Here is a 117,352-nt window from a genome sequence, read left to right as displayed (position 1 = left end):
TTAGAAAAAAATTAAGTGTAGTTAAAATTAATTTAGTACAATGTTGGTTAAAGACAATTTACTTGAGAACAACAGCATCACAGGTCACATTTTATTTAAAACAGCAACATTTAATTTAAAACAGTCAAACATACTGTAGGGATGTTTGATGATTAAATTATATTAATGCCTTAAGACATTATTGCAATAATGTCAGAAAAATCAGTGATGCAAATAGAAAGATTAGGATGAATTTACTCACCTGTAGGATTTTAAATTCATATGTGCATACCTCAGATGAGATATGGCCATCTATGTGCCAGTTCTAAAAGACTATCACAGATAACAAAGTTAGGAATCTAAAGCAAAGAGTGGTTGAAAGGATCTTGTCCTTATTTAAAAGTCTTCTGTGCTAGTATGTTACCAGACTAAAAGAGTCGGTTTGCCAGTGAGTGCCAAAAGCCCTATAAGACACTAACAGGAGCTTGCAGCAAAGAAATAAGGGTTTATTTTTAGGTAGGGGCCCACTCCCTGAGACAGGTGAGCTCCCCAGTGGCTTCCAGGGGCTAAGTTACATAGGGGAACCATGATTAATCGTGGTGACTAAGGGGGTTAGGATTGCAGTCTTTAGGGTAGGGGGTTGTTGATCATTGCATCTGGTCCTCATGTCAGCCATGGCATGGCTACATTTGTTTTTGCTGCTTTTCTGGGCCTGGAGCTGAAACACAACTGAGGCCTAGATGTTATCTCTATAGTTTGACTGAAACTCTGTCTCTGAGGTCAGAAGTCCCCAGGCTTTGTTCCTCAGAGTATTTGATGCTGAGTTCTGAGGGCTCAGTGATTAAGGGAGTTGACATGCAAGGAAGAAGGAGGCTGGTGAGTCAGGGGGCCTGATGGAGCCAGTTTAAATCAAAAGGAAAGAAAGGAGAAAATTTCCTGTTGAAGTTTCTGCGTGGTTATGTAGAGAAATTGACTGTCCAGGCCAAGATGAACATGTCAAGGGCTGGGGAATGCTGCAGAGCTCTTTTATATGGTGGTGCATGTGCTTCAACTACAAATAATCTGAAAAAAGAAAGAAAAAAACCTCATAAAAGGTAATGCATTCTGTCAACATGATTTACTACTGGGAGAAGGGACAGATTTGCTACCCAGTCAACAACGGGAAGAACCTAATCTATATATATCATACCTGCTCATTTCACTAAAAGCAGGCATTCCTATGCATGCCCATGCACTCAGGCCCGAACACAAGCATAAAGCAAAAGCTAGGAATGTGGAATCTTTTGGTTAGATTTCCATAATTTGTTATTTAATTTCCTGATTCCAGGAGTGATTAACCTCAAGCCTATTAATACCAAGACTGAGTGCATGCAAGGCAGGTAAAATGCCTTTCATTTGACTAATTTAGAGCCAGATGGAGGTCTTCCTGACAGCGATGCTGTTTGCAACCATGACTTCATTTTAAACAGGCAAATAGATGAGAGTTGGGAAGAGCTCAGATTTGAAATGAATGATAATGGGAACATTAATGTCTCACTATATTGGAGAAGGATGGCTTCATTTTGGTGCATCTGGCACTTTTAAAAATTAAGGCTAAATCTAATTAATTCAAAGTTGGCACATGTCCAGTCAATTACTCTCTTTGATACCTGCTTTAATTTTCATGGTTTTCTTTTTAAGTCAAAGTCTTTCAGTATATCTCCGATTCTAATTTTATGGCTCTGAAGATGTGATAATAACCTCTGGCCTTGGCATTTACTTCTTCCCCCAAGAGATATTAGATGCATCAGTTCTAACACTGACTCAGATCCAAATGCATAAACTGTAGCACATGATCATGTTCAAGAGGTGCAATGACTGAACTTGTCACTAACCCATTGCTTTAATAAATTCCCTGAATAACACCGAAACTACTTAGTATGATATTCAGGCTTGTTTTTCCTTCACAGGCTCATTTTTCACTCCATGTCCTCAGACATCTTTTTATTTAATTTATTTTCCAATTAGAGGTTGACATGCAATATTATATTAGTATCAGGTGTACAACACCGTGATTAGACATTTATATTAACTTATGAAATGATCACCCAATAAATCCAGTACCCATCTGGCAGCGTTCATGATTATTACAGTGTTACTGACAATATTCCTTATGCCGTATTCTACAACCCCGTGACTATTTTTGTAACTACCAATTTGTACTTGTTGATCCCTTCACCTTTTTCACCCAGTTACCCCTCAGCCCCCTCTCGTCTGACAACCATCAATTTGTTCTGTGTTATCTATTTGTCTTTCTCTGACTTATTTCACTGAGCATAATACCCTCTAGGTCCATCCATGTTGTGGCAAAAGGCAAGATTTCTTTCTTTTTATGCTAAGTAATATCCCATTGTAAATATGCAGCACCCCTTCTTAATCCATTTGTCTGTAGATGGAGACTTAGGTTGCTTCCATAAATTTGCTGCTGTAAATAATGCTGCAATGAACATAGGGGTGCATATGTCTTTTTGAATTGCTATTTTGGGTTTCTTTGGATAAATTCCCAGAATTGGAATTGCTGGGTAATATGGAAGTTCTACTTTAAAGTTTTTGAGGCACCTCCATACTGTCTTCTATAGTGGCTGCACCCATGCACAATCCCACTAGAAGTGCACACGGACTCCCTTTCTCACACCCTCACCAGCACTGTTGTGTGTTGATTTATTGATGATGGCCATTCTGACAGGTGTGAGGTGATAGCTCATTGTTGTTTTAATTTGCATTTCTCTGCCGATTAGTGACACTGAACATCTTTTCATATGTCTATTGGCCACTGTATGCCATCTTTGGAGGAATATTTTTTTGGGTCCTCTGCCCATTTTTTAAACTGGATTTGGGGGAGGAGGTGCTAATTCCTAAATATATCCTACACTTCCTTCGCTGGCTGAAATTTGCTGACATATTCCTGAGTACCTGGACTCCTTTATTACTCATCCATTTTATGTACACATCCTCAAGCTTCCGACAAAATGCTACCAGCTCTTTTTAGTCTTCTAGATTTCTCTCTCTCTCTCTCTTCCATTCATTACAGTTATGTGTTTGTGTGTCCGCCTTCACTATTAAATTTTAAATACTTTGAAAGAAATTATTGTCATACTCACTTTTGTCCCTATTTGTAAGTATCAGAGTGATCTGAAGAAACAAATAAATAAAAACATAGTTGATTTTTGCATAAATAATAACTAAAATTTCTGATAATCTAAAGGCAAAATAGGATGATGTTCTTAAATTTTCTATCTAGTTTTAAAGCTAAATGAGTAGAAAGAATAATTGCAACTCTTTAAGTGCCTATTTTTTCTTGAAACTAAAAATTCAAGAATAAACAATATCATTGAAACTTGATCCTAAAAGTTTATCATACTACAGTGTTTGAAAGCCTTCTGTCATTTAATATACTTTGATGCTCTCCCATTATTTATTTAATAGTTATTTAGATTAGCTTTTTCAAATATGTTTTAAAAAATTATATCAGTATGAAAAATGGCAATCAGTATCACTTGATGAACAAAGAATATACAAATGTGAAGAAATATAGTATAATTACAAGTTAAATATTAAAGAAAATGTGAAAATAAGATATAAAATATACCGATAATAAATCTAATAAATTATATGATGACATGATAAAGTTAAATATGAACCAATAATTAAGACATTTAAAAACTACAGCTCATGGTTCCTTAATTTTAAAAAAATGTTTTAAATATAAATAAGTGTTCAGGTTTTTTTAAATTTTGATATTAAACAGCACACGGAACTCTAATTCTAGTGGGGTTTGCCTTTTTAAAATAGGCAACATAATTCAGATGTTTTGTGTAATAAGTTTGAGTACTGCTGATAAGTTTGGGTACTGATGATTCATTTCTAAACAAAATGCTATGTAAGACTTATGTTCCACAAACTTGTCTCAGGAAATCTGATGCAATCTCTTGAATTTTTTTCTGTCATATTTTAGTTGATGTTAGCAAAATGTTGAAAAATAAGTTCCTTATCTATGATCATTTCCATTTTGGTAAAAAGCTTACAAAGACCTTTTATTAAATCTTTTATCTGTCTCTTCTTAATAATCAACATATTTTACTAAGTTTTTCTCATGAGTGTATAACCAAATTAATTGTTCAAATAAAAACACATTTTCATTATTGATTGTATTCAACAGATAATGAAGTTAGACTATTTGTTTCTGGATCCTGTAGTATACAAAGTAGTAATATATAGCAAGTTATTATTGTCTTTTATAGTACAATTATCCCATGCCAGATCTTATATCTCACAACAGTCCCTCACAATTATAATTTTTTGTATTTTTTCACTTTTTACAGCAAAGAAAGAAATTGGTGAAGCCAAAAGTGAATCCTAAATATACCCAACTACACAGAGCCACACTTTTAACCCAAGTTGTCTTTGCTCGCAATTGAGGAAAGGCAGAGAATGAAAATATTGACTCAGTAACAGATAGCCCAATTTTAAAGAAAATTTACAATAAACATTTTAGCTTTGCATATTAAAGAGCAATCCTTTTGGATTACTTAGTCTGTATTTCAATTTTAGAATGTAAATATTTCAATTTTGTCCATGAAGACGATATCAAGTTACATTACAATTTAAAGATTCACTTACATCTTAACTATCTCTCATAATGATTGGCAAGGAAAGCACAGATACCAGGGTCCATATACATTGAGTTCATGGTGACTCAAGTACATTTGAGTAATTACTTCCCGGATCTATTACACATTTGGGCTGTTTTATTCCAGTAAGTAAAAAAATTGAGCAATTGTATTTTCACCTCTCTCTGACCCTGTTAGTTCTCAGTAGAATTCCTAACACATAGTTAAATGAATGTATGAAAGTAGCAGGCAGAAGGAAGAAGCCAAAAGTAGAGGCTCTGGCATTCTGACAAGCCAGTAAAAGAATTTTATTTTTCCTTTAAAAAAATTTTGAATTATCTTTATTTGTCAAAATAAAGTGGAAATGTTTATTTAAATATCTTGACATTTTTAATAAACAGGGTATTTGTCTTTTTATTGTTGTTAGGATTCTTTATATTCTGAATACTACTAGTTCTTTATCAAATATATAATTTGCAAACATACATTCACATTCTCTGGATTGTATTTCATTTTTTTGAAGCACAGAAGTTTTTTTGTTTGGATAAAGTACAATTTATCTAGTTTTTCTTTTGTTTTATGTGTTTTTAGTATCATATCTAAGAAACCATTGCCTAATCCAAAATCACAAATATTTATGCCTTTTTTTTTTTTTTAGAGTCTTATAGTTTTAGCTCTAAAATGTAGGCCTTTGATCCATTTTGCATTAAGTTTTGTATGTGGTGTAAGGTGGTTGTCCAACTTTATTCTTTCACATGGAGATATTTAGTGTCCCAGCACCATTTGTTGAAAAGACCGTTCTCTCCCCCTTTGAGTGGTCTCAGCATCTTGTACAACTCAATTAATATGGTTTTACTTCTGGACTCTCAATTCTATTATATTGCTCAATCTGTCTATCTTCCTGCTTGCACCACACTCTAGATTAATGTAACTTTATAGTAAGATTTGAAATTGGCAAGTATGAGACTTTCAACTCTGCCTTTTTTCAATATTGTTTTGGGTTTTTGGATCTATTGCATTTTCATATAAATTTTCGGATCAGCTTGCTAATTTCTGTTAAAAGGGATTTTGATAGGAATTACATTCAATTTGCAGATGGGTTTTGGAAATACTGCCATATTAATATTAAGTCTTCCTATTCATGAACAAAAGATGTCTTCCTAATTAATTTATTTCAAAGCTGTTTTGTAGTGTTTGGTGAACAAGTGTTACCTTAATTTTGTTCATTTTACTCCTAAACATTTTACCTTTTTATGCTATAATAAATGAAGTTGTTTTCTTAATTTATTTTGCATTGTTTGTTCCTAAGATATGAAAATACATTTTTTTTATATATTGATCTTATATCTTGTAACCTCACTGAATTCATTTATTAACTCCCACAAGTTTTTGTTTGTTTGTTCATATGCAGATTTCTTAAGATTTTCTATATGGAAGATCATGTCATCTATAAATATAGTTTTACTTTTTCCTTTCCAATCTGGGTACTTTTTCTAACCGAATTTTTCTGTCTATAACCTCCAGTACAATGACAAAGAGAAACGGTGAGAACAGAGCTATTTGTCTTATTCCTGATCTTAAGAAAGAAAGTTTTCAGCCTTTCACCTTCTGCTGTGATATTAGTTCTGGATTTTTTGTAGATGCCCTTTACCAAGTTTAGGAAATTCCCTTCAATTCCTACTTTGTTGAGTGTTTTTGTTATAAAAGAGTGTTAGATTTTGTCAAATGCTTTTCCTCGTCTATTGAGATGATAATGTCTTGATTTTTATTCTGTTAATAGGATGTATTACATTGATTGATTTTTGAATGTTAAACAAACCTTGTATTTCTGGGATACATTTGGTCATGGTATATGATCCTTTGTATAAGTTACTAAATTCAATTTGCTAATATTTTATTGAGGATTTTTGCATCTAAATGTATAAGGGATATTGTTGATAGTTCTGTTATGTCATTTTCCAGTTTTGGTGTCAAGCTAATACTGGCCTCATACAATGAGGTGAAAAGCATTGTCTCCTCTTTTATTTTTTGAAGAGTTTCTCAAGAATTGATGTTTATTTTTTCCCCAAAGATTTGGTAAAAGTCAATAGTGATGTCATCTGGTCCTGGACTTTTCTTTGTGAGGAAATTTTTTGAAATACAAATTCAATCTTCTTATTTCTTATAGGTTTATTCCACTTTTTAATTTGGTTTTGGTAGTTTGTGTCTTTCTAGGAATTTGTCCATTTCATCTAGGTTATCTAATTGTTGGCATACAGTTGTTCAAAGTATTCTTTTATAAGCCTTTTTACTTCTGTGAGGTTAGCAGTAATGTCCCCACCCATGGAATTTTATTATATATTTTTAAAATCTAGAAATAAGAAAGTGAGATATTTTATCATATCTTTATTATGAAAAGCCATGAGACAGAGAGATTTCTGTGGCAGAATTTAGGGTAAAGTAATAGTAGTAATAACGTATACACCAAATATTGAATACCAACAAGAATTAACATCTAGAAGGAGCTTTACTCCAGTGGATGGGCATGACAGCAAGTATTTCCATGAACAAACACACCATAATGTGGGAGTATGTTTTCAAGTATTTTTGGTAATGGTTGAGAGCATGGAGGGTGCCTGAGTATAAGTGAGTAGGGGCTTTAATTCTGGTCTAGATGGGGATCTTCAACGATCACATATATGGTTCTTCACTTATAGCACATGATACAAAACAAAACACCCTTCAGAATCATAACTAAGGTTAAATTATTGAACAAGAAATAATCTGAAATATAGTTTATGGGAGCAGGAAGAGAGAAAGAACTGGATATGAAATCCAGTTCTATTAGAGAGGATGCAAAATTAATTAAATTAGCAATGTCTGTGTAAAAATAATAATAATAGCAATAATGATTATAATAATAAAAGATTCTCAAAGCCTAAAGATGTTGTAAGCAGCAGGAAACCAGACTCTTAGAAATGAGACCAGAGAAAGAAACTGTAAAGAGAAACTTGGGGCCTCAGTTTAAAGGGCAGCATCCTTGGCCAACAGGGGCTCTCAGTTATGATAAATGTCTCTAAACTCACCTTCTAACTTGAGATACCACGTTGCTGGGAGCTGTAAAGATGATATATTGCTCTATCAAGGACCAGGGCCTCCATATGCCACTATCATTTAAACAACATTTTTCTCTCCCATCTTAAAACAAACAACAAATAAATTTTATTAGACTACCCATAAAGTCTTCCCCTTATTGTCCCCAGTTTCTCCCTCTCATCAAGGCCAAATTTATTGAAATAATTTCCTGCTTCCAGTTCTTTCCCACATATTTACTTCTACCCGTTTTAATCTTGCTTTTGTCTTCCTCTTTCCCGCTCCACTAAAACAGTCCTTTTCAATAATCTCATTGCCACAAAATCCAATAAACACTCTTCAGCCCTCATTTTCCTGGATATCTTTGCAGAATCACTTGGTTGACCATGCTCTTCTCATTGAAAAACTCCCCAATTTTCTCCTAATTTGTTAGTCATTCTTTTTTCATTTCTTTTATAATTTCCTCCTCTTCTGACCTTTAAAAGATGAACTTTCTCAGGGCTTGGTTCTAGTTTCTCATTTCATATCATGTTTCAATCTTTTCTAGGAAACACATGGCTTGAATCACTGTCTACGGGCCAGTGACTCCTAAGTGATTCCCTATGTCCTCACCCTCTTCTGAGTATATAGCCGTATTTCTTACAAGCTTCCCAACCATGTCCGAAATGGAATCCCTCATTTTCACTCTAATGTTTCACTTGACTTACTACCTGAGTAAGTAACATGACCATTTACCCAGTTATTCATTCAAGAAACCCCTTTTCTCCCTTACTCCCCATTGTTTCCAACCAATTGCAAAGTTCTTTCAATTATCCTCAAATATTTTTCAAATCTTTTCATTTCTATTTTTCTTGACACCTCTCTAGACTAAAAAGCTATTACCTGTACAACTGAAATGCACATACCAGTCTGTAATGCTCCTACATAAAACCCTTCAACTCTTTTCTGTTACACTTGGGATACAGATTGAAAGCCATGCCATGGTCTATAAGGTCCTGTATTATCTGCCTGTAGCTACATCTTCAATTTTGTCCAGATTCATTTTTGTCCAGATTCATTTTTCCACAGTTTAGCCACATTGACCTTCTTTCAGTTCTTCAAAAATGTCGTTACTTTCTACCACAAGGACTTTGCACCTGCAGGGAGGCACACTCCCCTACACACACACACACACACACACACACACACTCCATCTTAAGCCTCGTTTAAAATAGTCACTTCCTCAGCAAAATCTCTTCTGATTTTTCCAAACTAGGTGGATCTGCCTGTCATAACCTCTCATTGTCCTGTCCATTTCCTGAACAGCTCATGTCCTAAATCTAAAGTTAATTGCTTATGTATGTTTTTATGCATTGTCCATCTCCATTGCACTATTAAATTCAATATGCAATGGTTTATGGTTGCCTTGTTCATAACTGTATCCCCAGCAACCAGAAGAGATCCTGGACGATAACAACTCTTGCAAAATATCTAATGGTTAAAGAAATGAAAAAATAAGTAGGGTAGAATTGTAGTTCTGTTTGTTCTTAAACATTCTTTGGCCACCTACTTTAGAAAAAAAAAAAAAAAAATGAACCCGTTCTGCCTCTTCCATATAACATTTGGATTTCCAAGCACTGAGTTTCAGTCTCTTGGGTTCCTCCTGTTATTGTCACCAATTCAAAATCCCCCTACTAGAGAAAAGAAGGTTCCTGACTATTCTAGATTCAGAAAGGGGCTTCTCAAGAAAAGTGGAAGGGCAAGTGTCTCTGAAACTAGGCATGGCTGAGATTTCTAATTCAAAGTCTTGGTGCCCAGAGGGGAAAAAAAGACAATAAAAAGCAAGGTTGGCTTTTTCCCCCCTCCTAAGTGGAGAAATCACCTGGCATTGAGCAAGTGAGGTGAAGAGGAAACCAAACATGACTTTGATTTAATAGGGAAATTAACTAATAATATGTGAACACACATTAATGTGTGTATAAGCCAGGCAATAAACTGTAGTGGTGCTTGCTGTGCTTGGGAAAGGATGTCCCTATCTGTGAGGAAGAACAGTGTTGAAGCCAAGAGATTCAGAAAAGGAAACTGGCAGGCGTCCTGCTGATTCCCTTGGGGTCTGAATCCAGGCTCCTTCCAGAGGAGCTCAGGGGCCAAAAGCATTTTTTTATGATAATCCCTATAACTTCTGTCCCTTTTCTTCTTGTGTGTGCCTTTGGATTTAGACTGCAGATTAATCTGAAAGTTTCCTCCCTTGCAAGTGTCTGACTAACAGTGTAATACATCTATGTTTGGTCATTTCCCTGACTTTTTCTTTTTAGGAACTAGTCTCTGGAGTCCTTCTGCTCTTCTCTGACCCCGGGTTCAGCTCTTCCCTTTCTCTTATCCTGACAGCTGGGTTAGACTGCACCTCACTTGGGCAGTGAAGAGAGGAGACTCCTTTCAAGAGACTATTTCTTTGTTCACACAGTTCCCCTTGACTAATTCTTCATTTAGTCTACCTGGAAACTCATTTTAAAAAATCAGAAGTCCAAGATTATATCTTCAAATGAGAATTCCTTTATCTTCTCCTTAAGGCAGAATTAATTGCTTCATCTTCCATATATTTATAGCATAATATAACTTGTGTTATTTCACTTGTTACATTATATTTGCTACTAATTAAGTCAGTCTCTGGGTCTCCCACTAAATTTGAGTTCCTGAGGACAAGAATAGTAATTTCTCATTTTTCATTGTAATATATACTTTCTAGACTGTGGTAAGAATTAATAAGAAAGTAGATGTAAAAAGTTTAGCTTAGCATAGCATCTGACATATAGTCTGTGCTTATAAATGTTGGATAAAGTGAATAATTTCCCCACCATCGATTATCCTCATTTAAATAATTTCTATTTATATAAAACTTAATTTAAAAACATTATGAATCATAATAATGCACTTAAAGAAATATTTACATTGTTTTTCAACCAAGTTAAATGTTCTTTGGCCACCTACTTTAGAAAAAAAAAAGAACATGTTCTGCTCTTCCATATAACATTTGGATTTCCAAGCCCTGAGTTTCAGTCTCTAATGTGTAAGATGTTGAGGTTTATTATATCTGAGATTCTTTTCCCTTGAATATTCTCCTGAATGCTTTCTTATAACCTACTGCCCTCTCATTGTAGCATTATACTTATTTTTAAAAAGACAATTCAAGATTCTTGTCATACATTTTTACACCCAACATAGTATCTAGCACAATAACAGATCCGCAGTAGCCTCACAAAAAATTAATTGATTTGAATTATAAAAAGGTCACTGCTTTGTTTAAATTGAAATGGTTACCCTTTTTCCTCGGTAAACTTTGTTTTTTGTTTGCTTGTCTGTTGTTTCTTTTCTTTCACTTAGAAGGGTGACTTGCTGCTTCCCCACAATATGTCATCTTTGTCTCCTTGACTGAGGTGTCTCCTCTTCTTTAGGTGGGTTCCAGCAAGTCTTGTTTTGGGTCGCCAAACATATTTAAGAATCTACATAAGCCTAAGTCAAACCAACAGGAGAATTTGTATCATTCTATCTGATGACCTGAAGACTAAAAGGAAAACAGTAAAGTTGTTCAAACATTCTTGGCTTCACATAATGCATTTTGCTTAGTTCTAGTTGAGTCACAATGCTCCCTGGCCTTCTACAAATTTTTGTTCATTCTTCACCATAATATTTTTCAAGATTTCACTGTGAGAAATCTATGTTATGAATACATTAAGTAATGGATGAAGTTAGGTATTGAAAAATTTAGGTTTATTAACTAAATTCTTGGTGATGATAATACATCTTTAGACCCTCAGGTCAAAGAGCGGTGCTTTAGGGAGAAGATGCCATTATCATAATGAGATATTTCCCCCCCTGTGACAGAAACCATTAGGCAGAATCAATATTTACGAAGCTTTTATCCTGACTTGTGTAATTTGTAACTCCTGCCCGGGTATGAATTTTTACCTCAGTTTTTCATAAGTCCATTAACTTTACAACAGGATGGACTCTGATTTTTAGTACCATTGGGAGCTTTGCTAACAGGTGTGGGGTGAGAGGAAAAGAGCCCCTGGAAGGTGGGAGATGTAAGAATAATCCATTTTGTTGGCAGCGAGGAATCATTCAACTCCAAGCATAGCTTTGGTGTGAGCCGTCTCACCAAGCACCCCTCACATCCCTTAACAGATATTCCCTCTGGGAAGGGAGAATTTAAGATGAGAATTTGTACAGTAGTACCTAGAAACGCATTCCCATTTCCTTTAAAAAAAAAAAACCTCACAGTTAATTCACAAGTACCTATTTATCCCCAAAGACATGACCATCAATGAGCTAAGTGATATAAGGGATAAAATCATTCCAGAAGCTGTGTTCCATTACGAAAAGAGCCCATTAGTAGGATTTATAATGCCCAAATTCAATCTGTGATGCACTGCTCATGAATGTCATGATGATTGGTGAGTCTTGATTTCATTGCCGCCTCCTCAAGCCAGTGCTCTTCCTGGTATTCAGGCTAATGGCATGACAAGCAGTTGCCCATGGAGTAATTACATACGTGATCTTGACCCACACCCAAGTCATTTAGGGTTACTGTTTTCTGCATAGCCAGACATAGAATTGAGTGGGGCATACTTGCTTTGGGTCCAACTTGGTAGCAGATCCTTTACTGGGGCAGAATGTATTGTAGAAGACAAACTGGGATGATAGGTTTAAAAGGAAATCTAGTAGAGTTCCCTAAAACATCTCTCATGCAATGGAAGACAGGGATTTGAAAACTAAATATGCTGACTTCTTTGACCTTCATTGGGACAACTCTGAAGTGTGTTCTTCATTGTCACTCCAAGTTCCCCAGGAGATTATGCTCCAGTTGCCCACAGTGGTAACTTGCTTAATGACAAACTCTATTGGCTAGCTTCCTTTCCCTGGCTCACTTCTACCCTCCCCATCAATCTCTTCTGGTATTTCCTCCCAAATAAGCTACTTGCACTTGAATCCTTCTCTGAAGGTGTGTGTGCTTCTGCAGAAAGCAAATTCAGACACCTTTAATACAATGAAAATATAATTCTCACAACTTGTTTATAGCCTCAAAACTCCATTGTATAGAAACTCACCAAACATAGGTATGTTTATATCACTTATACTTTCCCTTGGTTGCCCTATAAAATAAAGAAAGACTACATTGATTTAAAAACTAAAAAGCACAAGTTCAGTGATATATATTGAGCTTGCTCCCTGATTCCATCTATAAATTAGACATAATGATGATTGAACCATTTTACAATTTGTAAATAATCTATTTAGCTCAGCTTCTCTTAAGTCCATTCATGAATCATGCATATTATTAGTTGATATCTGTTCTTGTTTTACTGGCCAAAAAATTAAGTTAGAAACAAACAATAGCAACAAGATTCCATGTTAGTTTCATAAATTGCCTAAAGCACTATAGAGATATTGCTAATAGTACAGAAGACCTGTTTGAGGGTTCTTAAGCTGCTTCAGCACTAACCAGACTCCTCCGCTAAGGAGGGAACATTTTCATGCTTGAATTTGCTGTAGATTTCTCACTAATGGATTCCCTGAAAAAACTTCGGTTCACCTCTGGCAGACCTTTCTTCCCTAGTGCATGAAAGATGGGCAACTGACAGGAACGAGAGTACAACTCGCCTAATTAAATGAAAGAGGTTCACAGAAATTATGTGAAGAGAGAAATTCAAAATTCTTCGCTCCCCAGTTTAATTAGCTAATGAATGCCTGGACAGGTAGAGTCACTTTACTGATGCAGGATCTGTTCCTACCACACTATGTGAATACAGAAGCACAGACCCTGGAACCTAAGCTCACACTGAATCCTTAGCTTGACACCGAAGCCTGTCCATGATCTAGCCTCAACCTATCTCTACAGTCTTCTTGCTGAACATGTTTTCATATGCCCTCCATATCTTATCTAGTGCACAAACCTGAAGCAAAATCACATGCCCATGCTTTATTGAAGAGTACTGAAGGGTGGCAGAAGATGCCACCTCAAAATATGCCACTTTGATGTAAGGATTGTTTTGAGCTAAAGACCCTGAAAAATAGCAGGTGCAATAAGGGCTCTCTGACCTCCCCTTTTTCTTCCTGAAAGCAGTAGATCAAATCCCCAAATGGAAGGTGTGTTCCCTATACCAGGAGGAAAAAAACATTCTCATCACTGAGAGAAATATATAAAAATAAACCTCGTTAAACTAACACTTATCTTTCTAGCCACTTCTCAATCCAATTAACTACCCTACCCTAAACCCCTCTGTCTTGTCATACTTTCATAATCTACTGCTCTTTGTCCAATTCAGCATATATATAGGCCTTTAAATCTAAATCCTTCTTTGGATCTTTATTTACTTATAAGGGTAATCTGTCATGTGAAACTTATATTAAATACATTTTTTATGCTTTTCTCCTGTTAATCTGTCTATGTCCATTAAATTCTCAGTCCCAGCCCAAAACCCTAAAAGGGTTAGAGGTATAATTTTGCCTGCCCTACAGTACAAAGAAGCACAAGACAAAAAAAGAAGGCATGAAAAGAGGGAAACTAAATACAGGGTGATGTGTTTCTGTGCTGGCTATAAACTCACATGAAAATAAATTCAACTGCTGAGTCCTGTAGGATAAACCTAAACTGACTTCAAGGAATTATTGCACCTCAAAACAGCCCCTAGTGGATTAGAAGGGCAAGGGGTTCTCTTTTGCCTCCATCTCATCTCCTTCATCTTACTGGTATACCCCATGGCATGCTAACTCTCCTACTTTCAGGCTATATTATTCATGCCCCACCTCTAAGGCATCCAGCAGGGAAGCTAGAACCCCCTCAACTTCATTCAACCAATAAGCTAGTGCAGTGGTCTCTCTTTGTCATTTGTTACTTTATGTAGGGGCTGTTTAATTTGTGTTGGTGGGACAAGCAAAAATATAGGGGTCTTTATCACTAAGGGAATGGCAAAAGCTGAAAGCCCTGTGGCTTAGAAGCAAGGAAAGTGCTGGGGCCAGGGATGAAGGCAGAGCTGAGCAACATGAATATGTGCCAAGTGCAGGGAAGCTTGCGCTGCAACACAGACCTACCATAGAACATTCTCTTGTATAGGATCACGTTCGAAATGTGCAACCTCTAAGTCATTCAATTAAACTTGCAGGTTGGGGGACCTTTAATCTGCCAAGGGCCATTTGGATATTTATAATATCATTCCTGGGCCATACAAAATTATCAGCTTAAAAATTAGCCTGCTATATTTAGTCAAACATTTCATTAACTCACCCCTAAAGGGATGGTTGGAACTGCTTCTCTTTGGTGAGGCCTTGGCTGGGCCAGGCTAAATGATTTTGTGGGTGGTATGCAGCCCCCAGGCTGGATGTTCCCCACCCCTGGATTACCAGTTCCTGTAAATGTTGCCTCCAAAATTCAAAGGGGCTCACGAGCACTGTATCTCTTTTTGTCATGTAGGAGTTGCAAGAAGCAACATCATATTTATTACTTTAAAACAATCTTGGTCTTGGCATTCTTGAGATTTGGGATTGGATAATCCTTTGTTGTGAGGGGGTTTCCCCGTGAATTACAGGATGTTTAATTGCTTCCCTGGCCTCTGCTTTTCACCTATTGCCCACTTGATGCCACCCTCTTTCCCCAAGGTTTGAAAACCAGAAATGTCTCCAGACATTAGCAAATGAATCTTCCAACTGGCACCTCTTGTTGGTTCCTATTTCAAAGGACAAAAGTATCCCTGGTTGCTAACCATTGCTTTAGAGGGAATGATTCCATATGCCCCAGATTACCAGACCTTGAAAACTTTATCCCAAATCTTTGTGAAGTTTATCTCTACTTTTTGGCATATATGTGTCTTACTAGAGTATTGAGGATTCTTGTCACTTTTTGCTTACCGAACCAATCAGAATGATATCACCTATAGGGCAGACCACTGGGATATTCTGCAGAAAGTGAGAATGAGATCATCATAAGAATTACATTACAAAAGAGAGTAGAACAGTTAACACAGCCATTTAAAGGCAAACTGTATTGGATCCTCCATGCTAAAGGGATCACAGAATTGATAATAGCATATCAAATGTCAGAGGCTGGGTCCGAACGCTTCAATAAAAATAATACATCTGCTATTGGGAGTCAATTCTCAACGGGTACTCCACATTTCAGCATATCTTGTGAGTATGGGCACTGACTTCTTTTGTTCTAGACTATCTTTCAAAGGATGTTTATTTAGCAAACAGCCTTGGAAGACAGAGAAAGCATCTCCCTTCAGAGCAAATGGTGGTTTTGCTTATAGTACAGTGTAAGATAATATCTCCCATCCAGGCAAAGGACAAAATTAGGGATCCCTAAGCACCAGGTTCCTCTCCTATAACATACCTCACTGAGTATGAGAGAATCACCTGGCCCTGTGTGCATTAGCCTGTGCTGTTTGGGGCTTAGGGAACTGGTGCCAATGTTGATGCTCTGTCCACTGCTATTTCTGTGAGTAATAAACTACTTTAGTCTTTAACTCAGGAATCTTGTGTTTTCTGTCAGTGTCCATGAAACTGTGACAGGCTAACTTTTTATCTTGCAAGTGGAGTAAAATCTCAGACCCTTCACAGGTCTTGATATCTCGCAGGACATCAGTGATTGGAGTTGTAATCTTGTTAAGGTTACATTAGTCTCCCATGATCTACCAGGATCCAGCTGATTTTTACAGAGCTCAGACAGACGAACTGATTAGGAAAATGCTGGTGGTTAACTTTGCTATGTCTCCTAAACCTTTGAGGATGGCTCAAATCTCTTCCTTTCCTTTGCAGTGTGGTATTGTTTCTTATTTACCACTTTGGGGGTGGGGGAGTGCAGCTGCAGAATCTCCCAACTGGCACCTTTTGTTGGCTCCTATTTCAAAGGTCAGATAATATAAAGGTTCTGTTAATTGCTAAGTATAACCATCCTGGTTATACATTTGTTGACTATGGAAATAAACATAGTGTTAGTTTATAGTCACAGTGGGCCCACTGTGTGCAACCTCTAAGTTGCAGACTTCAATCAAAACTTCACTGACACCTGTCCTCTATAAGATCCCTCTCATCAGGGGTTTAAGGTGGCATTTCAGTTCTCCTGATAACAGTCACCGCAGATCTCATGTCTAACAGTCTTTTAAAAATCACCCAGGACAAATTATCTTGTCATATGGCTGCAAGTCCCTATGGTGAAGGTTGAAGGAAATTTATATACCTGCAGTGATCCAGGACCCCTTTCCATCAATAGCACGTAGCTCTGTGAATAGACTTAGATATGGAAACTGAAAAAGACTGTGACTTTCCATTGTGGCATCTGATGTCAGGTACACTCCTCTCTCTGCTTCCTCTCTTTCTCGTCTCTCTCTCCCTCTGCACATACATTACAACTGTCCATCTTTGTTATTCCTAGGAAAACCATGATCTATTAGCCATCACCATAGTGCTCTGATTGTTAGATCCCATGATTGTCCCGCCAGATGTTCTGCACATTAACTTTGCACTTTTCTTCATATACATTAGATAGCCTAGTTCCATAGCAGCATTCCCGCTGAGGAAGGCAGCTACTACTGAGCTTCTCAATTATGTCAATATCTTCCTCACTTGTGCATTCGTTATTGCCTTAATGAAGGTAGTATCCTTTGGATTTTAGGCTGATAGCTCTAAAGTGTTGCAAAATAAATTCATTCTCACATTTCCACTTCCCTGAACTTTCTGAAAAATTCTTCAGCAACGGAGATGTTCTGGCCTCTCCACTTCATTTACTGTAGGCCATCACCATGGCCAGCTTCAAGACACCAAATCAGCAAATTCATAAGCTTGTCCTCCCCAACTCAGATTGACTAAAACCTAATCTGGGTACAGCCCTGGAGGCAATGAGGAATGGTAGTCATGGATCCTGAGAACACCAAAGGTCATATTGCAAGTCATCAGTTTTGAGAAAGGTTATTACATGGTCTTTAGGTTAGGCTGCTGTCCTCTGGCAAGTGGAAAGAACTGGTTCTTTTGGTCATGAGATCAGGGAATTTAGGAGGTTTATACTCCCAAATATCCCCTTCCCAGGCCTCAGGGACACATTCCTTTCCTTTGTCTTAGGAGACCCATCATGTCAGCCCTTCTTTTTTGCAGCTTTTGCAAGTTTGTAATTACGAATGTTTCTATACTTGACCTCCCAATGCCCTTTCTCCCCTCTATGCTTCATTCCACTGAACCAAAGGTGAAAGAAAGCTTTGGTAATTGTGATTCCATTGCAGGCCAGACATTTTTGCCACTCCACTTAATAACAGCAGTGGGGTGAGTGGCTTTGGTTTCCAGAAAATGAGTGATCTGATACCAAACTCTTATCCTGAGGATTGGCTTTTGGGGACCAATCTTTGTATCAGTGATCTTTGCCTGGGGCTGTCAGAAAACATACTTGTGGCAAAGTTTACTGCCTGCTAACACTTTGTTGGGAGGTGTGAGAACAGGAGTAAAGAGGAAAGGAAAGTGAGGCAGAAAGAAAACAAATGCTAGGAGGTATTTTCTTGGCAGGCCACATTTTTACAGGAAGTGAAGGGTCATAGGATAAGTGTATATTTAACATTAATATTGTCAACCAGTCAAGCAATTTTCTAAAGACGGTTATAACATTTCACTCACAGTAGTAATGCATGAGTTCTAGTTTTCTTCAGTTGTTAAAAATACTTTTTTCCCCCATTGAATTACCTTGCATCTTTCAGTGCATATATTTAAGTTTCGATTAAATGTATATATGTAAGTTTTTTTTCAGGATTTTCTATTCTATTTCACTGAACTGTTTCCTTATACCAATAGTACATTATCTCGATTACTGTAATTTTATAATAAGTGTTAAAAACAGGTAGTGTAAGTCCACCAAATTAGTTCTTTTTCAAAATTGTTTCGACTGTTCTAATCATTTGCATTTCTATATTAGAATCTATTTCTGTTAAAAACCCTGTTGGAATTTTAGATGGAATTGCATTGCATCTATTGTTCAAAGTTGAGAGAACTGGCCTCTTAAACATATTAATTCTTCCAGTCCATGAATACAGAATAATTCTTCACATTAGATCATCTTCAGTTCCTACAAGCAACATTTTGCAGTGTTCAGACTAGAAGCCTTGCATATATTTGTTAAACTTATTGCTAAGAATTGTCTATATTTTGATGTTATAATAGATTTTAAAAAATTTTGTTCTCTAATTGTTATTAGTATATAGAAGTACAATTGATTTTTGAATATTAACCTTGTACTCTGTGCTTTAGCTAAATTTATTATTTCTAATAGTTGTCTTGCAGATTTCTTTGGGTTTTCTATTTAGACAATCATATCGTATATAAATAAAATTTACTTCTTTTTTAGTTAAAGTACATTTTACTTTCTTCCCTTCTTACTGCACTGTTGAACATTGCACAGTAAGATGCTGAATAAAATTTGGGAGAATTTCTATCCTTTACTGTTCCCAGACTTAGAGGAAACAGTGCAATATTTCACCAAGCTGTATATTTTTCATAGATAACTTTTATTAGATTGAGGAAGATTCCTTCTATTTCTGGTATGCTGAGAGTTTTGTTTTTTTAACTTATGAATTGGTGTTTCATTTTGTCAAAATTGTCTTTGATAATATCTGTTGAGAAGATCAACAGATATTTAATTGAATGTTTAATTGAATTACATTGACTGATTTTTTAATATTAAGCCAATTTTGCATTCCTAGGAGTAAACTGAATTAGTGTTTATATGCTATTCTATTTGTATATTTCTAGATTTGCTTTACTAATATAGTGTTGAGGACTTTTACATCTGTCTTCATAAGGGATATTGGTCTTATATGGCTCTATTCATATAATACCTCTGTCAGGTTTTGCTATGCTGGACACATAATATGAATTGGGTCACGTTCCCTCCTCCTAACTTAATCTAGTCTTTTATATTACCTTATAGAAATGTAATTTCACTTATCCACTCATTACTTTGTGCTTTTATTGTCATGAATTTTACTTCTACATACTTTAGAAACACTTCCTTTATATATATACATATATATATATATTTGAGCTAAACAAAAAATTGCCTTTTAGGGAAATAAAGAGAAAAGATAAAATAAGCCAGTTTTTGATAACTTCTTTTCACATTTAGATCTTTCTTTCCTTTAAATCCAAAATTCCATTTGTTATCTTTTCCGTCAGCCTTGAACCACCTTTTTTTTTTTTTTTTTTAATCTATTGTAGGTATGGTGGTTATAAATTTTATGAGATTTCATTTATCTAAAAATATATATACTTTTTTTTCCTTAAACATATCTTTATTGATTTCAGAGAAAGGAAGGGAGAGGGAGAGAGAGAAACATCAATGAGGAGAGAGTCATTGATCGGCTACCGCCTGCACGCCCCCGACTGGGGATCGGGCCGCAACCCAGGCACGTGCCCTGACCCGGAATGGAACCCCGATCGCCTGGATCCTAGGTCAATGCTCAACTGCCCAGCCACGCCTGGCTGGGCTGAAAATATATTTATTTTATTTTATTTTGAAGGACAATTTTGTTACATATTGAATACTGTTATAAAAGGTATTTTTTCTTGTTATTACTTTAAAGTTGTCATTTTATTATTTTCTGGCCTATGATCTGATTAGAAGTCAGTCATATGTTACTTTCTGCAATGGCCCCCAAGGTATGATTCCAAAATAATGTCTGTGTTTGCATGATTTTTTTTATGGACCATATAGTCAGAGCCCATAAAAGGATAAGGTATTGGGACTTTATCAAGTTTTCAGAGCAGGTTTTATGACTTTTTTGTACCTACTTGCTGATAAATGCATGTATATATATAAATTTGGTTTCAAACGTACTTTCTTTATAACCTGGTTGGGAATTTTTGGGTGGAGTTGCTAGCCTGTAAATATCTTCAGTAATTGGCAGATACCACTATCCAAAAAACTCCCCAAACTGAATTTTCATTGGCTTAGGTCACTTTTTGACAATGTGGCCAGTGGTATAGAATCATCTTGGGAGATAAATGAGATAAGCAGTAATACAAAAAAATAAAAAATATATATATTTCAAGGTCGGTAGGGTCATACCTATTACATGGTAACAATTAGCCAGTAAGAGGAGGGCTGAGAATTCACCTCTGAATTTGGCAACGTGGTCATTGTTAATGCCAATAAAAATAGCTTTTATGGACTAGGAGGGTGGGGGTGGGACAAAAAGTATGATTGGAATGGGTTTAAGGAAGGATAGGAGATAGACATGTAAATAGGTGAGTATGTCTTACGATTTTATGGAGATTATAAGAAATTAGGGGAATTTTTAAGGAAAACAAAGCAGTGACCCTTTGGCATATCTTGTGATATCAGGCAGAGTCTGAACAGAAAATAGAAACCACACTCAGTATGATTTAACTGAAAAGAATACAATGAAGGGACTATTTAGAGAGGTATGAGTACCATTAAGGGAACCAGGGAGACTGAGAAACCATTACCATTTTAGGCCCAAAAGGGCACCGGAAGGAATGGTATTAGACACCCATGAGAGCTGGAGCCACAGAAAAGAAGCCTCTAGACAAGCCTTGTAGTCAAAGAAACACTGTATGGCCAAATTGTTGGCCTAGCATCAGGGGGAGGGGAGTGTAATGCATATGTTGATATCTCTCCTCTCCCTTGTTTTGATCTGCCAGTGCTTTGCTTGGTGGAACTCAACAGGAAGCTACAAGGCAAGGAGGCCCTGGTCATGCTTTCATAAATATGAGCCTCCCAGGGCTGGGCACGACAGAAAGTGGAGACAATGGATTTGGGAAGGGAAACGAAAAATACAATATTCTCTATGACCACAAGAAGTTTAAAAAAATAGTCACTAGAAGGCAGGGAACTTAAAAATCCCCATAAAAATACTTTTGTAATATTACCTCTTTCCTATTTACACATTTTACTGGATGTTCTTTCTGCCTAGTGCAGGGGTTGTCAAACTTTTTCTGTAAAGGGTCCAATAACACATACTTTATACTTTGAGACCTAAGTGGCAAAATTGAAAATGTTTTATCTATACAACCACTTAAAAAGCGATCAGTTAAACACATAAAAAGCAGCCATTCAAATCCAGTGGGTGGGTTTGACCTGTGGGCCGTGGTTTACTACCCTCTGGCCTAGTAAGTCTTGTAAATTTTTGCTAGCCGAAGGTCTGCTTATCTTTTCAATGTCAGGTCCAAACAAAACCTCTTCCATGCGGCCTCTCATATGGACTCTGAGCAGAGTGACAGCAAATCCACGTTTACTCTCTTAAGATGGTAAAACTACTAGTTTAAATCGAGAGGGTGCGAGGGGCAGGTTCTAGAATCCAGGACGCGCAGGACGCGCAGGACCCGCAGCGGCTCCGGGACCGCCTGGCCTGCTGCGCGGCACCCTCGGGACAGGCCCTCTTCTCTCTCTTATCTTTGTCACGATCTTCAGTTTGGCGTCACTTTCTCCCGGCGAGGGCGAGCCCTCCGCACCGAAGGAGAAGGCCGGTGTGTTCCAGCTTATATCACAAACCCCGGAGGCCTTCCCCCTGACCCGGCCGCACGCGCGTCCCGGCGGGAAGCGTGGGTGGGGAGGCAGGAAGGGCGCTGCAGGCAGAGGTGCTGCGACACCGAGCTCGGGAGGAGCGGCTCCCAGGCGGGTCCCCCGCACGAGAGTCCTGTTGCCAGGAGGTGGCAGACAGAAGATGTTGCCAGTTCCGGGGAGACAGAAGTCACAGGGACAGTGCAATGTGTGACAGGCTACGAGAGGGAGACTTCTGACGCTCGGTTTTATCAGCCCCAGCACCGAACTTCACACTTGGTAGACATTCGGGTGTTTTTGATGAATGAATGACTCAGTTCACCCAGCTGGTGAGCATTGGCCCAGATTTTTATCAGCTGCTCCCTAGTTCCCTGCGTCGTAGTAGTTTTTTTTTTTTTTAAATGCCCATATATTCTCTTTCCTCTAATCCCGGGAGGCCAAGGTTGCACACACAGGAAGCATCTGGGGCAATCTCAGCCTCCCCCGCCAGAGCACAGAATGCCGACTACACGCTGACAGCGACGATTACAGTCTGGGTGACCCCTGGGGCCCCCTGTTGAGGCCTTTAGGACACGGCGCCCCCGTCCAAAGGCGCGACCCGGGGCTGGGAGAGGGGCAGGGCTCGGCGGGGGCGGGGGCGCAGCGGGGCCCAGCCTCGGGCGCGGCGCCCGGCACAAAGGAGCGCGCGGGGAGGAGGCCGCCGGAGCCCATCTCCGCTCGCCAGCCGCTCGCAACTGCGGTTTCAGACCTGCAGCTTCCCCCGCCCCCCGCCCCCCGCCCGCCGCCCCCCCGGGCCCGCCCGCCGCCTTTCTGTCTCCTCTCTCCCTCCGTACTGGACGGCGCGAGTCCATTTCCGGGCCCCGGGTGTTAGGTAGCGACCGGAGCCGGGGGCGCGGGAGCAGGTGGCTGCGGCGGGGCAGCTGGGCCGCCAGCCTGGGGCGCCGGGGCCGGTCCGCGGCCGCCTTCGTCGCCCGCCAGCGCTCGCCCGTCCCTCTCCCTCCTCCCGGGCCGCGCGCGCCGCCGGCCGGACTTTGCGCCGCGTCAGGCGCGGCTGCTCCGCGCGGGGTCGCGCTCGGCGCCGGCGGCCGCGGGGAAGCGGGGGGCCAGGGGCCGCCCGGACCCCGGCCCGACATGGCCGAAGTCAGCATCGACCAGTCCAAGCTGCCGGGAGTCAAGGAAGGTACGGGCCGGGGCAGGGAGCGCGCGCGGGGCCCCTCCCCGCTCACTCGGGGTTCCCTCCGGGCAGGGGCGTCGTCCTGGGGCCCCCGCGGCCCTCGCGCGGCGCCCGCCCGGTGCGGGCCTTGCGTGGCCGGGAAGGGAATTGGATTTAGGCTCTCCGGGGGGATCCGGGCAGATGCCTTAAAGCCTCAGTCTTTCCCTGCGTGAGGAGAGGGGGGAGACAGGAGCACCGCCCTCATCAAGTGGTTGTGCGGCGATTCTAGCGAGTGGCCAGGAGCTGGGGCAGTCGGACCCACTGGCGTCCTTAGAAATCGAGGCTCAGCCTCGCCGGCTTGAAGGCTGGGACGCGGGGAGGGGTTGACATTCGGCTCCTAGTGGAGCCTTTGTTTTGAAACTTGACTCTTTCCCTCCTTCTTTCTACTTTTCCTCGCCCAGCGTCTGGCTGGCTGGCTTTCCCACCTTCCCCAAGGTTTGAAAGTTTGGTCTTGGCACTGCCCAGCGCGGCGGGGCGTATGGGAAGCTGTTGTAAGCATTTTCTTACAAAAAGCACTGAGCTAGGGGAAACTGGGGACGGACTGGTGACCTTGATGTCTTAATGGCTCCCTATACTGATGTCCAGGAAAATAATGCTTGGTTAGTACTGGGCTGGCTTGGCTGTCAGCAGGTAGCCCTTTCCCTTCCCTTCCCTTGTTTTCATCAGCTGCCCCAAGAGCTAGCGTTTTTTATTGAGGTCTTGGATACTGGATCACCTTAACCTTTCGTTGCTTTTGGCTGTTCTTTGGCCCTAGGAAGCATAGACGCTCCAGAGTGCTGTCTGGGTTTGCAGAGATTGCCTTTGTTGTGGCAATCATTTATTTCAAGTGAGCATTGTGGCCTGAGGTGCCCTGGGAATGTGGAGTTGAAAAGAAGAATCTTTGCTTTCTTGAAACTGTGTTTCTTTGCCAACTTGACTTGACTCCAGTGGTCTTGTGGGTGCTCAAGTCGACTCTGAAATCCCAAGAAAACCTGACTTTTGTTTCCCAGAGATCCAAACACTAGGAGACAGTCACTGGTTTTACGTGGAATTTTTAATGAGGCTGGGCCTGAGCCTGTCTTCTTGTTCCTGAAGGATATTAGAGTTTAGGCCTGAAATCTCAACAGTAGTATTTTTCAACCTTTAGTTCCCTGCGTAGCTTTGGTGAACATTATGGCATTCACATGCAAATGTAGGTTTCACAGCATTGTCCAGACTAGGCCGTTCCACAGTTTGAAAGTCTTGGAGATTTTTTGCTGATCTTTATTTAGCCTTTTGGGTCTGAGTTGTGCGCATGTGTTTGCTGTAAGGAAACTGATCCTTGTGTAGTGTGCAGTGCTTCCTTGAGGGTGGGTGATGAGTAGAACGAGAATTGGGAGTGAGAATTGGGAGTCCCAACACAACCTTAACATGTGAAGTGTTAATTATATAGTGCCGTGATTTTGCCCAGCCCCCTCTTCATGTCAGTGACCTGGAAGAAACTTGAGACTCACTTTATGTATATGCATTTATATTGCTCTTAAGTCTCCTGGTTTCTGACCGAGACATGAATGATTTATTCTAGTATATTCATTCTCAAGAGGTTCAACAAAGACTTCCATCTAAAAATGCAAAAATTTTCTATTGTTAAGCTCTGGAATTTAACACATGTGAATTGGCTTTCAAGGCACATACTATGGTGTTTGGCAACCCAGTTTACATAATATGGTAAAGTGGTAAGGAAATTTAGTGTGGCTTTTTTATTAAGTTAAAATTAAATATTGGTTGATTTTGAAGGTGGTCAGAAATTGTTGAGAAGATCATTGTCGTTGTAAGTATCTCACTTTTCTGGTTCAAAGATCATCAAAGGAAATGATGTATTATATATTAGCAACGTCCTAATGGTGATGTAGTTTTTGATCTGGGAAGTATTCCTGTCTAATAAAGTGTATCTTTCTCTAATATAACTCTTAATTATGGCCCAATTACTCCCTAACAATATCTTTGGACCCTAATTAAAGAGAACAGAGCTTGTGCTTTATGATTGGGTAAAATATAGACAAACATTGAGACTGTTCTTAATGCTGAAACTTCAACTTAGTTTGAAAAGGAAGTTTAGTTTGCTTAATATTTTCTGGCACAGATTTTTAAACCCCATTTAAAAAAATCTGTTTCCTCCACTTTTCTTTTTTCCATCTAAACCTTTAGTAGGTTTATATACAGTTACAATTTGGGATTATGGAGTAGATTCAGTAGAGATTGAGAATAGTAATGCAGTGGGTGTCTGCCCTTTTCCCACTGCATTATTTTTTTAGGAGGGGGGAGGGGAGCCCTGTGATCTTTGTTATGAACAGCTCAACAGAGGTCATGGGTAGCAGCTGACATCAGGGAAAGGGAATATTTGAAAATTTTCTTTCCTAGGTTAAAGTCTAGAGCTTGTTTACTTGGTTTTAAGGCAAAGATATTCATCTTTTGGACAGACCTTTAAAAAAAAAACAAATTAGGGCAGTATTTTTATCTTGGGAAATCTCTCTTAAAATAGGAGACAAAGGGACACATTTGAGTTCATATGTAGGTGAAAAGAATTAAGTCTAACTCAGTGTCAACACACATCATTATTCCTGGTTTAAAAGCATATTTGGAAGATCTGCATACTTTCTGTTATAGAAATACTGTGGCCACTGCTTAGGAATCATGCTTTATTTCTTCTGAAGCATTTGAGGTTCTGTGCAGCAAGATTTGAAATAATTTCCAGCCATTTTTTTTTCATCAGTAGATATATAATTCAAATGAATCATGCAGTTTGTGAATGTTAGACAAAGGTATAGTCAGGTTCTGACAATATTCTGAAAGTTTCTTAGTTTAGATCAGAGCTGGGAACACATTTTTCTAAAAATAAGTACTTTTCATCAATTAACAAACAGGTTTTTGGTCAATTTTAGCTTCCTTGCCGAATTGTTTTTCTGAAACAATGATCTAGACACCCCACTTTCCTTTTTGCTCTCTCCAGTCCTATTTCCATATCACCACTTAATTTGAATTGCTTACTTATCATTGTAATCTTGCCTCCCCCCCATCTAATAATGGTTTCACATTATCTTAAACTTTTGGTTTAAGAGCATTAGCCTGTTCATCAAAGCCATTTCTAGACCCTTTTAAACTTTATTAACGCCTTTGGATTTTTTCCCTACTTTTAGCCATGTAGCACTTATGTTGTAACCCTCCCATCTTCTCCCAGTGCCAACCTTCATTTTTCTTTCCTTACAGCAGTAAGGAGTTTTATTATGTATTTTGCACTCTTACCATTCTTCAGATGGAAGATTTCACCATCTCCTGTTAACTGTGTGTGTGTGTGGGGGGGCAGACACGCATGCACGTGCGTGTGTACTCACACACTTAGCATCTGAAATTCCTGCACCTAGTAGTCACTTACTTCTTGAAGTAAAGGTAAACAGCTATTCTGAGAGCAAATCCTTTTTTCTTTAGTGAAAGACAAAGGTTAGTATCTTTTCAGAAATACACCTAGAAAGCACTGATTCATTTTAGGTCCAGGACACCCCAGTTGCATAATGGGGCAAATTGAATTAATGGCATAAATCCAGAACTTTAAGGGGAAAGATACAAAAATCATGTCTGGTGCAATAAGTGAGCTAAGTAGTCCCAGAGGATCTAAAGCATATCACATGCACACTAGGCATCTAATGTGATGGCAATCTGTGAGATGTACATTATCTGGCTCCAGGGCAAACTCTCTTTCTCTTTTCTTCAGAGTTTTGGTTGTTTTTTAATAAGACCATGGCTGGATCTCCTTGAATTGGAGGTTTGTGTCTTGGCTTTTTTATCCTCAATCTGGCTTCAGGTCTCTTATTTAGCCAGCAAATACTCATCAAATATTTGAATGTATGAATGAATGAATACATTAATAGATGCTCTCTTTTAGTTCAGGAATTTTTATCTTTGGCATAATTATTTCATATTCCCTCTCAGAGTATAAGCTCTTAAAGGGCAAAGATAATGCCTTTTAACCATGGTTATCATGTATCATAATGCCAGTATTAAATTTATAAAACCTTTTAATTTTTTAAATAATGTTTATTTTCTCATGCGTATGTATTATAAAAAGAATTCATCCAACATAGGTATAACAGAGAGTTAAAAAAAAGTAATTCCATACTCTTCCTTCTGGCCTTGAAAGTAATCATTATTAAGGATAAAATTTTAGTAAAAACATTTTTAAAATGCTATTTTGTGGTTTTGATTTTTATTTGAGTTATAGGTTTAATTTTTTCCTCTTAAGTGTAAAGCAGCATCACACAATTGGGCGGCTAGAAAGAATCTAAGGTACATATTTTAAAGTTTTTTGTGTTTTTTTTAAAATTTATCTTTATTGATTTCAGAGAGAGGAAGGAAGAGGGAGAGAGACAGATAGAAACATCAATGATGAGTCATTGATCGGCTGCCTCCTGCACGCCCCCTGCTGGAGATCGAGCCCTTAATCCGGGCATATGCCCTGACAGGGAATTGAACCCTGATCTCCTGGATCCTAGGCTGATGCTCAACTACTGAGCCATGCCCGGCCAGGCTAAGGTATGTATTTTAAAAAACAGCTTATGTGTCCTGTGCCATCCATTGAGGGAGGGTACTTTCACAATAAAAAATGCCCTGTAGTACATGGACATGATCTTCACTGTGGTGGAGAGGCAATCATATAGAGTTCAAGGAGATGTAAAGAACCCTCTAAATTATTACGTGGACCCAAAATGCCTCTCACATAAGGGAGAAAAAAACATTTCAGTTCATTGCTATATGCAGGTATGCATTACTTTATTAAATGAATCAGTGATTTTAAAAAAAATAGATATAGCTGTTCTTTGCAAAATAAAAATTCTTTAAATAAGCATTTCTGAAACCATTAAACATTTTGTTTGTTTGTTTTAACTAACAGGTACTTAAAGGACATCTTCTCCCTTGTGGGAAACTGTAAAGTTAATTGGTATTTTTAAAAAGGATCTCAGAGTAGAAAGCATTAAAACCAATGATCTAGGCCAACCTCCTCATTTTCCAAATGAAAATCTGAGGCCAGGTTGGAGAAGTGAGTTGTATAAAGCCACAGAGGCTAATGAGCTAGTAATTGGGACATTGGGGCCTAGACTTAGAAAAGCTTAAAACTGAATATTCATATAGTTCAGTGTACCCACCTCTTCCCTTTTCCACCTTTGTCCTTTCTCACCTTCTCCCTTCTTTATAACCTCCCTTTCTCTCTCCCTATCCACCGCTTCTTCACTTTTAAATTATTCTGTAGATGCGTAAGAGCCATTCCTGATGTGTTTCATATGTTTAAAACAATGGAATGAAAATAACGAGTGATAGCCCGGCTGGATGTGGCTCAGCGGTTGAGCATTGACCTAGGGTCCAGGAGATCGAGGTTCGATTCCCCATCAGGGCACATGCCCGGGTTGCAGGCTGGATCCCCAGAGGGGGCCATGCAGGAGGCAGCCGATCAATGACTCTCTCATCATTGATGTTCTGATCTCTTTCTGTCTCCCTCTCCCTTCCTCTCTCTGAAATCAATAGATATATTTAAAAACAAAAAAATGAATGACAAAACAATTTCAGATTTTCTCAAGTTATTTTAGGGATAATGTTGGATATGAAGGTTAATGAGTTAACATAGGTTTTGTGTTTATAATTAATTTTTTAGGTTTTAGTATTTTGATTCAGCAAATGAATTACTGTGGGAACTACAGGGGGTTACACTCCTTTCCCCGTGGTTTTTCTACCTGCAAAATGCATTTCTTCTCTGGTACACTCAGCTTGAAGGTGTGGACACTTTAAGATAAAATATATTAGGAAAATCAAGTCAAAGGGAGCCATAGGCCGTGGTTTTTCCTCAGTTCTAATCTCAGTAAAATCAGGAGTTTTTATTGAAATAAATGAATTTTGCCTCAGTAACAAAAAGCAATTATGATACTCTATTGCTCATGAAGAAAACAGGCCACAAAACTTAGGTAAACTCTGCTTGAAATTCTACTTGAGCACAGGAGCATATATTAAAATGGACTATCCTGCCCTATGGGGGAAAACAACCCTTACAACACATACATTGGCACCTTCAGAAGCAGCCAGTGGAAGGGCTTTGGAATTAATGTTTTTTTAACTGATAACCCATTTAAAGATGTCCTGTGCTTCAAACTGTAAAATTAGGATACCCTAGATCATGTATACGACCTACAAAGGATAATTGGTTTTATATTCAGAAAGACCTTGGGGATTATTTAGACCATTTATTCCCAGATGTTTGAATTGAGAAACTAGTGTAAAGGTTTCTAAATACTGCTTTTAAAAGGACATGACAAACACACACGAAAAAGAACTACTTATTATTGCCATCATTTTATTAAAAAAAAAATCACACACACATTAAGATTTGCAACAACATGGATGGACCTCGAGGGTATTATTCTAAGTGAAATAAGTCAGACAGAGAAAGACAAAGTATGATCTTTATTATATGTGAAATCTAATACACACATGTATATGTATACATACATATATACATTCATATATAACCAAGCTCATAGATAGAACAGATTGGTGATTGCCAGAGATGGAGGTAAGGGTTGGGGTAGGGGGTGTGAGAAATGGGGGAACTGTTTGTTTTTTAAGTGTGAATAAATTGGAAAAAATACAATATTTTTAAAAGAATTTATTTCTGTGATTACAAAAGAATACAGGTATATTATAGACAATTTAGAATAGTACAAGGAAGAAATTGAAAAAAATATATAATTCACTGTGGGGTGGAGCTGGTCTTCAAAGATGACCTCTGAATGAGCCATGCTTCCCAGTACTCACACCTTTGGTATCCCTTCTCCTTGAACTTGGGCTGGCTCCAAAACTTGTTTTTGACCAGTGGGATATAGTAGAAGTGATGCGGGATGACTTCTGAGGCTCAGTCACTAGGGACCTTGTGGTTTCAGTCTGGGTCTCCTGGAACACTTATTCTTGACCAGTGCCCTTGTGGAATCCAGCTGCCATGCTGGGCAAAGCCAAAACCCAGGGAGAGCCCACGTGAAAGTGCTCTGGCTGACAGCCCCCGTTGAGCTCTTTGCCGACAGCCAGTGCCACCTGCTAGCAATATATGTAGTATGGACATCCAGCCTGGCCGAGCCTTTAGGTGACTACAGCCTCAGCTGCTGTGTTCTGGTGACATGAGAGACCCATTGTGAGGACCACCCAGCTAAGACTTTTTGACCCACAGAACCATGAGGAATAATCTTAAACTATTTTAAGCTACTAATTTTTTGGGGTGGTGGTAGTGGTGTGGTACGCAGCAACAGATAACTGGCAAGGGTGTTGGGTAAAATTTCAAAGTAAACTTGTTTTAAGGGAGGGTGTTGAGGCAAGAGAGCTTGATGGGCATTACTGCTCGGTCACACACTCACTAGCTGTGGGCAAGTTATTAGCTAATGTAAACCCTAATTTTCTATATTTGTTAAATGGAAATTGGGAGATTTATAAGTATTCCAGTGTAGTAAAATGTCCACACTAAGTAAATGTTAGTTTCCATTAAAAAACACACACACATAATAGTATGTAGGTATGCACGTTACAGTTGGTAACTATACTCATAAAAACAGTGAAAACTTTCTAATAAAGTAGAACCAGTGTCTAACTAGTATTGTTTATAAATCAGTATTTTCTTTTTAGTCAAATTCATTGAGGTATAATTTACATATAGTAAAAATTTATCCTTCTTATATAGTATATAATTTTGGGTTTTGACAAATGTATAGTCCTCTAACCACCACAACAATCAAGATATAGAACAGTTACGTAATCCCTAAACGTTTATTCCCCACCACTGCCAGCTACTGATTTGTTTTCTGTCACTATAGTTTTGCCTGTGCAAAAATATAATATAAATGGAATCATACAAAAGTAGTTTTTTGACTTTGGCTTCTTTCCCGTAGCCCAAGCGGAGATATATCTGATACTATGTTGTATTAGTAACTTTGTTCCTTTTTATTGCTGAGTTCCAGTGTGTGGCTGCACCACAGTTTGCTAATATGCTTATCCGTTCAGTGGTGCTTTGCACCTTTTAGTGGTTATAAGGTTGCTGTAAATATTTGCATACAGTTGTGTGTGTGTGTGTGTGTGTGTGTGTACATAAGTTTTCATTTCTTGGGTAAGCACCTAGGGTTAGTGGGTATAGGGGTGAGTGTATATTTAGCTTTATAAGAATCTGCCAGACTGTTTTTCAAAGTGGCTGTACTATTTTGCATTCTCGCCAGTGATGTATGTGAGCTCCAGCTGTTCTGCATCCTTGGCTGCACTTTGTATTTGTCTAGGTCTTCTTTTTTTAAATTAAAATTTTAGCTATTTTAATAGATGTGTAATGTTATCTTACATGTCTTCAATTTTCATTTCTCTAATGACTTACGGTGTTGAACCTCTTGTCTTGTACTTATTTGCCATTATATCATTTGTTGAAGTGTGTTCTAAGCTTTTGCCTTTTTTTAAAGAGAATCAGACTTTTTTTATTTTTGAGTTTTGAGAGTTCTTTGGATATTCTGGATTTTAGTCTTTTATCAGATACACACACACATATATATTTAGCTTTATAAGAAACTGTCAGTGGTTTTTACACCTTGGTGCAACATGAAAATGATGTGGGGAGCTTTACTATAAACACATTTCCTGGCCCTACTTGATGTTAACTGAATCTCTTACAGATGGTACTGGGAATCTGTAGTTTTTATACCTAGATTATATACTACTTGGATTTACACAGTGCACATTTGGTTTATCCTGACAGAATACTGTAGCCACCCTAATGCAGGGATCCTACCCTACTCTCATTTCTTAACCTTTTACAGTGGCAGCTCATTTCTCTATCAGTGTTAAAGAATGAGTGGCATTTTTTCCCATCCAGTTATTGAAATTTGTTCCCCTAAAAGAGGGATCTGCAAAATATGGCCCTTGGGCCAATCTACTCACCTGCTGCTTGTTTTTATATAGTAGGAAGGTGGGCTGAGAATAGTCTTTACATTTTTTAATGATTGAAAAGAGAGGAAGAATGTTTGTGCCATGTGAAAATGATCTGAAGATTAGATGCTACAAATATTAGATAAGTAATTGTGGCGGAGACCCTATTACCAGCAAAGTTTAAAATTTTTACTATCTGGTACTTTATAGAAAAAAAAATCATTTTCAATGAAATTTTTAAAAACTTCCTTATTTAATTTACTTTAAAAAATTTTCTTTATTGATTTCATAGAGAGGAAAGGAGAGGGAGAGAGAGATAGAAACATCAGTGATGAGAGAGTCATTGATCGGCTGCCTCCTGCACGCCTCCGACTGGGGATCGAGCCTGTAACCCGGGCATGTGCCCTGACCAGGAATCAAACCCCGATCGCCTGGATCCTAGGTGGATGCTCAACCACTGAGCCATGCCCAGCCAGGGTAATTTTCTCTTTTGATATTTCAGTTATCACTGTGAGCATCAGTTATTACAACTTTTATTTAATGTAGTGGTGCTGGTGGGGACTGTTGTGGATAGAACTTTTATGACACCATGTTTTATTTTTTTAGTGACTTTTAAAAATATAGACTTTTTTAAGAAGAAAAAATTTATACTCCATATAAATTTCTAGGGGCTTCAGAATTGATGAACTCAGTAGGAAGCTTATGTAAAGTGAAAGTATGCCCTGCTGTGGAGTTTCATGAGTGAAGTGCATGAGTGAACATATTAAGTTGTTTAAAAAAGTTTGCTTATGATTTTTAGCTTGTTATTATCTGCTCTCTTCAAAACTGTGTTATTGACATTTGCAGGAATGAAGTGTTACTTCGTCTCTTGGAAACTTGTATCGGAAGTACTGGGCTTATTTACCACCAGACTGTGAAGGCTTAGTGTGCAATTGGCAGTTCCAGTCCTGATATAGCTCTTCAGTGACCAAATACCAGGGGAGTCTCCACTGGACTTTTTTGGCTTTTATTTTTCTAATGAGTCATAAAGCCTGAGTCACTTTCCATTAACTTTACTCCAGGACTTCTAACTGCATGTGGTAAAACCGTGAATGACTTATAAGGAGATCTTTCCCTCCTCACCGCCTCCTCATCCACAACAAAATTTGTTTTCTTCATTGACTGTATAGAGGAGTCTATGATTTTTAAGTATTCACTAATTTTTGAGTATCACCTTCTCACCAAATACCTGAAAATACTAGCTTTTTCTTCCTATTAAGAGCTTCTGTACAGTGTGGACTTAGGGTTGGCACATACTGTCAGAAAGTCATTGTCTACATGGGAAGCCTGAAGAGGAGAGAGGAAGAAGGAACTTGGGTAGTACCCTAACCCCCATCTGTCCGGTTTGAGTTTGGCCTGACATGGGGCAGCAGCCGGCTCGGAAAGGGCTGTTCACTCTGTCTGCAGTTACAGGTCACTCTCTGGCTTTGTCTACAAGCCGTTTCTTACGCCGTCAGTGATGGCTGGGTTCTAATGTGACATGTCTGCTTCTATTGTCTCCCCAGGTTTCCGTGGTCAGACCTCATTATTTCAAATTAGGCTTTAGGGTACCCATAAAGCATTTTTTCTTTTCTTTTTATGGTTACCCCATTAAAGCTCCACAAAGTTATCTTTGAAAGATAATTTGGGCTCTCTGTATGTTGGAGGAGACAGACGGGGTTTAGCAAGTGGTTAGGGAGCTATTGATAGACTCCACTTTACATTGCTTTTAACATCTCTGAATTCCAGGAACTTGCTTTCAAAGGCACTCAAGCTCCCAAACGTATAACTACTGAGGCTTAAAGTCAGGGTTATTAAATAATTTATGGGCCAAACTCGTACACTGTGTAAGAAGGATGTGATTCTAATAATTTCCCCAGAATAGGTGTATACTGATGACCATAGAACTGGAGGAGACATTGCTGAAACACTGCAGGCTGTTGGATATGATGATGGAGTGAGGTCTTTATTATGAAACCTTTTCTGGATACATAATGTAAAGTTTTCACTGGTACTTTGAATCCAAAGGACACCTGTCTCCCATAGACTGTTTTGAGGTTCTTAATCTGTTTTCTGTTTAATAATTGATTACTAAATAAAACATGATATCTTTTCTGCAGAATGTAGTGTCAGTCACTAGGGTTTTTATTTAGCTCTTCATATTTGGGTATCAAAATTCTATTTTTATTCAGCTTTCTTTTTGATACCTATTTATGGTTTCTCCCCACATAGTCTCCCCAAATGTGGGGAGCAGGTGTGGAAAGGATTTGTGCAATTGAAAGGAGGTAAGAAGTGCACACACTTCTGATTCCCACTTACTTGGAATGTATGAATTATAACTGTCATTTTCTTTGTCATTTTAAATAGAGCAAGAGGCTACCTTTTATTGTATACTTTTCTGCCACTCATCTTTTCTTTGTCTGCTATGCATCTTTTCAGTAATTGAGTTCCTTCTAGAGTTATTTTGCAGTATTTGCCCTAATTTACTGATACGTTAAAGAATATATCTAAGCTGAAATCCAGTTGTAGCTTAAAACTTAACTTCAGCAGACTAACCTCTTTACAAAGGGAAGTATCTTGAACTTAGGCTTGTGAAACCTGGTTTTACACATCTCGTTTTTACTTACTAGGTATAAAGACTCAGAGAAAACACTAAACATTTCTAAGCTTCAGTTTCTTTATCTATTTATTGGAGATAATATTTACTATGCCTAATATAGGAACTTGTAATGAAAGGTAATACAAGAAATGAATACCAAAACATTCTGTAGAACACTGTGGTATACATTCAGTCTCTTGATATTACTGTTCAAGTTGCCCTGTAATACTTCTACTTTTCCTTCTTCCAGACCACTGTTCCTGTGACCCCAAATCCTCTGCCCTGAACTTCCTTCTACAGTAGCCAAGTCCAGGCTATTTGTGCCCATCCCACCCTTCCCTGGGCTAGCTCAAGTGCTGATTCTCTGTTATGTCTACCCTGCTTCTTTCCTGTGTGTCTTCACCCCACTTTGAAGTACTTCCTTAAGCAACATGTCTTAGACTCTCTGTCTACTAGTTCTCTCTCAAGAGACTGTGAGCCAATTGATCTCAGTATTTCTCGGGGATCCTTACACATAGCAGATACTCCAGAAAACTTGTCAGACTATCTGACAGCTTGTGCTCAGTAGGCCAGCTGACCTGAGCTAACTGAACCTATGCCTCCAGAATAAGAGCTGTGTTCACTTGCATGAATTCACTAGGGTAGGAACAGGACTAGCCAGTCATTTACTTTTTCTTGTATGAGTTTTTCTCGTTTCTCAAATTCCTGTAAGAGATTTATTGGTGTTAAGCTTAATTCAGGACTTAAATTCATAGTAGTCTCCTTTGGAAACAATGATTTTACCTGGCTGTGAATCGGTTTTAATTATGTAAGACCCTGTTAATGTGTGCACATTTTTAAAGAATGTTGATATGGTGTCATTTTGTCACTGTTACTGGTGGAGGTGGTTATGTTCTTTGATGGTGTTGGAATCCATTCAAAATTTTTATCTTTGCTATTTTCTCACTTAGATTTATTTTTAGGTAAAGGGGGCAAAGTTCTTATAAAGTTTTAACTAAGTTGATAAAACATAATATGCATTTTTTTAAGTTCTTGATTATAAGGGGTGCTAATTGTGAAGAATCAGAAAGTTTTGGGTTGGAAACTAAAATGAAGAATGTTCAGATTGCAAACTTGGGGTGGTTTATGATCAAAAGAGGGTCAGAAAGTATAAGCTCAAGAGTTTTTGCTTTGGGGATGGATATATTTAATGTGTACTTATTTTAGAATAGTTTCCTAAATTAGGGCAAACTAGACTCTTTCAGCTTCATATATTATATTAGAAGTTAACACTACTTTAAAAACATACAGCACTACCAAAAAATTATACTTCTAGGTAGATATTATATCAGATTTTTTGAATTGTCAAAATAATTTTGACTCTTTTTTAAAAAAAGTGAGGCAAGTGAATCCTCTAGAGCAGAAAGGTATTTGGTCAGCTTGGCTTCCTGTTCACAAATGCGGGCTGCCCCTGATTTTCTTTCACTTCCTCTCCAGGGGAATCACATGGTAACCAAGTATACTGTAGGATGCACTGAAGCCAATTTCATTGGTAATACATAAAGAAATCCAAGGCCTTTAGAAAACATTCCAGTTAAACTGAAATAATTTGGTGATCTCCAAGAAACTTTCTGAATACAGAAGGTGTTCACCTTCCCAGCCTGACTCTGATCATCTGACCCCAGGTAAACCTTTTAGTAAATGGCACAGTTTACACTCGTATTCATTGGACAGTAAGTGACTGAGAACATGGTCTCATTTTACTCTGACACTGAAGGCTCTGTGAGAACTGCCAGTTAAAAACAGGAAAAGTCTACCACTTTATAAGACATCAGATTAAACAAAAAGTTATTTTAAGATTTATTGGTGGTTAAAGCTACTATACAGATGGATAAAAGCAGATGTTAACCATTTTGTATGTCAGAAATAGTAAAATCAACAGCAGCAATGAAGAAAGCAATATTTGACGCAGAAGGAAGTTAACACAACAGTCATCCTCTGTGGATAGTCTTTCATATTGGCCGCGACTATCACATTTTAGATGATGTGCTTGTATTGAAGAGATAAATGTATGTCACTTATTCTCAATCAACTACATGTCATACAACCTTATATCTGAATTGGATATGCTCTTAAAGAGAATTTGGACTATTTCTTTACAGGTCAGGGCATTGAGGTTTAGATTTGGAAAGGGACTTGTTAAAGGTCACTTGGTGAGCTGCTGACAGAACTAAACTTCTGACAGGTATCTGGAATTAAGAACAGGGTTCTTTGTACTTCCACTTGTTTATTCCTTCTATGCTACAATAAAGCTATTATATTTCTATAATATAGGTAAGAAATATTCACCTTTCTTACAGTAAAGTACCAGAATGTCATGTGGATTTGGCAGAAAGCTTTTACTAGAACAACAAGAATAGAAATTAGGAAATGTATTTAGTTTTAGGCATGCGAAATTTTAAATCTACATGTTAATATGTTGTCTAGATTTTGACCGGCTATACTTTGACTCAATAGTCTACCCTCCTATCTTTCTTGATAGTGATACTTTGGTGATTCTTCTATTTTAATAAACTATAATCACATGACTTTCACATAGAATTGTACTTGCTTTCTAACTGTAGACATTCAACTGAAAAAAAGTTCAGAGTGGTGGAGCTAATTTAACAGTCTAGACAGACTGATTTTCCTTTTACTCAGGCCCACAATGTGTATAAGAAGCTTGTTCACTCTCCATTGGACATAAGAAGTTCGAAAGAGTTATAGAAAAGTAGTGAACTGCTGATTATATTGTAGTTCCTTTCCAGGAAACATTTCCATACATTTATAAGAGGAAATAGTGATTGCATATCCCATTATAGATTTTATACTATAAAAGTGAGTGGATCTTTGATAATCAGTGACTTAGTGGGAAATGACTAGAAGCACTTGATAGAAAATAACTAATTATAAGAATTCATTAACTCTGACGATGACAATATAATAGGTTCCATTTATTGAACTTCCTTTTACTGAGTGACAGATGTTTTCTTCACTTATCTAACTTAGTCCTCACAGTATTTATCTTATTTTATAGATGAGGAACCTGAGGCTCAAAGATATTAAATAACTAGTCCAAGGTTTTTTAGCCTCTAAGTAAGCAATATTTCAGTCTTGATTTGTAAAGTTGTTTTTCTTCTGTGCACTACTCTATAAACACCAGGCAAAATCCACAACAACCAGGTTGCCACTTTATGCCTTCTGTTTACTTTTGAATTATTGAGGACATCTCAGTTTTCTTATCGGAGTTTACCATGAAGCTTCAGTTTTTGCTTCTCTCTTCCTAAAGTACTGGCTGAATTTCCAGTTTTCTTTGGGAATACAGAACCATCAAACAGTTCATGTTTCGCTTAAATACCAAGGTGAATACAGAATTCTTTCTAAAAGTAAAAAATAAAATATCCCTATTTGATGTACTACATAGAGAGCCACAGTGGTTGTTGACAGAATCAGTTCTAAAAATCTACACACAACTCCCTGTTGTGTGCATAGGAATTTTCTCGGTGTACTTTGAGACACAGGCACACTTCCTCCAATTTATTGTTGGGTTGTTTCCTTCTTCTGTATGGACTTTACTTACAGGAGAGGAAATCTGATTTTCATTTAACTCTACAGTACTTGCATTATAATTAGGAAGATAAGTCTCCTGATTTTCTGGGAGGCATTCCCCTAGATTAGTATAAACTTGAGTTGATTCTAGGAAAGTACCCATGATCTCAACATATCTTTTAGAAAAATATATTTCTAGTCACTAAATATCACCAATTATTGAGCATATGGGAATGGAATTCCAGAAATCTCGAGATTTACCCATTTGTTATCTGTCCATACTTTTAGATTTACATAAATCCAAGATTACTGGAAATGTGTGTAGAGTTCTTGACAAATGGTTACCAGAGTTGAAATGTGAGTGTTGCAGTTTGTTTGATTGGAGTGAGATTCTAAGAGAATATTTTTACCACTCCTACTTTTCCCATGACCACTATTTACAATAAAGTTTTCTGTGGGAATTTTGAGTATTACTCTCAATTTTTTTGAAATTGAAATTAATTTACTAATCCTAATAGGAAAGAAAGTGCTAGCTAAAGTATCTCCTTGCAGAAGAGAAGTTGAAAGTGGAAATATCTGACTCAAGGATAAATAGAACTTGCAGTAGTTAGTACGTAAGGAAACTCTGGTAATCTGAAGCCAATAAACCAAAATGGTTTTTCTTCCCTTGGTGTAAACTTGTACTTAAGTTGGGTTGAATGTGATCATTTGGGTTTTAATGGGCATGACTGGGTTTATCCTGCAGAGGTTTAAGGAGATGGGTGGCTTTTCTTTCTAGGTTAAGGCAAACAGAGAAACCAAACCATTTGAGGGCTGCCAAACCATTTGAGGGCTTGTTTAAGTGCCAGGAAAAGTGCCATTCAAATAGTGGAATAACAGAAGGTTGGAGTTTCTTTAGGGATAAATGGGATCAAAATAAAAGACAAATTCTTACTATCTGTATTTTCTTAGTGGAAAATTGGTTTTAAAAAAAATCCTGCCTGCTATTGCTTATCTAATTGTATTTACCCTTTTGAGGACCCCATGTGATTATCAGTGGCCTGTCGTTTTCTACATAGAATGTCTGTCTATCTGAATAATTTGTGAGTACTTTCAAAAAGTATGTACAATTTTTCTGCAGTGCACAAGTACTTAGAGTGGCTATTATTACTCTCATATTACAGGTGAGCAAAAATAAGTGATACTAATTTGTTGAAGATTATTCATCTAATGAGTGTTAGAGCTAGGATTGAACTCAAAGTAACAGTACTCTTGGTTACAGCATATTGCATCCCTGTGCAGTAAGTATTAACTGAATATCTCATGTTCCCAGTGCTCTGTGCAGTGTACTACAGGAAAAACTGTATGAGAGTTTCATCTTTTTCTAAGTATAATTCTGATAGTCATTTTTGGTGTTTAATTATGAAATTTTATAAAGCCATTAAAAAATAAACTGAACTGTTTTAAAACAAGAGTGCTTCCTTTTAATCACTTTTGTGATACTGAGATTAATTACTTATTTAGCTTCTGTGTAAATTCATATGTTCCTAAATTGTTCTGAAGTGGAGCATCCATGTAAATTGTAATTGTTCTTTAAAGAAGGCACCACAGGCAATAAATGTAGGAGACTGCTTCTCCAATTGCTACTGAGTGGTCCAGTTATCTAAGCTAGCACCGTTCGTTCTATCTGTCACACTCTGATTATTGTTCAGAGCAGTGCTGGTCAATAGAACTTATGTGATGGGTAAGAGGTTCTATATTCTATACTGTCCAAAATGGTAGGCACCAGCTCCATAGGGCTATTTAGCACTAGAAATGTGGCTAGAGAGACTAAGGAAATGAATTTTAAAAATTTAATTTTAGTTAATTTAAAAAAATAGCTACATGTGACTAGTGGCTACCATATCAGTGTGAAATGTTGTGTGTGTGTGACCTCGTTGGAATAATGATAGATCGATAGAACATACAGATTGGTTCAGTTTAAGGAAATCTTTTCTTTCTAACATCTATTCCATCCAACATTGGACCATGTGGATGCAGATCACCTGGTGTTTTGAAGGCAGCCTAGTGACCATTTGGTGGGAATGCAGATGAAGAACCCAAACATCCATTTATTGTGGAAACTCAGACTAAATGACCTGGAGATTATGAGATATTTCTTGAGAAGAAAGGAAGCTCGTTTTGAGTTGTGTTAATATCTGCATCTACATTTTCTAAGAATAAATAAGATCTGAGTTGTTACTTTTCTTGGGTGCTTTTTTGTTTTGTTAATGCCAGCACAGAAAAGTTGGGCTTCAAAAGCATCAGTTCATAAAGTTGATGCCTGCAAGACAGGAACCTTGTGAGGTTGTTTGTGTTTGTGGATTTTTTTTTATCATTTATGATAGCTTGAGTCAGATATTTCTTATGGAAAACCTAACCTCTATCCAATAGTTCTAAAAGCATGAGTAAAAATTGCTGTTTCTACCCTGCCACCTTCCCTCACCCCCCTTTTCACTGTTCCTCTCACTCCCAATCTTTTACCCTGGAAATTTCTGACTCAGCCATTTTCACTTTTCCAATAAGTTACCCAGTTACTCTGTGGTCTCTGATAATGATGTAGATGGTCTGTGATATTAAAGTAGTACTTCTGATTTGAAGACTTATATTATCTCAGCATTTTCAAAACCCACTTGCCTGTAACCTAGTGTGTCTGTGGTTAGCTATAATATATCTACTTGCCAAACAAGTGGTTTGGGTTGCTGGGATTTTCATTTAACTTTGAATTTGGGGAATTAGAAGAAAAAAAAAACCTCAGGAAAATATTTTGATAAATTGCATCAGAGTGAAATGGTGGGATTAAATCAGTTTTGTTTTTGAAAATAGGTCTGTTTACTGTGCTCAGTCTTGTGCTTTTGCTGAAGGGGTGTGTGTGTGTGTGTGTGTGTGTATGTATGTATGTATATAGGCACACATTTAAAACTGATGCTTGAACTACTGATGATGTCCATTATATAATTTAGTTATTTCTATTTAAATTCCAGCATGATAACTGAGTTTGCTTTTATGTTTGGTACTAGTAAAACACTTCTCTTCAGTGAAAAAATAGTGTTATTTCTCCTTTACGATAATGAGAATTGAGCAACTTTTCATATTTTCCTGATTGCTTTGTTTCTCAGGAAGATCAGATACAAATTTGGTCCTTATATAGACTTTGTTTTTGTTAGCATACTTTTTTCCATTAAAAAAAAAACACAGAACTTTTTCATTCTATAACCTTAAGGAAATGGTATAGTTAAATTGAATCAATAAAACAGAGCTACTACAACTCTTTTTTTGTTTTGTTTTGTTTAGTAAATACAGAGGTGGACAAAACATTTACAGTTGTGAGTACATGAAACAGAGTTAATACAGCTATTGTAATAACCATAACCTACAAGACTTTTTCTATATGAACAACCTACTTGGGGATTGTTCATATAGAGGGGATTGGGGGGTAGAGAGGGAGACAGAGAGACATCGTCGATTGCCTTCCATATGTGCCCCAACTGGGGATCAAACCCGCAACCCAGGAATGTGCCCTGACAGACATTTGAACCAGCAACTTTTCAGTGCACAGGACAGCACTCAACCAACTGAGCCACTCTGGCCCAGCTTAAAAAGGAAAATTAAGCTACATTGTAATCCTAGGATACATAATCAGTGTTAGGATTTTGACGTTTATCCATCCTTTCTAGTATTTTCTAAGTAAAATTTAAGTTGAAAGTCAGGTATTTCAACTGTAGTCAAAGTACACTATAGGCTTATAAGATCAGTCCTGGAAGAGGACCTTTAGGGCTTTACCTGTGCATGGCCCATGTGGTAAGCCACATGACTGGTCATCTTTGTGGTGGGTGGACAGCATCTACTTAAATCACCCATAGCTAGCAGTAAATGTAACATTGTAGTTGGGTTTAGCCTCTTCTTTGAACGTCACAAAGCTTTTGCTTATGATCCGTTATAATCTCATGGGACCTCTGTCATATATGCGGTCCATTGTTGAAATGTGTTTATGTGGCACAAGACTGTAAATTAATTGCTCAAACATTACTTAGATATTATTCTCATTGTTTTCAACATTCTATCTAAAAGAGAAATTTCAGTTGTTGAAGGGACCAGCTATGTTTGCTATTTTGGGGCTCCTAATTAGGGCAGGCGGTTAGGAGAGTGTCTGCAGTCCCTACCTGCTGCTCTTGCCACTGGTGGTGGTGGTGATAGGGCTGGAGGTTGGTTTTGGTGTTGGTATTAGCGGTAGTGATGTTGATGTCATCTAAGTCAGGTATACATAAACTGCTGGGGCTGAGAATATTGACGATTTGACATTAGGATGAGGTCTGTTCACAGTTTCCCTGCATCCCATTTCTTCTGTTCTACTGAGGCAATATTATTAGAGCTTTAGATAAAGAGAAGAAACTCTAATAAGTTAGGGAGACATTTCTTTTGTAGGACAGCACACAAAGGCATGGGGTTTATATATGTTATTTCTTATTTCAGATTGGCTTAACATCTCTTAGATACCTTCATGTAAAATTCATTACTGCTCTCTTTCCAAAGGGAGAAACTCATTGATGTTGGATGGAGGGAGTCGAGGGGTAGATCTCAAATGGAGATTTTCTTTGGAATTTCCCACTGCATTCACTTCCTAGGGTTTTTCTTGTAGGTCACCTATGAAACACTGCAAATAAAATGAACTTTTTATTGCCCTTGTTTTCAGAAGTAGAGACAGGCCAGCTGTGATTGCTAGAGGCTTATTCTTGGGAGGTAGTGAGACAAAGTAAACTGTGTCCCATTTTTATTGCTTTATTTGGGGATCTAGAAACCACCTTCTAAACACATGTACCACCCTTACCTAAATTTTATTTCATCCTCAGTTTCCAAGAATCTAATGCATATTTATTGTATTTTAGTTAGAATTTAATAATATCACTCTTTGCTGACATACTGAAACTTAGACCTGTGTGTTTTTTTTTTCCCCTAGGAGTTCTTTGAACAGAAATATTTGGGGTCAGAAGAGCTCAGTTTAGTTTCCTATTCATTTGTTCACTTATTGGGTTATGTTGGTCAAGCTGTTTTACTTCTCTGAGCCTTAGTTTCCTCATAAATAAAATGAGGATATTGATAAAACATTTACCTTCAGGTGGTTAGGAGGAATACATGTGACTGTGCATTGTAATCTGCAGAGTGCATTATCAATGTCAGTTGTGGCTGCCTGCCATTGCCAAACTTATAAAGACAAAATATGAGTCTGGAACATCTTTCTCATTCACAGAGAGTGTTTTTATGTATACAGAACAAAGAAAAGCAAGTATAATTCTTGCTCTCAAAACAATGAATATGTGTTCCATCTGCTAATAGCATTTATACAAAAACAGAATAATTCACAAAATTATACCAGAATATAAAAGGAATACAGACAGAGTTGAAAGAAATAGCTTCTAGTGATTATCTCCTTAATCCAGGCATTTTTATGTGGGTGGCAGCTTGTAAAGATTGAGTCATAGGAATTGTATTTTCAGAGAGTTTTGGGATGTGGGTAAAAGAATGACAGAAGGGGATTGACTTCACTCCTCTCTTAGCTTGTGTAGAATTAATTTGGCCCTCTGCCAAGAATGTTTACCACTTCTGCCCATAGGAATTAACCTTCCTTTGTGATTCATTTTGTATATTAACTCTTTAAGGTGCCCCTATATGTTCTCCCTAAGTCACATCTGAAAGGTTAAGGTCCGTGGTGTACAGGCAGGCTAAATAGCCATCTCGGTGAATTAAGAAAAATTGAATTTATTTAGGGAAAAGGGGATGGAGGATGGGGCTATCCAAAGGGAAAGGGTATTGGGTCCATGATGGTACAAAAATATACTTGTGAAACAAGGAAGAGTGTAGGAGAAGCAAAGGAGAACATAGGCTGGGCTGCTTTGGCTCACTGAGAAGTCAGAGAGAAAAGGGGGCCTTGGAGACAGGTTCCACTGATAAACCCAGGACGAGCTGCCACTGCCCATTGCTCCCCTGGTTGCAAGTCTAGTGGGTTCCCCTCAGAGGGAAGAAGGGGGATGGAGATAGTTGCCGCTGGCCTGCTCCCCTGGTGGGGAGTGTGCACTGGGTCCTTTGTCCTGAGAATATTTATCTTTTTCTTGGAGGTGGAAATCTTAGGGGAGGTCTCGGAAATATCTCAGTAGAATATTCATCAGCTTTCCAGGTGTGCTTTTTCAGGGTCCTAGTATCCACTGATTGGTCGGTGCCAGGGCAGGAGTCATTACTTAGTGTAGCTGATCCTGAGGCAACTATGGCACCACTTGTCTGGTTTCACTGCTTTTCTGGGCCTGGAGCTGAAATACAACTGAGGCCTAGATGATATCTTTAGGGAGGAAATGCTCAGGGGGTCTAAACTGCCCGACCAGACCAGTGATATGCTAGAGGAGGATAGGTTACCCTGGGGACAGGGTTCTTATTTTTTCATTTTTGCCCCTTGCTAGGCAGCTGGGGCTTCCTGCCCTGGTGAATTTCTGTATCACAGTTTTTATGCCTGGGTTTCTGTACGTTGTCCATCTAACAACACCCACTCCTTAACCTACCTCCAAATTATAATAAGCATAACTGCTCCATTGTTTATACCTTCAAAGAGTTTTCTATAGGTCTTTATAACATTTATCACATTATATTCTCATTTGCCATTTGTCATCTCCACCTCCTAATGTCTTGGAAGTGACTTATTCATCCAAAATAGTGCTCTGCAAATATTTGTTGAATCAATGTGTTTGCATACTTTGCCATTTATTTAGGGGGATCCACAGAGAATGATAATCATCTTTCTCTTCAAGGAAAATGGATGGAATATATATATGAGAGAGAGAGAGAGAAAGAGAAAGAGAAAGAGAAAGAGAAAGAGAAAGAGAAAGAGAATATATATATCTATCTATCTGTATATATAAAATCCCAGTTCTCATTTGTGAAACTTGCTTGGCTCAATGTAAACTAAATTACTGTTTATGTGTACCTATCTGGATTTAAAGAAAATCACTAAAGCTGTGGCTCAGTTGGTTGGGCTTGGTCCCATGCACTAGGGGTCACCAGTTCCAATTTGGATCAGGACACATGCCTGGGTTTCGAGCTGGATCCCTAGTAGGAGGCAGCCAATTGATGGTTCTCACATCAATGCTTCTCTCTCTCCTCCCTTTCTCTAAAAATTCAATAAAAACTTTTTATTTTAAAAAAGAGATTTCTACTTTTATTTAAATGATGTTTGAAAACTTTTGCTCAGCTCTGTGATGCCATCGTAAGGGCAGAACTTAATTCTGTTTATAACATTGTTTTCTTCCTTTGTTTAGGGAATTCTTCCTGTTCCTTGGCCATAACTACCAGTTTTTCTTCATTTTTTTCTGTTAATTTGCATCTCTGGAAGCGTTTCTGTATGCTCTATCCAGTGCTAATTATGTGGAAGGTACAGAGATGGGAGGCAGCTTTGTGCTTAGTTGAAGGATAAAGTGTGTTTCTTTCTGTTGATGATTTTCTAAGCAAGGAGGCAGAGTTACATGGCGATTAGAGTGCAGAATAGACTTAGTCACCATGCTCTGACTTCGGGGAGAATGTTTGTGTCCGAGGGAAGAGGCTATAGGACTACTGAAGTCTGGATGGGGGTGAACAGGAGTGATGTGGTTGGTTTAATGGCAAGAAGATAAGCCTGAGGTTGGGGTGAGTGAAGATGCACACTGGAGGGAACAAGCTTGAGAAGTGGGGGGATGAAAGCCCAGGTCCAGTGGTTTATCTCAAGTCCCCAGATAAACATTATCTTATGCTGGTATCCTCTGTACTGTTTATACTGTTTACTTCAAAAGAGTAGGTTAGAAAAGAAGCCAACATCCAGGCTCTGAATGTGGCCTGGCTGTGAAATGTTTTCAGTAATTCCAATCTGGTTACTGTTTTATAAAGCTGGCTGGATGTGTGACTGTTTTCCAGCTTGCATTAGAGGAGTGGGTGCAGAGAATACAGTGACATATCCTGAAAGAACTGGAGTGGAGGCAGAAGAAATCATTAATTGAGCAAATAATATGTCAGTATAAATGAGATTATATATTTGGAAGTGCTAAGGCCGTGTATTAACAATACAACTCTCTGTGTGTATGAGTGTGGATACTTCCATGTAGCTTTTGAAATTTTTTACACTGACTTGTAGCTCAGGGCGTACCCATATTTTGTGGGTACCAATTCAGCCACTGCTGTGAGAGGATTCAGGGTCAAATCACAGTAATTGAATATACTTTTTTTCAAATTTTTTTTATTGTTTTCAGAGAGAGGAAGGGAGTCAGAGAGAGAGAAATAGAAACATCAATGATGAGAGTCATTGATCAGCTGCCTCCTGCATGCCCCCTACCAGGGATCAAGCCTGAAACCCAGACTTGTGCCCTGACCAGGAATTGAACTGTCACCTCCTGGCTCATGAGTTGATGATGCTCAACCACTGAGCCAAGCTGGCGAGGCAATATACTTCAGTTTTGATGTTTAAATATTAAGAAATTAAGAATAGTCATTAAGATAATTAGTAATACATAAATTCCTTGCACCTATTATGATTAGTTAAATGTCTTAAATATATGCTGTTAATGGAATAAAATACGTGTATTTTTAAAAGTTTTATATTATAGAATTAGAAATATGATGTATATAAATATAAAAAATTACAGAAAAACACAGGAAATATAGAAACCCAGGAACCTACCACCTAAATTTAATAGATGTTAAAATTTAACTTATTCTACACTATTCTGCTCTCTTCATTTATAGAGCAATAGAATAGCATATATAACTAAGGCACTACTGGCCCTTTGCTTTTCTCTAGAGGTAATCACTAGTTTAAATTCAGTTTATGTCAGTGCCATATATTAAAAAATACATATTTTTACTTCAGGTGTATGTATTCATAATGTTTTAGTGTTGTGCTGATTAAATAAATATAAAATTATTCTAGTTCTTCACATGGCTATCCACATGGAAAACTGCAATAACATTAAAATTTTTAATTTTATTCAACACATTAAAAACATAAAATATATTTTTCTGGTGTAACTTTCTACCCTAATAATGTAAATTGAAGTGGCTTTTAAACGATTTGACCGTAATCTCCAGAGTGATGTATGTTTTATGTCATGGCAAAATACATATCATATAAACATGTGTATACAACTGAAAACATTTCTTCAAACCATAGTTTCCGGTAGATGTGTGACATCCTCTATTTTCTAGCTTATTCTTTTTTTTTTTTTTTAATATGTCTTTTATTGATTTCAGAGAGAGGGAGGGGGAGAGAGAGAGAGAGAAAGAAACATCAATGATGAGAGAGTCATTGATTGGCTGCCTCCTGCATGCCCACCACTGGGGACCAAGCCCAAAACCCGGGCATGTGCCCTGACAGGAATCGAACCAGGATCTCCTGGATCCTAGGTTGATGCTCAACCGCTGAGCCGCTCTGGCGGGGCCAGCCTATTCTTTTTCAAAGGCTTGCCCCAGACTTAGTAAAATGATTTTCTGACCTAATAATAGGTTGCTACCCATGATTTGAAAAACACTAAGGTTAATCTAAGAAATTAATCTCATTTTAGTTAATCTAAAATGAATACTGACTTTAGTATTCAAATGTAAGCCTTTGTTGTATAATAAAAGTCCTTCAAATAATAAGGGCACGTGTTAAAATAGCATTCTTCTGCACAAGATGCGATTATGTTCGTTTTGTTTTTTTATGAGCTAAATCCATACATATCTTAGCTATTTATTTAATTAATATTAATTAGCTAAGTGTTTTAGAGAATTCATGTTGGTTAGTGTAGAATAACTCCTTTCATTCTATTCTGACCTGGAGTCCTGGAGGGAAGGAAAGAACTCTAGTTGGCTTAGAAACTGACTCCCAATCCTATTACCACCAAATTATGTGTAGCCTTAATAAGTTATTTCTTCCTTCTGGCCCTCATCTTCCTCATCTACTAAATGGGAGGATTAACTAACTTATCTTGCATGCACTGTTATCCTGTGAAATACTGGGTAGCTCATATCTGGGCCTCAGGTTGTTAGAATTTGCTGAGCATGTATCTGAACAGGACTTTCTGTTGGGATTACTGGTTTTACAGTTGCATTTGAGCAAGGGGTAAGCTGAGATCATATTCAGTTTAGTATAGTTTTGGAGCAGAAATGATTCCTACATCATAAAACCATTTCAGACTAACCTTGACTTCTCCAAGCTCTGCCTACTCTTGTTGCAGTAAGGGACAGTGCTGTATGAATGTGTATATGAACATACATAGTGCTAAGAATGGCAATGGAGTGTTTCTTCATTCCATTTCAGTTAAATGTCCTTCCAGGCAAATCCAAAGCTGCAAAAAGAAATCTATAACCTCTGGGAAGCCTGGGGGACATTTTCAGAAGTCCTATACATTGCAGTAGTCTGAGGCTTTGGGGAATTTTCTTTTTTAATAGAGAAAGGACATCACCTAAGCTGCATGCCCCTAAAACAAACAAAACAGCACTTTTCATGCATCCTGCCTGTATGTTTGCTTTGAGAAGCAGGAGTTTAAATTGCAATTTGGGATAGAATGGACCTTCAAGACTATCTTTTCTCATTTACTTCTAAGAAAATAGTTCAGCGAATGTTCTTGCCTGGATTTCCAGGTAGAGGCAAAGTTAGGGGCAGATTCCTGGTGTATTCCAAGGTTCCTGTTTTCTGTTGGTTTGCAGATTCTTGTCAGGCAGCTCTACCTTTAGAGAGGCCTAGAGAACCAGTTCTAACTCATGTCTAAGGGTATGAACCTATTAAAGAATGTGATTATCCTTAAAGTAGAGATCTGCTTCTACCAGAGGGACTAATGAAAGTATGTTTTTCCTTAATGACACCAGGATAGACATAGTCTGTGGGAGAGGATCCTCTGAACCCAAGGTGCTGAAGCATTGGCTAGGTTTATTTAACTCCTCTGACTGAGTGGGAACTCAGTTTTCTCTCAGCTGCACCATGCAAAACATTCTTGTCTTCTTATCTCAGCAGTCCTGCCCTCCCTTTATAGAAGTGGATTGGAATTTCTTGACCTCTGTGTTTGCGTCTGTGGTTAATATCTTTAGGCTAGGGACCAGAGCTAACCATTGTTTTGTGATACCATGTGCTTTTCACTGAGCAGGTACTATGTGGGTTTTTTGGGGGGAATGAAGACTATGCTAACTAGTCACTATTTTGTTCAGTGCAAGTTATAAAGTTGATCATCTTAAGTATGAGAATTGACTGTTGAAGTCAAGAAAATGTTTTTCTTTTTATGTTGAAATACTACTAATGAGCCTTCCTGTCTGCTCTCTCCCCCTCATCCTCCGCAGTGTGTCGAGATTTCGCTGTCCTGGAGGACCACACCCTGGCCCACAACCTGCAGGAACAGGAGAGTGAGTAATAGCCCTCATTCTTGCTGTTTCACTTTTCTTTTTTGTAGTGATTGCTTGAGGCAGGTGTCAGGGTGAGGCAGGGAGAGAACACAGTCACCAGGCTGCGCCATCCATCCCCTTGAGCGATTTGTCTAGGCCCATGACACCTGGATGAAGAATGAAGTTCTGTCTATTTTGAAGTATGACAGCTGCCAGGTAGTAGAAGACTTCTGGGTACGTTGGAGGAAGAGAAGGCCTTGAAACCTTAGTGTTGTAGGAGGGAGACTTTGGTTATATTTGCGTTGACATAAGAAATGTCCAAACCTGTAGAGAGGTTTTATGAGTTTATTTGAGCCAAACTGACGACAACTGCCCGGAAGCAAAATCTCAGCAGACTGAGAAAATGTTCCAGAGAATGACAGTTTAGTAGTTTATTTTATACATTACAGTCAGAGGAGGAGGCATAGGGAGGGTTACATGAAATCCACTGGTGGTAGATTAGGGAGATGGGAGAAAGCAAATCAGGGAAATCTCTGAGATTGGATAAAGTAAAATGGAGAGACACATACTCCTTTTACATTAGTGGGCACAAGATAGTTAATAATTAACGTTTATAGCACATAGAGCTAGTGTGCAGGGGAATAAGATAATGAGGGCTTCTGTGGTCTCCTTCTCTGGTAAAGTGGGGATTACTCTGACATTTCAGATGCATGTTATCTCAGATGCAGAAAGACAGTAGGCAGGCTCAGTTAAGATTGACCTTTGTTAAGAAAGATACTGGCCTAGAAAGACTAGCTGCCGTGACTCACTTTTAGTTAAGAAAGTAAGTTCAGTTTCAGACCATCCTGTGGTTACTTCTGTGATGCAGCTCCCCTGAGCTTGTCAGGTTTAGTGTGTGGCCTCTTTTTTCTCCACACATATATTTGGGGCTGGCCTAGGGAGCTATTTCTTCCCCCCGGAATAGGGGCCTGAAGGTCTTTTTCCAGGCAATGAAGGTATTTAGACTGAATTTTTCTAAATATTTATGTATATAATCATGAAAAATAACTTTGTTATATGTGTTATACAAAAGTACATATTTAGGAATATGTAATTTGTGAGTCATTAATGTGTCAATGTCAAAAATAAGTATTGAAAAAATGCAGTCGATAGAGTGTCAGCTTGTGGAGCAGAAAGAACACTGGCCTGGTTTTAGAATATCTGTGTAGAAGTCCTGGCACTGCCACGGTTTTGCATGTGACCGAAGGGAAATGACTTAACCTTTCGGATCCTCTTTTTACTTAATGGAAAGATGGGGATAAGGATTCCTGTGCTGCCTCTTATACAGCGTTACTGAGAGCGTACAGTAAAGTGATGCGTATGAAGCTCTTTGAAAAGCTCTTAAGTTTATTATAAGGCTTATTATTAACAAGCCAAATAATTATAATCCCTCGCCTCAATCTTTCTGTCCAGTTGAACATCATTTGGCATCAAACATTCAGCGGAACCGTTTGGTCCAGCACGATCTCCGGGTGGCTAAGCAGCTCCAAGAGGAAGATCTGAAAGCTCAGGCTCAGCTGCAGAAGCGCTACAAAGACCTGTGAGGATCCTGGGGAGTGGGAGGGAGTCATGCCAGGACTGGCTTTCTCTGTGGAGCCAGCAACCAGGGCAGGGAAGGAGGAGACTCTCCTGTTCCTCTGATTCCTGTCACCGTTAGATTAAAAAATTTATGTGTGTGTGTATGTACCCACCCTTTTCTTTGATTTGCAACATTTTCTTTGTTTTGGGAACAATGACTTGGTTTTGGGATGTGTGGATTCTGCTGTGAACTTTCAGCATTTTAACTCTATGACTGAGACATTTGGACCACTTCTCTGCAATATGGGGAGATGGTCTCTATCCCCTCTGCCTCATAGGTTGGTTATCTGGGGGATCCAGTGGAATACTGTGTATGAAAGAACTTCATGAGTTGTGTTAGGTTCCTTTACTATTTCCTAGCAGTGTTTGCTGGTCTAACTTTGCTTAAATCCCTTGCTTTTCAGGCACAGGCAGAGAGTCTTGTGGAAGGCTCTGAAATGTATACTCAGTTCTCTTCATACCTTTAGTGCCTGACAAAAGTTCTTTCTCAGTCTCTTCATTTAATAGTTAGATAAAGGAAAGATCATATCTGAGTTTGCTTACAGCACAATTACCCTGAAAGTCACAGGGTACATTTCTTCTTTGAGAATAGCTCCTATACCTAAATCTCTAAGGGTGGAGTTAACCACTAGATACTGTTTTGAGGTGGAAGGGGTAAAGGAAGAATCGAAGGGACCTCTCAGTTTTTTTAGTTGTCATGTTCATATAAACAGGAGAGCCTATTGTTTTTGCTGCCTTTGAGGAATGATTTGTCTTTCTATTTTATTATTGGTAGAGAGGAATTAATTTTTTGTTTAGCTTCCTTATTTTGTAAATAAACATTCTATTGACTCTTGCTATCCCTGACACCATAAAAGGCTCTGGAGACCACAGATATGAGGAAACATAACCATTGCCTTTAATGGCCTAGGAACATATTCTGAACACTTTATATTTAGAGATACATGCACGAAGCACAAAGAATTGAATAGTAAATTTCATATTTACGAAGAGAGAAGAGACAGAAAACTGTCCCAACATAGGTGATGTATTTAATCTGAACTTCGATGGTTAATTAGGAACTTATAGTGATAATTGGGAAAACCATTCTAGCTAGAGGGAGAAGCATGCATAAAGGTAACAGGTAAAAGGACCTGGAATCACATGGTAGCTGCTAGATGTTCAGCATTGCTGGAGTGGGGAGTACAATTAGGTAGAAGATGAGGCTTCAGAGTACTCAAAGGCTGGACCAAAAGGTCACATGAGTTATGTAAAGGAATTTAGGCTTTATAGATTTTATATTATAAATAATAGAGAATGAACTATTGAAGGAGTTTTAGATTTTCATTTAGGGACTTACTCTGGGGGCTGGGTAGGTAAAGGATTAGAGGGGTCAGGATCGAAGGGAGCAATTCAGGAGTGGTCAGATTAAGAGATGACGAGGCTTGAATAAGGAGGACAATGGACAATACAGACACAGAGAGGAGTGACTTGATGAGGCCTGAATTGGTGGTAATGTTATTGGAGTTAGGAGAGACAGATTTGAGATGTTTGGAGGCTGGCTTGGTGTCATAAACTGAGTGAAGATGAGAACCAGAGGTAGAATATTCAAGAATTCTAGATTATCACCTTTTACATTGTTCACAATTCTCTGTTAGGAAAGCCAGTTCTGAGATCGATGCAGAAGTTTAAGATCCTGAATTAAGGTAATGATAGTGCACATAATGAGGTTATTGAGAGATTATTGAGACCAACTACTGTAAGATATAAATCAGATTTGGAGAGTGATGGGTTACAGGTCCTAAATTAGAGGAGAACCAAGTAGTATATTCCTGCCTGGGACTTCAGGGGTTTGGAGGTGCTCCTGGATGAAATAAGTAAGTTAGAAATGAAGTTTTTCAGTGTTCACATCTTGGTAGATTTGACTGCTGAACATCAAGGGGAGGATTCAGTGCTGTGGATTTGAAGGAACTGGAACCTTTCACTCATTCTGGATCCTGGGCTTCTGTCCAGAGTCAGCTTGTGAAGATTGTTTACTACTCTTTTCTCACTGGATTTTGCTTCCTCAGGAGTCTATATAATTGGCTAAGAGAACTAGAACTGGTCCTTCTTAGAAAATGCGGCCCTTCGTTTGGATCTGCATTCTTTACTGTGTTCTGCTTTCTTCTGTCTCTCATCACCTTGCATGTAGTTCATAGTTGCTTACTCCTAATCAGATTTTATGTTAATTTGGAAGATCCAGGCAGCAGAGTTTTTGAAAACTAACCCTGATTTTGTTTATGAGTCTTAATTATTAGGAGTGAGTGAATGAAAGGAGGACATATGTATAAGTAAAAAGTATTCTGAGTAGATTTTTTTAACTTTAGCTCTTTGGTTTCAAAGGCTAAGAATCCTAGAATATTAGACCTGAAATGTGAAATTATTAAGTCCAACGACTTCTATAGCTGAACAGATGACATGAGCAGGCATGGTTCATTCGCAGGACCGGAACTCAGTTCTGCAGACATTTTGTCCCGCGTTTTTCCCACTGATTCTAAAAGACTTGCATCTCTGACTTGTGCTCCCTGTCTTGTGTTCTTTACCTCCCTTTCACCTACATCTACCTCTTTCCAAACATGCTAAGAGTGACTGTTCCCTTGTACAAATGAGAATAATTTTAATTATTTCCTTTTATTCCTCAGTTTTGTATAAAAAAGTTAGGATATTGCCACTCTCCTCTTCCTCCCACAACACTTTTCATTTTCAAAAGACTGCCATGAAACAGATGATACTGTGAGGGGAGGAAGAAGAGGGTAAAGGAGGGATAAATGATGATGGAAGAAGACTTGACTTGGGTGCTGAACATACAATACAATATACAGATGATGTATTGCAGAATTGTACACCTGAAACCCATATAATTTTATTAACTATTGGCACCCCTATAAATTCAATAAAAAACACACACGCTATACAACCAACACTGAGATTCCTTGAGTAGTTTAAGTTCGCCTGGCTGGGGGAGAATAAGAAGATATATTTGTTTAGCAAACGAACTATTTATATAAATCACAATTGTAATTTTATTCCAGCATCTTTTTAGATAGTAAACTTTTGTCATGTTTATGTTCATCTTTCTGAGCTAACAGTTTTGTGTAAAGGTTGGTTCCCCAGAGCTATCATATTCTAGAGTGTTTTTTAAAAATACTTTATTGATTTTTAGAGAGAAAGTAAGGGAGAGGGAGAGAGAGAAACATCAATCCGTTGCCTCCTGCAAGCTCCTACTTGGGATCAAGCCTGCAACCTGGGCATGTGCCCTGACTGGGAATTGAACTGGTTACCTCTTGGTGCACAGGATGACGCCTAACCAACTGAGCCACACCTGCCACGGTGTATTCTAGATTTTTAAGCTGCCCACTGACTTTTCTTGAAACCTGAAGCCAAAAGACTTGTATCCATCTCTGAGAGATCCAAACTCCATTTTCTGTTGAAACTGCTGTTCTGTGGGTGATTATTTTAAAGGATCTGTCTCTTCCAACAAAGTACGTTGGGGGCTTCTGAGCACAGGAGCAAGATTTGTTCATTTTTTTATCTTCAGTGTTGAGCATAGTGCTTGCTCCACAGAAGATGGTATATTTAAATTTTTGTTGAATGCACAAATGCCAAAACAAACAAAACTATGGTAACAGCAGTTTTCTTAGTGGCCAGAGTATTAAGTACCAGCCAGAGAGGTTTCTACTGAATATGGAAGCTGGGGAATATACATATTTTCTCTTTTTAAAAGCATTATTGAAACTGAAAAAAATATATATTTAAAATTTTATAAAAATCATTTTAAAGCCATACCACCCCCACTAGGTGACCACAGTATTATTGACGTTTTAGTGATCTTACTCTCAGTGTGTTTCTGTGTACTTGTTACGTGTTTGGATATTTGTGGACATTAATCTCACGGTGTACATCTCATTTGCAGAAAACATGCCAGCCTCTGAACAGCAGGGCGAGGTGATCTGGTAGTGCAGAAAAAGCATGTAGCGTTCCATTGGAGTGTCTGGGGAGTAGATTCTGGTCTGCCACTTGTTTGTGTGACCTTGGGGTGGTGATTTCACTACTCTGGGCCTCAGGTTTTCCATCTGTGAATGGTGACAGTATCAACCTCTGCAACACTGTTGTGAGGATTGAGATGAGATAAAAATATGCACTGGCTCATAGCGAGTAGTCAGTAAATTGTTTCTTACTTTCTTTACTCATGTTGTTTTGACCTCTGTTTTTTAGTGAACAGCAAGACTGTGAAATTGCTCAGGAAATCCAGGAGAAGCTGGCTATTGAGGCGGAGAGACGACGCATCCAGGAGAAGAAGGATGAGGTACATGGCCGACGCGCCCCCGCCGGAGGAGGGCGGCTCAGCTCTGCAGCGCTTCCTTGCTGTATGCAGGAGCCCAGGGCAGGGTGGCTGGATGGGCGGCACAACTCGGCTCTTTGCCAGCCAGTCAGTGACGACTCTCTCATCATTGGTGTTTCAACTCTCTCTCCCTCTCCCTTCCCCTCTCTGAAATCGATAAAGATATATTAAAATAAAACAAAAAAAAACACCTTGCCTCTTTGGGTGCATGGTCCAGGCATTGCCCTCCATGGACCATTGTTTATTGCTCCTTGATCAGTTGCATATGGTGAAATCTTAAAAGATGATAATGGATAGTTTAATATGAAGTCTGAATTAGTTTCCTAGGGCTGCTCTAACATTACCACAGACTTGGCTCAAAACAAGAAATTTATTTTCTCACAGTTCCGGGGGCTAGAAATTGAAATCAAGGTGTTGGCAGGGCCATGCTACCTGTTGGGAAAGGTCCTTTTTTACCTCCAAGCTTCTGTTGGCTGCTGACAGTCTGGCATTCCTTGGCTCCTAGCTGCATCACTTCAGTCTCTATGTCCATTGTCGGGTGGCCTTCTTTCCTGTATCTTTGTGTCCTCTTGTTTTCTTATAAGGACATCAGTCATTAGATTGAGGACCTACCCCAATCAGATAAGACTTTTCTTAACTAATTACATCTGCAAAGACCCTGTTTACAAATAAGGTCACATTCTGAGGCTCTTGGTAGAAATGAATTTTTAGGGGCCACTATTCAACCCAATACAGGGTCTCTGTCTATAGGGTATTCCCACAACTTCAGTGATAGCAAAACTTAAATGTGTCCTGAACAGGGCTCAGGGAGTGGTCACTGAGAAGCCAGGAGCAGTCATTGCTCACTCTTTTTCCCTGTGATATTCTGACTCAAAGCACTGTTCTGTTTGATTCTGTATATATTTTAAATTGTATTGTTTTTAAAGCCGAAAATGACTAAAATTAGCAATAGTGTTTGGTTTGTAAGATTCGAATATGCAACTAACTATTGCTTTTGTGTTATGTTTTCGGCATTTCTTAGTTTCTTTTCACTTTGTATTGATTCTGTGTCTGACTTCTTTCACGCCTATTGTGCTATCTTGGCCACTGTCTTGATTTATGATAAGGGAGAAAATGATTTATCTTTTTTTTTTTTAAATCCTCACCCGAGGATATTTTTTTCATTGCTTTTCAGAGAGAATGAAAGGGAGAGAGAGAAAGAGACATCGATGTGAGAGAGACATCGATATGAGAGACACATCAATTGGTTGCCTCTTGCATGCACCCTTACAGGGGCCAGGGATTGAGCCTGCAACTGAGGTACGTGCCCTTGACTGGAATTGAACCCAGACCCTTCAGTCTGCGGGCTGACGCTCTAACCACTGAGAAAAACTGTCTAGGGCTGATTTATTATATTTAATAATACAATGATCGTATGATTTATTGTGTAATCAAATACTTTCTAGGGTTAAAGGGAGCACTATTAATAATTTACATAAACTGGGACTGTCCTCTGCTAACTGGCACATACGATCAGTCATCCTATTAAGTAGGTATGATCAGGGTCACCAGTATGCTAGTCTACATACACTGCTCCTCCCACTGAGCCATCCTTCTTCCTGTGGGACACCTGGCTCATCACTAGGTGAACCTGGTGTTAGTGTATTTAGCTGTGTTTAAGAAACAGACCATGACTCTGTGGGCAACAGAACTGCAAGTAAGAATTACGGATTACTTTTTATTCTCCTGTTCCCAGCACAGGAGCTCTTTCTTACTACAGAATGTGTTGCTTCTCTGTAGTCAGGACTTTGCTTTGGGGATGAAACTAGGAACTGAAAGAAGTGATTATATTTTGTAGACAGGAAAGCTTCTATTTAAAATTAACAGGAATGGTTGGTTTCTGATAAATGCTACTGGTGTCCTGCGATCTTCCTCCGCAACCCCCACCCCATTCAGGGAAAAATGGACACAAAGTGAAACCAAAACACTTCCCCTTCAGGCATGTAGAGTCTAAGTAGCAATCACAATAAGTAATCTCATGGTAATACCATATAAAGTGAGCAGTGTAGTGACTAACTCCATGTTTCAGATGAAGAAATGATGGCTTGAAGAAGTAAATGACTGGTCCCAAGCTATAATAAGGTGCCACAGAAGTGTCTGTGCAGTACAGGTTTGACGGACTGCTTCTGACTTACATACACTGTAACATGGCATAAAACATGTAGACTTTGAAGTTAGCTGCCCTGGGTTTGAATCTTCACTATTTAACTTTAAGCCTTGACTTTCAGTATCTCAGCTAATCATGTAGACACTCAGGTTCTAAATTAGAGAAGTCATGATAGCTGTGCATACTTTAAAGAGCTGTTATGAGGTTTAAATGAGATCATGTATAAAAGGCCTCCGATACGGATTAACTTAATAATTGCTCTTAACTTTTTGTTTTCTTGCAAGGTGTTTTTCTCACCATTCTGCTTTTTATAACAAACCAGATTTACTTACAGATATGTGATAAGTAAGAGATATGTGGTAAGTTAGCGGGACAGATATATAGGCTTACGTATGTTCCAGTATGGTGTGACTTGAGGGCTCTTCAGGGGTTTTCTTGCCCTTAAAGACCTCTCCCTATCTTGTCTTCCAGTAGCATTTCACCTACTGTAGTGTTTCCCCTGCCCTTGGACAGTGGAGAGATTAAGTGACAAACCCAGTTGTGGAGGTTTAGTGAGGCTAGCCTTTAAAAATTCCTTTCAGACTTTCTGAGTTTTTATCTGATGCCTTAGATTAGAAGGGGCCTACTGTGCCAAGATGTTCTTTTATGGTAGAAAATGTGACTCTCAGCTGACAGGTGTGATGTTAATAATAAATGAACAAAATTTGCATTAGTGAAGTTTGTCCTTGAAGGATGTATGATAATACTAATTTGTTTATTTAATTCAAGCCTCCTCACAGAGGTGACTGAGTTAGTAGTGCTCATTTTCCTGGCCAGCTCTTTAAAAAGCATTGCCTGTTACTCATGAACTGTCCCAGTTCTCCCCCCTGCCGCTGTTCTACTTCCCTGTAGAGAGAGTCTGCTTAGCTAATATGTTTTTATTCAACAGCAGAGCTGTGGAAAATTCCTCTCTGGATTTTCAATGAAATTTCTTTTAGAAATTTTTGGGGTCAACTCTCTTGGGCACTTTATAATCCCCCCAAACAACCAGATGTAGAATCCAGAGCCCCTTTACCCTTGGGACAGTTTTTTTTCTGAACAATGTTGTACAGGAGAAGTAAGAGTTATACAACTTCGTGTGGGTCAATTAACATGTCTGGCCTTGTTATGGTATAATTTTATTGTGTTTTTTAACAGAGCACAGATATAAGGAAAGTAGCATTTCCTTTCAGGGAGACAGATGTTGAAAAGTTTAAAAAAAAAAAGGAAAGGAGAAAGATTTGTATTCTTACCAGCACTGTGGCCTCTCCCCACCCCTTCCTCTTTCCCTTTCCCCCCTTCTCTCTTTACACCTCCCTCCCTACTTCCTTTCTTTCTTCCTTTTTTCTTTTTTTCTTTTTACAGTGTCTTGAATATACAGTGGCTTGTAGGCTTTGGGAATGCTGGACCGTATGAGTGTGTGATTAGTACAAGTGGACTAATTTCACTGGCTCTTTCTCTTGATCACAGCATAAGCATTTGGCAGTGTTGTTTAATAAAACCAAGGAATGTGTGTTTAGTTAATTTAACGTAATATTCTTAAATAAAACTCTAAATAAGTGTGTGTGTCTGTGTGTGCACACGTGTGTGTGTGTCTGAAAGAGGGAAAGGGAGAGAATCCGTAGAAATACATGTTGTCTCTCAACCTAGGTCTGTGGTGGCAGCTAGACAGACATGAGTAGAGAGCAAGGATGATGGGCCAGGTACCTAAGGTCACTAAGGTGGAGGGCCCCTGGTGCTTACCAAGGGCAAAACTGGGAAAACAAGGACCTCACTCCCAGGGTAACCTTTCCTCCCCTGGCATACCTCTGCGCCTGGGGTTTAGATCTCCTGACCGTTCACATCTCTGGTTGTGTGGTTTGGACCCTCCCATGACCTTTCCTTCCCTGGCATGTGGCTAGTTATGTGGGTTAGACCCCCTTTGAGGAGGAACAAGGAGGCCAGAGAATAGCCCTTAATCATTAAGCCCTCAGGACAATGAGGTTCTGACCTGCATCAAATACATCTAGGCCTCAGTTATGTTTCAGCTCCAGGCCCAGAAAAGCAGCAGAACCAGACAAGCCAGGCCATGCCTGCCTGCCTCAGGATCAGCTGCATTGACTAATGACCCCCTGCCTTGGTGCTGACCAGTCAGTGGAGACCAAGATCCTGAAAGGACACATGGGAAAGCTGATGAATATTCTAATGAGATCCCCCCTGGGATATCCCCTAAAATCCCCACCCTTAAAAGTCCCCCTTAGGACAGAAGACCCAGAGCACTCTCCCTCCCAGGAGCATATCCTAGCCTTTCCCCTGCCCCTTTCTACCCTGCCACTCCAGGTGTTACCTTTCTCCTAAGCTCCAGGGGCCCTTCTTTTGCTTCTGTACCTTGTTTCCTGAGCCCATTTCTTCTACAGCTCACTTCTTCTGCCTCTTTGACTTTCCAAGTAAACTTTCTCTTATAGTTTGAGTCTTGGCTCTGAATTTTTTGCTAGCCAGAACTCAGGTACTGAGGTTGCTGAACCAAGATCTGGTCTGACCCCACTGGTCTAACACCTGGTGCCATTCTCGCTGCCAACAGGTCCAGATATATATGGCTGTTAAACTATTTTAGAGAAAAACATTTTTTATTTTTTGCTTAAGTAAATAGCGTGGCCAACCATGTTATGCAAAGTCTGTGGCACCAGTCCATCAATTTGAAATCATTTATAATGTAGACTGCTCAGGGATAAACTTAGTAACCAGTTTACATTAAAAATTAATCTACTGTGAACCATGGTACTTTTCCATAGCATTCTTAAATGATTAGAACTTCGTGTTCTAGAAGAATTTTTGTATACGTTGCTAATAGAGGATAGCTCCAAATAGTATTACATTTTAGCTACTAATTTTTTCCCCCATGTTTTGCCACTTTAAAAATAAGTTAATACATATATGGCCAGAAAGAGGAAGTGGGCAAATGGGAAGCTTCTGATTGAGAAAAAAGTATTTTCTCTTTTTTTGCCTGTTTATACTGATGTTTTTACATCCATGGAATTGTAATTATCTGGTTTCCCTGGTCTTCTAGAGTAACCCTTTTGGAATTATATATGCTCTGAGTTCCCTACTGAGTTAGATGTTAATACACTTACTGCTACTTGGTAAGGACTTTAGCAATCTAATGGAATGGCTTTCTTTTTTTTCTTTCTTCTTTTTGACAGTCATTTGACAATCATGATTTTAGATCTCTTTTGGGTTGTTGTCCCCAGGGAGATGTCCCCAGGGAGAAGTAACCCTGATATAAAATCATATAAAGAATAAAAATACTTTAAGGAATCCAACACATGGTTCAGTAATTTGTCAACTGCTGGAGAAAGCTGTGCCAGCCTCCTGGGTTCCATCACACCTTGCTTGTGTTAATGCCTTTCTTAGAGCACTCATCTTTGCACGTCTTACATTATGTAATTATTTGCCTCTGATATTTAATAGATAAGGACTTTCAGGATATTGACCATGTCTTGTTTTTCTATAGGTCTCTAACAGTGTTTCGCCCATTGAAGGGGATCAGTAAATCTTTGTTTTCATTAAAATGACTTTCCTTAGCATTCTAGAGGTTTTTAACTATGCCCCTTTCTTATGCTCACAGCTGCAAATTTTCTAGAATAGAGTGACTTGGATAACAGAAAAGAGAGAGATGAGGTATAATGGCAGATTCGTATTCCAATAAATGACTTAACTAGAAAGTCTTCTATGCCGCAGAGTTTATGATTAATTTTTAAAAATCATGGAGTATTGCTTCAAAAGCACTTATGGATTCTTTTAGGTTCCTTTCCTAAGTTATGTTTTATGGAACACTAATTTCATAAGGTTTATATGCTTTATGTAAAAAAAGGCTTCTGGCCCTGGCTGGTGTGGCTCTGTTGGGAGTCATCATTCTGTGCACTGAAGGGTTGCCGATTTGATTTCTGGTCAGGGCACTTTGCAGGCTCGATCTCTGGTGGCACACATGTGGGAGACAACTGATTAATGCGTCTTTCTCCCTTTCTCTCTAAAATCAACAAAAAATCTTTTTTAAAAAAAGGCTTCTATCACAAAGTAAATCTAGAAATTCATGAGTTATAGGAAGATAACAGGTGTCTTTTATCAAAGTTTTAAAATATGCTGATGTGTATTTTAAAGAGTTAGATATAATACCTGCTTTCCATGTAGTGCTTTAAGATTTTCAGGAGCACCTTTGAGACCCCTGGGAAATCCTGTTCTGGTCTAACCTTTGACAGGAAGGAGGCTCAAGACCAATGAGGTTGTTTATGTCAAGGGTGACTAAGCTTCATCCAACCATTGTGACTAATAATTGCCATCATAAGCTTGTTTCAGGGGAAATTCTTTATATTGAAATAACCCGACTGAACTCGTTGCACAGTAATAATGGAGGAAAGCAGGAGGGGGAGAATTCACTTAAGCTAAACCACAGTTATATTATCACAGCTATTTTCCACTAAATCTTTTTATTCTTTCCCTCCTCAAGCCCAGGTAATCTTTGTTCTCATCAGGTAGAATCTTACTGAAAAAACAAAAGAGCTGAGAACTTAAAAAAGGAAAAGGTTTGGGTGCTGAGGTGCATGAGACATTATGATTATTATTTTTCTACTTGATTAAAATCACTTCCTTTGACTAGCTAATGTGTTGTGCTGAAGGGGTATCATCCTTGTTTCTCTCCTGGGTCTCACATTGAGAAAATGGCTTATTACTATGTATTTATTAGGACTCAATTCAATAGTAGGAAAGCAGTTATAAGGTCTCTGGACTGTAGCTTAATAATTTCTGCTGGCATTTGGAGTTGGTAATTTTTCTTTATATTTTTATTCAGTTATAGCAAGGGAAACTTTTTTATTTTCTGTAAAGCAAACCACTTAGGAAAATGTAGTGTTGGGAGCTTCATAAACATGACAATTTAGGGAATTGTTAGCATTTTCCCCCCTACTTCTGCAGTAAAAAGTATAGGAATTTGGGAGATTCTACTATAACAGATATAAGTTTTGGGAGAACAAGTTATCAGTCCCACCTCTCTCTGTCTTACTAACTGATTGATACATTACTTTGTAAGACATGAAATGTAATAAACCTGGTACAGTGGTTGGCACCTGGTAACACAGATTTATTAAAATGATGCATAAAGGAGTTGAGATATTTGACTTTAACACTGAGTATTTCAAACTCTTCATTGCCAATATTTATTTCCATTCTCTGTATTTGCAGGACATAGCTCGCCTTTTGCAAGAAAAGGAGTTACAGGAAGAGAAGAAGCGAAAGAAACACTTCCCAGAGTCCCCTGGAGCCAATGCTTATGGCGAGCATTACTGTTACGAAGATGGAGGTAATGTTGCCTACATCGTGACCCACTCTGTCCTTAGATTCATCTGCGAGACGACCCTTTGCATGTGTCCATAAAGTGACCCCCGGGCCCATTTAGATTTGTGGCAGAATTCTGTCTGAATCTAAGGAATTCATCTGTTCCTTATTGGAAGATCAGAGCCATTTTTAGGGCTGTTAAAGCCTCAATACAGTTTTGTAAGCTTTGGCATTCTTTTGTGCTGTTGCCACTGAGGATGCTGTTGTTACATTCTAAGCACATAAACTGGGGTGTGGAAAATGGTGGGATGAGTCTCGGGGCTTGATCTTTCTCAAGAAAATCTGGTCAGGGCTGTTTGAAGCTACAAAGTAGCCCAAGTCATAAAGAAAGTACACCAGTTACTGGGTAACCAAGTTTTTTTCCTATTCGTCTTGTGTTTTAAAAATACGCCAGTGGTTTAGCCTGTTGATGACAAATTAAAATTGATGATTCTCTGGTCATTATTTTGCTCTCAATGCTTTCCTTGCTGTTTGATTGCCATATAGAAAACTTTCTGAGGGAAAGAAGTCCCTTCAGAGTTTCTCTTTCTAATGCCCCTGTTTGCAGTGTGGTGGTGACAATTTTGGTGGTGGCTCTTTACTCTCAGTGTGTTGGGAAATGAGTATTTGCAAGTATTGTTCAGTCCTTTTGAAATATCTGTCAAAGGAAAGACATTCCCTATAGTTTCTAGTATGAGTGTTTATTATAGTTCAGCTTTGAGTCCATACTTAGGATAACAAATAAATTAAATCTAAGGCTGCTTCTAGAGAGTAAATATTTTAAGTTCAACAGTTTTAAAGGCCCTTGCAAACTAATTATCAGTTGCTTCTGTATAATTTCATTTAAAAAGGTAAGTGGGTGTTCGTCTTTGATGAGTAGAATGAAAGGAATGCATATGTAGATGATAGGATTCTTACAGTTTAGGTACATCTTGCTTAGTCACATTGTTGCTTTAAATTGATCATAATCGTAGAGCTCAGCTCTGTGGCACAATTAGAGAGCAGGTTGATTCTCCATTTATTGCTTGCTATGTTCTTCTTCCATATGTAAAATCCCCAGCTCTTTTTTCATACCAATTTTTCTTAAACTGGTTTTTCTAATGCAATCGTACATTACTTAAAAAGAAAAATTATTGCCATATTTTGATACACTAGAGACCAGAAGGTAAAGTGTTACTCTTCAGACTTATTTAATATCTTAGAAATGCTGTCTGGTTTGTTTTTAACTCTACTCTGGAGGCACGTTTACTGCAAATAAAAATAACTACTTTAAACTTTTAAGTCTATAAAAACATTAGGATGGCAGTGAAGTACACTAAAATATTAATTTTAGCCTTTCTCTGTTAAAACCTGATACTAACTTGAATTGTAATTCAAACCTGGTGGTTTTGACCAGAGAACCCTCATCCTGATTCATATCTCTAGGGCAGGAGACTATGTTCAGAATTCAGTGGATTTTCAGGGACACCTAAAAGTTAAAAAAATATATAGTCTGTGTATATTTTAGCTGCTTTTGTAAACTTACAGAGAGTGGCATATATGTCACTTTTTGGAGTTGGGGGCATTGGGAATAGGAAGTAGTGACTTCCTGAGCATATATATGTAAATACTGGAATTCATCTTCAGTTGTATTGTGGAGAGATTATGTATTGCTGAGCATGTGATCCTTATTTATATGCCTTTGAGTCAGACCCGAGTTGAAGACACAGAAATCACATTACAATCCAGTTTGTGTTTACAAAGCAATCCTGATGTTCTCTGCAGTGGTCCTTTCCCAACACATAAGAGATATTCTTTCATTGTACGTCTCTGTCTTTGTATAATATGATTTTTCCTTACTTACGTAATAATCACAGTATGTTATTACAGGAGTGGTCTTTTCAGCTTCTGTTTTACTTAAAATTTAATAAATCTTTTAAAAATGATCATTTATAGATTTTCTACAAATTTGTAATTATACCAAATATCTGTCAGATTAATATCAACTGAAATGGTACATCTCATTCATTTGTGAATCCATGTTTTTCCATCAAAGGCACTTACCTGTATTGCAGGTATATTAGTGATTTGTTTTAAAGTTATGTTCTTTGGAGTCATGAGATCTTAGGAAGTTCTCTATTTTAATCACTCTAAGAGTTTTTCTCATTTGTAAAATTGGGATTATAATAATATATCTTTCTCATGGATGTTAGAAGATGAAATAGTGTAATTTTGGTGAAGACATAAACTCTCAAGTACTATTGTTTATTCCTATATTAATGTTATGTGTGTATAACAGTATTTTTATATCTAAACAAAAATTATCTTATTTTGAAAGACAAACATGGAGGCACAAAAATATGTATATATATATATATATATATATACATATATATATACACATATGCATGTATATGTATATATAGCGGATATAAGGAAATTAATTATATTTGCCAAATAACTTGGTCTCAAGAAATGTACAAGTCTCAATCCTTAACTGGACAGAGGTCTTAAAGGATTCAAACAGATTCCCCCACCTGTCTTTTTTTTCTTTCCCAGATTTAAAGATATCACAGCAAGTGAACTAGACAATAAGTATTTTTATCCCATCAACTCTGAAAATGTAGTGATTGATACCTCTGCTTTAATTCTTGCAACATATTTCCCTAAAGTAAAACTAATATCACTTAACATTTAAGAAAGAATTTAAAAAGAATAACAACAAAACAATCAGAGCCCACAAATCCATGTTGAAAACAAACCCCTTCTTGTTTCTTTTGGCCTTAAAGGCGGACTTCACTCATGCAGCTCTCTTTGGGAGCACTGGTGTTAACACTGTAAGCCATTGTTCCCTGGATGTGGTCATCATCCAAATAGCTGGTCTATAGTATTTAATTCACAGCAGTAGTCAATTGGTTCTTTCTCACTAGTCAAGATACACTTAGAATAATAGTTTGGTTAAAAGAGTAGATAAATTTTTTTTTAACCACAGAGTAATTGTTCTCTTGTTTCAACTTTGCTGTTATGTAAAAAATAAATTTAACTATAAATTATGAAGATAAGTACTTTTACTGACTTTTCAGAAGTCATCTTAATGTACATGTCATCTTTGAAGCAAATTTTCTTTTCAAATTCAAGAAGAAACAGTTTGAAGTGTTTGAAAAGTTTATGACATCAGTTTAGCATATATCTTTACTTCCTCTGTTCCTTTATTAGATTAACAATAACAAACTTAAAAAACAAACAAAAAACCAAAATGCAAAACAAAACCAAAAAACATAACAAAACCTAGAAACTAAAAATGTATAGTTCTTTATTTCCTTTATAGCCCATCAACTTAGGGTAGCTGTTTCAAATGCAACTCAGCAAATGGCTCATTCCAGCTATCTTAGCAATTTTCCATGGAATTAGGATTTCTTTTTATTAATTTGAAAATGTATTAAAGTCTTAGAAATGTTAAAATAACTACGCTCTTGCAAAGTGCATATTAATTTACTTCCTTTGTTTTCACACTGTGCTTGTGCTGCACCAGATAAAAGCACCTATCTGTTTGCTGCTTTTGAGCGTTGTATTAAACTTAGGGACTTGTATATTTAGCACTGTTTTTATATTAAGAATACAGAATCATAAAGTTTTTTAAGTGAATTTAGGAAATGACTCCTTTTTGTGTGTTCCATGATGGCATCCTTTTTTAATTTTTTGCTCTGCCACAATTCAAATAAGATTGAGAGCAGAATCATCCAAAGATAACAGGGCCATTCAATCCCTTGAAATTCTCCTGTACTTCACCCTCTGCCACACTGAACTGCAGAATGTTTGCTTTGGCCGCCTAAGGGGAAAGCGTAGAGAAATACTAAACACCGTGGGTCATTTCTCTCAACTGCGTGGAAACTAGCAACATTCTGATGCTGATTTATTGTTATTTCCAAGAAGAATATTTGAAAGCCTCTGACTGGAATCACGAAGCTTAGTTTTTTCTGTTTTATGAGATTCCCTCAAATCCCATTTTTTCCCCCATATACAGTTCCAAATTGGTTTTATAAGTATAATTTAACATTTAATGGCTGTAATTTTTGTTATTGGCAAATATTAAAGTGCTTTAACTCTTCCTAATCATGATCAAGATCTTCCAGATTTATTTCACTTAATTAACTTAATTAATTAATTAATTAATTTTTAAACCTTTTTGGCTATGTACCCAGGATCCTTCCATTAAATGCCCATCCCCTGTTTTCAGTTTGTTTAGTTGAAAAATTGGTCCTCTTCATTTTAAAGTAGAGGCCCTGTCTCACCTGTATAGGGAGTTCATAATCCGATTAAGTTAACCTGCGTTTCTGTTTTTCACATTCCTCCACCGCCACTCAGACCAGCCTCGGTCAAGGAGGGCAAGGGAATGGGGTTCTGAATTCTCAAGGTCTTGTAAACTCCAAAGTGATGAAAAGACTGTGAAGCAGAGAAAGGAGAAACCCAGACATCCACCAGAGAACTTGGAAGAACTAGAAGAGCATCGTTTACCAGAGAAATGTCTGTCCTCTAGCTCACGCAAAGTGAGGGACGATCCCCCAATTCACACTGAACATCAGGAAAGGAAATGGTCTGGTCATGAGAGGGCCCGGAGACCACCTCTCCCCAGGATCAGTGGTGAGGTGTTTCTGAGTACAGAATTTGATGACCATGAGGCTAACAGTAGTCATCGAACTCAGAATTGGGAAAAACAGTCCAGACACCAAGACCGGCTTTCACCGAAGTCTTCTCAGAAAGCAGGGATTCACTGCAAAGAGGCTGTACATGGGAGGGAGCGTGGGCAAGGTGAGCGCAGAGAGAAGAAGCCCGGGCCCAGGACTCCTCCCTTCTCGGAGAGTCAGGAGCGGCTCCAACTCCGTGACACAGGTAATGAAGGACAGTTGTTGGAAGGCCTGGTATCGTGTATACACACAAACAAATGTATTTAAGAAGCATCTCAAGCAACCTGTTCTTTCTCTCTGGTTTTTGCTCGTGGGTGTGAAATAAACCTGAAGTCAAAGTTTGCATAAGGTATTTTCTTAATCTCAGTCAGTGGGAAGAAGGAAAAATACTTGTGATCTTCCCTTTCTGTCTTCTGAGAGAGCACTGTGATTCATTACATGGTTCCTCCAGCCCCTGGTTGCAGTGGAGGTGCCCATCCCAGATACTGTTCTTTCTTTGCCAAGATCGTACATCAGAGATTCAGATACCAAAGCAAAGCTGCTGAATTTCTGGTTTTAGTTCAGTGAATCCAGAAGATCTGGTGGCACTGCCTTCATAGTATTTGCCTAACTGGAAGACCAACAGGGCTGGAGGTACTAGATTTTCTTGCCCTTATCTTTCCTGTCTGCAAAGTGAGAGATTGGAGATGCAGTTTCTTAAGAGAGTGCTTTTTATTCTATGGGCCTCGGTCCATTTCCATCAGAATCAGTGGAGCTGTTTCCTAAAAAGGCAGTTTTCTGGGTCTCACATATACAGGGTGTCCCAAAAAAATGTATACACTAACAGCTTATAACTAAATTGATGTTTTTTTTCTGTTCAGATTTAACCCATTGGAATTAATAATGAGTTAAAAGTATATATACATTTTTGGGGGATACTCTGTATTTTCATCTCTGGAGTATGGCCTGGCAGTTTGGGCTTGTTTTAGTCCTGGAGATGATTACGTACTTAAAGTTTAAAAATCCTTGCCTTAGGTTACTTTCTCTGCCTACTGTTCCTCAACTGTAACTCTACAGTTGGTGTTCTGAGGTGCCAATATCAGGTAAGTTCTTGGTGCAGGCGCTTCACCTAATTGCACTTCACAGATGTTGCATTTTGTACAAATTAAAGGCGAGACCCTCCTCGAGCAAAAAGGTTATGACTCGCTATATTGCCATACTCACTCTGTTGTGGTGGTCTGGAACCAAATCCACAATATCTCCAAGGTATGCCTGTAGTTTAATAGGAATGATGAGAACCTTAGGCTTAAGCTTCGGATTTCTGGCATCTCTGAGGCTTAACTCTGAAGTCCATCATTGACACAGTGAAAGTTCTCTCTATTTTTGTCTGGAAACCTTGTGGCTGTACAACTGTAAGTCATAGCACTGCTCTGTCTGGTATTAGACCATACTTACCTGGATCTATTTACTCTTACTGAAATGTTTTAGAGATGCAAGAGTTATTGGGAAACGAGTACCAAGGAGGCGTCAATTCTTATTTTCTTCTTTATTGTTTTCCTAGCCAAACTCTACTTCTGCCCTGGAAATTGGTTTCTGGGTTGCAGATTCAGGTAGATTTAGTTGCTTCTTCCTGTTATGTTAATCCTTTAAGTTATTAAAGGACTTGGTCGTAAAGACAATGAAAATTTAGTTCAGCAAGCCATACTGAGCATCTGCCACAAATATTCTTGCCTCAGGCTTTGTGTTTGGGAGTTTATGCTTGGGCCTGAGCCTTGGAGGGTTAATAACTCCAGCCAAAAAGATGGATGTGTAAACAAGCAATTGCAAATTAGATAGACTTTGTACAGAGAGCTGTGGGGCATAGAGGAGGAAGTGATATAATCTGGAGTAGGCTTTATGAGTCAGTTATACTACATCCAGATTTAGAAAGACGTGTTGGAGTCCTAAAGGTTTGGGGGGGGACACGGTGATTACGCTGACCTCTCTATTTTCTGATTGTGTGAATCGGACCTTATAAGTGTGCTCTGAGGGCTGTTTAACCTTTAAGGCTTTTAGTTGGACTTGAGGGTATCTTAAATAGGCTTAGGAAGGGTGAAACTAATATGAAACTAGACACTGATTCACATACCCAACTCCTGGAGTTGTAGGCAAATGCTTTTTGTTTATTTTTACTTATTTTACCAGCACAGGGGTTTAAACAGTGTCGCTCGGCAGGTACTAACGTGGCTACAACATAGCTGATTGGTCTATCATTTTGTATTCCACTTACTTTACAAATTTCACCTCAGTAGCCCCTCAGGCTAGATTTTGCAAATCCCCTGGAATAGATCAGAGGATTTCATTAAAATATATTTACTAAGAACAGGTGTCTATTCTTAAAGTTATTAGCATAGGCCAGAGTTTTATTTACCTTAATAATGAAGAAACTAGCATGATGACAAATAGCTCATTCTAAGTAAGCATTTGTAGGACTGGATTTTACAGAGTCATTGAAAAAGGAATGCAAAATAAAATTGCTAAATTAAATATAAAATTGGTCAGCCTTCTAAAGGGCAGGAAAACCATACCACCTTTGAGGGTAACTTCTCTCTCGAGCTGTTATGTCATACCAGCCTGTTAATTTTCTGCAGGTTAACCTCCAACCTCTCAGGGTCATAAAACTTCTGTGTCTTTCTGCTATGACATTCCCCAAGTGTCACTGGCTTATTACAAACTATTCTTGCAATATATCAAAGAATTTTATCAGTTATCATTTTATCTTATTTCCTAGCAGAATTTATTTAAAAGTAAGTTTTATTTTTGTTTATTGAGGAATGGTCTTATGTCCTCATTCTGGACAATGATAAACAGAAAAAGACAAGCAAAAATTAGATTAAGAAATGAATGTGGAACTGTTGGAATATGGTTCACCTGGCCATTTGAAAGTGAGTTTTCCGACTATGTTTAGGCTACCAAAATGAGGACAGCCATTCTGTTTATTTTCTTCAATTAACTGTGCTTTTAAAGTTTTTTTTAAAGCATCTCTATTATCTGTAGTGACAGCCTTAGACTACACTAGCTGAAGTTCCAGAAACTATTCTGGGCTATGCAGATAAGTTCCAGTGATATATAGCAAGAGATCAAATAAACTGTTTTCCCACTATTTATTTGGGACGTAAGGAGATATTGCTTCACATTCTAACTTTTTATTGAGGCATAGTTGACATATAACATTATGCTAGTTTCAGATGTATGACATAATGATTCAGTATTTGTATATATTGTGAAATGATTACCATAACAAGTCTAGTTAATACCTGTCACCATATACAGGTACAATTTTTTTGTGTGTGTAATAAGAACTTTTAAGATCTGCTCACTTAGCAACTTCCTAATATGCAACACAATATTATTAACTGTAGTCAACATGCTATGTATTACATTCCCATGACTTATTTTTTTTTATAACTGGAAGTCTGTACCTTTTGACCCCCTATTAAGATCGCCCATTTTACCCTCACCCCCATCCCCACCTCTGGCAAACACCAATATGTGTTCTGTATCTATGAGTGCAGTTTTTCTTTTTTAAGGTTTTACATATAAATGAAATCATATGGTTTTTGTCTCTCTCTGTCTGACTTATTTCACTTAGCATAATCCCCTCAAGGTCTATCCATATTGTTGCACATGGCAAGATTTTATTTTTTATGGCTGAATAATAATCCATTGTATATATACAGTCATGAGCCAGTAATGACATTTCAGTCAATGTTAGATTTTATTTTTTATGGCTGAATAATAATCCATTGTATATATACAGTCATATATACAGTAATGACATTTCAGTCAATGATGGGCTGTATATATGATTGTGGTCCTGTAAGAATACAATGGAGATGAAAAATCCCTATTGTCTGCTGACATCATAGCCATCTTAGTGTCAGAGCACAAGGCATTTCTCACCTGTTTGTGGGGATGCTGGCGTAAACAAACCTGAACTGCCAGTTGTATAAAAGTATAACATACAGTTATGTTTAATACTTAATACTTGATAATGATAATAAACAAGCGTGTTACCGACTTAATGTATCTACTATACTTCTTCTCGCTGTTTTAGAGTGTACTCTTTTTATTTATTAAAAAACAAAACTGCTGTAAAACAGTGTATCCTGTTATGCCAGCAGCAGCTTCAGACATCTCATGTTTACCTTGTCTCTCGATTACATCATTTTCTCTTATATTTGATTTAATCTCATGTTCAGTACAATAACATTGCTGTACAGGCTTGTAGCCTAGGAGGAATAGGCTATGCCTAGTGTGAATGTTATACCATCTAGTTTTGCGTAAGTGTACTCTTATGATGTTCCCACACGATAAAGTCACCTAACTGCATTTCTCGGAACTGTCCCCATTGTTAAGCAGTGCATGACTCTCTCTCTCATCTCCTTTACTCTTCCCTCCATTAGTGGGCTTTAGGTTATTTCCATGTCTTAGCTGTTGTAAACAATGCTGTAGTAAATATGGGGTGCATATACCTTTCAAGTTAGAGTTTTCCCTTCCCTCAGATAAATACCCAGAATGGGAATCGCTGGATAACTTAGTAGTTCTATTTTTAATTTTTCAAAGAACATCCAGACTTTTTCATGATGGTTATACCAATTTACATTCTCAACAACAGTGTACAATGAATGGTTCCCTTTTCTCCACATTCTCACCAACACTTACTTATTTGTTGTCTTTTTAATAATAGCCATTCTAACAGATGTTTTGATTTGTATTTTCTTGTTAATTAGTGATGTTGAGAACCTTTTCATGTACCTATTGATCATCTGTATGTTTTCTTTGAAAAAATGTCTTTAGAGATCTTCTGCCCATTTTTTAACCATATACGTATATATTTCCTATTGCATTTTAGGAGTTCTTTATATGTTTTGGATATTAACTCCTTATCAGATATGTGCTTTGCAATATTTTCTTCCATTTAGTAGGTTGCCTTTTGATTTTGTTAATGGTGTGTTTTTCTGTCCGCAAGCTTTTTAGTTTGATCTGTCTCACTTGTTATTTTTTCTTTCATTGTCTTTGTTTTTGTTGTCAAAACCAAAAAATTATCTCCAAGACTGATGTCAAGGATCTGACTGCCTATGTTTTCTTCTAGGAGTTTTATGGTTTTCAGGTCTTATGTTCAATTCTTTAATCCATTTTGAGTTAGTGTTTGTGTATGGTAGAAGATAGTTTCATTCTTTTGCATGGGGCTGTCTAATTTTTCTCAACACCATTTATACTGTTCTTTCCCCTTTCTATATTTTTGGCTCTTTTGTTGTAAATGGTCATACATTATAGGTTTTTTCTGGGTTTTCTGTTCTGTTCCGTGGATCTGTGTACTATTCTGTTTTTAACTGCCAAGAGGTCACAGTCTTCTCAACCTGTTAAGCCAATTAAGACTGTTGCATTTGAATGCCTTCCAAGTGTCTTTGATAGATATTAAAATATTTCTCAGTTAATTCTTTGGTGTAGAGTAGGAGGTATAATAGTGTAGAAAGTTGAGCATATCCCACTATATTTTTTCTTTCACTGGATGGTAAAACTGAAGGGGCAAGGCATAAGTAGGTGATCTTTCCTCTCCTCCTCAACTAGGCTTTGGGCTACTCATTGCGCCATTTTTCCACAGATAGGAATATGATATAGCAATCTACCTTGTCCACTGACTTTGCCCAATACTAACTTCCTTATATAATTTTATTTATTTTACCTAAAATGTTCCTTTCCAGTTATGACCACACTAATCATAACTCAGGGAGGCTTATATTCCATTTAAATATGGTCCACCCTTGGGAGTGTGCTACTGTTTTGTGATTGTCCCAAACCACTCAGAAAACCAGGCCAGCCTGGCATAAGATACAGTAGCTCTAGAAACGATGAGAAGTTGAAGTGGATTCTCTGTGCTGGGTAATTATGTACTAATTGGCCTGCAGCTAAGAAAACCATGTTTAATAGTCTCTTTTTGTGGGGAAGGCAGATGAGTCTGTGGCTTTAGGATTTACCACGGAGCTAGATTCAAAGCTCTACAAAGAAAGGCTTCACCAGATAACTTAAACTCTTCATTTGCCCAGAATTTAGTTGTATTTTCATGTCTTTCCTTTTTTATTTTTTATTTAAAGCAAGCAAATCAAATGTGGTGAGGCATTTTGATAAAAAAACATTTTAATGTATGGTTATTTTGATGGACATAATGCACTAAACTGGTAGTTCTGATGCTAATCACAAATAAGAATCAATTGTTAAAGATTTTTTAAAAATCAAAATACTAATGGCCATATTTCTTCAGGCTACTTAAATTAGAATCCCTGGGATTTGGGTCAAAGATGTTTATGTTTATTTAAAGCACCACAAGTGATTCTAGTATATAGCCATGGTGGCAAACCACTGATATAAAGAAATAGGCAGTTAGGAGTGAACTTTCTCCCGTCTGCAATCCATTTTCCAAAGTCACTGTTTCAAATGGTTAACCTTGTTCACTGCAGTAAACGTTTTTATTATTTCTGAATATAATGCATTCACATTATTGAATAGTTGTTATTTAGAAAGGTAAAAAGAGGGAAATAGCCACAATTTTGAAATGGCCATTAGCATTTACTACTCAGTTAAAAGTTACCAAAGGAATATATGCTGCATAAAAAATTCCAGAATAAAAACCCAAAATTCCACACCCATCCTGGCCAGTTCCTTTCTCAGAGGGATAGAACTTAGAGTCATTGTGCTCTCTATTTCCTCTGTGTTATATCTTCCACAGAATTTAGCAACAACAGTAAACTGATCAAAGCTACAGGAAAGATCTAAAAAGCAAGTGGGTTTGTTGACTGTCACAGCAGAAGCCAGGTCAGGACCTCTTGGTGGCTAACGGGTACTTGGTCACAGAACACCCAGGTGCTGCTGCTTCTCTCCCCTCTGAGGTTAGGTATGCAGGGCTGAGGCAGATAGAAAGGAGTCTCTCATTCCCTCTAGTCTTGGCAGCTTAGCTTCTTTAAAACTTCAGCCCTATAACTTTCTTCTCTCTAAATTCTTTTGATTTCAGTAACTTACCTTTTTCCCCCTTTCACTTTCTATTTTGCAAAGGCCTCCCTTACAGTTCCTTGCCTGATTTCCTGCTCTTGGAGAAACTATGAGAGGGGAGGTTTTGCCAGGCAGGGCTGGGTGGTAACTTTAAGTGTGTGTATTATCTGCACCACCACTTCCAAATCTTAGGAAAAAATTATTTCCAGTGTACCCTCCACTGAATTTTGGAGTGGTGACAGTATTGTCAGTGTTAGGTTATAAAGAAAGGGAAAATTTAAGGTAAAGATTTTGGAGTTTTTTACCTTAAATTTTGCAACTTTTTTGAAAAAACTTGATTGCCTTATTACATTGTTTTTTTTCTAGGACTGAAGCCGAGAGGGATGAAAGAAGCAGTCTCAACTCCATCACGAGTGATGCACAGGGACCAGGAATGGTATGATGCTGAAATTGCCAGAAAGCTGCAGGAAGAAGAAATTTTGGTGAGCACGTTTTAATGTAGAAGTTCAGCTGAAGAAGGTTTTTTGTGAATTGAGTCATTCTTGAGATTATATAGTAGGCATTACAGTCTTTTGTCAGTTGAGAAACTAATATGTATTTTTTATTGGTGGAAAAATCAAAACAACAGGATTAGAGGGTTTAGTTTTATTTACTGAGTAAGCATTAGCAATAGAATTCCATATCCCTGTCTCTCCATTATTGAGTTCTGGTCATTCTCTAAGAATCTGCTGTGGAATCTGGTCAAAACAGACCCTGCTCTGGCTGGTGAATGTTTACCTGAGGAATGTTCATCACAACTAGTTTCAAATACCAGTTTATTTTTATGTAGGATTTCAAAAAATGGACAGCATAGAATCCAATTAAATTATTATTTTTTTGTATTTTTTTATGCTGTAGGCTACCCAGGTGGACATGAGAGCTGCTCAAGTAGCCCAGGATGAGGTGAGTTCATGTTAGTTAATGACTTTGTTTAGCCAATATTCTTTGGAAATATCACAGTAATCTTCTACCTGCAAGTCTGTAATCAATGATAATACGGACTGGGTTTGTTTAGGAAATTGCTAGACTTCTAATGGCTGAAGAAAAGAAAGCTTACAAGAAAGCCAAGGAGCGGGAGAAATCGTCATTGGACAAAAGAAAGCATGACCCCGATTGGAAGGTAGGGCCTGTTTTTTGTTTGTTTGCTTTTTAGTTTTTTAATGAGAAGTAAAATTAGACATGTAAAGGGGACTCTGCTTTTAGGGTAAGCTCTGCAGATAGGTTTAGGGTATACAGATTATGTGCATCATATGTGAGTCTGGCTTGTAAAGGTTGCTTCCCTATAAAAATTCCCAGTAAGTTCTTGAAAGTAACTATTTAAAAAGTTGCTGCTAAGATTGAAAAACTCATTTCATTCATTTTAGGACCTACCCAAGTGTGGGTGTCCTCTGGTCATGAGCAATCTTGGTTTTACCACACTTACCTTTCATTACAGGAGAAGAGCATTTTCACATGCTTTCATGTTTCCACAGTGGCCTTTCCTCCCTCTCTGTGTTTTTCCTGTGTACTCAGACTGTGCTTCATCCCTGGTTGTGTACTCATTGTTTCTCTTTCTCTGACATCACTTGATCCATGTCAGGCCGATAGATCCTGTCGGCAGTCACTGCTTCTGTCAGAGTGCAAGAACTGTCTCGCATGAGCTTAAGCTTTTACCTTCAAGCCCTTATAAATATAGAACTAGGAGACAAAATAGCCAGTGACCTCAGTTCATTCTACTATAAAGTAATCTAATTGTTGTATATGGCAGTTGCAAATTCAATTTAACAGACTTTACAAATTAGTTATTGTGGGCAAAGCATCCCTCAGGACTTAATAGAGAAAGACAAAGGCATATGTTTTCTCCTGGTAATGTAGAATGTGGACGGGAAGACAGACTGCAGACAGTAGCAAACGCAAGGTCAGGCTGACTGATGGAAGCACAATGAAAAAGCAGCGGAGGAGGGAGGTTCATGCAGCACAGTCTTTCTGGGGGGGGGTTGTACTAGACCCGGAAGGATGCAACGAGGGCATGTATCCACCTGTTCTGTCTAACAAACTCCTCCCCTGGGTCCCCATTCCTGTCTCATTCTTGGCTATAAGGAAAGAAGATAGAGAAACCATGGTAATAGTATTGCTCTGTTTTCTGTTGCTCAGTTATAGTTGTCAGTCTAAAAGCAAATGGAAGGATTATTTCCATGTTAATTATATTTATCACCTTCTTTTTTACACTCTTTGTAATTCAAGATTTTTTCTAACCTATTTCATTTTTAGTGGAAAGCTTCCCAAATGCTTCTCCATTAATTAAGCCACAAATAATTGCCCAGGAGTTACTTACTCTATGTCTCTGTTAACACGACTATGAAGGAATAGATATTTTTAAGGATTACAGATCAGGAAAGTAAGAGGCAGGCCACAACTCTATCAAGTATCAGAACTTCTGTGTTGTCTACCTTCTTTCACTGGTGCTTGTACAGTCCTTCTAGAAAAAATGCCATGAAATGGGCCTTTGTTTTCTGGCTTGAAAATCACCATCCTTAAGTCAGGTATTCAGAAATAGGGTTGAGAGCACAAAACTAGATTCCGTATACTCTGGGAGCCCATCAGTCTTGTTAGCTGCTGTGCAGCTATGATGTTAATAATAGGTGGCCAGGCACTCCCATGGGGAGCGTGTTCACGTGTGTTCAGCCCACTCATCTGACTGCACTGAGAGCCTCCAACATACCTTTGTGACTATAATTTTTTTTAAATCTCTGAGATGATGTATTTAAAAATATCTCATGTTCTTCAACTGAATGCAAGTAACCTGAAATTTTTAAAGGAGAGTAGTTTGACATGAGTTAGGTATTTTCTAAACCTAACCTTTTCCTAAACCTAATATTTTTCTTTCTTTCTTTGCTGTTTTCTGTATGTGTTTTGCTTTTTTTTTTTTTTTCTTTCTGTTATAGCCCAAAACAGCTAAGTCAGCACACTCAAAGTCAAAAGACAGTGATGAACCTCACCGTCCTAAGAGTGACAGGCCAGCACGGTAAGTGGATACCCGCAGCGGAGAGGGAACCTGACTTTGCGGTGAGTGGGGAGATGGTGCTGCCTGAGAAGACCGTTCCTTCTTTGGAGAGGAGATCCAGACATCTGCCATTGCCAGGTGGCATCATGTCTTGCGGGGTATTCTCACACTTGATTCCAGTCTTAAATTGGGTTGAAAAAGTCAAATCAGAAAGATGGGAAATTTCATGGAAGCTGGGTATAGGTGGGAAGGATGTGCTTTTTGTTAGGACCAGTTCTCGTCTCTTTATTCACTGAACTGATGCCCTCGGCTAAGAAGACACAAGGTTAAACTTTTTCCTGAGTAAAACCTCAGGTTTTAATATTTTACTGCGGTTCATGATCACACTGGTGTGTGCCTGACACACATACTTCAACGCATTTCTGCGCGAGTGTCCATGTCCTAGGCAAATATTCATTGAGTCACTGCAGACTATCCTGTATCCCACCAGATCGAATCACTATGGTTGTGGTGTCTGTACTTCTGACTCCTCTCAAGCAGTCCTAGGTCATAGTAATGGAGTGACTGCTGTCTTTCCTCCTCAAGTTGTCAATCTTTAGGTCTCTGGGGGAAGCAACCTTTTTTTCTTCGTCATTGCTTTCTGTTGCTTTTCAAAAGACAATATGATTGGAGTAGGAGGAGAGAACATTAAATAGAAAAAGACAAAAATAACACTAAATGTGATATTTTGAAAATTCTAAATTATTAGAACCTTGAATTTTGGTCCTGATTTTTAATAATATATATATATTAATTCTTAAAACGTAAGATTTATTACACTGAAAACATACATGCTTGTTGCCCCTTATTGCCCACACTTATGCTGCTCAGCTTGTTTCCTTAAAGAGAATGTATTTAGTGTCCTTTAAACTCATGGGATTTCAGAAGATAAATACCCTTTAGAAAATTATATCAGGTTTGTAAAGCTCTTAGTGCAACAGTTGTATAGTTTGTCTAATTGTGTAAAATAAATTTTTCTTGTGGCTTTTATTTAAGCACGTGCCAAACAGTTTTTAAAGCAAATTTTAGTACTGCGTAGTTTAGGTTTATTTACATTCCTGCAATTTCCAAGTAAAATAACAACTAATCTGTTCTCAGTAGGTAAATAGCTGTGGCTTGTTATGCTCTTTTTAGTCAAGTGAATTAAAATTTTTAGGGTTATTTTGTCATCTTCAAAGTCCATGGGCTCTTTAGAACACTAATAACTTTACAACAGGTAAAGTAAAACAATCAGGAATGGCTATTTAAAAAGGTTTATTACAGTTGAAAACAAGTTTTTGGAATGTAATAGGAACTCTTAAAAATATTTGGCATATAGCAAGAATAAATAGTCAAATGATTCTGTATTAAAAATGGCTATTATAAATAGGTGAAAAGTGACCTATGACTACTGGAACTGAAGTCTAGGTCAGTTGAAGTCTTTTTTTACCTGAGAGGAACATTTGTCTTTAAATATCATTTACAGAGAGACTACATATGAGAAAATAGAAATGTAGAATTTTATGTAACCTAAATGTTCATACTTAAAAATTAAAGCCTATTATCTTACAGCTATCAGAATATAAGCTTTCTGGTTAGAATATATGTATTCCTCTTTTAAAATTAATCATCGTATCCCTGACTGGGTGTCAGTTGGTTTGAGTATCCTCCGTACACTAGAAGGTTTTGGGTTTGATCCTGGGGGTGGGGCACATACAGGAAGCAACTGATCGATGTCTGTCTGTCTCTCTCTCTCCTCCCTCCCCCCTTCCCTCTCTCCCACTCTCTCTCTTCCTGTCTCTAAAATCAGTAAAAACATGTCCTCAGGTGTGGATTAAAAAAATTAATCATGGTAGGAAAGTTTAGCCATTTGTATAGAAAGAAACGATTCCATGGATTGAAAAACCTGTATCTGTCTAGGCCAGGATGTTTTTTTCAGTTTAGTAATAGTAGTGGTAGAGGGGATACGAGTTCTCAAATAGAGCTTGTAGCATTTGTGGTCAAAAATCAATTTCTTTGTCTATTATGGGATTTTCTACTCTTTCTAAAGGAATAGAGAACAAATAGGCAATCTAAATTAAGTCTACCTCTTTGTAATTGGAAAAAGTTTTAAGCCAAGTTCCAAATTCTTTTTAACTATAAGATTTTATACTGGTAATGCTTCTTGCCGTTTTATTTTTCTCTTATGTGTACTTTTCAGTGAAGATGCTGCCACTGATAGTAATGCACACCTATGTAGCAGAGCATATAGTATATTAATTAAGAGCATTGCTTTTGAAGTCCATTTGAGTTTGAGCCCTGGCTCCGCCACTTAACAACTGTGCGAACATGGACAGGTCACTTACCTCATTTTACCTAATCTGACTCTAAAATATGTGTGTGATGGTTACCATGCAGGCTTAGCTTAAAAGTTAATTGAGGTATATTTATGTAGAACCTGTGGTGTAGTCCTTACTGTATATACACATTCACATCGCATGCTGACCTCTTCCGGGTACTAAATACCCGGGAGAGGCCTACTTCTTGGGACAGGGTGAGAAATTTGACAGCACGTGCCTTAATTTTTATATGCCAGAGCTCACTGTACCTAACTATAACGTCCCAAACTTCAGACTGTGCATTCGTTCCAGTCTGTGTATTAATCACACTGAACATCCTCCAACGTGGTTATATATTGACAAATCTTAGCCTCATGTGGTTCCGTGCTTTAATACCACATTTGAGTACACTGATGGGAGACGACAAAAAGGGAAGATTTTATTCTGCATCTTCATTAAAGCCAAATGTTTACAAAAATCTGTGTTACATGATTAAAATAATATAAAGTTTATAGTAAAAATTGCCCAGTGTTTTTTACAGTGTTTTTTTTGACTTAAAAGGTTTCCAGTGTGTGACTGCTGTTTCCTTCTCGAAGCTCTCCTTTGCCACCTGGTGGAGTAAGGAGCTTTGCAGTACATTTTATATGCTGAGCAGCGTCTCCTCTCTCCCTCTCTCCCTCCCCCCTTACCTGCTACCCTCCATCCCTCCCCTTTTCCATCTTCCTTCCTTAACTTTCTTCATTGCTTTCTTCATTTCTATTCTTTTCTTTCTTCCTCTTTTTCTTCTTAAAATCTACCAAAGCAAAGTAAGTTTCTCATCAGTGATAGTGGTCACATCTCGTGAGTCTGTTTCTCTAGTCCTCAGCACAGTGACTCATACATACTGGGTGTTCAAAAATACGTGTTTTTATTGAACTATTATGTGTCAGAACAAAGGAACGGTAAGATAGAATAATTTATCCAATATCATGCAACTGGCCAGGAACTAAAATGAGAATTCTGAAACATTCTGACTTTGCATTTGTACCAGAAATGTTTTTACCACATGACCCATTGAGCAGTAGAATTACAGTCATCACTGCTTAGAGTATCTCTAAATTCAGACTTCCCTCCAGGCCGCCACCACCTACCGTGACAGATGCTGAGGATTTGGATTACACTTATCCTACACGTCATTTCTCAAAATCAGACTCCTCTCATAAAGGTAAGAAAAATAGATGTGGCCAAGTGTAGGATCTTCTTAAATAACCCTCTTGTTATGGTGGAAAAATCAGACGCTTTCTTACTAGATCACTAGAGTAGAAAAATTTAGGCCTCCTTCCTCTCAACAGAACATTGTAATATTCTTAATTTATTAAAAAATAAACAATTTTTTTTAAAATACAGAAAAAAAACCTTAAATCAAATGTATGATTTTCTGTGTATTTGTATTTTCCTGCAGAAAGATTTCTTTGCTTTCATCAGATTCTTAAAGGGTGACTGTGTCTGCCATGGAGACCTGCTGTGACTTTTCTGTGTTAGCTCTTGTCCCCTTCCTCCCCACACTATTTATTGGACTTAAAATACACACACACATACACACAGCACACAAAACACTTAGGCAAAGGGAAAATGGGGCGAAGGAAAGAAGGAAAGTGTATGAGATCTAAGTTGGACCGGATCTTTAAAATGAAAGGAGTGGTTGGGCGTAGTGGTTCTTAAAGCATGTGCTGCACTAGTGTGTATTTTTGAGGTAGCCATGGAGTGAGATATGGAAAAAGTAGCTTCGTATACTAATGTCCTCATCTAAAAATGGAGGTGATTTTAATCTGTTACCAGGGTCATGTAAGTAAAATATCTGAAAGCAGATTGCAGTAGGCTTTATAAATATTAGGTCTTATTGATGCTTTTTATTTGTTATGGTTTTTTCAAAGATTCCTTAGGTAATGTTCTTATTGTCCTTTTTCCAAATCTAATGACAGCCTTCCCAAACAGCTTACATTTTTTTCCTGCAGTCATTACAAAATATCAGTGTACTTGCCCGGCAGGGCATGGCTTAGCCGTTGAGCGTCGACCTGGGATCCAGGCGATCGGGGTTGGATTCCCGGTCAGGGCACATGCCCAGGTTGTGGGCTCAATCCCCAGTCGGGGGCGTGCAGGAGGCAGCCCATCAATGACTCTCTCATCATTGATGTTTCTATCTCTCTCTCTCTCTCCCTCTCCTTTCCTCTCTCTGAAATCAATAAAGATATATTAAAAAAACAAACAAACAGTGTACAAGTGCCACTCCAAACTAAATCAGAATTTCAAGGGGAGGGGATTGCTAATCACTGGTATTTTTAGAAGTTCCTCTCCCCACCACTCCCCCTCATTTCTGACAGTCATCTAATGTTGAGAAGAAGACAAAAAACGTTATTTAAAAGGTGGGATTAGTTGGACTTTATCAAAACATCCCATACACTACAATTTCCATTCTTTGGTGGCCTCTTTATCACTAGAGTTTAACTGGAAGTAGCTCATGATTTTTTTCCCTTAAACTATATACCAGCATTACTTTTTAAGGAATGTCTTTCTGTTCTTGACATATATTTAGTACATAATAAAATAACACATGGAGTCTATATATAAATATTCTGCAATCAAGAACAAAGGAAACACAATTCACTTGAAATACATAGAAATAAAGATAAGTAATTTTGCCTAAACAGGGAGAAAAACTGAGTTTCAAGATTTATAAAAAATATATATATATTTTTATTTTTTCAAAGTATTTTTTATTCTTTTAATTATAGTTGACATATGTTACATTAGTTTCAGGCGTACAACATAGTGATTAGACATTTATATAGCTTACAAAATGATCACCCTGGTAAGCCTAGTACCCATCTGACACCATACATAGTTATTGCAATGTTACTGACTATATTTTCTGTGCTGTACTTTAATCCTTATGACTTGTTATAACTGCTAATTTGTACAGCTTAGTCCCTTTAACTTTTTCACCCATCCTCCCAACCCCACCTCTCATCTTGCAATCATTAAGTTGTTCTCTGGATCTATGAGTTTGTTTCTGCTTTATTTTGTTCTTTAGATTCCACATATAAGTGAAATCATATGGTATTTGTTTTTCTTTGTCAGACTTATTTCACTTAGCGTAATACCCTCTAGGTCCACCCATGTTGTCTCAGGTGGCAAGATTTCTTATTGCCTTGTATGTATATACTAAAAGTTTTTAATCTACTTGCCTATAGATGTATACTTTGGTTGCTTTCATATCTTGGCTATTATAAATAATGCTGCAATGAACATAGGGTTATGTATATCTTTTCAAGTTGGTGTTTTGGTTTCTTTGGATAAATACCCAAAAGTGGAATTGCTGGATCTATGTTAGTTTAATCTTCATAATGTTTGCCATTAAGGCTGCACTTTATCAACAACCCCAGCAACAGTGCATGAGGGTTCCCTTTCTCCACATTCTCGCCAACCCTTGTTGTTTGTTGATTTGTTGATGGTAGCCCTTCTAACAGGTGTGAGATCATATCTCATTGTAGTTTTAATTTGCATTTTTCTGATGATTAGTGATGTTGAGCATCTTTCCATGTGTCTATTGGCTATCTGTGTGTCCTCTTTGGAGAAGTGTCCATGACTGGGGATCGAGCCCACAACTCAGGCATGTGCCCTGACCGTGAATCAAACTGTGATCTCCTGGATCCTAGGTTGATGCTTAACCGCTGAGCCACCACACCTGGCTGGGCCCCATTTTTTAATTGGATTGCTTGTTTTCTTGGTGTTAAGTTGTTTGACTTTCTTATATATTTTGGATATTAACCCCTTATCAGATGTATGATTGGCACATACCTTCTCTTCATTCAGGGTGTCTTTTCCTTTTTGTTGCTGATTTCCTTCATTGTACACAACCTTTCCCTTTGATGTAGTCTCATTTGTTAATTTTTTCCTTTTGTTTCTTTTGCCTAAGGATTCATTTCCAAAAAAATATATTGCTAAGAATGATGTCAAAGATTTTATTGCCTATGCTTTCTTTTAATTAAGAGTTTTATGGTTTTGAGTCTTACATTGAAGTCTTTAGTCCATTTTGAATTTATTCTTGTATATGATGTAAGAAAGTGATGTAGTTTCATTCTTTTGTGTGTATCTGTCTAGTATTCCCAACACCATTTATTGAAGAGACTATCTTTACCCACATTGTATGTTCTTGCCTCCATTGTCATAGATTAATTGACCATATAGGCATGAGTTTACTTTTGGGGTCTCTTCTGTTCCATCGAATCATGTGTCTGTTTTTATGCCAGTACCATGATATTTTGATTACTATAGCCTGGTAGTATAGTTTGATGTCAGGTATTGTCATACCTCTAACTTTGTTCTTTTTTTGCAAGATTGCTGTGGCTCTTCAGAGTCTTTTGGGGTTCCATACAAATTTTAGGATTCTTTGTTTTAGTTCTGTGAAAAATGTCATTGGTATTTTTGTAGAGATTGCATTGAATCTATAAATTGCTTACTTTCAAAGATTTTTTTCCTTAATGGTGTTTCATCTTTTTCCTTCCCTTCCCCAGGTTTCCATTATAAGCAGTAAAAACCTAGGAATCTGCCTTGAAAACGGACTCACTGTAGAAAATATTACTGGATAATGCAGAATGCATTCCACGCTTATTTTTTCCTTCTATGTTTGTATTCCTGGGATTTATCCTCAAGTGTTTTTCTAACCATAAATAATTTTAATGCATTTAAAATGTTTTGGTTATTTCTGGTCACTTGGGCAGTACAAGAAAATCTAGCTTCTGAATATTGACCACCTCTACACTGCATCTGCTTCCTGAGATACAGTATCCAAGAGATCTGTAAAATGCCATTTTTCTTAGGTGTGGAGTATTGGTATCTAGGGACTAGGCTTTATTTAGCAATTAGAATTTAGTGAAGATAATAAGGTAAGACATAATGTTTGGATGAAATGCAGAATAAAAGAATGTAAGAAAATAGTTTTTTGGGGTGCATTAGTGTACGATATATTGAAAGACAGAGCCTTTTGCTTTTTGTACTCTTCAGGAAAAGAAAAAAAATCACAATCATGAAGTATTTAAAAAACCACACCTGGAACAGTTGAAATGTGTCCTCTGACTACGAGGACTGTAGAGGTTTTGCATATCCTTACACACACCCTCCAGGGAAAATTGGCCTCGATGTCACACTCTAACACTTTCTTGTTATTGCTTCTGAAGCCTCTGGGCATTGCCCATTTATTAGTATTTATTGGAAAAAAATAATTCTATCTTAACTCAGGTCTGTGTAAAGTCAACTAAAAATGAAAACTTTCTATCCCTTCTCATTTTACATTTAGTTATACAGCCAAGGCAAGTGGAATTGGGAAGACATGTTTCTACGTGTCATTCTCTCTGGCCACAGATTGAAGATTCCCTCTTGCTTAAAAAACATAGCAGTATTTGTTGACAGCCTCAAAAAGGATTTATGTATTTTCCAATAGTTAGATTAATTCAACATGAAGTTGATGTTGGTAAAGCGCTTCTTTATTCATGTATTTGGTTCTACAACTTGCTATTGATACACGGTCATTGGATCCTTTATACAAGACCTTTAAACTCCTCTTCAAGAAATCTAGTCTTTGTCTAGCTCCTTATGGAAATACTTATTTTCCTATACTAGTTAACACAAATGTCAATCACGCTATATATATATAAATAATATCCCTTCAGCTTGACTGCCTATTACTTGTCACTGTATGAATTGGACATTTTTGGCATTCTAGTATGCTGTTTGTTTAGGAAAGAAATGCATAGGTGACTATTGAAAACGTTCTTAATCCATTCTTTTCCCATTGGGAAATGCCTTCAGTTTGCCTTATCTTTCCCGATAGTCTTTAAAGTCTGACAATATTCAGGAAGCTACTAAGAGTGGTTTTAAGAGTGGATTTGGGTGTTTCATTTTGAGAAGGGTCTTTAGTTTCCTAAAGTGTTTGGATTGTAGGGATTTGGGTAAAAGGAGTGTAAGAGTTAAGTTTTGGGGAAATGATAAAGAAACAAAACCCTACAGGAGGTAGTCATTTCAGAGAAATGGGAAAGGGGAAATAACTGAACTTGGAATGGCCAAGATGAGATGAGTGAGTAAAAGCCTTCATTGAGCCAGGGGCAAGTAGGTGGAGGTCCTGGCCTTATGTCCAGTTGCAGAGAGGGTGGTTTCAGTATCCAAAGCTTAGGCTTGTTGACTTACATGTTTTTTGTCTGCCCTGTGATTTTGCTTTATGTTTTAAAAAGTTTTTATGGTAGCTTTAAACGGAAAAAAACAAAACCAGTGTATTTTTATTTGATAATTAGGCAGATGAGTGATATCATTTGCCATATTTTTATTTTATAAATGTTTATTTTTATATCTCATGCAATGATCAGTTTTACTTTTAAATTCTACATTCCTCTTGCCTTTCATGTACTTTATTCAATTATATTTATTATTGTGAAATGCTAACTGGATATATTTCATTCAAAAATGTCAGGCCACTTAACACTTAACTGGAATGTTATAGTGTTTCAACTGTCTTAGCGAGTGACCCAAGGTTGGTATTTCTTTGCTACAACCATTTCAACATCTGTATTGAAAATTTGATATTTCGTCTTTAGGTTTTTAAAAAAAGTGGTATTTGAGAATATGTTAATGTAACTTAATGTTCCGTAAAGCAAACACGCTTTACAGAGTATGAGAGTAACTCTCCCTGTGAATAAGGGGACGAAGTCAAACGCAGCCTGCTAAATCCCCCTGTCCTCGTTCACCTCACTCAGATAATGAGATTGTCTTTGGGACTGGGGAAGCAACTAACCACGGCATTTTAAGGAACTGCCAGTCGTTCTGCACTGTGTTCTCTGTTTTTCACTTTGTCATTTCTGCATAAATGTGGGAGCATTTATTTTGTTCCTGTTCCTGCCGCTGGAACACACAGTTTAATTTTTAGGCCCACGATGTATTATGCTTTAATGTTGTGATGTAAACTAATACTTCTGGCCTTGGAAAATGTTTCTGTTTCTATACCTCTCTTCTCTGGAGGCCAGGCTCTGTTAACACCAGTGTTGCTAAATGAGCACAATATGTTAAGGAGCCTTATACTGGGCAGATGCAGCCCCTCCCTCAGCCTAACTTTTTGTAAAACATTGCCTGGAAGCAAGGTGAGATGGGCCAGCGTAAATGCTCTGAGTTGAAAAAACAATTCTACTCTAGTGTCAAATCATTGTCAGCCATGTTATTTTATTAAGAGACTAGATAGTTGCTGCACATATTTTAAAAGAACACTGAGATTTTTAGAAAGTGACTTTGCATACCATTGAATTTCTATTTCTCAAATATCTTTACAATAACCAGCAACGAACAGTCTAATGAATGGCTTGAAAGACTATATAGCTTTTGATCATAGAGAAACATCTGAATGAGAAAGGAAAGATATGGATAGATGCTCCCAGGAGGAAAACCTTTTCAGAAGGGCAGTGGCCACGGGATCTAGATCAGCAAATCCCAAAATGTGTGACCTTTGTTGGCCTTATGTTCCACTGAACTCACAAAGAAAACTATGAACTGGACCCATTTTCCCTTTTCTTCTCTTCTGTGGCCTGCAGCCGAACTTGGGTGACGAATAAATTCCTTGCTGACTCTGACCATACCTTTCCCTCAATATCAGGACTTTCTGGTATAAAAATAATTAACTTTTAACTGATTCTTATTTTTCTTTAATACTTTCAAATGTTCTCTAAATTTGTCTTGTGCCAAATTGTTCTTTGGAAACACCTGTTATAATATGGTGCATTCAGTTCACCACATAAGTGGTTAACATTTTAGAGCCTTGATTTTTAATGAGTGTTGCCTTTGTATAAAAATATCAAGATTATTTAATAATTCAGTGATGATTTTCTCAAAAGGTAGCTGTGGTGATTGGCTGTAAGATCTTCAGCCAAATAAAGGAACAGGACCCCTGAGTAATCAGCATTCTGAGGACTGAGAACAGAGTAGAACTTGTACTCAAAGGCTTCTTTCCCTTTTGGGAAAACAGTCCTCATGTAGGGAGTGCTCATGTGGGAAGCGAACACTGACCAGGCAGATTCCACCATACATAACGTGCCATATCCTGATAACATTGGCTTTTTAGACACAATAATAAAAAACAAAACACCTGTTCTTTCAGCAAGAAGGAAAAACAGATTTTTAAAATGCTCTGTTCATTATTTACTGCTCTTAGAGAAGTGACTAGATAAATGGTCCCATTTTCTCCTCACATCTGGTGGTGCCTGTGAGTCTTAAAGCCATAACTGCTTACCTTCCTATTGCTAGAACGCTTTTCTCCCCTTAGCCCATAAGAGGCAGCCTGGGCAGGGAGAAGCAAACTGGAGACTGCCCTGACAATGCTGCGTGGCGCACAAAGTCATCCAGATTCCTGGCCGAAGAATCTTTGATCCCTGATGATATATAAGATCATTAAAGGGAGGAGTCAAGGCCATTGTTGCTCCTGTCATTTAACTGTTGAAAATGCTGAAATTTAATTCTGGAGAAGTCAAGAAGGAAGAGGTAAGCTGGAAAATCTCACTTCTGCAGTCGCTTTTCTGCTGAGACCTGCACTTCATGTGAGCACTGTCTGAGGAGCAGTATTGCCTTAAATTAGTCTGATTCCAACTGAGGTCAGAGTATTGTACTTCTTATATGTAAATGACTGTCAGCTCTCCATTGAGATAAAAAATTCACAGGTGATCCCCAAGCATCCTTGCCGTCTGAGCTGTGGACCTCCTCCCACTGAGCTGTGGGTAACCTCTACACAGATAGGCACATCATTTCATTTCAAGTTGCCCCTCTATCTGTGGATGAGCAGCGGCACGGTGAAAAAGGCTGGTAGGAGAGGGAGAATTTCCTGGCCAGATTGTTCAGGTTATTCCTGAATAATTGGGAGTTGACTGTCTTTTTCCATTATGACCATGTAGAAGATATTTCCAAAGGTTCTATTATGCATTGAAGTCAACTCATTACTGTCTTGTAAGAATTTCATCAGCACTCTTATGTATTGAAATGCATATCATTAACAACAGAGAAAACCAAACAAAATAGAGACCTTCACTTGAAATTGGAGATTAGTTGGTGTGAAGAGTCTTTCTGGTTTATTACTTTCAACAGAGAATTAACCCGGAAAACTTAGGCTGTGGTAGGGAAGACACCAGTGTTTTTTTAAAGCTTGTATTTGATGCCACAAATCAGTATAACCATCTAAGTAATCATGTTGATTTGTGGAAATAATCTGGTCCTAAAAACCACTCTTTCCCTTATATATTTGTGAAATCTGCCTAGAAACATGTCCCTGATAGATTTAGTAGGCATTTGTGTATTCTCAGCAAACTAGAAAGGTTCTTTTCCTTTTGAGTAACTTCATTGCCTAGGGAGCTGGCACCTGCTGGCTTTAGCTTTTCAGTTAAGGGCAGAGCTGACTGTCTGACTCAGTGCCCCAAGATTCATTGCTGAGGTTCATGTGGAAGGAATAGAAGGACTGAAAGACAGGGTTTGAGTGACATTTCCGTCACAAAAGAGCAAGGATTAAGAACAGCAAGGGCAGTTGAGAATATCCTGTTACACATCCTATGCTTAGGATATGTGTTTCTTGCACTGAATTTCAGACCCTCATTGCTAAAATAGTTTCTGGCTGTTAAATTTGGTAAGAGGGTTTTTGATGTCAGGATATTTTTAGAATTTCTCGTTGAATTAGTCTCTGAAATCCCCACAGGTTGTGACTTCAACTCTTGCCATACGCTGAAAGCCCAGTGCCCTGTCTCAGAAATAGCTGTATTTTTCACCTGCCTCTTCAAGGCAACCTAGTATTTATTTCATGAAGTATTGTAAATAATGAGGAGGTATAGTGGGAAGATAGCATATAAAAATGATGATCCAAAATGAGAATTCTCTGGAATGGTGTTTTCCTTAAGAATCCATCCCAGCACAATATTATATCTTGAAAGGTGCTGAACTACAAAGTACAACTAAGAGTTCACTCATACAAATCAAGTTGCTCAGGAAATTTGAGGTGGTGCTGTCATTTGTCTTACAATTTGGTAGAGTACTCTTTTGAGAGAGATACTGCACGGTACCCAGGCAGTTTCAGATTCTTTGCTAAGAAACTCTTTGACATTTGGAATGTGGATATGTTTCAGAAACACATGATGTATTATCCCCAGTGCTCATCAGTTGGTAGCCAAGCCCCAGAGGGAAAGTCAGCTTTGAAATAGTTGCTTCATGGAACTGAACAGAACCTTGATGGAATACAGTTGCCTATCTGAGGACAGAAAACAGAGGCCACCTCAAACCACATGCCTATGTAGAGATTCAATGAAACTGTGAGGGACACTCCTGTGGATGCCTTAAAGGTGACTGGTGTTGGGACTGGGTGGGTGTGTATGCACCCATCTGGACTAGGCCGATGGAAACAGTGTATTTTAATTCACCCTCATATAGCACAAGTCGTTCCTGCTCATGACCTCATCAAAGAACAAGAACCTGGTGCTGGTGACTTCCATGTGTCTTGGGAGGTTGAGGTGGGAATGTCATTTGGACTCTCCAGCGCTCAAGCCTCCCTTAAATGCCACTTAAGCATCTACATTAATTCATCTATGCAAGCTTGTGTTTATATGGTTTGTTTTTGACACCCATGTCCCATTTGGTTCTTTAAACATCAGGATTAACATTGATATGAATAATTTTTAAACCAAAGCATTGTATAAGTCTGCGTGCTTGTTTTCCTGGATGGTCTGAGGCAAACACCAATATTGTCCTTTTCTCTGAATAAAGTCATCCATTTGTTAAGTCAATGGTCTCTGACTCATGTTTTCTTTACTGCCTTCAAGACCTGGGAAGTTCTGGGAGTATTATTTGCTTCCACCTCTTACAAAGTAACCCTAATATATCTTTGTTTAAGTAAATTTTCTCTTATTCCAGTTCCATCCACTTTCTGTAACCACCTATAACATACTGGTCTATAGTACATTGCAATTCTTGACAAATACACCCAAGTCTAAAATTGGTTAGGAAAGTGGCTTTGTTTTGTGTGGTAGTGGTGGTGCGGGTGGGGGGGGGGGAGTTTAGGAAAGGCCAGCAAACAACAAGCAAACTCTGAAGGAGTTGGGCAGCAAGCTTCCCCAGAATCGCAGAAATCCCCTTGAAAACGAGGGAGACATTTCTGTCAGGAACTGAAAACAGACCCTTATCTTTCTGGGAAGCTTGCCCCCAGGAGAGTTACGGCCTTAAGAACAAATGTGAAGCATTAGCACAAAACAAAGCCATTTGTTTATGCGCATTTTATAGTTTCTACTGATCGCTGTCTTTCACACCTGCCTTTCTGTGGCTCACAATAAAAATCTCTGGATGGTGAGGAGGGTTGTTGCAGCTCCTCCAGAGCCTCAACCCTCTGCATCTCCACCTAAGTTCTACATTCTCCGGGTCTCGAGCTTTCTCTGCGTCCCGTGAGCACAACAGAGAAGCACGTGGATGTTCATACAATAATGCCAGCGACTGAGGACGCTGTGAGAGCAGCAACTTAGTCTGCTCTACACATGACACTTCATGAGTTTCAAAAACTGATGTTAATCATAATCACCATTTCATGTCACCTTTATAATGCTTGTTTCTTTATTTGGCTTGATAGGATAACCATGATGTGGAAACTGATTCTGCAGAAGTTTAGCAGGTTACTTAAAAATAAGATAACTATTTTCAGTGACTATTAAACTGATTTTTAAAGAGGTCATCCTTTCGTTTTCCTGGGCCAGATTTTCTAGGCCTTGCTTTTCTAGGCCTTGCTTCTCTGGCCAGTTTTCTAGGGAACCTGACTGATCTCTATTATATATCTAAACTATACATCATGACCAGATGGCTGAGGAGCACCAGTGAGGTGCAAATGTTATTATTTTATTTAGTTGAAGAAAGTTTGGGTGTTAATTTCAGCCTTTAGTTTCTGAAGAATTACTGGATGAAAGTTGCCAGTGATAAAAGGTGACACATCTAGAAGCCAATTTAAAAAATTAAATATGTAATTAAGGCAGCTCCCCTGAATCTGTGGCAAGAGGTCCCTAGTATGATTGGGTCATATTGTAGACAAGACAATCTGAGTGTGGAAAGGTAGCAACCTAGAAAGCCCCTCAAAAAAGGCAGCCAGGAGAACATCAGCCTCCCCTCCCAAACTGGAAAATTGGAGAAATCTTCAGGAACACTTTGGACTACTACACATCGTAGGGTATTTGAAGACAATTTTACCCCCATTTCAAGGGTCAGAAAGACCACTTGTGTCCTCTCCCCATTATATCTAGGTTATAAACTAAAAACTGTAACAAAGTCAATGTACTGAAGAAATTTACAGGAATAAGGGGCTCTGGGTCTTCATCTTGGGTTTGCTACAAATTTGCTTCAGAACCTTGGGACACCCCTTCTGCACCTCATTTCTTTTACTAAAAACACGCACTGCAAGCTAGTTGGTGATCCCTAAGCACTCTTTCAGCTCTAACATCCTAGGATTCCTGTTCTCAAGGGCTGCTAGGCTTTCAAAGATGCTCCAGAAAGAGAAGACCTTCATATACTACTGGGGGCCTGGAAAGTCCCAAAGACTTCGTTCCTAGGCATTCATTTGTAAGGTCTCATGGCTCAGCGGTTGAGTGTCAACCTATGATCCAGGAGGTCGCAGTTCAATTCCCCACCAGGGCACGTGCCCGGGTTGTGGGCTCAATCCACAGAGGGGGCCTTGCAGGAGGCAGCTGATCAATGACTCTCATTGATGTTTCTCCCTTCCTCTCTCTGAAATCAATAAAAATATGTAGTTTTTAAAAAGTCTTATTTCTGAGCTTGTGTTCTTTAAAAACATTTTTTATTTTTGATCAATAAAAGCTGTATGTGTACAACGTGATATTTTGATGTATGTATACATTGTGAAATGATTACCACAAACCCCTTCACCACCACCTCTCATAGTTACCTCTTTGTGTGTGTATGTGAAGAGAACACGAGATCTACCAAATTTCAAGTTTTTAATGCGTTATTATAACTCTAGTCCCCGTGCTGTACATTAGCTTCCAAAACTTACTCATAACTGAAAGTGTGTGACCTTTGCTGCTCTTGTGTTCCTGACTGCAATATTCTGCTACTCCTAGCTCTACACCCAGCATATTACCCTTAACTTATACATGGTCCAGTAACCAAAGTCTGTCTTTATTCCCAAACCTCAGATGAGAGCCTCCTTCACCAGAAGGTCATTGGCTGTTCTTGTGAGCTCCTGTGCCTCCAAGGAGCATACCTTGCTCCCCTACTCCCCACACGAGTTTCTTACCAGTTCCTGTGCCTGATGCAGGCTTGGTTTGGGTCATGTTAATCATGACACGCCTTAGTTAAACCCACTGTACTTGATGATTTGGTGTCGTGACTTACCTGATCTGTGCCCTTACGAGGGGTGTTCTCGGTGCCTGACTTCGAGGAAGTCCTGCTGACCAGTCGAGCTCCTGCCCTCAGATCTCCCCAGACCTTGGAGGGCTTCACACGCACAACTGGGACGTGTGTGTGTGAGTGTGCATGTCTGCAGGTATACCTAACCGGCCTAAAAGGTGTGTGTATGGATGACAATAGTTTTCTGGGCTGGAGAGGTGAGTACCAAGTGGTATATATCAGTGTTTCCTTTTATGGATCATGCGAAAGGTGTCAAGTCTTAAGAAGTCTGTCTAGCCCCGTCCTGAAGATTTTCTTCTCTATATTTTCTTTCTAAAAGTTTTGTAGTTTTAAGTTTTACATTTGAGTCCTTTATCCATTTTGAGTTAACTTTTACCTAAAGAGTGGGGTTGAGGTCAGGTTTATTTTTTTTGCCTGGATGTCCAATTGCTCCAGCATCGTGTTTTGAAAAGGCTTGAAGTAGGCGGGCGTAGGCACTGCCTACCGTTTTCCCCTGAGGGAGGGACCCAGCTGTTCTTGGTACTTAATACATCAACTCCTCTCTCAAAACTGATAAAACAAGTGCAGCAAATTCCCCTCCCATATTTACTTTCCCAGTCATTTTTCCTAAGTATATACGTGAGGCCTGGCCGGCATGGCTCAGCGGTTGAACGTAGACTATGATCCAGGAGATCCCGGTTCAATTCCCTGTCAGGGCACATGCTTGGGTTGTGGGCTCGAACCCCTGCAGGGGCTGTGCAGGAGGCAGCCGATCAATGACTCATCATTCATGTTTCTATCTCTCCCTCTCCCTCTCACTGAAATCAACAAAAATATATTTTAAATAAATATACGTGAGGATTTCAGGAGTCATCCAACCATATTTAGCCACCTACTTTGACATTTACGCATGATACTGTAACTTTAGAATATAGCACCTATGGCATGTTGTAAAGTAGGTATACAATGAAAGCCAGATATGTAATTTTAAATATTTTAGTAACCATATAAAAAACTGATAAATGAAGAGGCGAGAGGAATTTTCATAAGATACTTTATTTAACCCAATACATCTGAAATATCAATAAGTAATCAGTGTAATAATTAGTAATTATTATTTTAAACTCCCTTTCCCATAATAATTCTTGAAATATGGTGTGTATTTTAGACCTGCAGGCCTTTCAGTGGAAACTAGGAATATTTCAGTTTCTCAGGAGTCTCATGTGGCTGGTGACTGCTGTGTTGAGCAGCACATTATGTATTACACATCAGCTCGAATGGAGACAAGGAGAGTGCCATCTTAACATTTAACTGGCTATTGTGCAATAATTGAAGTGAAGCATAAACTGCAAATTGATTGATAAACACAAAATGGTGTTTTTTAACCTTCACCAAACTGTCAAACTATTTTTTAAACTGTATTTTTGACTGTTGAACCCACATCCTGCCAGCAGAGGGAGCGCTAAGCTGGCAAGACAGCACCCTGTCAACTAGACTGGCTGGATGTAAAAACCAACGCACTGGTTCTGGTAGGGAAAAATCATACTTTTACAAAAATAATACTTTATGAAAGTATATGTTAATTATAAAAATATTTAGAATATTGATAAGTAGAATCTAAATCAGTTAATACATCACCCATACTCCCACTGAAACACAAACACCAATTTTTACTACATTCAGTTCCAGGCTCTTTTCTGTAATAGGATTTCATTCCCTGTAATGATAGGCATACTGAGTGGAATTGGGGTTCAGGGATATTTGAACATGTTTAAAATCTGATGGGAATGATCAATTAGAGTGAAAAGCGTTTGAAGAACTTGCACTGCTATAGAGAAATGGAGCTGCTGGTAGAATAAAATTTATGATCAATTGAGGAGCTAGGTGCACACAGTCATACACATTATATTTGTATAACAGCCTCTATATAAGGGTTTCACTTTACAGAGCGCATAGAGCAGATCATATGCAATAGGACAGCAGGAGGAAAGGGAGTGCCGGTGACATAGATTTGGGGGTAGGAACTGGATGGGGTTCTCTTTTTCTTCCTTTCCTTGCTTTCTTTACATTTTCATACATGTGGTGGAAGGGGGTTTCCTGTGCTGAGAACAGAGGGCAAAGTTGGAAGTTTGAGGGGTGTGAAATAAGAAGCAAAGTCATACTCTACGACAGAAAAGTGAGATTTGGAAACTTGAAGAATGGCGGCAGTTTGGAATAATGGCTGGGGGAAATGATGGAGGGGAGGGCGAGGAACTGCTGAGCACTGTGTAGAAGGAGCGCAGCTGTGACTGGGGTCTACACATTTATGGTGGCATCAATCTTCACGGCTGCTTGGCTTTTGGCAGCTGCATCGGCACCCATCTGTAGAAGCAGAAGATATAAACGGTTGTAAGTGATCCACCGTTGAGATTTGGATGGGCGCGGGTAGTAGGGTCAAAGGCCAGAAAGCAAGAGGCTGAGGTGGGGCACCATGAAATCTTGGGGTGAGGCCAAGGGGCAGGGAAGTGACGTTCCTGAAGAGGAGGGACTGGATCTCGAGATCAGAGTGTAGGGGTCAGGAAGCGGGGTGAGGAGAAAGGGTGAACTGTTTTGAACAGAGAGAGGGTATTTGGTGCATGGAAAAGGGCATAAGCCCGAGGGATAAATAACTGCAGTGGGCTACAGAGGGGGAGGACTGTAGTTGGGTTCAAGGACATGGAACCCAAGGTGGTCTAAATTGTCATTTACGCGGGTACTGAGCCCCAGAACATAAAAGAAGGCGTTGTCATAAAGGCTTGTGTTAATAGCACAGAAAACAGGTCTGGGAAGAACAGTAACTTCCTGACGCTACCTCCAAGGTAACCGCAGGGTAACCAGGAAGTTGTGTCAATTTCTAGGCATAGGACCGGGCGTGAAACACAGGCTGCTAGAGCGTAAGAGAGAACGTTCGAGATAATAAATGTGAACTGTTTTTAGGCCATGCACCATGGGACTTGAGAGCATCAGAGAGCTTTGGGTTAAAATATACCTGTGACTCTTGCTAGCTGTGTGGCTTGGACAAATTACATGCCAGCTTAGTTTCCCTATCTTTAAAATGGGGAAAATAATATCTACTTCAACCTTTTAAAAAAAAAAAAAAAAGTTTTTATTGATTTGAGAGAGAGAGGAAGGGAGGTGGAGAGACAGAAACATCAGTGACAGAGACATTGATCGGCTGCCTTCTGCACGCCCCCTACTGGGGATCGAGTTTGCAACCCAGGCACGTGCCCCGACCGGGAACTGAACGGGTGAACTCTTGGTTCGTGGGTCAATGCTCAACCACTGAGGCACACCGGCCAGACTCTACTACAACATTTTACAGAACCTTTTTCAATATTTAATATTCAATAGATGATATTTGCCATAATCTAAGGAAAACAACCAGATATGTCTACTAATACAAGCCAGAACATACTCAAACTGAAAGGATGCTCTAAGTTCATAATTTTTAATTTTCCATTGCGGGCAAAGCAAAACAGAGAAAGAAGCCAAGAGATGTTCAAGATCACATGGCAGGATTATCAAGATCTCTAACTCCCAGCTAGAACCGACAGTGTCCCCTCCCTTTTTGTCAGACTAGGTGACCTAACTTCTTAGCGTCCGTGTTCTTTACTAAAGAAACTTTACCTGGCTTCTCTTTGAATATTTCCCTGTGTAGGGAAATTGCTACTGCTCATGAAAACTGCTCAGTTTTATTTTTATTCTTATCTTTTGACAGCTGTAAGAGTAGAGTCTTTTCCTTTATGTGGCATAAATCTGTTTTCCTTTATTTCCAAGTATTTGACCTTCTTATGTCCTCTAGCAGTGCTATTTTCTCTTCTACTGACAGCTTTTCAGACATTTGAAGACAGTGACTGTGTCTCCCCTTGACATTCCACTTCTCTGCCATCGACATCCCTGGGTTGTCACTGTCTTTTAATGACACAGCCCAGGGTCTTTGCACTTCTGATTGCCACTTTACCTGTTTCTGTCTGTCTCTGTCCCTGTTGGCACCTGAGCCCCAGGCATGATCTGAATTCCAGGAAACTGAGTGGGGCTTGGACACATTTCCCGCAGTGAAAGCCTTCATTGATCTTTCATTAAGCTTTCCATCTGTGTTGCCATGCGCTGCTGATACGGACTTTCCTAGAAGTACGGATGTATTTTGCAACAGAGGACAGGCCTTGCTCTTTTTCCAGGTTACGTTTCATTTTGCCGATTTACCTGTTATTCTACCTTTGATAATTTTTTTCTGGATTCTGATTCTGGCAAATTGGATTTGTGCGTAGATTTGAAGAACACTGGCCACGGCTCGGGCGGTTGGCAGCTGCTTCCTTAGAACCCTGGAAAACATCTTCAGTCGCAGGCCCCGAGCCTTGTGTCTCCCTGGCCCCGGTGGGCACGGGGCGGCGGGGGTGCACACAGCCGAGGGCTCCTTCCTTAGGGACGAGGAGTGAGAGGCAGAGGCTTCCACACGCCAGTGCGGGCGCTGTCCCTGGCCCATGACGACGTTTTTTCTCATCAGAAGCCAAAAGTATTATCCCTTCTGGAAGAGCTATTTTTACTTTCCAAATTATACTCTTCCCACCACTTTGAATTTGAGTGTTTTGTTTTTCTTTTTCTTTTTTAATTTACAAGATGGATGTGCTAGTAATGGATTTTTTAATTTGCTTACTTGGAAAAATAACATTTCTCAATCTGCCGATCTACCAAATTAGAGACCATTAGCCTCTAACTTATTTAGGACAGTAAATAAGTTGAGTGAACAACACATGCTCCATTTTGTGGGCAGAAAAAGGTTTTCTCTGCCCTCTATGATCCCTGGCTGGGTCTGAAAATGAATCTGACGGATTTAACAGGAAACAAAACACGCAGATCTTATTAAATTTTTACAAGTACAAGGGAGCCTTCATAGAAGAATAAAGACCAGAAGAAATGACCAAAGCAGGAAGCCTTTATATACATTTTAGGCAAAGGAACAACACATTGGTGAAGAACTGACAAGACAGGAGTGTGGGCTAGGACTACAGAATGGTGGAAAGGTAACTAGGAGATAAGGGCTAGTTCAGTCAGGTTGGTTTGTATAGATTTCTTCCCAGATTCTCATATCTGGTGGTAAGAATGTCTTCCTTCCTCCTGGTACAGGGAGGGCACCTTTCACATGGGAACTTTTCACCTGTTTCAGAGAGGAGGGCAAGGAAGGGGCGGTCACAGGGCCCTTCCTGATTCCACTGTCTTCTCAAACTCCTTCAACCTGAGATCTTCAATATGCCAAGGTGCCATACTTTGGGCCAGTGTGTTCTGAACCCATCAACTTCCTCTGAATACTAATTTCACTTAGCAAATAGTTCATAAACTAGAACTCACTGAGCGTTAGGATTAGAGAGCTTTGCCCATACTGACAGTCCCAATGCTCACCGCAATCCCAGGAGGCGGGGATAGCTATGAATTCCCAATGTGCAGAAGAGGAAGCTGGCACGGGCAGGGCCAGTGTGGCCCAGCAGGCTTGCCTTCTAACGGGCACGTGGGAGTGCCCCTCTGGGCCTTAGCTCAGGTTAGTGAAATACGGCTGGCACAGGAGCGCAGCTGTGACATGGAGGTGAGCGCCAACTGAGCGTAGGGTAGGAATCAGAGCTCCCCTGGAGCCCTGCGCAAGTCAGTTTAACTCTCTGGGCCTCAGGGCACTCATCTGTTAGACTCTATTTAGTGAATCCCCCTCCCAGCTCCAAAGTTAAAGTTTTAGCCACGTCTATAGAATGTAATAGAGACAGATCAAAGGACTCAATAGGTGACTCAGAAGATATGAGTTTGTGTGTGTGGTTCGGGGTCTTTTCTCTAATGAAAATTTGTGGTAGTTTAGGGACAAAGCCTTCTGCTGAGGAAGGAAACAAATCATAGGAAAGAGAAGAGACAAGGAGAGTAGGGTGAGTGAGACAGGCGTTGGAACTGGTCGCTGTGTCCGTGGTGCCGGTGGGGACCTGCCCAGTCACCAGGTCGCGTGGGACCTGGAGGCGTGAAGAGACCCATCGCTGCAGCGTGGGGCGGGCTCTCCGGGTGGCGCCAGGTTTGCTCGCTGGCCCTGCACCCTTCCACTCTGTTTTAATTGACATGTTCAGCTCGTCTTGATCTATAGCAATTAAGAGGCAGCTTCTGCAGGTGGAAGCCGCTCCGGCCTTTGAGCCTGACACCAAGGCCCGAGGGAGAGCCGCGTCTGCCTTGAGCATCTGGGATGGCAGGAGATGGCGGGGGCCTGCCCTTCCGAGGGGAGGTGGCCTTTGGTGGAGCGAGTGCTTTCACCCAGAGGCAGCCGCGCTAGTGAGACCAGAGCCATGTGCTCCAAGTTCACAGATGCGGAGGAGCGGCTGGCACCAAGAATCACATCACATCTGTCAGAGAGATTGATCCAAAGCAGCAGGACCCAGGCAGCTGGCAAAAGGTGACCCCTGGATACTGAGCTGCTTCAAAACCACAGTACATCCCAAAGATTATGAGAAAGTAAATGAGCGCTTCAGATAAGATTCTGCAAGTTAAATGGTCTGTCTCTTCTCCTTCTCTTTCTCTCTCTCCATTCTTTCCAGTTTACGATTTATGAAGTATTAAGATATAATATCCTAACCCTAGCTGTTTTGGCTCAGTGGTCAGAGGGTCAGCCTTCAGAGTAAAGGGTCCCAGGTTCGATTCCCACCAAGGGCACGTACCTGGGTTGCAGGCTCTACCCCTGACCTGGGTTGGGGTGTGAGCGGGAGGCAGCCAATCAATGTATCTCTCTCTCATCGATGCGTCTCTCCCTCTCTCCCTACCTCTCTCTCTCCCTCTATCTCTGAAAAGCAATGGAAAAAAATGTCCTTGGGTGAGGATTCAAAAAATATATATATATAATATTCTATATCCTGTCTGCAATTTGGGGTTGGGGTGTTCAATTGGACCCTGTTTATTGCCTGGGGAATTCTGACACTGCTGATCTGAAAGCTTCTTCAAGCAGGAGATGACGTTGGTTTTTCTTTTCCTCCCATCAGTTCAGAGTTAGCTGTAGAAATGAAATGAAAAACTGCTTCATTCCAAATTCAAAAACTAAAAGTATATTTTGCTAAAAGCCATGCCTGAGGCAGAAGGTAGTGTACCCTTTTCTATGTGGGAAGAAATATTTTAATCTCCCGAATCACGGTTCTTTGGCTACGTTCTTTCTTTACTGTCATTCAGCTGCGACTTCATAAAGAGAAAGGGTCACTTTCTCACGGAGGTAATTCAGTTTTTCATTTTCTTTATAATCACATGGCAACTATTTGAAATTGCACTCTCAGCAGGAAAACATTTGCCATTTTAAAATAAATATGTTCACTGCAGTTAAACCAACTATATAGCTTGTTCATTCTGAAGGTTTGAATTGTGTTAAGGTTTTATTAAAAACATACCATATGTCCTAGAAAACCACTTGACTCTTCCATTGCTGATGAAACGAGGCCCCAAACAGTCGTGAAATCTGCTCCATGTCACCCAGCTATTGATGGCAGACGGGTCTTGGATGCTTTACCCTGACTCCCCACCTTGTGCTCTTTCCAACCTGCTGTTCCACTTCCATTGTCAAGTAAAACTCTCTCATCTGGTGACAAGCAATCAATGATCTGTACATTCTTCTCAGTCATCTGCTATACTCCAGGCATCACGTTAAAACGTAGAATCTTAGGTCCCATCCCAGACCAACCGTCCCAAATCAGGACCTGCATTTTCCTCGGTTCCCGGGAGATTCACGTGTGAATTGAAATGAGTGGTGTGCTTTCTCAGGGGACACTTTGAGATTTAATGGATGGGGGTGTATTTCAATAGGGTGGCTCTTTAGCTTTACAGGATTGTAAAACAGTGTGCTGAACATATGTTTTCATTTCAAACCATAAGGCTATTGATTATTCTTTAACATTACATGACAAAAGTTTGTACTATCAATGACTAAAGAAATGATTATTTGCCAGAGTTGATTGGTGGCTCCTTGTGCTGACATTGTGACCTCCCTAGTCAACTCTGATGGATTTCAACAGGCTTCATTTAGAATCTTGATAACGAAACTGACTAATGACTGCTGGCTTTTGCTTTAAACTGAGAGGCCAAATGACAGCCCCTGCTTGCTCCAGGAGATCTAGGAGAGTCTTTGGGATCTTTATCATGGATTCCAATGCTCCCAGTGGCCTCTAGGACCATATTCTCCATGGGTGTTTGCCCCATGAGAGGGCCAGGAAAGGGATTCCTGGGGTTACAGGGCACAGTCAGCTCAAGGGGAAGCCTGGGCATCTTCACTGGACGTGGAAGTAGTTTAGGTGCTAAGATTCTGCCTCCAGGGGAGCATACACCATTGTGGGTTTGGGGAGGGAATTCATAGGGTTCCTGGCTAACGTGGCTTCCACAGAAGAGTTTAGGGTAAATCTTGGTTGTTCTCATACCTACTGTGAGCTACAGAAACAGTTTTGGGCTCCCTTTGGCTCTACACATTATCTAGAATTTCATAGGTTTGGAACTTTTTTGAGATGGTTTGAAGGATTTCCAAGCAAATTTTAAGATTCTAGGGCCTTTGGGGACACTATGACTAGATTCTGTAGCTCTAACTCTTTTTATGGCCAAGAAGGATAGTCTTAGGGTTTGAGGGCTCCAGATAAAGGAACGTGTTTACAGTTGAGAAACCAATGGAATCTTCTTAGAAGAGGAAGAGACTCCGTCTCCCAGCAACTGGACCCCCTGAATGCCATTAAGCCAAAATAAAGGTCCCCAGTCCAGAAAGAGTGACTATATTCCCCGCTCCCACTGTGCTAAGAAGAAACCCTTAAGCCCAACTCTGGGGGATGAGGGAGACCAGTTGGAATTGTTTAGCAGGCATCAGAATTACCTGGAGTCATTTGTAAAAGGCAGATTTGTATGAAGACCACCCCCAGAATTTATGACTCCGTGGGGCCCAAGAGTTGGCTTTTCTGACATGTCCTGGGCGACGCTGATGCTGCTGGTCCAGGGACCAAATTTTGAAGCGGGACGTTAGCTAGATTAGACTTATTCTGAAAGAAACTGGGAAACCCATGATGAGGTTCTGAGGCCCCTCAGACTCAATGGGGAAAGAGTGAAAAAATCCCCAGTTTCCAAGGATGACATTAGTCCAGTAATGACTGTCATTCCATTCCTGCCCTGGCTCTCATTAATGAACAGTGTTTGCTGCTGGATATGACTATCTTTCTTTGGCAAATTTTCACAGGTTTGGGCCTATTTAAAAGGACAGCCCTAATATTTAGAAGATCCATAGTATTTAGGTAAATTATTTATTGCCTGAAATCTTATACATTCACTCTTCAAAGGGGTAATGCAAAATGGATGAGGCCTGAGTTCTGCCTCAATGCATAAACCATGCTCAGCGTTAGTCTTCTCTGTGTGGAATCTTTTGGTAACCTCTGTGATTTTTAACCTTTAATGGCCCAAGGGTTGCTCAAAGTGAAATAGGTATCCATGGAATTTATTTTAGGACTAACTTCCTAGAGCAGCGATTGTTTGATTCTCTTTTATTAGTGTGTATCTGGGTTGGGTTTTCAGCATGACGACACTGGCTATTATGGTCATTTCAAATTCTAAAGAGATACACAAGGAGGTGTTATTTTCATTTCACTGGAGAATAAATTTAGGCTATGGAAAATTAAATCATTTACCCTAGATTACATAGCAGATAGTTGATTCTGTTTACAAATTCAAACTTGACCTTAAATTTAATTCTCATTAACCCTGAGGCTCTGATACTTTAGCATGCATCAGAATTACCTGGAGTCATTTATAAAAGGCAGATTTGTATGAAGGCCGCCCCCAGAGTTTATGATTCGGTGGGGCCCATGAGTTGGCTTTTCTAACAAGTCCTGGGTGATGTTGATGCTGCTAGTCCAAGGACCTGTATTTTGGAAACCACCATTCAAGACTATCCTGAGATTTTGTAAACTTCCATCTTCTATATTGTTTTTTACCTTAAAGAGTGCCATCAGCATCTTTTGTATTTTAATACACATGTGAGTATTCCAAAGATAGTTCTAGCTCCTATTAGACTGAAGTTTTTATTCTTTGGATTGTCTCTTTTGAAAGAAAAACTTTACCTCCAAAGGAATGTATATAACTCAATAATCTGTTTTTATATCCCTGTGAATACAGGACAAAATCTTGCTGGGTGGATGAAATAATTATCCTCAGACATCTCTGGAACATGTCTAAAATCAGAGGACATTTTTTTCTCTAGTTTGGAATATTGAAGAGCACGTTCCAGCTTTCTGGTGATTCTGAGTGCTGGACCCCGGCTTTCTGTTCACAGCTGTGTACCTGGGCCGTAGCACCTCCACAAGCATTCATGCTTTTCGTCAGCCACGTCAGCGATGCTTCTGTGTGGATCCGATTAGATAAGAGATATGAAAAGGATTTGACCATTTTTCTAAAAATATGAAATTGCACCATTGTATTTTGAGGTCTAAAAGAAGTAGGGGCAAAACTCTTTTGCTAAGATAGTGTGCCTCTGGAAACTTCGATATGATGAACTAATAGTTCTGCCTGGACACTCACCGATGGGTAGGAAGCTCAGGTTGTTCACAATACCTGTGGGCTACACGTGTCTCCCTGTTTCAGAGGTCTTCAAGGTCCTTGGTTACTTTCGATTGATTATACAGGGTGAGGCAAAAGTAGGTTTACAGTTGTTTGTATGGAAAATAATACAATAATTAATAAATACTAATAATACAAGAATAAACCTACTTTTGCTCACCCTGTGTGTTATTTCTGCTGGCAGCACTGAGAGGGTTTCAAGATAACGGTGCTTATTGTAATCCTCAGAGCAATTCTGTTATGATTCACATATCTAATAATCAAGTTGGGTGTAGCTATAAAATTACATCTCAAGTGTGCCTTACGGGTGGCCTATCAGTGCTATTTATTTCCTGTACTCTAAGAGAACTTTAAGTGACATGCTGTTTTCTGGAATGAAAATATTTAACATTTAAAATAGCATTGCTTTTATACCCAAAGATACATTAAAATAGTGTTCTGTTTTCATGTAATCTTTCACTAAATGAGAGTGTGATGGCTGAAGGAGGCCAGCATTTCTAGGTTGCCTTTTGAGAGGAATCAGAATTGGTTGCCGATAAAGAAAACTCCTGAACTAAGAAACTCATCGTGTATTCTGTACCTTTGTGCAGAAAATACCCAAATTACTTAAAACTTTTAAGAACAAGGCAATTTTTGAAGCGGAAAAGCCTAAAATAATGTTGAAGCTCTTGAAGTGAAGATAAAATTATCCTCACCACCACCACCCCTTTTGCCCCAGTTTCTGGTGGAAAGCTCTCTTCAGATTGCTCTCCTTTCCCATCCTCTTTGCTGAGTGATTGACATGCAGGCAATTTTATTTTCATTTGGGCATCTTCAGAGACTACATCTTTTGCTCCCTGGATTCAGTATGTGTTTGCGTTTGTACTGCTTTCTGGCCCCAAAGGGAAGATGCCATCACTGGCTTTTTAATTTTTTAAAAATCTCCTGATCATACCCATTCCATGGTCCCTTGGGAGACGGTAAAGCACACACAGACTGGCACTCAACTGGAAATCCTTTATGGCATCAGTCAGGATCCACGGGAACGCAGAAACCACGTTAGTCATTTAAAGTAGAGTAGATTCGACTTGGGATTTCATTACACAGTCCTTAAGGAGCAAAAAGGGAACCGCGGGAACCTGGAATAATTGCCACAGGAAGAGCCAAGGTAGAGCTGGAACTGACCATGAAGGACACCGTGTGGCTGGCTTGGGGGATGCACAGAGACGCTGCAGGCTTGACCGGGCGTCACCGCAGGTAAAGGGGTGGGAGGTGGGGGCAGGAAGAAGTCCCTTTTCCCACTGTCATCTAGGAGTGCTAGCTTTCGGCAGAGCTTCACAGTCAGCCAGCTGGCCCGGGACGCTGAGAAATATGGTTGGCGTATTGTGAGCCCCAGCATCTCAGAGTAGAGTGTAGAGTGAGTTTAAGAGATATGAACAAATGGACACGAATCAGCATAACCACAATAATTTTTAATGCAAAAGGAGTGCTGTCCGGCCCGGCGTGGCTCAGCGGTTGAGCGTCGACCTAGGATCCAGGGGATCGGGGTTCGATTCCCGGTCAGTGCACATGCCCCGGCTGCGGGTTCGATCCCCAGTCGGGGGCGTCAGGAGGCAGCGGATCAATGACTCACATCACTGATGTTTCTATCTCTGTCTCTCCCTCTTTCTTCCTCTCTCTGAAATCAATAGATTTTTTTTTAAAGGAGTACTTTCTCAGTGTGCTTTTTTTCTTTTCTTCTTCTTTTTTTTTTTTAAAGTATATCTTTATTGATTTCAGAGAGAGGAAAGGAGAGGGAGAGAGAGAGATAGAAACATCAATGATGAGAGAGTCATTGATCGGCTGCAGCCCGCAACCCGGGCATGTGCCCTGACCGGGAATCGAACCCTGATCGCCTGGATCCTAGGTCGACGCTCAGCCGCTGAGCCACGCCCGGCCGGGCTCTTCTTTTTTTCTTAAGCCTCAACTGGGGATATTTTTTCCATTGCTTTTCAGAGAGAGTGGAAGGGAGAGGGAGAGAGAAACATCGTTGTGGACACGTCGACGGCTGCCTCCCGCACGGGCCGGACCTGGGCCAGGATCGGGCTTGTAACTGAGGCGCGTGCCCAGGGCTGGAATCGCACCCAGGACCCTTCAGCCCACGGCCGATGCTCTGACCATTGAGCCAACTTGCCTCGGGCTGGGTGTGCTTTCCCCTACTATTATACTACCATCGCTGCAGGCTCCTGTAATTACATATATCATACAATTTAATCAAGTGGCACTTTAATTTCCTAATTTTCAATGTTGTACATGTTTTATTCTGTAACTCATGAGTTTCGGTCTATCTCTCTGTATCTTTGGTGGGCCCTGTTTTCAATTGCCACAGTATGTTTTACACATGAATATTTATACATACATATACACACAGAGAGGTGATTTGGAAAAATGAGTTTTCACCTGTGCTGATTTTAGAACTTAATTTCTTTTTTTTGGTTAATCCTCACTGGAGGATATTTTTTCCATTGATGTTTAGAGAGAGTGGAAAGGAGGGAGGCAGAGGGAGAGGGAGGGAGAGGGAGAGACATTGATGTGAGAGAGACACATTGATTGGTTGTCTCACCCCCCCCCCACTGGGACCGGGGTACGCGCCCTTGACTGGGAATCCAACCTGCCGCCCTTCAGTGCTTGGACTGAGCTCTAACCACTAAGCATACTGGCCAGGGCAGAACTTAATTTCTTTATCAGATGCAGCTACACAGGATCTAATAATCTAGGATACGATTTCAAACACAACAAAGCAATTTGTAAAGAAGCAACATACATAAAAAATTATTTTCCTGTAAAGAAAAAGAATTTGAGAGCATAAAATAAAAAATTTTAAAGAACTTTGCAGCTCATTTAATCAATGCACCTTGATTTTCTAAAGTTATTTCCACACGATAGTTGACTCTTTCCTTAAAGATTTAAGTGCTGGGCTGAGACAGTAATAAAAAAGATCAAATAAATTTATTCTTGACACACGTGACTTTTTGACCTAGTTTTCTTGAACTGTATGAATTGGAAATGTTTCAGTGGATGAATGTGTGTGAAAGGCACTCAAGGAGAAATGGGAATGAACTAGATTGGGATGTTAGTTCAGCTTGTTCAAAAGAGTGACAATTAGAATCCACATTAAACAAAAGGCAAATATGCTCCGAGGTATGTATGTTCTGCCTATGTGCTTAGAAGAAAATATTTGATTTCTGTGGTGGAAGAAATTACCCAACTACTTAATATAGTGAAGCAAGAACTATGCATAGTTAGCATAACAAGCAGCTATTGATGCTTTCTATAATGGAAAATAACTATAGCCATAGTGTGTATGGAAGTAAACTAAGAGAAAGCACAGAGCTGGACACCAGGGTTAGGGCTTAAGTTTCTCCTTCGTAAAACAAAGCAGAGAAAACAATCTTTTGTAACTCAGAGACTCTGCTGTTGCTCTTCTCACTGGATAACAAATACTGCTTTCAGCCTGGCTGGCGAGGTTGAGCATTGACCTAGGATCCAGGAGATCATGGTTTGATTCCTGGTCAGGGCACAGGCCCGGTTATGGCTGGATCCCCAGTAGGGGGCGTGCAGGATGCAGCCGATCAATGACTCTCATCACTGATGTTTCTCTCTCTCTCTCCCTCTCCCTAAAATCAATAAAGACATATTAAAAAAAAAAAAAGCACAAAAAAAACCTGCTTTCAAACAAGCAAATGGATCTGCCTTCTGATCAACGTTTCTTCACTGAGCACTCTGACTCTCCTGAACTCTTACGCACAATCTAAGTTCTAGTTACGTCCCATACACTTTTCTTCTGTGCCTTTGCTCCTACTTTTCTTTTAGCATGAAATTCCCTTTCTTATTTTTTTCTTCCTGTTGAAAGTCAACCTCTTTTAAGACCCATTTAAAATTTCCTGCATTTCATAAACTCCCGCAAAGATTCCCTTTGCTATATCCAGTTGCTTTTTCTTTGCTACTAGAACATATTGGCCCATTATTTTCTGCCTCCTTCAGAAATAGTCTCTTATTTTAGATGCCCTCCTCTGATGATCCTACAGTGGACTGCTGTGGAGGAAAGCCCTACACTCTTTTTCCCAGAAAACATACATACTTATGTACAAAGAATTTTACATAGAATTTGCTAAAGAGTTTTAAAGGTAAAGTGTTTTAGATATTTAATGCACCATTTTTGCTTGAAAATGAAATACATATCTTTCACTCCTTTTCCTCCCCCTTTTCCCTCCCTTCTTCCCTTTTTCTCCCTCTGTCCTCCCTTCCTCCCTCCCTTCCTTCCTTCCTTCCTTCCTTCCTTCCTTCCTTCCTTCCTTCCTTCCTTCCTTCCTTCCTTCCTTCCTTCTTTCCATCTTTTCAGTTTATTTATCCTTCAACAGTAGTTTCTACTTTTTCTTTAGAAAATCAAAAGTTTGGGTACTCTTTTCTTGTAATGGATGCATATCTCAACAAAGCAAATACAATTGCAACCTGAAATTGATTTACTTGCTCTGAATAATTTTGTTGAAGAAAAAATACTCTCTTTCTAATATTATGGCTTCAACAATACCATAGAATTAAGTAGTGCAAAGAACACTGGACTTAGTGTCCAAAGACATGGGGTCAATATTAGGATCTACTAGCTGGTACATATGTGAACTCCAAATCAATGTAATATCCCTTAGCCTAATGCAACTCAGTAAAATAAAATATTTAAAAAATTTATATGACTGTAGAAATCAATGAAACATATGAGAGCATTTTTGTGAAGTGCATATTGCATTAGTTAACTTGTAGAAGTTGCTTTTATTATCACGAGTGAACAAGGATCCTTAGACTATATAATCATATTTAAACATGACCATCACATTTCTCTTGAAATATGAAACATTTCAGGGAAATGAAGAATACTTAATGACCTGAGTCAGGGAACTTTATCTAGAATTCTTCATGTAATGCTTATTGTATACTATCTCATTTTAAAGAAAATCAAAAGTGAGATCTAAAATTATTTGTATGGAATTGATACCAATGAAAGGGCCTGTAATGTGGTCAGAGTGACAATAGTCTTACTACAGACACATCTGTGTCAACTTCTTACCATCTCTTGGTCTGGCTTCTGTATGTCTGATATAGTCTCACCAGGTTACTGGGCGTCGAGAGCCCTGATAGTGGGGGGAGCAGTGGATGTGGAAGGGGCGCTTTGCTTTTCTGGGTACTTTTTCTTGTGACTTGGTGGTTTAGTTTCCTCAACATGGTTAAGCTATGGCTGATATGATCTAACTATGGGTTTCTACTTTATTAAGGGAACTTGATGATTTAATGGCACATAAGTTGTATTCCCTAGGATTCTGCTTGACAGGAGTTTAATGCTGGAAGCAGATAAAGCGTAAACTGCCCCTTCAGTATCCATTACACTCACATAAATGAGTCTCATTATGAGTGAGCACCACATAGAATCACTATTCTTTTCATTTTTTTGTCTTAAGAGTCTAAATAAGGCTTTACAATTACAGAGAAAACCTCTAGAGACTACACTATTTTAAATTAAACCTGTCATTTACAATAAAGTTATACATTAAGTCCTCAATGTTGTGAATAGGTTCTGTGACTTGAAGCAGAATGACATATAACAAAAATAATTTTACTGTAAGGTAATTGATATAACAAGAGTGAAGTTCCTATGGTATATCCTCACGGTGATAAGAAAATGACATTGAAGTAGATAATATTATTCAAGGTTCTGCTGTACTTAATTTAAAAAATTTTTATTGACTTTATTGGGATGACATAAGTTAATAAAATTATATGAAGTTCCAACATCTTGTGACTTTTCATTTTACATGTGATATGCAAGGTATGTTTCCTTGAGGCTCAATGTTATTTCTCATATTCTTTGAATCCTCATAGATGCATTTGATTTTTAAAATAATGCCTTAAAGAGAACCATATGTAATATTTCCCTTTGAAATAATATTATTTAAAGTAGAATTATAATCTCAAAAATGTCAATGGAATACCTTTTACTTACATAAGACTTTTTTATCTACACCTTCTAGTTACAGGTGCCTAGTTACAGTAACAGTCCTTCCCATTTACAGAAGCATTTTTAATCATTTCATTTGTCAATGTTCCCTAAAATATTTTGAGTTTCTACAGAATGAGAAAACTTTTTTCCTTTTTATTGAATTTATTGAGGTGAAATTGATTAATAAAATTATGTAGGTTTCAGTGTATAGTTTATAATACATCATCAGTACATTGTATTATGTGTTCACCATGCCAAGTCAAGTCTCCTTCCATCACCAGCCCCATCTCCATACATAATGAGAAACTTCTGTGCACAAATGTTTGTGTAGGGGCATGCATGTAAAATTATGGTCAAAGATGTTAATGTCTACAATAGGAAAGACCAATCAATGAATTCCTGACTTATTTTTGGGTTATACATCTATCTATACATCTATACAAAGGTAAACATTTTTAAGTTTAAACTAGATGCTATGCTTTTATCATAAGCCTCACCACAAAGGAGTGTTAGTAAGTAGTGCTTGAATTCATTCATTCACTCAACATTGATGGAGTACATGGTAGGTGCCAGCCATTGAGAAAGACAGTGGGGATATGAAGAAGAAGACTAGATCCAAGCCCTCAAGGGACACTGAATTTACCTGCCTGGAGACTATACAGGTAAATACATCAACTATTATGAAGCAATAAGACAATCTTATAGCTGAGATTAGTTAATGAGCTATGAGAATACACAGCAGAAGAATTTCCCCAGTCCCTTAGGAGAGAACAAGCAAAGCATGTTCAAACTGAGTCAGAAGAGGAGAGGATGTGCGGAGGGTCAAATGTTTGGAAGAGCAAGCTTTTTCACAGATTCATTCAGAGCACTGAGTTCAATAAGACCGAAATGTCAATATTCGGCATATACACTTCAGAATGACTAAAATGTAGGCAGCAAGGCAAATGTGGTAAGAGGCAAAGTCACAGAGATTGTCCACGCCAGACTGTGGAGGGCCATGCTGAAGAGTTGGTATTTTAGTTTGAAGGCTGGAAAAATCCAATGAGCTGTTTTAAGCAATGTTGGAAATGAGAAATAGCTTGATCAGCTCTGCATTCTAGAAAGATCATCCTGGTAATAGTGTGGTAGAATTATTGAAGGGGAACTGCAGGCAGGGAGAAGAGCTAAGCACATAATGTTAATGGCGAGGGTCTGAAGCACCAGGAACTGTGCAACGAGTAGCATCTGACAGAGCCCAGAGACCTTCTGCAGGTAGACTCGGCAGGACAGCAGGGCTTGGGGACCGATTGTATGGGAGAAGGGGGCAGAGGAAAGTATCAAGCATAATTCCTGTCTTCTGAATTAGGCAAGGCAGTGCTTCCATTGACTGAAAAAGGAGGAGCTTTGGAAAGGTAATGAAAAGCCCTGAGTGATCCTGTGGGGCCCAAGGTGATCCTTGAGTAAGTAGATAGACAAGTGCAAAGGGCATTTGGTGGAGCCAGGTGCCTTGGAAGACATCTGGATTGGAAGAATAGATCTGTTCTTTATCAACAGTGTTAGTTGATATGGAAAGTGTGAATGGGACCACCCAGGGAGAGCAAATACAGTGAGAAAAGAAAAGGGGAAGGCTAAATTTGGCAAAATACCATCTCTTAAGGGTCATCTGAAAGACCTGGAAGCCATGTCCAAGGCTGAGAAGGGGCCACAGATGTAGATGGAAAAATGGGCAAGAATTGTATCTTAGAAACCTTCCAGGGGACAATTTCAATAAAAATTTGGTCCAGGTTTCTACATATCTTGAAAAAATAAAGTAAGGTTAAGGCAAAAAATGTTTTATTTTATTAGGAATAATGGGATAACTTATCAGCCTCATGAGAAAATCGTCCCTGGAGAGATTGGGATAGAAATCCTGTAGCAGTGTGGTGAGGGCAGATGGGAAGCAGAAAATGTAGGCTACTTATAAAGAAGTTGGCTGCAGAGGAAATCAGGAGATGGGATGATAGAGAGAAGACTCTGAAAATTAGAACATTTATTTTTTAATAGTGGAAGAGGGATCTATATTTATTTATATATGAAGAGAAAGGAGACAGTAGAGAGAGCTGTTGTGATACAGGAAAGAAAGAAGATGTGAGATTTCTAAGGAAGGAGAGTATAATTTAAGGCACAGTTTGAAGGATTATGTTTAGATTTGACATAAGATAAACTTTCTTGTGAGACTGGAGAGAGATGATAAGAGCAAGTCAGGATAAAGCTATTTATAAATAGATAGGGATGGGGTAAAAGCAGGAAACTAAATGATAACCTATACCTTGTAAAGTAGAAGAAATCTCCTCTATGAATTAAAAAAAAAAAAGAAATGTCAGTATTTCTGTGGATTTTCAAACTTGTTTATTTTCACATGCATTCTGTTGGTGTCCATGAAATTGAAATGGTATATAAAAATATAAAATGATTTGTCCTATCAAAAGTTGTGTGGAACAAGATACTGACAACTTTTTAAAATCATTTTTTTATTACTGTGGATGTCAGTGTTTGTTACCTTAGCATGGCAAACATTTACATAAACATATGACAAAAGAGCTACAGTAAATAGTTTAAAATAATTTATAGGATTTGAAGATGCTGGGGAAGTTGCAGAGTGACTGGAGAGTCCAGGATCTCTGATGTTACATCTACAGGGTTGAATTTTCTAGAGCATCAACAAAATTAATTTGTAAATGTAAACCTTTAACATAGAGTAAGTCATCACTTAATGTCTTTATTACAACTTTAAGTAAAACAACATATAACAGAACCAACTTTACCATAGGATAATTGATATAAACAAGAGTTATGTCCCCATGGCATCTCATCAACATTATAGTGAAACGACATTGAACAAAACGGTGTTAGTGGAGGTCAGGCTGTACATCAGTTTTGTAGCTGTATTTTGGCATTTCTAGATCCTGCAGCTGGAAACCTCAGGAAATAGAAATGGCCTTGACTTTACTTACCCACTGAGATGCCTGGTGCTTAATTAGACAGTAATGTTGGCTCTTAGAAGCATAGCTGAGGAAGCCTCCATTCTAGGATCATATATTTGGGTCTTTAAAAATTACTATTTTTAAAGTATAGTAGGAATAGAAGAAAAGGAATGTTTATTGACAGTTTGTCCATTTCTTTAACAGCATATTGGTTGAATGGAAATTAAGACTAATCTATTGTGAAACTAGTTAACATAATAAGTCCATATAATAATCTCATTGGAGGTATTATGCTAAACCAGTGATCACTGTATATTTCTGGGTTAGCTTATTGGTTACAATTCTGAATAAAGAATGAGTTTTATAAGCAGAAAAACTCTACTCATGCAGAAATCTGTCTCTATGCCTTTCTTATGGAAAACCCTGCTGAGAGCTAGAAGCAGACAAAATATTCATTCTGATCCACTTAGAAGAGGAATATAGAGCTCACTTTTATCATCAGGGTTGCCAAATAATTTGGCAAATATTCTGACATACTTGATGGAAAGCTATTCAACCAAAATTAAGTAATGTGTTAAATTCGACAATCTTCATTGTACCTAACAGTGGCTATTAGATTATGTGGCTTTTAGTGTCTGTTCCACACCCCCAGCCCCCCAAAAGCCTCATTTTTTCTTCTTCAACATAAATGAGAAGCATAATAAGAAACACACAGTGTTTATTTCCCACTATCTTGAACATCCAATTTGTTTTGCTCTTTCATCCATAAACTCCCCTCAGGTCTATACATTTTTAACACCAGCATTAAATCATTTTATGCAATAATGGAAAAGTAAGTTCTTTGTTGAAAAATAATATTTTCATTCATCAAGAGATGCTAATCTTTCTAAGATGTGAACCTCATGTTCAAAGCCCTAGCTCCCATTTGAAGGAAATACTAACAGAATTATTTCCACAATGTGGCAACAAGAAGATTGGAATGTTCCTGCAAAATGAAGAAGTTGCTCACCATTAGTCAGCCCCAAACACTCAGGAACATTACACTGAACCTTTAAGAGGCAAAGGTATCTGGGACCTCTGGGGTGCATAGATATTGCTCCAGAGAGCAATTCAGTTAGTTCATTTACAGCAACCCAGTCCTGCTGCAATTCAAAAGCTCAGTTCAGAAATGACTGAACAACTGTCTATTTTTCCTCTAAAAGATTAAGAAACTCAGAAAAAACAATAATACAGATTCCAGATGGGCACGTCTTTTCATGAAGCTGCTAAGAATTTCATATCTTAAAAGAGTTTCATAAGATAAAAACAGGATGACACTAAATTTCTCCCTACTGAGAGTAGCTGGTCCACAGTGCTGATGCTAGGGACAGTTTCAGTCAAATGCAATTCATGGAACTTGATTGGATGCTAGTTTAAAACAAACTGTAAAAGACATACTTGGAAAACTGAAGAAGCTTGAATATGAACTGGAATTTAGGTGTTATTATGGAAGTATTGTTCATTTTCTGGGAGGTAATAATAATATGACAATTTTATAGAAGAATGCCCTTATTCCTAAAGGAGCATGCCGAAGTATTCAGGTTAACAGAATAAAACTCTGAATAACTAACCATTTACTCTTTTTTATAGTATTCAAGCCAACAATGATCATAAGGTGCACCATTGTTAATAAGAAAGAAAAACGCTGCAATATAATGTATGCTTTCACACCACCCTTTGTCTTATATTACATTTATTGACAGAGCTTTTTAAGCCATTTGTGATAGTTTGTAAAATTACCTATTCCTTTGTAACCACCTCAGAAATGCAAACACAAAAAAAAGTTGGTTAAATACTTCTGAAGCTCTTCCACATTCAGAGTCTGACCCTTGTGGATGCATTTAGACTCATCCATCCACATGTGTGTCGTTTCTCACATCATCTCCTGTACCTTCAGGAGAATCGATGTCGCAGCATTCTTCAGAATGCTGGGACTTCATCCTGGGGCTTCCTTCCAAGCTTCAGACCCCCATTTGCAAAGGTTGAGGATGCTTGTGCTTTTGATGTTTGTGCTTGGGCAAGCAATGTCCACATTCCCGATGCCACCTGGTGACAGCAGTGACAAGACATCATCCATTTCAGACACATCTCAATTTTATAAAAGTTGAAACTGGAAAAATATGTGTAAGGTCTTTGAATAAATGAAACTTGATATCTTTAGTTCAGTCCAAACCCCTGGAAACACTTAATGCCCATTTACTAGATTTTATTTTTACCCTTAATTATACTTAATATGTTTATCTGGTTTTCAAAGCCATAGCTTATTAAAAGGAACAAGTTTAGAATTAAAAAGAATTAAATTATTTGCATATTGCTTTATAAGTTGAAAACTGCTTTTATATGTGTCAACTAATTTAATTTTCCAACAAACTAAATGCTTGCTGGGTACTATTTTTTGTTAGGTACTACAGTATACTATTTGGTCTGTTGTAGTGATTTTCAACCTGTGTGCCACAAGAATTTTTAAAACATGCAATACCTAACTACGTAGGCAGGGGCACAGACCTCTTTCCCTAAGATTTTCAAGTTAAACAAAAGACAACAGCCAATACAATAGCCACCCAGTGTGAATGAATAAAAATTATACCTATTTTTTTTGTCAGGTCAGCAAAAAATATATTTTTTTGTATGCCAAAGGATTTTAGTAATTAGTTTATGTGTGCCATGAAATGAGAAAGGTTGAAAATCACTGGTTTATTGGGTACTATTATTTATCCCCATGCCCAATTTACAGATGAGGAAACTGAGGTTCTGAGCTATTAAATGATTAGATCATGGGCACTAGTAAATACTCACATGCAATACTCTGAGTTCAAATGCAGGCTTTATGATGCCAAAGTACGAGCTCTTTCCACTTACACTTCTACTGATGAGTAGAGAGTGAGGGCAAAGAGAGTAGTGCTGGCATTGGGCATCAAGGGTCACAGCTGCAAAATCTCACAGAAACACAGAAAGTGGACAATATGCAGATAAAAGAGCTCAGAAATAGAGCAATCTAGACACATTGTGTTGCAGTAAACAGTGTTAGAGTACTGGGTGCCCATGATGTTGATCTGAGGCCTTGACAAAATGTTAACTACTGCTTCTTAGTCTTGCTACTTATTTATCAATAAGAAAGTGGTCCCCTTTAGAAAGCTCAACTTCCCAAATAATTAATTAAAAATTATTATTTAGAAAATAAGTTTCTGCTTATTACATACATTCAAGGCATTAATAAATTAATTATCAGGTATTTCACATTACACTCAAGTAACTGTGACTTTGACACCCTAAACTAAGTCTTCACTATTATTTGCTGATGAATGAAATAAATGTGCTTTATAGATTATTTGAAACATCTAAAAATGTATAAAGAAACAGACTAAAAACTGAATAAAGAGAAACAAAATCCAAATAACTAAATGCAATCATTGTTGAAATTCAGCATATCTTTCCAAATGTTTTTTCTTTGCATTATTAAATGTAACTGATATATTAAAGATATTAGTATCCTAAATTTTTCACCGGCATAATTATAATTATTGCATCGTATTTCATTTGAAATAAAATGATATTCTTTTCAACTGAACGCATTTTAGAAAATAATAAAATTATGCAAATAATGTATGTGTGACTTACAGAACTCTGTTTCTCTATTGTCTCTTTTAAACCCAAGTACAAAAAATTTAAATGCACTAGGAGCCTACTGGGTGAACTTCCTTGGGAACATACAGGCAGGAGTGTTGGCGTTTACCAATCAGGGATTGTTTCCTGTGATTTGGTGTCACATACCTCCCTGGAGGACGTTGTAATCATTAAACCTTCCTCTCCTTTGGTAGAAGCTGGCCTATTTTTCTAAAGCAGGGCTGAAAAATTTCTTTAGAACCAG

General features: G+C 38.7%; 1 protein-coding gene across 1 annotated transcript; it reads left to right on the top strand.

The window, feature by feature from the left end:
* The first annotated feature begins 23,364 nt into the window (after positions 1 to 23,364).
* CCDC50 (coiled-coil domain containing 50) lies at positions 23,365 to 91,301 on the top strand. The gene is made up of 12 exons (XM_087817815.1): positions 23,365 to 23,413; positions 49,914 to 49,976; positions 51,408 to 51,534; positions 55,806 to 55,896; positions 63,311 to 63,428; positions 67,787 to 68,311; positions 75,481 to 75,596; positions 76,012 to 76,056; positions 76,169 to 76,273; positions 78,078 to 78,157; positions 81,588 to 81,676; positions 85,026 to 91,301. Exons 1-12 carry the CDS (start codon positions 23,365 to 23,367, stop codon positions 85,043 to 85,045), a joined length of 1,428 nt encoding a protein of 475 aa, XP_087673941.1. The 3' UTR covers positions 85,046 to 91,301.
* The last annotated feature ends 26,051 nt before the right edge of the window (positions 91,302 to 117,352 follow it).

Source organism: Miniopterus natalensis, chromosome 6 (genome assembly GCF_054644295.1).
Source record: "Miniopterus natalensis isolate mMinNat1 chromosome 6, mMinNat1.hap1, whole genome shotgun sequence".
Taxonomy (NCBI): Eukaryota; Metazoa; Chordata; class Mammalia; order Chiroptera; family Miniopteridae; genus Miniopterus; species Miniopterus natalensis.
The sequence above is the reverse complement of the archived record's forward strand: the minus strand, read 5'-3'. Positions and strand labels throughout refer to the sequence as shown.

Excerpts from the sequence above, each read along its gene's own strand:
- CCDC50 (XM_087817815.1), top strand. The coding sequence starts at position 23,365 with ATGGCCGAAGTCAGCATCGACCAGTCCAAGCTGCCGGGAGTCAAGGAA. Across the intron at positions 75,597-76,011 it reads TGCAGGAAGAAGAAATTTTG|GCTACCCAGGTGGACATGAG; the intron begins GTGAGCACGTTT and ends TTTATGCTGTAG. Across the intron at positions 76,274-78,077 it reads AGCATGACCCCGATTGGAAG|CCCAAAACAGCTAAGTCAGC; the intron begins GTAGGGCCTGTT and ends TTTCTGTTATAG.